A 144,179-nucleotide genomic window follows, 5' to 3' on the forward strand; every position below is an offset into this window, starting at 1 on the left:
GTTGGCGTCTCCACCGGTGGGTCGCGGTTTCTGGAGTGGCTGCAGCTTCTCAGAAGATTAGAGAACATCGGAGGCGCAAATATTGGTTTCTACCTGCGGCTGTCTACGCACGAGCCCGCTGCTGCTATACTGCCTGTTCCCCTTCTCTCCTCTGCATGGGCTGCCGGACGGGCTCCTCTACGATTGTGTGCCTTTCGATGCGCAGTATCTCCTCCGCCTTCCACCTTTCTTTACTTGCAGTATGCACCTTTTCTCTATTCTATGGGGACCTGCAGTCTATTTCTTCTTTCTTTCTTCTTTTCGCTCCTTTTTTCTCTCTTTTTGCTTCCGAGGAAGTACCTGTGGAACGGCGGCGGTGACATCAGGCCTATTCGCTGTGCCGAAATGACCACACGTGCAGATTGAGTTGAGACGAGTGCATTGGCGGCTCCAAGCAACGAAAATAGTGTGCCTGTTGTTTGCGTAGTCTTTCGTACTTTGTCAACGAGCTCTTGGTATTCTGATCCTTAAATCAACTACATGAGTGTATGGTATATCGTTGCGTGGAAGCATATGGGCTCTGCTTTGCACGGTAAACGCTTCATTGAGCTTACGGTGCATCTTTCTCTTTCTCCAGTGAATGGATGGGTCCGATAAATGCGCATCGTTCGTGTGACTGCATGCGCACGCATGCGCATCGTTCGTGTGATATCTAGCACTTGACGAAGGTCTGAGTGGGCTGTCACTGAACATAACACTGAACGTATTTATTACCTTTATTTAGCCAAGAGAAATCGAGACTAGTGAGCCAGTTGCTGTTATTGTATGTACTTGAGCCTTTTAAGCGATATCCATTCACAAAAGACATCGATCACGAAAGGCGCGTGAAACAAAAGGCAGCTACATAGCATAGCACAAGTAGTCGATGGAAGGGAATGAACGATTTAAAAATTTTTATATATGATGTGAACACAAACAGTTTAGTGCAAAAAAAAAACACCCGTCAAGGAAGATTTTTCTTAGGACCACCTGTTTGCTTCGAGTGCATCTTCTGCAACTCGGGCAGTTCATGCAAACATTTACGATTTGATTTCTGCAATTGTTGACTAATGTTAGTTGTAATTAGCATGTAAAGAATTTCCACTGTTAAAATAGAAGCTTTTGCATCTGTTTGTATCTCATTTTCATAAGGTGTGTTTCTGCTTTGTTTATTTTAATTTCGGTCCTTCACTAGGCATAATGACTTCGGGTCCAAACAGCTGCTTGTGGATGTTTTTAGAAAGAAACATGCGGAAAAAAGTGATAACGCATGATAGCTGGAAATGTGATTTTGCTGCGAAGTGCCTTCTTGGTTTTCAGAAACCTTAAGTTTGGCAGGATCAGCCGTATATTTAGATTGGTGTCGCCTGCAGAATAAATGATTATTCCAAATTTGCCTCATTTTTGCGTGATTTAAATTCTCCATAACACAGCTAGAAATATAAAGCTAATCACTCCATATTGTGATTCATATAGCTCCTGTAGTTATTCTCTTATGTGGTTGCCGTGAGTGCTTCAGCAGCTGACTGAGAAATTCAGTACAAGTCTACTTGTTCCCAACATAAAGCTAAAGTAATACAGCATGCAAATGCGAGCAAATAAATGGTCATGTAAACACTACATCTTCGTGTCATAAAACATCATCAGCTTTGACCATGGAGATCGCTCATAATATCTGTGGCCAAGCAATGTCATGCACGAAAATGTGCTCTACGTGCAAAGGGTTCTTTTCATGCAGTTCAATATGTGTGAACATGCCCTCGGAGTCCAAAACACTCAATGAGAGGACGCTAAACAAAAAGCCGGGTAAGACGCTCTTCTCGTGCAGCGACGCTGAGTAGTGAAGCCATCGATTAGGCCGAGATTCGCGAGCTGACGGTATGTTGAACATGTGTTACATATACAAGTATGTGGAGCTTTGTGTTCGACTAAAATCTTCTGAGTTTAACTGGAACTTCCCACATGTTTCCTTAGCCTATCTTGAACGTCGGTTTAACTTCTGTAAATGGAACTAAGCAATGTTCTTGAGCAAAGTGAGGTGACAAAGATTTCGGCTTCAGGAAGATATTGAAGCTATGAGGACTGCGCGTTAGCAAAATATGATTGCAAGCGCGGCATTGTTCGGGCTAACAAGAAAAGTGCTTATGTTTTTAAGTGGTCGGCGATCAGCAAAAACTGAGTGGTATGATTTGTGCCAATCATCCTGAATGTTCTCTTCCTTTCTTGGTGGCGCTTTGTGTGCGTGAATGTGTCTGATATTATCAAGAAATAAAAAGTTGGAAATGAGTGCTCGTGTTGTTGTACGCACTTCCTTGTCCTGTCTTGATTTCCCACTGTTCAGCAGCCTTCAACCTAGACAGAAATAGAGGCGCCCCCATCTATATGCGTCTTAACTCTTTACTGAACACCTGAAGGCCGGAAAGCGTGACCTTCGAATCTGGCTTGGCAAGCAACATTGATTCAGCTACTAGAAGAAGGCTACGCGGCAGTGATTTTAATTTTGCCTGGTTAAATCAGTTTACAATACGTTTTTTACTACTTTCTGAAATTTTGTAGCAAGTAATTCACTGGCAGCTAGCGCTTGAAAACCGTCAAACCTTTTCTAGGGGTTTGCATTAAAAACTTGTGTTATGAAACGGAACGCATGTAAACAAGGAGTTCCCGCTCCTTGATATACTTGTGGTGCATGAAAGGATGTTGTCTCTCTGCGTAACGTTTAGCAAATCTAATGCGAAAGTGCTTTCAAAGCAACGAAACAGCATGTGCTCTTTTTTTTCTACTCCCCTTTCTTCGGCGCCTACTTGCCACAGCCGTCACTTACGTTAAAGGCTCCAGTATTTTGTGATTGCGCATTAAGGTTCCCTGAAAGGGTCCTGGAATCCACTATTCTTGATATACTAGAAAAATCAACTTGCCCAGGTGCCAGTACGAGGGACAGTGCACGAGAAGTTTGCGGAGCTTGTCCGACGCCCCTGCCATATATATTATGCTGCGATGGCGATGCTATTTAATGCAGTTGTAAAACTAATCACACATAAACTGAGCTGCTCACCTTAAGTGCCTACATGCACTGAAAATTACATAAAAAGAGCAAAAAAGAGACTCACCCCCTGATGTTTGAATAGGTGGCACCCCGGGGCCCGGGGGCGGCACCACGCAGAGCACCATCCATTCCTAAAACGGCATTAAATTCCTGCTGAAGCATCGATGTTCACGACTTATAAGCGAGCATGCAAAACTACATACCGTATTTACCCAAGTATAGGTTGAACTGTGGACAAAATTAAGCAGGAAGTCCACCCTCGGACCCTAATGACCCGCTACTTATCACTCAAGCTTCTACAAGCCTCGGTGACAGTTCGGACTAAAACAAAGGGTGATATAAAACGTCCTGCTGAGCATTGCAGATCGTGGCCAAAGTTATCAGGCGTTCAGTTATTGAGCTGGCTGATGTAATGTGCAATGATGGCGAGCGAATTTTTTGCTGCGGATGAAGTAAAAACGAATACGCGAGACTGCCGCGTATCACTACGGGTCATTACACTATCATTCCTTGAGGTCTTTTAGAGAGGTTGGAGGGAAATGTGCTAAAGAGAAAAAGGAAGCCCAGGAAGTTGCAGTCATACAGTACATAATATTTATCACGATAAAAAGTGCTTTTGTCTACTTTGGATATAATGAACACTACATTTCAGGTATGGGCGTTGCCAGCCCGTATAGACACGCGATAGCTTTGGCAGCGCTGTGCGGAATGTATGAAGCGGTTTAATTGAGCTCAGAAAACGGAGGAATAAAGATTCCAGCAATGCTGCTGCGGAAAGCATTGAGTTTTGACGTGGTTCGAGCTTTTATAATCTGTGCGACTTGCTGCCCTTTTTATTACGCGAAGGTTTCACGAACGGCTTCTTTTTTTTTCAAGAGAGCACCGCAAAACGTTCTCAGGTAACTTCTAATTCGAAAATGAGCGATTTGTACAATGTTTTCTAGCATCGTGGTACAGAATATTTTGTTTCAGTGGGTGATTTGGATTCAGGTCCTGACTTTTGACTAGTTCGTGACGGATATCTTGCTCCGGATTGCTGTGTGGAATAGGTCATAAGCAAGATACCGACATAAGGTCGGAGTTAGCTTCTGTGACCGCCCGGCAGATGTGGCCTGGGTACCCCTCCTGGGAGGGTTAACATCCAACATTACAGGGTAAAAAGACAAATACATGGCCTCAACTGTCAGCCTTTTCAGGCTGCTGTTCGAAATAGAATTGGTGCTCCGAAGAGCGCAGCGGGATATACGCTCATCTCCACATAGAACACGCGCTTTTGATGCAGAGTCCTAAAAAAAAAAATTCTCGCATTACTCAGCAGCGAATCAGCCATTACCGGCAGTATTTTACCGTTCTCAGCAGCATTTCAACGAGCCATCATATTAAGCGCGGAGGCGCCAAAAAATGAATACGTGATCTAGATTTCGCCTAAAAGTGTTCTATATACTGCGAAGAGCAGCCGTAGCTCCACTTCGGTGATGAATTCCTCAAAGCGCCCCGTAGCTCTGGCTGCTTTGATAGTACGTTAGCATCTAGTGGCTTCAACTGTTTATGAATGCAACCTTCAAATTTGTTTTCGGTGTGGAAGTATAAAGAAAGACTCACACAATGTGTCGACCCATGCAAGAGTAGATGCGGTAGTTTCAGGTATCAGATAGAAGTCTAATTTGGAGTGGTCAACCACAGAAATAGTTAACTTCTAAATTACAACATTCTAAATTCGTACCAGATGCGAGGAGAGTGGTCCGCAGAAGTGCAAAAGACCGCAGATAGGAAAGAATCATATTTGGATGTTATCAAACAGGCTATCATAGAATAAGGTTAGTGGTTATAAATAACTGCTCACGTTATTTTGTACTGTTGGACGGCCGTCATGCGCACGAGTGGTCCATATCTTTAAACGGCAGTACTTTTGCAGTATAGGGGAGGGTTTAATTAAAGCAACCATGATGTGTGGCTTTTTTCTTGCACAGATTACAGTAATAAACCTGAGAGAAAGAAGATGATGTATTTTTAAGAGCGTTCGCTCTTACTCATCACGTTTCAAGATTTCGTGCGGTCTGTTACAACCCTTGATCACAGCGCCATCTGTGGCAGCAAGTACTCATCACGATTTGAGATTTCGTGAGGTATCTACCAGATGTATGTATGTATGTATGTATGTATGCATGCATGTATGTATGTATGTATGTATGTATGTATGTATGTATGTATGTATGTATGTATGTATGTATGTATGTATGTATGTATGTATGTATGTATGTATGTATGTATGTATGTATGTATGTATGTATGTATGTATGTATGTATGTATGTATGTATGTATGTATGTATGTATGTATGTATGTATGTATGTATGTATGTATGTATGTATGTATGTATGTATGTATGTATGTATGTATGTATGTATGTATGTATGTATGTATGTATGTATGGTTTGGTTTGAGGGGGTTTAACGTCCCAAAGCGACTCAGGCTATGAGAGACGCCGTAGTGAAGGGCTCCGGGAATTTCGACCACCTGGGGTTCTTTAACGTGCACTGACTTCGCACAGCACACGGGCCTCTAGAATTTCGCCTCCATCGAAATTCGACCACCGCGGCCGGGATCGAACCCGCGTCTTTCGGTGTGTATGTATGTATGTATGTATGTATGTATGTATGTATGTATGTATGTATGTATGTATGTATGTATGTATGGATGGATGGATGGATGGATGGATGGATGGATGGATGGATGGATGGATGGATGGATGGATGGATGGATGGATGGATGGATGGATGGATGGGTGGTTGGATGGATGGATGGATGGATGGATGGATGGATGGACGGACGGACGGACGGACGGACGGACGGACGGACGGATGGATGGATGGATGGATGGATGGATGGATGGATGGATGGATGGATGGATGGATGGATGGATACGGCTGAATCCTTTAAATCGGGCGATGGCTCAAGCAACCTAGCCATGACATGAAATTTTACTCTTGTCTTGATTTTAGCCACCAATCAGATAACCTTCGCTTGGTTACTTCTACCCGCTTAAAATCTACTTTCCCTTCACTGTCCTTAAACCCCAATGCCTTGGATAAATCAGCCCCGCTGCTTTCCAGTTTAGGGTGAAGCTCTTTACAGAAAAGTATCAAGTGTTCAGCCGTTCCCTCCTCCTCTCCACACGTAACGCACAACGTGTCTAACTCGTGGTACCTGTCTCTATGTCTTAGTCCGCAACACTCCCGTCCTTGCTTCAAACAATACAGAGCTTCCCCTACAATTACTATAGATATTTTCTATGGCAATTTCCTGCTTTAAAATCCTGTATGTTCCCAGTGCTGATTTCGTCAGCATCCCTGTTTTCCACAGAACTCTCTCTGTGTCTTTAACCTTTTTCTTAACCGATAATTGCTGATTTGCTCCTTTACTGCTGTCCATATATTTTCTTGCCAATTTTCTAGTTCGCTTTCTCCATTTCACCGTGATATCAAAGCGCCATCTGTGGCTGCAACTAGAAAACAGCGCCTCTCGCATTGAGTCTTGTAGCGCCATCTACAATAGCATTGTAGAAACAACCACCTGCCTCGTGTCAATGATGACGTCACGGTCCAATATGGTGGATAGAGGTAGAACTATGTGATTATAACGTCAGGAGGCGAAATGGCGGCACAGTTTCGGTTTCTCGAATCCAAGATGGACCCGCCGCGGTGGCTCAGTGGTTAGGGCGCTCGACTACTGATCCGGAGTTCCCGGGTTCGAACCCGACCGCGGCGGCTGCGTTTTTATGGAGGAAAAACGCTAAGGCGCCCGTGTGCTGTGCGATGTCAGTGCACGTTAAAGATCCCCAGGTGGTCGAAATTATTCCGGAGCCCTCCACTACGGCACCTCTCTCATCATTTCTTCTTTCACTCCCTCCTTTATCCCTTCCCTTACGGCGCAGTTCAGGTGTCCAACGATATATGAGACAGATACTGCGCCATTTCCTTTCCCCAAAAACCAATTATAATCCAAGATGGCGGTCAATAAAATCGGTTGTACCCCTTCCCCCCTCCCCCTTATCAAAAATATCCTAAAACGGGTTGGAGAACTGTCCGATACGGGACCGCTATGCATGTATGCATTTGTTCAGCTATATATACTCCGACATCGACGGCAAACATTGTATACATGGAATTGCTAGAGAGTTATAGCATATAGTTACCGTGTATAAGTTACCGTTTACCGTGCTACCGAACGCCGGACTTTCCGGTTAGCGTGGCGCACGCTAGAGGGCGTTTTAGCGTACCAACTCTCCCGTAACAATTAAGTTACCGTAAGGCTAAAACGAGTGATGATGATGGCAGATGCCCAGCTTTTAAGGAAAAAGATATGGATGCATTACAAACATTTCTATAACGTGAGATGCTACACTTTTTCTCTGCATATAAAGACGTACCGACTACACTTCAGCCAACAGCCGACTCAGCGCATTTTAAAATGGGCCCGTGAAGTTATGCACCTTTGCCTCCCATGGCCAGTAGACAATTTCACTACGTAAACCGCAGTAAGCTTGCATACACAGCGCACGTTGCGTTGCGAACACTGTAAAAAAGCACAACTACGACACCTGTTTGCCGTGCCGCATCGTTGCTTTGTGGGTTTGGATGTAAACATGGTGGCGCCATCTAGTGGCAGTAAGTTAAATTGCGTCAACTCCGGGCCGGAGAAACTTTTTATTTTCTGCATTTACTGATGAATATAGTAAGAGAATTACCAGTCTTTTTTTTTCGGCGAAAAAATCATGAAAATATAAAGAAATGTTAAATCGAGCACAAAACTGAAGAGCTGCAGTGTAGTTGCGATTTGGCTATGTACACGACATATAGTTACCCTTAACTGCTCAAAAATCAGCAAATAATCTCAAAAACATGGCCTAGTTTTTACCCAAACCTCAATGTATGAGTGAGAGTCTGCAAGTTAAATGCGAATGCCTTCATTTATATCGACAAATGGCGCCGAAAAACGCGGCGGCAGTGCTGTTTTTGGTCCGAAGCGGCCGCGCAGGGCGCCGCCACAATTGTTTACCAGCGAACGCTAACTCTCCGCAACTCTAAAAGAGAATCCGTAAAGTTCCAGCGGACCGGTAAGTGGCGGCGCATGCGCAGATGTCGCTATCCGTGCCCGGTAAACATTAATGTAAACACGGTAACGATATGCTATAACTCTCTACTAATTGAAGCGTTACCATAGCGCACTGCAAGCTGATTTCAAGCCCCACCTTGATCCCCCAAACGAATCAAATTCCGTTTGGGACGTATCTTGAGGGGTTGCAACTCGACAATAAGTAGACGTGCATCATAATTTCTCTGATACATGGCGCTAGGCGGCGATCGTTCCTAGAGTCACTGGAAAAAATTTCAGTCGTTCCACTAGGCGGCGTGCGTGCACCCGCAGCCGAGCATGGCGGCAATCCACCCAGTTTCAAAGGGTATTACATTCGGTTTGCAGGTATGCAGGTATGCAGCGATGGCGTAGAGGTAGAACATCCGCCTCGCGTGCAAGAGGACCGGGGCTCAAATCCTGGTGCCGCGCAATTCTCCACCGGGTTTAAAAAAAAAATCCGCGTGTCGATGGAATTGCATAACCAGGCCCGGAGTGCGGCCTTATCTCGGTGACCAGAACCGACAACGCACTCTCTCACCAGAGCAGGATTTGGCCACCCTAGTGTAGTACTTGGCCACAACCTTCTATGATCAAACCAATTAACCCTCGGCCCCCAGTCCCCAGCGGCTGCAGAGCAACTGACCACGGCGGCGGTCAGACCTGTGACGCAGCGGAGGGTGCTAAGAATCTCTGGCTCCGGACAGGCCGCCATTGGAATCTGAACCTGGCAACGTTTAACGCTAGAACTTTAGCTAGTGAGGCTAGCCTAGCAGTGCTGTTCGAGGAACTAGCGGGAATTAAATGGGATGTGATAGGGCTTAACGAAGTTAGGAGGACAGGAGAGGCGTATACAGTACTAAAGGGCGGACACATACTGTGCTATCGCGGGCTAGAGGATAGACGAGAACTAGGTGTGGGTTTCCTCATTAATAAGGATATAGCCGGCAACGTAGAGGAGTTCTACAGTATTAACGAGAGGGTAGCAGCTATAGTAATTAGGCTGAATAGGAGGTAGAAGCTGAAAGTGGTGCAGGCCTACGCACCCACATCCAGCCATGATGACCAGACCGTTGAAAGCTTCTATGAGGACGTAGAATCAGCAAGGAATAGAGCAAAATCGCAGTACACTGTACTGATGGGCGACCTCAATGCGAAGGTGGGAAAGAAGCAGGCTGACGACCACGCGGTAGGTGACTATGAGATAGGCTCTAGAAATAGCAGGGGAAAGTTATTAGTCGAATTCGCGGATAGAAATAATTTACGGATCATGAATACCTTCTTCCGCAAACGAGAAAACAGGAAGTCGACCTGGAAGAGCCCAATGGTGAGATTAAAAATGAAATCGACTTCATACTATGCGCTAAACCTGGCATCATTCAGGATGTGGCCGTCCTCGGAAGGGTGCGTTGCAGCGACCATAGAATGGTAAGGTCTAGAATTAGCTTAGACTTGAAGAGGGAACGGAAGAAGCTAGCGAAGAAGACCATTAACGAGTTAGCCGTAAGAGGGAAAGCACAGGAGTTTGGGATAGCGCTGCAAAACAGATACTCGGCTTTAACTGAGGAAGATGATCTTGATGTTCATTCAATGCACGATAACCTGACATCAATAATTACGGAGTGCGCAGTAGAAGTAGGCGGTAGGACAGTTCGAAAAGATACCGGGAAGCTATCTCAGGTGACGAAAGATCTGATTAAGAAGCGCCAAAACATGAAGGCATCAAACACTACGGATAGAATAGAACGAACGGAGCTATCAAAGTTAGTAAATAAGCGCAAGGTAGCCGACATAAGGAAGTTTAATATGAAGAGAATCGAGCATGCTATAAAGAACGGAGGTAGCCTAAAAACAGTGAAGAGGAAACTAAGCATAGGTAAAAACCAGATGTATGCATTAAAAGACAAGCAGGGCAATGTCATTAACAATATGGATAAGATAGTTAACGTAGCCGAAGAGTTCTACACAGACCTGTACAGTAGCCAATGTAATCAGAGCGCTAATGAGAAAGACAGCACTGCACAGCAATGCGTCATCCCGCCAGTAACGAAAGATGAAGTAAAGAAAGCCTTAGAAGCAATGAAAAGGGGAAAAGCAGCTGGGGAGGATCAGGTAACAGCAGATCTGTTGAAGGATAGAGGGGACATCGTGCTAGAAAAACTAGCCACCCTGTATACGCAATGCCTTATGACCTCGACTGTACCAGAAGCTTGGAAGAATGCAAACATTATCTTAATTCATAAGAAGGGAGACGCCAAGGACTTGAAAAATTACAGGTCGATCAGCTTACTATCCGTTGCCTACAAACTTTTACTAAGGTAATCGCTAATAGAGTCAGGGCAACGTTAGACTTTAATCAACCAAATGATCAGGCAGGCTTTCGTAAAGGATATTCCACAATAGATCATATTCACACTATCAATCAGGTGATAGAGAAATGCGCAGAATATAACCAACCTCTATATATAGCTTTCATTGATTACGAGAAAGCATTCGACTCAGTGGAAACCTCAGCAGTCATACAGGCATTGCGTAATCAGGGGGTAGAAGAGCCTTATGTCAAAATACTGGAAGATATATATAGCAACTGCACAGCTACTATAGTCCTCCATAAAGTCAGCAATAAAATTCCAATAAGGAAGGGCGTCAGGCAAGGAGACACGATCTCGCCAATGCTGTTCACCTCATGTTTGCAGGAGGTATTTCGAGGCCTGAATTGGGAACAGTTGGGAATAAGAATAAATAAAGAATACCTAAATAATCTGAGATTTGCTGATGACATTGCCTTGCTGAGTCACTCAGGAGGCGAACTGCAAATCATGATCAACGAGTTAGACAGGCAGAGCAGATCGATGGGTCTAAAAATTAACATGCAGAAAACCAAGGTAATGTTCAACAGCCTAGCAAGGGAACAACAGTTCACAATTGGCAGCGAGAGCCTAGAAATTGTGCCGGAATACGTCTACTTAGGGCAGGTAGTGACAGCTGATCCGGATCATGAGAGGGAGATATCTAGAAGGATAAGAATGGGGTGGAGCGCATATGGCAAATTCTCGCAGATCATGAGTGGCAGTTTACCAATTTCCCTCAAGAGGAAAGTGTACAATAGCATAATCTTACCGGTACTCACCTACGGGGCAGAAACGTGGAGGCTAACGAAAAGAGTTCAGCTTAAGTTAAGGACAACGCAGCGAGCCATGGAAAGAAAAATGATAGGTGTAATGTTAAGAGATCGGAAGCGGGCAGAGTGGGTCAGGGAACAAACACGGGTTAATGACATCCTAGTCGAAATCAAGAGAAAGAAATGGGCTTGGGCAGGGCATGTAATGCTAAGGCAAGATAACCGCTGGTCTTTAAGGGTAACGGAGTGGGTTCCAAGAGAAAGTAACCGTAGCAGGGGGCGGCAGAAGGTTAGATGGGCGGAGGAGATTAAGAAGTTTGCAGGCAAAGGGTGGATGAAGCTGGCAAAGGATAGGGTTAATTGGAGAGACATGGGAGAGGCCTTTGCCCTGCAGTGGGTGTAGTAAGGCTGATGATGATGATGATGATGATGATGATGATGATGATGATGATGATGATGATGATGATAACATTCGGTTTCTCGACACGAGCGGCGCGTTCTTCTTCGCTTTCTTCATCTAGTAAAGCAAACAGCTAACGCTCGTTACTTCAACGTCTTCTAGACGGTGGCGGCCTTCATTGAAAGCAGGGCGTGCAGGATCCTTGACAAATATTTGTGAATAAAGGCGATGCTAAACTATGTAACAAGCAGCAAAGTAAATAAGATTTAAAACGAACAAGAGGCATGAAGAGACGATGCAATAATTGGTGAGCTAGTTGAAGCAACTTCGCAACACCAAATTGAAAAAATTGGCGGTGGTTTAGCTCCTGTTAAACCTGGAGTGACGCGATAGCTACAGCTGGCTGAGTGGAACTTGGTCACGTGAACAACCACGTGACGAACCACGTGATCAGCCACGGAGCCGCGCCGCCGGCAGCTGCTCCGCACCACGTGACCAACCACGTGACAATGTGGCGGCGCAGCCACAGGGTGGTGCTAGCAACACACTTGAAACCATGGCACAAAAAAAATGTAGGGGCACTTAAGCTCTGCTTTATAGGGTAATGGGTTTATTGCCATATACGTAGAATGTCATTATCTACCTTACATTCATAGATCTCTGGCAGTCTTCACACCCTTCCTGGCGCAATGGTGCACTGGTTAAGCAATGCGCCACTGCCCTGCGATGGCAGCTGCTGCCATAGGTGGGCCTTGTGCGACCCAGGTTGCTCTTCCTGGGCGAGCAATGACTAATTTGACTGCCACCTGCCACGGTGGTCAGTTTGCTAACAATACAGTGGGTAGGCTGTGATGACGCCTCAACGTCACGTGACCTAGGTGGCCGACCTGCCTCCTAGGTCGCTCTCTGGGTCTACCTGCCAGAGCCATGCTCGTGATTGTTCGTTCGATCATAACGCGAACGCCGACATTGGATTTCCTGGGTACTGGCGCCTTTAACGCTATCGCATTAAGATATTTTATAATTTGATTTAACGAAAATAGGTCTCGTTCATGTGAACGAAATGCGTTGAAATGAATTAGATGTGTTTAACTTGCCTTTCCTGTTCTTTAATCATGAAAACAGTAAGGTCAAGAAGAATTTAGCATGCCAAAGCGGCAGGAATATTTAAGCAAATTTTCTTGGGAAATTGGCGTAAACACTGGAATATTGATATCGCTTCTACCAAATATTCTTGAGTTGTTTGTTCGAAGTAATTAGGCTCGGAAAATAAATACAGTTAACATTTGTTTCCTGCAGAAAACTCAGTTTCAAATTTCCAGCGCCATACTTCTGAAACCGAAATATAGCACACGGGTTTTCAAATGTCAGGTAACTATAATATGCAAAATATGCAATGAATTAGTTTTCCAAGCTCAACTGGTGCTGTTACAATCAAGCCCCATTCTAACGAAACAGTGTACAGCGAAGCAATGAATATTTTGACGGAAAGTGTATTCCTTTTCAAAGCATGTTTCATAACTCGTTTCCATTAAGTAAAATGTGCACACGGATGGGTGTAAAAAACCCCAGCGAAACTCAGTGGCCACTTCACCCTCAGCATTGTAATTCAGCAGCAACGCTCAAAACTTGCGCGCCCATACGACAAGGCAAACTGATATTACTCCACTTAGCGCACACTGTCGTGCGCTTAGAAGGGCCCGCATTTCAGCCGATTGGTTGGGCAGCGGCTCCGAGGCGATAGTTCTTACGCCTACAGTGTCGATTTCTGGAACTCTTTAGTGAAGTACCGGAGCTACAGCGGAGATTTCAGCGGTGATTTGTTGCTGTTGGTGACTATTTATTAAACAAATGAAAATGGAAGGAAAAGATGTTGCTAGCCGCGGTATCTGCCATCTGAACGTGAAGCACCTGCTGATGTTATGTCTCGCCTAAAAGGTTTCTCGGTTCTTTGGTGTTGGCGCGTTGACATAGCACGAATGAGAAACTAAGAGTAAAACGGCATGACACTATACTCGCTGCAGCCCGGAAAGGAGTTTGCATTCTGAGCGCTGTATTCGCATAGTGGTAATACAGATGTGAATCTAGGGGACAAAACGGGAAGATCCCGAAAAGAAAAAAACGTTTCTTTTTCTGTTTATTTTAGCGCAGCTCGAAAAAATCGCGGAAATTTCCCAGTAGAAAAATGGGCAGCAATAAAGCTTCGGCAGCACACAGTGCACCACTGAAACCGAACCGTCGAATGACGACTGACTAATCGCCATCGATGTGGCGTAATGTCAGCTCCACCCCCAGCAGAGCTTCATAGTTTGGGTGCCGTTTCTCGCGGTTTGGTGCTTCTTACAGCCGTATTTTGGCTTTCCTTCCAACACTTGTGCATGACTGCCGTTAAAGCAGTGTAAAAGCGGACTCTGTATTGGTGCAGCCACTTTCCGAAGTCTGGATGCACTTCAAAGAAAAACGTTGGCGGGAAACAGAGACCCGCAGACTCTGAGTAGTGCAACAACAGCTGCGCTTTTCCCAATGCCGCTCGCCTTTCCAAACATTTTTCTCTGCGCCTGAAATACTCTTGACAGGAAGTGACACCACGAAGCCATTCTAACAGCCTTTTAGGAAGAGTTGATGTTCAGAAGAAGTGGGCAGGGCAGTATGCGGCAAAGCGTCAGCGAGTGGGATGGCTACTTAGTTCATCGATACAATGACACTTGAAAAAGAGCGAACACCGAAAAAATTAATGAACACCGAAAATGAATGAACGCAATAAACCTTGAATAAGCGCTTGCAAATGCTACATCAGGTTCTCACTCTCCGTTGACCTTAGGGACAAATGAATGCTGGCAGGTTACAGTTAAAGCACTAAGTCCTTCCTACAAGCCAACAAGGCGGCACAGCTTGGCTGACCCACTGCTTGATGCAGTATACGAAGCGGCTAAAATATCTGTGAGAGGAAGTATGTAAAAAAGCTTCGTGCATCACTCTTGTCACTGATGCTGAAGAACGTCGAAGGAGAGTCTGTCGTTAACTTACATATTTTTTTCAAGTCAATCCACACCGGCGATTACGGGCATAGCGTTATCTACATGTATATGAAAGAAGAAATCGGTTGTAATGGAAGACGTCGGCAGAGACAAGCTAGAGGCGCTAGTAACAAACAATGCCAGCAACACGAAAGCGGCATGTGCTCTCGTTATTGAGAGACTTCCTCATGTCAGAGCGATTACTTGTGCCGCACGCTCGTCCATAGCGCCACCCTCGTCCAAAGCGGCGGACGCAGTACGTCCTGTATAAGCGCGAGTGAATCGTAGGAACTTGATCGAACGGTGAGGGCGGAAGCTGTGTGACAACCCTCTGAATCTACCTATGGCATCAAGAATGCCAAATTCGAGGCTCTATTTGAACTATTAAGCATACAAGTGAAAGAAAATGAGGTGGTATTGGTGGTACTTGCGGTATTGACCACATTCTAGGAAAGGCAGGAAACCAACTAAGGCAAAAATGTGAGCCCGAGCCACAAGTTTCCGAGTGAGACAAGATGGAGTGTGGTGCTTGCCTTTCTGTTGAAAGCTTCTTGAAAAACAAGGAGGTCTTGCAGATAATGCTAAATTAAAAAATTAATATAAGGCACGGCTCTAACGCTTCACGTTATGGACGATGCAGACATAACTGCAGCACGAAAAAAGACAAACACAACGAAAAGAAAACACTCACGACACGGACAATCGCTGCACACACAACGTATTTTATTTCGCCAATGCATTGGAAATATAAAGGTTCCGCCGCGCATGCGCTCACAGAATACAGAATTGTATTCGTCTTTTTTCGCGCTGAAGTTAAGACGAAGCTAAGCGACCACCGTGCCCAAAAGGTCGACTTACTAAAGAGTTCTGGGACGCATTGAAATCCCGTCATATGTTGCTAAAGCCCGTCGCAAAGCTATCAATGCAGCAGAAAGTGACCAAGCCCAGTTGTCCGATGAGATGAGGAAATTCGATCGAATGGGCACTGCTGTGTCCTTTTGCAAAGTGAACGGTGTCTTTCCTAAAAAGCCTTGAAAACACGCCAACAGTTTTCAGTTCATCCCGGGCAGTGCGCAGCAGAACTGCTTAAGCTAACGCATAACGGAAAAAGTTTGGCTGACGACGAAGTCTTGTCTGCGTTTCACTGGATCTCGGAGCACAGTATGCGTTTGAAACACTAAGTATCAAAAGTGTACTCCGATGATGCAAAATATGCGACCAAGTCAGGCATATGGTGAATGTCGGGAATATGGGCCTGTACGAGCCACATGCTTCCTTCAACATGGTGCGACGGAATCGACGCCAGTAAAACGGTGGTGGCAATGGATAGATGTGTTCTACAGTTCTCATCATTATCAGCTGCTTTTGAGAGGAACTGGTGCCGCTTTTGCGCCAACATTAATACTTTGCGTACGTACAGTATGTGCATTGAAGTGTTGAAAAATATTGTTTTTGTGCAGGCATACTTCAATATGGCGATGAAGGCTTCAGACGATGCCAGTAACAATGACTCTGAACAAGAGGTAGTACTTAGCCGGCTGTTTCACTGCCTGATAGTCGGAGCAGCGACGGAACTACTAATATTGTATAAACTTGTAGAGAGGGCTTAGAAAGAAGTATGGGTGTCAGTTTGTAGGATTTTAATTTTTATACAAAAAAATCTTGTGCTCCCGAAAAATAGCAGCAGCACAAGAGACGTGACATTTTAGTATTCGGTGTTATCATAGCCGTAACATTTGAACAGTTTAAAAAAGCCGCAATTATTTAAGAATCGGTTGCTTCTGCGGTGATGCTTCTGAATACCTTCGATGTGTTAAACATTGCATTTTTTTCGTGAAAGGGCATAAAATATTTCATGCCTGTGATTTACATTAGTAGAGTTACGGCTTTAACGTTCTACAACAAACTGTTGTAATATGCAACAGTAAATTTTTTTTCTATTTTTTCAAAATTTCGGAAAAAAACCGGAAGAAAAACGTTTTTCGAAAATGTTGCATCTCTAAGTGGGAAGCACTAGATTGCAGTGCGAAAGGCGCAATCCAAATCGCAAATAGCTGTCGCCGAATTTGGCGTTACAAAGGCATAGCAAACGGTGGTAAGTTTTTATTGCTATTTTTACACCGAAAAAAAAACGAACTAACAAGTCACAGTTTTGCGGGCTCTGCAAGAGGTTAATCGCAAAAAAAATATGTAAAATCTTGGTGGCTCCAAAGAAGTAGTCACGTTACATTAGTTTCGTTGACCGTAATACTAACATCGCCATAATTCCCATTACTTCTATTCGGCTTTCATCATAAATTACATCAGTAACATTGCTTTAGGGTTTTAGATATTCTTGGTAATGCAAAAATATCCTCAACAAGAAAACATCCTCTGAATCTCAGCAGTAAGGTGGGAATGTAACCCATCATAACGCCCTTTCTTTCCTCACTTCTTTCCTCACTTCTTTTCCAATGCAGAGTAGGAGGCCAGAGTTTTAGCCCTCTCTCACCTCTCAGCTTTACAGTCTGCCTTAGAAGACCAATGTGTCGATTTCTTCTCTTTGGAGAATAAGAAACATTAATGCAGCTAAGTCAACCTAGATATAAAAAAATGCAAGAGGTTGCGAGTTTGTTTAAGCCATTGAATCGATGCCGCCGTCGATTCTGGCATTCTTGATGCCGTAGGAAGCATAAGAGGCTTCTCGCACAGCTTCCGCCCTCACCGTTTGATCACGTTCCTACGTGGCACTCGCGGTAATACAGGATGTACTACGTCCGCCGCTATGGACGAGGGTGGCGCTGGTGAACACTCTCAAGGTTCGGTTACACACAAAACATAAATACCTCCGAAGGTAGAACATTGGACAGCCGTCGCCGAAGCTCATCACAGGACGCAAAATAAAGAGGTCGTTGGTTTTAATGCCTCCGGCAGCATCTTATTGTTTCCTTCTGCTTTCTGATCCGTCTTAAAAATACTTACCCTCTTAATATCCCATTGATGCACAACACAAATTATTGAAAAAAAACCCCTGTGCTCCTTCGTTTCTGTGACTCTTGTCTTCTTTCTGGTATGTCTTAACAAGCTTCTCTTTTTTCTTCCCTTGATTGCTAGGTGTATCGACTGTGTTCATGGAGCACTATTTAATTATGTACTTTATCTTTCATTTTGCGTTATTTCTAAAGCGCGACAATGCAATTATGACCATGACGACAACCAACTAACCCAATTTGAAGCAGTGTTATGTACGTATTCTAGTTACTGCAAACCAAAAGCATTTTGTACTTCAAGCCACCGTCACTGCCGTCACGCCTTTTATCTAACAGAGCATTTACCCCTCTGGCATGCTTGCCTCAACTATGTTAGCAGAGTATAACAATGAAGTTCTTTGCTTAAGATATATTTGAGATAGTACTCACGTAAGGAGACACAAAACAAGAAAAAAACCCAGCTTTGCCGCATTCATGAGCAATGCTACGGAACTGCTTGCTTTCTGCGGAACCTCTAAATCCTATAAAGATACCGCGGGGTATATATACTGTGTCTTGACGTCGCTATTTAAGCGAATGATTTCGTCCAGGTTTTATATATAACATTCATCTGCCTTGTTGCCGGTGAATTGATGTCTGCTTCTGTCGTGATTAAGTTGACGCCAGGGTCGTTGCAACGAAGTTCTAAACTTCACAGAGCAAAATGTTTTTTTTTCACTTCAACATTTTGATGGAAAACAAATTCCAGTACGCCTGAGTGCTATAGGCGATGTCGGCGCACGTAAGAAAGCACTAGATGGTTTAAATTAATGCACGGCGCTCCAGCATAGTTCCTGCAATAGCCGCTGTGTGCTTTGAGGTTCTAAACTCTGTATACTGCTACTGCTATACTCGTGGTATATTAAAAAGAAAAAAGATTGCGTTGTGCGAACTAAAGAAAAACAAAACTAAAACTGAAGAAAAAGTGAAATTCGACGGCAAACAAAGAATGCATTTCTTCTGGATAGGCAATATGTCTTGTTTATCTGGTAGAGCTCGCTGAGTGCAGGCACGGTAGCTGTAATTTTTATGATCGCCGAGGCAACAGTAGGCGCTGATATCCTTCAGAGCAGTGAGGGAAATTGAAAGTGTTTAAATGCCTTGAAATTTATGGCGTTTAGCATTTTTTCATTACTCATATGTGTCAGTGAACTTCGTAAAATTTTTTTTGATTGTCAAGAAAAATTAAAAGCAATACATTAGGTAGGAATTCTCAGTATCCGTTCGAAAGAGCTTAAATGAAACAGAACGTTGAGACCATCCTCTTGAAGAGCCTTTTAAGAAGGCCAACTGTTTGAACTGGTCATCTTGAAAGGAATAGAAGTCACCGTCGAGATGCGAAGATAGGACACTGCACCAGTGGAATCTGCTACCCAAATGTGAAATTTGCGGTTTTTCAGGTTGATGCGGAACTTTCAATGCATGACAGAAAAATGTTACACCTTCATTTTCTTCTTCCATCCCTGTCTGCTGGAGAACACATTTCGTTCGCAGAATATTTTTGAGAAACTCATAGATAATGAGTGTAACGCTAGGTGCTTCCGAGCAGCGCATCTTTATCTGTGAAAGCTATTCCTTTCAAGATAGCCAGTTCAAACTGTTCGCATTGGTAAAGTGTCCTTCAAAAGAAATATCTCACTATTCCACTTTACTTTCTAGCTCTTCCGAGTTGATACTCTAAATTCTGACCGAATTTAATATCGCATAAGCACTAATTCGAAGGCTACCAACCCTGAGGAAAATCGTCTGCCTGTTCGCGTTGTCTCTTCGCATTGTCTGTACCCTAGCGCGAGTGCTCCGTCCCGCAGCACTTCCCGCTCTTCGTCGTCTTCTACGTGGCACCCATCCGGTGGTTCTGATCCGAGCAAAGTTGTCTCTTGCGTGTCCGCAGCTGGCCTTGCGCGATCGCTCCGTCCCGCTGCACTGCCCGCTCATCGTTATCTTCTACGTAGCCAAAATCTGTGCTTTCATACTGATTAGAATGTTGTAAACATTCTTTGTAGTTTTTTTTGCATTCTTTTTCTCAGGCGATCAGTCCATGAACAACCTAACGAGGAGAGGCGGAGAGAACGGGAGAAGAGGAGAATCACGCGAATGAGACTTATCATTGCGCTATTCGTAACATCACGTAAGGAGCCCATAAACAAATAGAAATGTTATCAGCGACATACAAATTATATCATTACATATGGGCAATCTTTTATTTTGCGGAGCTGTTAGTTACATTTTCCCAGATGCATCCTTGGTATGCCATAAGAATGGCCAGAAGGCCAACGCTTTTGGAGTTCGGTGTTCTAAAATTGTGGCAGGAAACTTGGATTGTAGTGCTTGACCATGCACTTGTACCATGCCTTTTACACACTTCTGTACACTACAAAGTTGATATTTGTGATTGTGCGACCCATAAAGTTGAGTTTATCTTGATTACGAGTACAGTAACATTCACATTGCAGCTGCGGTGTAATTTTTGTTGGGTAGCCAGCTCCTTAAATATTATCTCACGAAAACATCAACTTAATTGCACTTGTTCGAAAATTTTGATAAAGTCCAATTTTGCTATTCTAACTGGGTAATGGGGTTAAGCGCAGCTCAAGCATATTTTTTTGCTGCATTAATCCTCAATTTGCCCATTCAACGAAGGCAAGTGAATTATAGCGAGTGAGTGAACCCTCGGAGAGAGCGGACGTAACCAGAGCGGATGATTCTCGATGGCTGGAGGGTAGCAATGTCACTTCCAATCTGGTGATGTCTGTTCTTTCCAGCCAGTGAGAATTATCCGCTCTGCTAGCGTCCCTTCTCTCCAGCCAATGGACGAATTGTATGACTGACAATGCATTTTTTACTCCTGATGAGGATTTCAATTCTGCGGCATTAAAATAGATTCTGGGCCTGACTGCCGTACCCGCCGCGGTGGCTCAGTGGTTAGAGCGTTCGGCTACTGATCCGGTGTACCGGGGCTCGAACTCGACCGCGGCGGCTGCGTTTCGATGGAGGCGAAACGCAAAGGCGCCCGTGTGCTGCGCGATGTCAGTGCACGTTAAAGATCACCAGTTGGTCGAAATCATTCCGGTGCCCTCCACTACGGCATCTTTTTCTTCCTTTCTTCTCTCACTCCCTCCTTTATCCCTTCCCTTACGGCGCGGTTCAGGTGTACGCCGATATGTGAGACAGATACTGCGCCATTTCCTTTCCCCAAAGGCCAAGAATCATTATCTCTTCATTTTTCGGTTCGACTCGGCGAACTCGCCGCAATGACTCGCCGCGGTGGCTCAGTGGTTAGGGCGCTCGGTTACTAATCCGAAGCTCCCGGTTTCGAACCCGACCGCGGCGACTGCGTTTCGATGGAGGCGAAACGCAAAGGCGCCCGTGTTCTGTGCGATGTTAGTGTACGTTAAGAATCACCAGGTGGTCGAAATTATTTCGGAGCCCTACACTACGGCACGTCTTTCTTTCTTTGTTCTTTCACTACCTCTATCCTTTCCCTTACGGCGCGGTTCAGGTGTCCGCCGATATGTGAGACAGATACTGCGCCATTTCTTTTCGCCAAAAACTAATTCTCATTCAAAATGAAGTGATAGGCAGACCACCAACGAGGATCTCATACTGGCGTTCAGTCATCACACTGGCTAACAGAAAAAGAAATGAATAGAAACCAGTGAAAACCGGTTTTGAGAAACGGAAGTGGCGCAGTAACGGTCCCACATATCTCTGGGGACACCCGAACCGCGCCGTAATGGAAGGGATAAAGGATGGAGTGAAAGAAGAAGGGAAGAAAGAGGTGCCGTAGTAGTGGTGGTGATGGTAACTTTTATTGCGAACGACGTAAATGGTGGGGGCGAGGCCCCTTACATGGCTCTTGGATGCTCCCTCACTGTGAGGAGGCACCCCTACAAAGCAAAGGATTGCCCTTGGAGAGTGATCCTTCGCAGAGCGCTGGATATGAGCTGGCGTTAGTCTTGAGGTGAAGTTTCAGTAAGAAGAGTCTCCCAGGAAGACTCCGCCATGGTCCGTGATGGGGTATGAGGGAAGGTGGGGCACGTGAGCAGGGCGTGTAGAAAGTCTCCTGGTGTGCCGAAAAGTTTGCATGGGGGGGGGGGGGGATTGGTCTGGGTATCGAGCGTGTAGCAGTATGGGGTATGGAGATGTACGAGTTGGTAGTCGTCGCCAGTGTGCGGCCTGCGCTATGGTGAGGATTAGGGCTGGATGTGCGTATTCCCTTCGTTGTTCTCGGTAGCACGAGAGAATATCCCGGAAGGATAGCAGGCGCTCCTCGGCCAGTAGAAGGGATGTGAGCCTCCTCGTTGCCAGGGAGGCCGGCATGTACTGGCGTCCAAATGAAGGTTATAGGGCGCTGGGCCTGCCAGGAGCGTAGTAAACTGGTAGCAGTGACGGACATGTAGCCATTGCCACAGCTGAGAATGGCAGATTTGAAGTAAGAGGTAATTTCTGTGGCAGATGCAGGTATGACAACAAGCTCGATGGCCGCCTCTTCTGCCTCTGTACTATAGGATTGGTGATGACTGAGCTGGAGGTCAGAAGCTTCGCTTGATTGTCGGCTACCGCCAAGGCCATACGGGAGCCTGACGTGTATTCGGCTGCGTCCTCGTAGACCCCCTGATGTTCATCGTCATACTGTTTGTGGAGGACCCGAGTACTCTGCGGTCCCTCTCTCACACAGGGCGCATGTTCTTGGGGATAGGGGAGCTCCTCCAAGAACTTTGAAATCAATACTTCCCCGCATACCCTCTCGTAACAGACCCCGACTATGCAGGCCTCCATAACGAGAGAGGTTGAGACTGAGCTCCACAGGTGCCGTTGTGGTCGTCTCTTGAATAATTTTGACCACATGGGGATCTTTAACGTGCACTGACATCGCACAGCATACGGCGCCTTTTGAGTTTCGCCTCCATCGAAACGCTGCTTCCGCGGTTGGGTTCGAACCCCGGTACTCCGGCTCCGCAGACGAGTGCCTTAACCACTGAGCGGCGGTTGCGTATTTCAGTGTAGCGCCCATTTTATTTATTTCTCTCATTGTGCAGCCCGTCGAACTGAGAAATTACGTCAGCGCCAATCAGGTAAGCATCACTCAGGTCAGCGCGCACGTTTCGCTCGTTCAAAACACAGTTACAAGCGCTGAATGCAGTTTGTGTCCTTTTAATGCGAAAGCATCACTAGTCCCATTAGGAGAGAAGCCGGCGGCGTGTGCGTGTGCGTGTGCGTGTGTGTGCGTGCGGGCGTGCGTGAATGCGTGTGTGTGTGTGTGTGTGTGGGTGCAAGCGCGTGCAAGCGCGCGCACGCGCGCGTGTTTGTGTGTGTGTGTGTGTGTGTGTGTGTGTGTGTGTGTGTGTGTGTGTGTGTGTGTGTGTGTGTGTGTGTGTGTGTGTGTGTGTGTGTGTGTGTGTGTGTGTGTGTGTGTGTGTGTGTGTGTGTGTGTGTGTGTGTGTGTGTGTGTGTGTGTGTGTGTGTGTGTGTGCGTGCGCGCGCGTGCGTGCGTGCGTGCGTGCAGATGGTGCATAAAATCTTAGCGTTGGCAAAAAAAGAAGATAGGGTAACGTCATAAAACAGCCGTATGAGGCATATATCAAGCTCAGCACATTCACTTCACTTCAGACAATCCTATAAATGTGGTTCGTCTATATACAGGGTGCCCCAGCTAATTTTAGCCGGTATAAAAATATGCCTCGACACTCTGAGACGACGCGACCAAATGCTTGTTGCTGGCTATTGTATGAAGCAAGTCGCACTATTTTGTATAGTGTGATTAAACTGCATAATTAGTAGATATTAATTAGCCAAATTCATATTATGCGCTCAACCTGGCATCGTTCAGGATGTGCACGTCCTCTGAAAGGTGCGTTGTAGCGATCACAGAATGGTAAGGTCCCGATCAAATTAGCTTAGACTTGAAGAGGGAACGGAAGAAGCTAGTGAAGAGGGAGTCCATTAACTAGCTAGCGGTAAGAGGGAAAATAGAGGAATTCAGGATGTCACTGCAGAACAGATAATTAGCTTTAACCGAGGAAGACGATCTTAATATTCCCACAATGAACGATAATCTGACAGATATCATTACGGAGTGCGCAGAAGAAGTGGGCTAGGACGGTTCGACAGGATACCGGCAAGATATCCCAGGAGACGAAAGGTCCGATTAAGAAACGTCAAAGCATGAGGTCGTCTAACCCTACAGACAGAATAGAACTTGCAGAGATATCGAAGTTAATAAGCGCAAGGTAGCCTACATAAGGAAGTTTAATATGGAGAGAATTGAGCATGCTCTAAAGAGCGGAGGTAGCCTAAAAGCGGTGAAGAGGAAACTAGGCATAGGTAAAAACCAGATGTATGCGTTAAGAGGCAAGGAGGGCAATGTCATTAGCAACATGAACTAGATAGTTCATTAGCCGAAGAGTTCTACATAAATATATACAGTTGCCAATGTTCTCAAACAGTCAACAATAGAGACAGTAGCGCACAGTAATGCGTCATCCCACCAGAAACAAAAAAGGAAGTAAAGAAAACGTTAGCAGCAATGCAAAGTGGAAAAGCAGCTGGTGAGAATCAGATAGCAGCAGACCTGTTGAACGACGGAGGGGAGATTGTGGTGGAAGAACCAGCCATCCTGTATACGCAATGCTTATGACCTCGACCGTACCAGAATCATGGAAGAACGCGAACATTATCTTAATTCATAAGAAAGGAGACGCCAAGTACTTGAAAAATTACAGACCGATCAGCTTACTGTCCATTGCCTCCAAGGTATTTACTAAGGTAATCGCTAATAGAGTCAGGGCAACCATAGACTTTAATCAACCAAATGACCAGACAGGCTTTCATAAAGGATACTCCACGATAGCTCATATTAACACCATCAATCAGGTGATGGAGAAATGCGCAGAAAGCAGAATAGCCACTCATTAAATGGTAAACGCGCCCTAGAAAGAAGCAAAACACTGAGAGGTGCAAGCATGCACTACTGACATTTTATGTCTTATACTAAGCTTGCGTGCTATGGATCTTTCTCAAGTTAGCCGCTTCACCTCAGGCTGAATTATATTTCCCGTAGCAATAAGCGCTATTCCCTTAAGCAAAATTGACACCGTGAATAATCATGAAAAATAAATGCTCGTGACGCTACATGCCAGTGCCTCGTTTTTTGGTCTTTGCTTTGACTAAACAGAGTTAAATGCTCACGTCTTCTCAACAACGTGATGCAGTTTAGTTGAAAGTTATAGTGTCTTCATGTGCTAATTTGTAGCCGTGGTTCAAATATGTATTTTAACAGTTTTATGCTTGCGGTCGCTAAGCTTAGAGCTTTAGCATAGGGGCAATGTACGCCGCTACCGTATAATATTGCCTTTCCTTGCTGCCGCCTACAGCCAACGCAGCACATGGGTATGACTCACAAGGTTTAGGGGCACCAAAAACTGACCGGTGGTTGGCCCAAAAGAGCTCTATGCAATGCGATGTTGGGGACTGGTGTTAGCGGTGTACAATGGCAGTATATAGTAGGGATATGCTAAAATGCTCATTATATGCACCCAGAGTGGATCACTGCTAGAAGTACATTTCTCGAAGTAAATTTCTGTAGAAAAATCATTTAGAATATCTATTAAGAATTTGAATACACTGCAGCCTAACAAGTTCTTTGCCTTAAAACTGCAGCCTTTCTTAAGAGGGAACTTCCATTGTCAAATTTATTGCAACATATGATATGTTGTACACAAATGCACAATACAGGGCTCTCGTCGCGATAACTATTAAAGAAAGATGCACATTTGACTACCTTGGGTACTCATTCATAGCATGTTCTGTCTTGAGACATATGTAACCTTATTATTTAAAATTCCATGACAGGAATTTAGTGTTCTCAAAATACGCATGACGCCTCTTTCATGAGGGCATGCATCACAGATCAGAATATGTTACAGGAGTGGAAATGGCTGAAAGAACCCAATTAAAATGCCTTTCTATCACGATAGAAAATATAATTAGATCTGAAATTTTACACAGGGCTATGTACAGCCACCGTCTAGGCAGGCACAGAACACGACCGAACGTTTTTGAGTATTTATTTATATATACAACAAAATCTACAAATGCGCTACTTTGAGTTTATGTTCTGCTCGGTACTTCCTTCCCTCTCTGCCATTTTAGCCTTCCGTACTGTGCTTTGTCTCAATTGTTTATTTGCCATTCACACCACATAACTGCAGGATGTAAAAGCAGCTCTTCTTCTAAAAGTCGGGTTTAGCGCAGCACGTCTCGAGTCCTTTCACTCTCTTACAGTATTATTGTTCCATTTGAATTAGAGAGACCGGTGACAACGTGGGAATTCAATAGAACACAAATAAAATTGAGCAATTGGCTTTGCTGTCAACTTCAACGACATAAAATGCTGCGGCGACATAAGAACGCTGAACTGGCACCTTAGCCTCTTGAGATCAACGTCATCGACATACCAAGCTGAAGCTACATAAGTATACTGAATTGCCCATTTATTAAACTTGAAACATCTATGACGTCGAAGACTGAGAGAAAATCGATGCGCAGCTTCCCTTTTAAAGCAGAATTAAAGGGGCAAAGGCACCAAATTTTCCAACAATCTGGTCGTTGCACTTTAATCGGCGAGTGAAATTACCATGCCTTCAAATTCAAGGTTTAAAGAATTTTTTTCTTTTGTTAGCCGACAATTCGCTGGAACATGGCAGTCTTTGTGCTTTTTTATGCCACAAAAGTACGTGCTCCCATTCTCATTTTCTTACCTGTGTCACGGTGTTCACTATGTTGAGGTACTGATATGCTGTGGACGCCCTGTCGCTATAAAAGTGCAGTTTAGAAGACATGAATAATTTTCCTGCTTTATATTTTGCACATCTTCCGCGTAGCATGATAGCTGAGTGATGCTTGGTAAAGGAGCGTGTTCGCTCCGCCCATTGTGAGCTTGTCGAAAAAGCACAAATTTCTGGTTGCATGGTGCGGCCCTAGATCGTGTATTTATAAGTAGATCTTTCTTCCGTTCTGATACAGGGTGATTTTTGAAAAGCCATCTGGTGCAGAATCTGGGAAGCTGCATATCGTTTGCTTGCCTCAACCGGCTGGTGTGCGTCCCAGAGTGCGTGGCGGGAGCGTTGCGCTGTCGACTATAATAGACATGTCCGCAGTTGTGCTGTCCTGGTTGTGAAAACACTAAATTACCATCAAACGCTTAATTAGTCACTCTTGCTCAATTTGGGTAAAATCTTCGAATATACTGCTTTCGTTTTAAAACATATTTTGACGAAAACTCGTAATATTTACGAAACATCGTAGGTTCGTCCCTATTATAGTGAAAGCGGTCGAAGTTTTCACCTATACAAATGGAGCTTAGTCTATATCCAGACAATATTTTTTCTTCTGTCGCATAATTTTGTTCGGCTTTATAGGGCTTAGCGTCACCCAGGCTATGCGGCGCCGTAGTGGAGGGCTTCGGATAATTTCGACCACCTGGGATTCTTTAACTTGCACTGACATGGCAGAGTACGCGGATCTCAAGCATTCCGCCTCATTAGAATTGCGATCGGCTGCGTTGTGATTTTTTATCAATAACATTCGAATCAAAAAGCCGCTCCCATTTGCGTTTCAAAAAAAGAGCTTTAATCGGATTCCTGTTGCTCTACGCACTGCAGCACACAGCCAGATGAAATCTTAGGATAACTTTGGAGGACAAGTGTTCCTAGAGAAGTTGCCCGTTCTTTCTCTCGACGCGCAATTTTTAGCGTAGCTAGATATTTCGCCTAAGTTGCACTCAAACTCCTTGTAGTCCCCGTGTGGTGCCTGTGATATTCAAAACCTTGATGCGCCTGATAATTCACGTTTCCAGAAATCCGATTACATCGAAGTGCCGGCTTTTAGTCCTGCTTTCTTAGCCGACGCATCTCTTCACACTGGGCTTAATTTTACCAGATGCGAGAACCACTCTTAGGGTCCATGCTTCAAAAAAACCGCCGTCCTAGTTGGCCAAAATTACGGTGTTCTTGGATTGCGGCGACACCCGCGGTCTTCATAGTAAACTGCGCTCAACTTGAGAACTTCAAGTTTGTTGATAAACGCACAACAGCCTGGCAAAAAATCATTGAAAATAAAATGCTTTAATAAAAATCCATAGACGTACGTAGCAGCCCGGGAAATAAACTAAGATGTAAAAGAAGCAAAAAGAAGCGCTTTTCAGAAGCTAATGATGACATACTGCCACAGCTTTTATCGGCTACTTCCAGACGGCGCCGCCGACTGTAAGCACACGAATCATGGCTACTGGAACTTGTCACTTTTGAAGTGGAGTTTTCTCAAGTCTGAAATTTGAAGGTTTTTGGATTCAGTGACACCTGTACAAGTCACCCGGCCCTATCTGCCTACAAATTCGCAAACGTCTCACCCAGAAGGGCCCGCTTGGGCGAGTCCTTGGCCTCTGAATCCAGCACGACGGCAAAGCTACCCATACCATCACTGCGCTTCGAGCATCCATCCTTAACACTGAGTGCATGATTCGCCACATAGCAGGACACGTCAAGGGCATGCATCAGAAATACACCACTCGTTTAGCCACGGTCCTCGCCATCAGGCGCATGCAATATGACCTCCCATATCACAAACTTACACGAACTACCGTGAATCGGGACGGCCCCCTAATCCGCACCCCCTACAAGACTGCTCAAAGCGTTGTACTGTGCACGTACACGGCCCGCCTTCTCCCTCTGTGCGTTTAAAACTCTTTTGATTAACCCCGTGACGCGGTCCTCACATCGCAACACACTCGTCTGCTACGATCTCAGCAGTTACCTCCGCCACATTCGCAACCCCATGCCTCCTAGACCTTTGCTTTCACAGACGTACTCCCCGCCTCTCTCCACAATGACTCCACCCAACGCCGCTTGCACCACGAACTTCAAACGACCAGAAGACAGGCCCCCATTAGACATTTTTCCAAACAATATGGACAGAACATCACAGTCATAGCCATCTACGCGGGTATTGTCTCTTAAACTCACTCACAGACGGCACCAACATTTCATACCTGGCCGCTTTCCTCAAGGCACCACACGCCACCGCCGCTGGGGCGATTGTTATTTATTGCCCTCGCTATTAAACTGAGTGGCGGCCCTTCGCGGAGCTCGCATACTGTCAGCGACTCAGAGGCCGGCTACCGATCTTACACAAGCGGTCGCGTCTCAAGGCAAGCTCTCCACATCCTGAGGTATATTCTCCAGCAAGACCATGTCAATGTTTGATTACCTTGGCCCCCGGCTGCGAGGCCCTGGCTAAAAACATCAGGACTTAAACCATAGCTCGCGATTATGCTTACCGAGCGGGGCCTTCTCTCCCTCAGTTCTATCTCCCCATCTACCCTTACGGCACACGATCAGAAATCTTGCCTCTATACAGGGGCCTCAGTTAAAATATGATAATTTAAAAGAGCCCTAAGATGGAGTTGCATCTAGAAAGAAAAAAACTACAATGTACATAACCTGCACAATGCGTTTATAACCTTTAGTAATGACCTTCTAAAATACTTAATGTGACAAGGTTCTGAAGGTTTTAAAGCGAATTGATGAATGGCCTAATGCGCTGAAAGGTAATGTATTCAATTTCTGAAATGTGTTCTTGTCCCTACAATTTTTCGAGCATAGCAGAGAATATGTTTTCTCGCTTACTTTGGTGATATATATCTTCGAAAAATACGAGCAAAAGAGGCAGAGCAGCTCAAAGAACACAGGCGACTGAAGAAGCATAAACGCACACACTGACGTGTGCAGTAAATACATTCGAGAAGCAAAGCAATACAAGTTTGAAAGCAGAGACGGATATTAAAAATAATTTGTGTTAAAAAAGCCTTGTAGAGATGTGTTACGAGAGGAATAACATGACTGTTCGTCAGCAGCACTAGTCATGGCCATTAGTAGGGCTGGACCAACCACACTTGTCACCAAAAAGGAAGTAGGGCTGGACCAACCACACTTGTCACCATAAAGGAACATTGCAGTTGATTGCGAAGATGGAGAAGTCCGGGCTCAGGTCATAGCTGAAATGGAGAGCCCGCGAGTTTTGAAAGATCAGCGGATTAACCTCAAGGGTTGCATTCCGCACCATCACCAGTTAGCCGCATTTCAGACGAGTTTGCACTGGCATCAGCTGCATGTTGTGAATGAGCGTTATGATCACCGAATGTAGGCGCTATAAAGCCCAGGATATTTGGACAAACGCTCATTGTTTGCTCTGGTAGCACCACGTGCCACGAGGCGCTGCACACTCAGAATCACAGCTGGATTTTGAAATGTTCGGTACATCCTTTTGATTTTGCAAGATCATCCGAAACAGCTGGCGTGAGCGCAGGAAGCATTTCAATGTGAGATTTTGCAGTGATGTGGATGATTCGGGCAGGATAACAACCATCCCCCGATGCCACCTTATGAACGTTTTAGGTAAATATAAATTAGATATATAAAAAATAAATAAATTTTTGAGAGGGTTTTTTTGGGAATCTATAGTTTTCTCAGTTACCAGTTATAAATATCCTTATTCAGTCACGCAGTGTTCATTATTCGCGGCCAACAGAAGACGCTAATTGCGGATGTGTATGAAATGTAGGCATGGTGGTTGCGGCTGACAAGGACTGTCTTCAGGACGCTGCTAGTCGCCACGATGGCTCAGTGGTTATGGCGCTCGGCTGCTGAGCTGAAAGATGCGGGCTGCCTCCCAGTAACGGCGGCCGATTTCTGACGGCGGCGAAATTCCAGAGGCCCGTGTGCTGCTCCATGTCAGTGCATGTTAAAGAACCCCAGGAAGTGTGGTTGCAAGTGTCTGTTCCCCCTTTACTCGATTAAATTGGGGCTATAGAAATCGAGAGAGGCAGCGGTAAATCTAACGGTGAAGCTTCCTCTGTAGATGGAAGACAACTCTATCTGTCTAAGCGGAAAGGAAAGCAGCGCTCAGGAACTTCTCACGTGGACTGAGCGGAGAGCAAAACTAAAAGAATCTCAGCTGTCTAATCTCGGCGAACTGATAGCAGAGTTTGAAGACTGCTTCTTATACAGGCCGGGCAGAATTGATATGATTGAGCATGATATTGCCACACTGCTGACATTCTGCCGGCGCCACCAGGTGGCCGAACCTGTCTCCCAGCGCGTGGCCGAACGTCTTCTTCTGTCTTGAATGAGCACGGCGGTTCGGCAAGTCTCGCCCTAGTAAACGGCCGTGTTTCCCGCTTCTTGCTACGTTTGTCGGTGACATTTGGTGGAGCCGTGCTGGGTACCATCCCATGTACGCTGACCCTGTCGAAATCCTTGACGCTTCTCCCCGAAATGCGGACGCCACACCTGTCGACAAAGCCAGCCATCGCCTACGAGGCCTGCAACCCGAGTTCGAGCCATTGACAAGGCCTGTGCGAGCTATGACTTCCACCACTGGTAGCCAGACAGGTCAGTACTCTGGCAGTGCCCCGTCGTTCGTCCTTCTCGCACCTAGGTCGCCACCATCCTTCCACGGCGACCGGTTCGAGGATGTTGAAGATTGGTTGGCCAGTTTTGACCGGGTTGCTGCATTCAACCAATGGGACGACGAGCGGAAGCTGATGAATGTTTATTTCGCACTGCAAGACTCGGCGAAAACGTGGTTGGAGAACGACGAGGCATCCCTTTTCTAACTGGGCAGCTTTTCGCCGTGAGCTGCTCGCTACATTCAGCTCGAACGAGCGAAAGGAAAATGCTGAAATTGCCCTTCGCTCCAGGTCACAGCAGTCCAACGAGAGCATGGCCATGTTTATTGAGGACATGACCCGCCTCTTCAATCGGGCCGACCCGGCCATGCCCGAAGCTACAAAGGTGCGGCACCTAACGCGTGGGGTAAAGGAGCAGCTGTTTGCTGGCCTCATGCGCGACCCTCCGAGAAACGTTTCTGGCTCTGCTAAGGAAGCTACGAGCATGGAACGTTCATTGCAGGAACGGAGTGCCCAATACGGCCGTCAGGAAAATGTAGCGACCGCTCACTACTGCACGTCCTTACCAGGTCCCGGGGATGAGGCGCTGCGAAAGTTTGTGCGGAGCATTGTTCGCGAAGAACTGCGACAGCTCCACTTGGATGCTCCGTCAGCAAGTACACATTCTACAGGCGATGTCCTCCGTGATGAAATTCGACGGGCGGTGCAGCCACCCCCAGCACCACTATCGGAGCCGCACGTGATGTCCTACAGCGATGCCCTGCGCTGACCTGCCCCCGCGCCGAAAGCGTTTCGCCCCGTTGCCGAACCACGACCACCCCATCGTTACCTGCGTCCCGTCGAGCAGCAGCAGAACCTGTGCCCTCCTTTCAGCAAAGCGCACGTATGGCGAACATCCAACAATCGCCCGCTCTGCTACCACTGCGGGGAGCCCGGCCATATTCTGCGGAATTGTCCGTATCGGCGGCTGGGTTTGAGAGGATTCCCACCAGACGCACCTCTACCGCGCTATGGTGAAAGGCCGCAGGACATAGAGGAGTACCTGGCCACTCAGGTGCTTCCCCCAACCTCGCAGCGGCGCCAATCGCGAGCGCCGTCTCCAAGGCACTTTGCTTCACTCAGTCGGCCCTCATCCTCTGGTAAGTTCAGAGGCACGTCCCCTCGCCGGGAAAACTGAAGACGGCGTCCTCCGGGGGTAGGGCCACCGCCACTGCACAGAGTCAACAGCCTCCACCCGACGATTTGACGCGACGGCCCGAGCGGCAACGTCTCGATCCGACGTGCTGCGAACGATTAGTTGCTGCTGAAATTTATGTAACCGCCGACAGTCATGGAGTGACCGCACTTGTTGATACCGGCGCTGATTTTTCTGTGATGAGCAGGCAGCTCGCCACAACCCTCCGTAAGGTTCTGACGCCTTGGTGTGGACCCGTGATCCGCACCGCTGGTGTCCATATAGTGACGCCGATCGGCGTCTGCACCTGTCGCATCCATATCCGCGGTCTTACTTTCACTGGTTCATTTGCCGTATTAAGTGACTGTTCGAAAGACCTCATTCTGGGCATAGATTTCCTTCAAGAGTATGGCGCGGTCATCGACCTTCGGGAGCACCTACGAGGTGCTCCCTCAAGGAACTGTCCGGTCGTCTCGACAACCGACGTCCTAAGTAGTGCACGTGGCGCGAATGAATCCATATTACTCCCGTCAGCTCCTTTTTGCGAAGACACTTGCGCTGCTACATTCCGTCTTACGTTTTTTCCCCTCGCTTGCGGCATCGAGTCGATGCCTCTTGAAAGGGAGGGGGGCAATGCCACACTGCCGACATTCTGCCGGCGCCACCTGGTGGCCGAACCTGTCTCCCAGCGCGTGGCCGAATGTCTTCTTCTGTCTCGAATGAGTGCGGCGGTTCGGCAAGCCTCGCCCCAGTAAACGGCTGTGTTTCCCGCTTCTTGCTACGTTTGTCGGTGACAATATTGAGCTAACTTTCGAGGAGCCAATGCGGTCAAGGTGCTATCGACTCTCTCTAATGCAGAGAGATATCCTTGATAGGGAGGTAAAGCGCATGCTGGAATTAGGAGTAATCAAGCACTCTGAAAGCGAAGACGCTTCACCTATGATCTTGGCGGAAGCTCCGGGTAAAGACCCAAGGCCTGTAGTAGATTACCAGAAGTTAATCTCTCACCAAGGATCAATTGTACCCTATCCCCAATATTGAGGAGAGATTGAAGCAGGTTAGTCGAGCAGCCTATGTAGCTACGCTAGACCTTACTCGAGGGTACTGGCAAGTGCCGCTCATTGAGCTCGCCAGCAGATGCCCACCTTGCATCACTCCAACGGGAAGCTATCAACAACTAAAGATGGGCTTCGGGCTCAAAAATGCTCCGTTTTGTTTTTCCCGTCCAATGGACAGGGTTCTAAAGTGCTGTGAAGCATTTGCGGTGCCCTACTTGGACGACATTGCTGTCTTCTCAGATTCATGGGCGGACCATTTATCGCATCTGAGAGCAATGTTAAGCCGTTTGCGTCGAGCTGGGCTCAATGTAAAGGCCGAGAAGTGTTGCCTTGCAAGGGCAACCGTTGACTATTTGCGTTACAACGTAGGCCAGTGTTTCAGGTAGCCCAGTGAGGTTAAGAGATTGGCGGTAGCAGACTACCCGCGGCCTAGAACAAAGACGGACATTCGGGCATTCTTAGGGCTCAAGGAATATTATAACCACCACATCCGTGATTATTCAGCTTTGGCAAGCCCCCTGACCGATGCTCTCCGCCGGGCAGAGCCGACAAATGTAATCTGGGACGAAAAGAAGGACGCGTTCTTCTCACACCTGAAGGCGGTACTGGTTAGCCGCCCGGTTTTGCGAGCTCTGGATTACGGCCGGCAATTTACGGTCCAATGTAAAGCGAGTGATGGAGGGATAGGTACGGTTCTCTGCCAGAGGGATGACGACGGCAACGAACATCCCGTGCTCTACCTAATCCGAAAACTGAGCTCTTGAGAGATGAGGTACTGTGCGCCAGAAAAAGAGTGTGCTTGCATTGTTCTGGCTATCCAGAAACTACAACGCTATTTCGGAAGCGCCAAATGCATCCTAGAGACAGACCATTGCCCCCTTTCCTGTCTGCAAACCACGACATCAAAGAACAATCGCCTCCTGAGGTGCAGCTTGATTCGTCAGCAGTATCATTTCGACATTGAGCACAAGAATGGCAAAATGAATGGAAACCCGGGCGCACTTAGCCGTTCTTTCTAAGCAGTCTGGGGTTCTCTTCAGTTATCCAAAAGTGATACTTAAGCTTTTTTTTTCATGTGTCTATGAGTGTGAATGTGTGCAGTAGCATAAAATCCTTTATTCCGTGAATAGGTGACTGCTTACCGCAAGCATTCGGATTAATGTCCTACGAAGCAAGTTAGAGGAGATAAAGTGCGGATTTCTGCACGAATAAAACCATAAGGCGTCGGCCATTACGGTATCCCGGTAAAATGTGCGTCCCGTACTGCGCTCGCCTCCGATAAAAGTCGCGCATGCGCATTGGTCGCCCCGTTACTCCGGTAAAAGTAACTGTAGTGCTTTACATGGTGTGCTAAATGTCTCTAGTGACTTCTTTATTTGCCGGCAGCTTCAGTCCAGACTTGTATACGTGAAAGTAAAACTAACCTGCTGGCACAAGGTGACAACAGAGAACCTGACGGGTATGGGCAGAAAAGGCTTCTCACGCGTCCTAGAATCTTTTTCTTCGATAGTGCGTGCACACTAAACGTCAACTGCCCTTTTCGGAGTGAAAGGACCTCTAGCGCACTTCCCAAATCAGACATGACGTGCTCTTCAAACCGCGAGGTAAATTTCCACCCCTGAATATAGAAAATAGCTTGCGATGGCAACAGCAGCAGAGCCCCGCCTGAGAGCATGCAAAGTTCTTGCGGTTAGCAGCTAGAGAAGATTTTCACTGACGCTTAACCTCCTTCCACCGCTATCGGGAAGACCTCCCCTATTGTGGCTAAAATCTCCTTGGATGCGGGATTCTGCTTCCATCGTCAACGGCACATAGTGCGTCCTTTCAGAAGTGCAAACCTGACGCGGGCTAACGGAGGAAAAACTAACACTTCTAGAAAGTGGACAATAATTTGCGGTAAGATGTTTTGGCGGGCTATTTCGTTATAAAACATCATGAAGTGAAGAGTGCAACTTTAAACACACACAGCAGGGCGAAGAATGAAGAATGAGACGAACAGCGTACTCAATCATTTTTTTGCCACAAGCGGTGTTCATGTTTAGTGTGCGCAGCCGACATCCATGGGAAACTACGCAGGCGCGAAAATTTAGTAATGCTTATCTGCAATGCTGGCGCTGAAACTCGTGTCGCAGCGGCTAGCCGTCCTGTGTGTTTTTGTTCACAGCTTAAACAATTCCACTGGGGGCTCTGAGGAAGAACTTCACTAGCACAGATATATTGAAAACCTTTTTCAACCTCACAAGAAGATGTTTGTTCTCTAGTTTATTAAACTTTCTTAGTCTTTACACTGTATGCTCTCATCCTCAAATGTCACCAATGCTTTCGCCATCTCCTATGCCAATGTCGAAAATTGTAGACCGAAGCACTGTGGCTCGTGGCCCCCGCAATTTCTCCGAGGACGTATGATAAAATACCCGGCAATCCTTACGCCCTTGCGCTACAATTTCCTGAAATTTAAGAGGTTGCTCACTCTATAATAGCTTGCGGCTATAAAACTGCCTGACTTTCTAAGAGAAAGAGCTTGACGCGGGGCGTGATATACGACGTTGCAATGGTGCACGCAAGGACCTTCAAATCCCTGATGCGAGGTTTTTAGCTTGTCTTGCTTTTTACGCGATCTTTTGCAGATTTTTTTTCTTGCGTCGTGCTTCGCCTTGCCTGCTTAATTTCTGCACGACCGCTGAATTGATGAGCTCGCACTCCTTTTGCGTCAGCAAGTTCGCATAAGCAGGAGGTTATGTCTTCGGTACATGTTGTTTCGCTCATAACAATTTGTCTCTTGTGGCTGGCGCTGCCGGCTTATGATTATGATGTATTCCATACATGAGCCTAGATGTCAGTGCGTGCCATTAAACGCTGCAATATGATTTATCGCTGCTGGCGCAGAAACATGTTTTCGCACAGCAGCGGAATTTCGCTCCCATCATGGCATTCACATGAAAGGTTATTGTTATCAGCTGTGCATCAGCTGTAGCAGCCGCAGCTATAGAGACATGAGTATTCAATGGTGCACCCACTCTCGCTGACGATAACGTATTTTTTTCATACGCCGCCTTTTAGAAAATTTTGACTTGCTCCTTAGCTCCAACACGTTATTTAGACCCATCGCCGCAAGGTTCTGAGCTCTTCACTGTTTTGGAGCACCCGCATCAGCGCTCTTATCTGCTATCGCAGTGCCTCTTTAGCATTCGTAGTTCTAAATTACTGAATATCGCTCATGGACGCAAAAGTGTTCACAAATCAAGCACCACGCTTAGTTTTGAAAAAAAAAGGGCTTTTTTCCAAAGTGTCTCAGATATTGCAAAGTATCTTTAAATGCCAACTTCCATGTAAATACAGTATATGGATAGATCCAAGGGAAGGCAGTTCAGTTTGGTAGCCCGCACTTTAAATATAAACGAAAAAGAAGGTACGAGGTTGAGGTCATAATATCAGGGAGCTGACCCAGAGAAAGTGTCCTAATCGGATGTGGTACAAAATGGGTAGGGTGGGATGTAGGGAATTGAGTTTGAGGGTGAGCAGGAGCTCATGAAATTTAGATAGGGAGCGACGACAGCATGAGATGTTTAAACAATTGAAAAAAAGCCCACTGCTCCTCTGTCCTCCGTAAAGGTCGAGCACTTGTTGTTTGCCTAATTGAATGTCCTCGGCTATCAAGCTCACACTCCCCACCACAGTTAAACGCTGGCCGTGGTTTCTGACGGCCTTAGAAACGGAACGCTGACAAGGGCTCCAATTTGGGATCTCGTCTCCAATGCCAGATACACCACCGTGACCTTCCAAAGCTATTTGACGGCCCTGCTTCTGCGCGGCACAGGAGAGAGAAATTCGGCGCTTACTATAAGTGTCAGGGCTGTTAGCCTTCGTGGGGTCTGCATTCGGCGTGAAACATTCATCAGCTTTCCTCCATATGCTTGGGCGAGGTAAAAATTTACGGAATAACAGTAGACCATGCGCATGTAGCTATTTTAATCGCGAGAGAGTACGAATGTTCTTAAGGCATTGCATTCGGAAGTTTGAAGTGCGGTTGGTAGTTGTGACAGTACGGTCGAAAATTGTAGAAGAGCGTACTGTCGGCAAGAAATCAAATGCGAAAAGACAACTGAGCCACGAATAACAAAGTACGAAGCTCTCAACCAGGGGAAGCTCAATGCTTGGGGAGATATGGGCCCTGGCGACAAGGCACGTCCAGCCGCTCGACGCATGACCTCTTGAATATTGACTGTTTGCTTTCTTTCTTAAATGTGTAAAAAAGTTCACCAAAGTGCCAATAAATCCGCTTGTTTTTGTTTGCCAAACTTTAAGTTAAATGTTTCCTCAGCCCGAAGGCTTGGACACGCTACCTACCCAACGGAGCCCGGGTTCGAGTGATCCCCTGCCCCACAACATCGTACACAACGTTCTAAAACTGAACGGCAAAAGCCCTTCGACACAGCGCCTGACGCTACGAAATAACCATGCATGCGATGTTCAACCTACCAAAATATTTGGTTTACGCTAGATTATTTGCACACTTTACGCCTGTAGCCTCAGTAGGTACATCCGTGTGATGTTTACACTGAAAGCATTGAAAGCGAGAAGGAAGTTAAAGTGATGCCATTTGTTCCTTCTTGTGGTATCTTTGGTAACAGCATATACAGTTTCCTCGTGATTTCGCCCTGTAATTTCAATCGTGCCTGGTATATGAGTTTGTTGCACGAAGCTTGTGACAACGCGGCAATGGTCAGAGGCAAAGCAAGTGCAGCTGTCGACACGACTGCTTTGATGACTGTGATTACCGGTTGGAAGTAGCGTGCTGCGTTAATAAGTGCGAATACTTCGTTATTATGCCACAGCGGGTGCCCCGAACCAGCCTGGTGCAAGCATGGGGGAAGCCGGTGGGTAAGCAAGCTCTAAGCGATAGAGCGTTTATCAGAGATTTCTTTGAAGATATTGATGCACATGCTTCAACGATCCAATGCGCAACCAACCGCCGCGGCGCACTGTAATACAACCTTGCGCCGCTTCTGCCTGCTCCATTTTCTTTTATAATCACGTCGCGTGTTTATGTTGTACTTACGATTAGGTTGTAAATACATGTAAGCACCCACTGACCACTCGTCTCGCACACTTTGCCTCAGAACCCACTATATAAACGTGATAGAAGATGTTGAGCTGCCTACACCATAACAAAGCAACCTATGTATTATTTTTCTGCTACAAAAATGCGAATGTAAAGCGCTTTTGCTTAAAGGCTTCATTGGTCTTGTATTCAGTCGAATGTCTCTTCCTTAGACACCTCTCTAGCCTTTTCAGAAGGAACGCAAAGCAGTGCGAAACTAATTTGTGATTTCTAGCGCTGCTTTAAAATATCAAAGGTTGTTGAAATGGAATGCCGCTTTAAAAGTCAGAATTAAAAAGTATTCTATTCTTCTGTGCGCACATGCCAAAAAATGTGACAATACCGGTCCAAACACGCTTACAAATCTTGCATTCCGGCAGCAGGGCACAACAAAATGAACACTACGAGGCCGCTTGAGCTCTAGGCTCGAGATTTAGCAATTTCTCGAGGCGCGATTCATGGTGTAGATGTATACTACGTACACGTCTAAAGAGCGACTCCTCAGGACTGGCCGTTATGAATCGGTGTGCGACGTATTTCTCAAGGAAAATACTTTGCTTAGAACTACATAAACTTATAATAATTCCAAAGTGAATAATTTTTACGTTGTCAAAAGTACCACCAATCATGACGATCGTAGCAACATTTTCGGAGAAAAATTTTGAATATTGAAAAGTTGTAAGATGCTGTTATGAAAATATTGTAACGTGCTTTGAGTCGACGATGAAGCGGAGGAAATCGGAAGCGTACAGGAAAAAGAAGCTGGTCGGCCTGACCGGGTTGAGTTCGCCAGCCTGGTCAATAAACCTCTCAAATAGACGCCCCGGTCCTGTTTTTCCATCTTCGGACAGCTTCTTTTTAACGCGGCAGAGTTAACGAGCTCGAGTCGCAGAAACCCCGGCGTCAGCGTCGGCGTCGTCGACCGTGAGCTAAATATGCACGAAAAATGCCCAGAGAAGCGAGGCAGGTGGGTCCCCTAAGCAATGTAACCTTGCGGCGCCATCACAGCCTGCTCACAGGATTATGAGCAAACTGCGCACCGTGGCAGGTGAAAGTTAAATTAATGACTGATCGCTAGAGATTGCTCGGAGATAGGGCAGTGGAGCATCGCTTACGCGCTCAATGCATGATACACAGCCTTCGGGAATCGGGTAGTGTCAGTTGGCGGTGGCAGTCTCTAAACTAAAGAAGCAATATTTTGCGCGGATCTCTTTCCTAGGAAAAAATGTTGACGCTAAACAACTGTGCGCTTGGCGTCAACAGTCGTCCGGGGAGAAAGCAGGCATGACGAAGCGGGATGCGTGTACAGAAGATTATTAGAACACATGTAACATCCGTGAGAAATTTAATTAAATATTTGTGGATATTATGATCCTTCTTTACGCCATTTTCAATGACTTTATTTTGCACTTCATCCCTAGCAGTGTCGTGTACATTCATCCGGTTGTTTCAATTGCAAAATGTGTTCTGATGTCGGTAGCCTTCCATTAAGTACAAATGATGGATTTAGAGAATTGCCGCTAATGCCAAGACCCGCAGCTTATCTGCTCGCCGGTATTTTCAGCCTCGCGTGGTAACACGCTTCGCTTTTTTATTTGCGATACTGGCAACGTAGCTGGCAAAGCAGGGGTGTTACTGAGGATCATCGCAGGAAATATAAAAGGCTAATATGGCCATAATATAACGAGAGAAGAAAAAAATTGTTGTGCGAAGAAAAGCCGGATTCACGAAAAACTACATAATTCGCTTTCCCTATAGACTTGCCTTGTCCAAGTGTTCAAGGTTCCTCATGTTATAAAACTCGCAGCCCGGTTACCACCTACAACAGAAATTGCAGGGACAGCTTCTGCGAAACGCGCTCGTGCGACTGACATACCGAAATTTCTCCCTCCCAATCATTGAGCCTTCCCAACGGCAAGCATACATACGTTCAGTGCTTGTTACAACATGTATTTTGTGTCACTACGCGAATTTGTGTGTGTATTCGTTCAGCGGGTGCAGCTTTTGCGCATAGTAAGGCGCCATGCCGCATTAAGGTTTGTAGCGATACCTACATTACGGTAGCATTTCGAGCCTTCAGCGTGGCGGGTCCGCCACGCACGCTGTCACGTGATTGGTCACGTGGTTGGTCACGTGGTTGGTCACGTGGTGCGGAGCATCTGCCGAAGGCGCGGCGCTGTGGCTGAACACGTGGTTTGTCACGTGGTTGGTAACGTGACCAAGTTCCATTCGGCCAGCTGTAGCTATTGCGTCACTCCAGGGTTAACCAGAGCTAAACCACCGCCAGTTTTTTTTTTTTACGTGATCAGGTATGCCTCAGCGAACGCCAAAATCCTCCCGTAGCCTTCGCTCAGCCTTGAATCCCCACAACCCCCTTGCACGGCTGAATATTCCGCGCAAGTCTTTTGTCCTAAATATTGGCATTTCGAACATTTCGACCATGGTATCTACGGCATCTTGTCGTGCAGGGCTTTGGCGACCAACGTTTCAAAATCGCTCGTCCTCTCTCGAATCCATGTTTGCGGGGTGTGACTATCCGATTATGCCCAGCGTCCCGAGGTTATGGGCTGTCGAGGGTTCGCATTAGGGGTATACGGCAGCTTCATATTTCAACGTTACGGTATCGTATCAAATAAATACTATTGAGACATTTTGGGCCGATTTCTGGCGCAAATTCTGGCTCACAGAACACTGGCTTGCTTCAAGTCAAGGATTATTGTAAGTCTTGCCAGTCAGCTTGACTCTCCATACTCACGCCGGTCTGCACACAGCACGGAAGGTTAGTAAAACATGCTTGAATGCCCTCAGGGGGGCAGTATGTTTTGCATGTAACTAATTTGTTATTTTTCTCCCTTTTCAAGGCACGCGTTACACATACCACGGTCCGGTGATGTTTTCTATTTCACTGCATTGCAGTTATGGTGAATTAAATATATATGTTATCGAGAGAAACCAGTGGGAACATATTCGAAAATTTTTAAGCAGAGTAATTAAGCCGACTAGCCACAAGTGCATTTGAACCTAAATAATGTTGCGCGCATAACACACCATCGCAAAGTCGTTCAAGGCTAAGTATAGAGCAGCGTTAGAGGGAGCTACTGCAGAGTGGCTTTGAATAAAGGTTCGGAAATAGCATCTTTTAGCTACTTACCGATATCTCGCTGCTCGCTCCCTTCAGCTCGAATGACTATGCCATATACCTTTAATGATCCATTGTGACCTCACATGGGAGCTGTTTGGTTTCATCCTCCAATAGCAGGAGTGTCATGCAATCATGCTTTAACATAATAGCTCAACTCTGCAGTTTCCTAGAAACAACTTGTTATCGCTTACTTGGACAGAAGAGACAAAAGAAAACAATCACAGATCAGACGTTCTTTTGTCCCTTGTGTCCAAATAAGCGCTAGAAAATACGATTTCGAATGCATACCTACTAACTGGAGTATCCGCCTTAATAAGCAGTTTCCTAGATAAACCTAGTTATCTGAAGGGCGTAAATTTATTTCTGTGATGGCTCAATACTCTTGCTGTTTGGCATCCTTGCATGGCGATGAAGCTGATGGAAAATTTTTCTCAGCATGATCGTTCTCCTACAGAAATGCGATCATAAAGTCCTTTTGCTAGAAGGCTTCATTCGTCTTGTATTCAGTTGAATGCCGCTTCCTTCAAAAGGAACACTCAACAGCCCGAAACTGATTGATGGGATTTTTGGCTCTGCTTTGAAATACAAAAAGTTGTTGAAATGGATTGCCGCTTTAAAAGTCAGAATTAAATGTATTGCATTCTTCTGTGCGCACATGCCAAGGAATGTGACAATGCCGGTACAAACACGCTTACAATTAAAACATTCCGACAGGAGTCCAGAAAAAATGAACTCTACGAGGCCGCTGAACCTAGCCTCGAGATTTAGTGATTTTTAGAGCCGGGAATCATGGAGAAGATATATAGTATGTACACGTCTAAATAGCGACTCCTCGGGACTGGCAGTTATGAATCGGTGTGCGACGTTTATCTCACAGAAAATAACTTGCCTAGAACTACATCAACTTATAATAAATCCGCAGTGAATAATTTTGAACGTGGTCAAATGTACCGCCAATCAGGAATGACGTTCTTGTGTACAGCAGTAGTATACGGAACTACATAAACTTATAATGAATACGCAGTGAATAATTTTTAACGTTGTCAAAAGTACCGCCAATCATGCATGGTGATCTTGTGTACAGCAGTGCTATACGGTACTACATAAACTTTTAATAAATCCGCAGTGAATATTTTTTAACGTGGTCAGAAGTACCGCCAATCATGCATGATGATCCTGTGTACAGCAGCGCTATACGGCAGCGGTAAACAATACCACTATGCTAAAATTCTGCAAACTACCGCTAACAAGATATTTATGTACCATTCGCTTGAACAATGTACTACAGAGTGTCAGGCCGTTAAATGGAACCACATCAATTTAAAAAGCCGAAATGAGCGTTTGCATTCCTATTTATTCAAGTGGAAGAAAAAATTGGGCATTGGGATGTAGTTTCGCAAAGAAAGACTTTAATTTCGAGATTTTCCTCTAATTGGTCCCGTGAATTCTGCGTGACGCAAAACTATACAAAAATTATTCCAGCTAGCTTAATAATTCTCATTATTCGTAAGAACGAGTAAATACCATGCAAGGCTAGTAGTGCATGCGTTTATGCCCCCAAGCAATGAGAGTGTTTTGATCGAGCTGTCCGTTTTCTTCTGCTCAAGGCATGTGTTACGCTTCTCAATTGCCTGTCTTGTGTCTTTAATAATGGTTAATAACAACAGCTGTTTAGAAATTCAAACTAATGAGTAGAACTTGAGCGAAGATGAGTGAAAATGCATGTGCAGTGAATCGCAACGAAAGGCACTGAAAACATGGCGTATTTCATGCCGTCAGAAGCTGTTGAAAGCTCAGTGGACAAGAGCGCTCATGAAGCTACTGAAAAATGACTTTCAGTAAGGAATTCCAAAATTGTGTTTCATTGATAGTCATCGAAATTTCAGTGTTAGTTTCTTTGTACTTGAAAGACGATTATATATGATTTTTGTAAGGCATTGTGGTCGCTTTTAAGATGTTTTTTCAGTCATTAGCCAATAGCATCAGTACTACCAAATGTTGCTTTAAAATAAGAGCTTCAATTCGCAGGTTCCTGTGGAGCCTTCGTTATTACGTACGGAATATATTTATTTCTCGGATGGCTCACTATCCTAAAGGTGGGTTACCCTTCTGTGGAAATGAATGTTAGAAATTTCCGGCTCATCATGATCACCAGGCTGCAAAAACTCCAGTGCAAAGCCTCTGTGCTCTATCACTCCATTCGTCTTGCATGCAGTTCAATGATGTTTTTTTTTATTTTTTTGCCTTCTGTGCAGCAAATTATGGTAAGATATTGTTACAATTTGGGCGCGCATTGAATTATTGGCCGAAGATAAACACAAGCGAAACAATGGCTCTATGCGTAAGCAGGATTTCATAATGGCGACCAAATAATCATGTTTAACTGCGCAAAGAAACGAAGACAGAGAACAAGAAGGTGCGACACGGGCGCAGACTATCAGCTGATTTTTTATTCAAGGAAAAGAGGGCTATATATGTATCTTCATCCTGCGTAAAGACATGCTAAAAAACCGAAAACGCGAACACTATCACACACTATCTTGGAACATGTAACGTGATGCCACTGTGATCACAACCTAAAAGCAAACTCCGCATCGTCAGTGAGAAGATACAAAACAAACAAACAGCAAACTCACGGGCACACTCGTGTCGAACAAACACTCCATACCGCCTGCTTGCTCCAAAAAAACTGCGCAAAAAGGGTATCTCCTTATCAATCAGGCCTACAAATGGTGATGCTACACATTCATCTGATTCTTTTTTGATCAGGTACGCTTCCACCAACTCCGTGCAAACCTGACCTCTGTGTTTAAACAAGACGCTGGTCTTGTTCAATCGTGGATAGCAAATAATGTAGATTATTACCGATAACAGTGAGTTTTGGCAAAAAGAACGCTGCTTTTTGTAGGCTGCGATTGTGTGAAACATGGCATCGTAGGGTGCTCAGTAAAGAGAAACCTGCACTAAACTATTTTTCGCCATCCAGCGACGATATATATATATATATATATATATATATATATATATATATATATATATATATATATATATATATATATATCAAAATAATTTGCTGTTAAAGAAAAAAAATTTTTCTGAAAATGCTGTTAACGGAGCTCTATGGAAGCGTAGCCGTGAAAAAAAATTCCTGACTTTTCCAATCCGCCTTGGAGAGAAAATGATGGTTTTTTTTTTCGCTTAGCGATATCAATCATTCTGTCGTTTTTCTATTCGCTGATGCATGGAGTTTCTATTATCACTGCTTCTTAGTAGTGATCCTGCTTCACCCCAGGCCATTGATTGCGAAGTAGGGGCAGAGATTTTTATTAAATATGTATTTGTCGGCATCCAACATCATTGTACTGAGACGAGAAATGCTATGAACATCATTTTGCCTCGAATACAGTCGTGGCGTTGAAGGCGACATAGTTCTCGAATTCCAACGATGATATCAGTCATAAGCCGTGACAGGGAAATTCACTTTTTTTCTTTGTTATTAAAGTAACAATTCTCTAAAGTCTAGCGGTAAACGTTTCCAAGGTAGTGTTTGATGTTATGCATGGTGGAAGATCGTCTGTATAAATCGGCATTCAAGTCCACTTTGAGACATTAAACTGTCGTATGTTTTCACGCACAAACACGAGAAAAAAAAACCGGACCACGCCGATATAACAGAAGAAAGGAAGATGGCCGAGCGGTCTAACGTACAGCACGTCAATTTTTATTGATTTTCATTATGAAGATTTAAGGGTGCACAAACACAAAATTTCGAACGTAAACAAATAATGTGATTTAATTCATGGGCATAAGGAGATGCCTTCCAGCAAGCTTCTGTTCCAGGCGTTGATTAGAACACAATTTAATATGTTTTTAATGTTTTCTAGGAGCCGCTCGGCATTTACACCCTCTTGGAAGGACGTCAAGGTACATACGGCCGAATTATTGTGACGTGGCCGGACTGACTGGTTAATCACAAGAACAAATAAAAGTGATAGTCCTGATTTTCCGCTCGACTAATAACAAATTAGCGACAAGTCTGTATGCTACCTTTATTTAGGTACATAGTTGAAAAGCGAGTCGAAAAATGGGTAACAAGTTACCTTTCAGAATTTAACATATTACCACCACTGCAGTTTGCTTTCCGTACAGATAACGCGACTGAACTTGTTCTCTTTGCTCGCGATAAGTTCTTCAAGATCGATCATTGTAAAATGTTTACCCATGGTCCCGCTATAAAACTCCGAAAAATTACCAAAAGGACAGGATACAAATAGTAAGAGTTCAAAGTTTTCATTCTGGAACAACGTAGTACCAGCTCTGCCTGGATGCCTGGATAAGGCAGCTTTGAAGAATGAACAAACACTGCAAATATTCGCGGAAGTCCTCCCCTCTCAAAGAAGCACCGACCCGGTCCATTAAAACAAATAAGGCGATTAGCAACAAATAAAACAGATCATACGAAAACAAACATAGAGTGTGCAAACACGTCTTTTAGCGCGCATAATAGGGCTTTAGACGGACGACATGGACAACTTCTGGTCGCACGCGGCGATGCTGGGATGCAGTCATTGCGTCAGGGACGACTTCATAATTCCAGTTGACCTAGCTGACGAACAACCTTGTATGGCCCGAAATAGCGGCGCAAAAGCTTTTCACCGAATCCACGGTGACGAATGGTCGTCCAAACCCAGACTTGGTCTCCTGGCTTGTATTCCGCTTTGCGTCTTCGTAGGTTGTAGAGCCTTGCGTCGATCCGCTGCTGGTCTTTGATCCTTAAACGCGCAAGTCTTCGGGCTACTTCTGCGTGTTGAAGGTAGGCGGCGACGTCGACGTTCTGTTCTTCTGTAACGCTGGGCAGCATGGCGTCTAGTGTGCTCGTGGCCTCTCTGCCATGGACGAGCCTAAAAGGCGTCATCTGGGTGGTCTCCTGCACTGCGGTGCTGTAGGCGAACACGACGTAAGGCATGATGACGCCCCAGGTCTTGTGTTCGGCATCGACATAAATGGCGAGCATATCGGCGACGGTTTTTTTCAGGCGCTCGGTCAATCCGTTGGTCTATGGATGGTATGCAGTTGTCCTCCGTTGGCTGGTTTGGCTGTAACGCAAGATGGCTTGCATTAGTTTCACCTTGAATGCTGTTCCTCTGTCCTGTTATGAGCACACCAGGGGCTCCGTGTCGCAGACGAATGCACTGCATGAAAAATTTGGCGACATCTGCTGCTGTTACGTTAAGTAGGGCTTTCGCCTCGGCGCAACGGGTCAGGTAGTCGGTCGCTATGATGATCCACTTATTTCCAGACGTTGACTTCGGGAAAGGGCCAACAAGTCCATGCCGATCTGCTGAAAGGGCCTTGAGGGGGGTTCAATGGGGTTCAGAAATCCTGGTGGTCGGGTGGGAGGGGTCTTTCGTCGCTGACAACATCGGCAGGTTTTCACATAATGTGCGACATCGGCAGACAGTCGGGGCCAGTATTACTTGTCTTGAATGCGGCGGAGGGTGCGAGAAAACCCGAGATGTCCAGCTGTCGGCTCGTCGTGGGAAGCCTGTAGAACTTCTTCGCGGAGACAAGCAGGTAGAATAAAGAGGTAAGCTGTTTTGTTCTGGCTGTGAAGTTATTCACAGGGACATCATTCTGTACACACAAAGAAGACAGTCCTCGATTGAATGAGCCGGGGGGATGGAGAAACCTTGCCTTGCAAGTACTCGATGAGGCGTTTTAGGTCGGGGTCCGAGCGCTGTTGCTTTGCAAAGCAGCTGAGGCTGATGGGTCCCAGGAAGGCATCCTCATCGTCTTCCGGCAGCGGTGCATCTACAGGGGCTCGTGAGATGCAATCGGCGTCAGAGTGCTTGCGTTCGGACTTGTTAACAACGGTGACGTCAAACTTCTACAGGCGCAGACTCCATCGAGCGAGGTAGCCAGAGGGGCCCTTCAAATTGGGAAATCAGCACAGCGCGTGGTGAGCTGACCACCTTGGACGGTCATCCGTACGGGTAGGGGCGGAATTTCGACGTAGCCGAGATGATTGCAAGGTACTCCTTCTCAGTTGTCGAATAGTTAGCCTCGGCGTTGGAAAGGGCACGGCTAGCGTATGCGATGGCTTTCTCCAGCCTGTCGTTTTTTTTGAACGAGGACGGCGCCTAGGCCCACGCCGCTTGCGTCAGTATGAACTTCTGTATCGGCGTTTTCATCAAATGCGCGAGGATCGGTGGGGATTGTAAACAACGCTGAAGTTCTTTGAAGGCGTCTGCTTGCTGCGCTTCCCATTTAAATAGCACGTCTGCCTTCGTCAGTTGCCTCAGCGAAAAGTTTTTCACAAATAGTCGGTAATTGCGCACAGTCGGAGGAATCTGCGTACTGCTTTCTCATCGGCCGGAGGAGGAAACTGTTCAATAAAAGCTGTTTTCTGCGGGGCTGGGCGTACTCCCTCCTTGCGAACGATGTGGCCTAGAAACAGCAGGTCTTCATAGGAAAAACGGCACTTCTCTGTTCTCAAGGTTTGGCCAGACGATTTGATGGCGTCTAATAGTGTTCGAAGTTTCTTGAAGGGCTCTTCAATGTTCGAGGCGAAGACAACGACGTCATCTAAATGTACCAGACAAATTTTCCACTTCAGGCCTGCCAGCACTGTATCCATTACTCGCTGAAACGTCGCCGGTGCGGAACAGAAACCAAATGGCATCACCTTGAACTCGAAGAGGACATCCGGAGTGATGAATGCGGTGTTCTCCCGATCTCTTTCATCGACCTCAATTTGCCAGTAACCGCTCTTTAGGTCCATCGATGAGAAATACTTGGCGTTGCAGAGTCGGTCCAGAGTGTCGTCGATGAGGGGGAGGGGCAGACGTCCTTCTTTGTTATGTTCTTCAAGCGACGGTAATCAACGCAGAATCAAAACGCGCCGTCTTTCTCACTAGAACAACCGATGCCGCCCATGGGCTGTTTGAAGGCTGGATGAGGTCGTCGCGAAGCATTTCTTCGACTTGGTCCCGGATGGCTTGTCGTTCTCGCGGTGACACACGGTAGGGACTTTGACGGAGTGGTAGGGCGTGCTGGTCGGTAATAATCCGATGCTTGGCAACTGGTGTTTGTCGGACTTTCCGCGATCACGAAAAACACTCGCTGTAGCTTCGAAGCAGATTGCGGATCTGGGCTTGTTTGTTTCGGGGCAGGGCTGGGTTGATGTCGAAAGTGGGCGAGTTTTCTTGGTCAGGCGAATCTTCTGCGGAGGGGTCGGAGAGGGCGAAAGAGTCTCGTACATCGGATATTTCGTCGAAGAATGCAATCTTCGTTCCTCTGTTAATGTGCCGGTATTCTTCGCTGAAGTTAGTCAGCAGTACTTCGGCCTGGCCATTGCGGAAATGTGCGATGCCTCTTGCGATGCAGATTCCTCGGTCTAGAAGCAACTGCATGGTTCCCTCGATGATGGCTTCAGCCTTAATGGCTTTCGTGTAGCCTACGGTCACGATAACGCTTAAACGGGGTGGGACGCTCAGTTCTTTCTCCAGGACACTCAGGGCAACGTGATTTTCCCGAGTTTTCATCGAAGCGATGGTTTCGTCCGTCGAAAGCGTGGTCAGCTTGGATCGCAGGTCGATGATCGCTGATGCTCATCAAGGAAGTCCATACCTAAGAACACTTCGTGGAAGCATTGCGGTAGCACAACAAAGGTCGCAAGATAGGTATGTCCTTTGACAGTCACTCGCACTGTGCATCGTCCTGATGGCGTAAGGAGGTGGCCCCCTGCGGTGCGAATTTGTTGGCCTTCCCAAGCGGTTGTGACTTTCCTCATCTGCGCAGCGAATGTTCCATTCATCCCCGAGTAATCGGCTCCTGTGTCGACTAGAGCGGTAACTTTCCAGCCGTCGACGACTACTTCTAAGTCGGATGTCCTGGCTCTTGCGCGGCACGTCATCCTGGGCGCCGGGTCACGGCTTCGTCGGTTATGGGAATTGATGCGGTGACTGTAGTCCGGGGAGGAGAAAAGCTGCGAAAATGATGTCTAAACAAAACCATTTATTTGGGCTGCTTGGCGCCCAGAATGGACTGAATCACTCGGCGGCGGCGTTGCAGCAAGCGTGCTCGGGGGTCGCGGAACAGAATGCCCGCCGCCGCTGGCCATGCTCAATTTAAAGCTGATAGCGAACTTTCGAGATAAGGCGTGCAAAGTTACTAGAACATCCTGGAACAACGTAGAATCAGCTCTGCCTGTATGCTGAAAATCGAAATCAATATTGGTCGAGTCTTGCATCGCGAACAACGCGATAAAGCAGCTTGAAGGCTGCTTTGATGAATGAACAAACAAACACTGTAAAGATTCGCTTCAATATGCATTAGCACAACGGCAATTTGTCGTAGATACAACGAGCAGCTGTAGCCGCACAAGTGGGTTATAGTAAACGAGAAGGCGTAGTAAACTCGATTCTGAAGTTGAAAAACTTACCTCTTCCAGCAAGGGAGACTAACTAGCGTCTTCCAGGTTCCGCGACACCGCCTGGTATGAAAATAAAAAGGCGGCATTGAAACTGAGGTAACGGACGGCAAAGCACGCGCCGATAACCTGCAAACTGAAACATTGCCTGCATGTGCAAAGCTAATCAAGCATCGGAAGTCGAAGCAGAAGCCGGTGAATCTGTGCAAGTTGCACCTTTGGATCCTGAGTACTTCCCGCTGGATGCTGAAAGCACGTCGATTCCAAGTATCTACGTAAGCCGCGCCGTTGGATGGACATGCACCTTTGGATGCTGAAAGTGGGTCGTCGGTTACTACTGCGCTCGCTGCTCCGATGTCTCGCCGTTCTGCTTACGTTGTGTAATTTTAGAACGTTTGCTCGATCACGGCGTTTCCATGGAGGCTTCACCATCGACCGCGATGCACTTTCGATAACGGCGAGAGTGTTTCGCTCTCAAGAGTATTGTATAGTTCAGAGAAAAAATGAAAAAGAAAGAAATTAGCTTGCCTTCGCCGCTCGCTGTTCGAGCTCAAAATTCGCGCAATGGTTGCATATGGCTGTCAGCTTTGTATTGTGCTATATTGAGTGGAGTACGTTCCTGATTAGATTGGAATTAACTGTGAAATCTTTCTTTTCTGCGGCGACGACGAACGGAAATAAACTTTTGGAGCAACGCTACTGGCAGCGCCGTCTCGCAGCCGTGGAGGCTACGACGCTAGACAGCTCGTTCCTCCAATAGGCACTAGACTGCGCTACCTGCACCATTGCTGCGAAAGTTTTTCTTTCGTTATCGCTGCTGACGATGAGGATTTAACTACTGACTGGCCCGAAAAGGATATCACACCTGATAGATTCGCAACACGAATCCCCCACAAAAGTGCGAAAACTATGTGGAAACTCTGGATATAAAGGCTTCTGCACTTAATAATTTGGAGTGCAATAAATTCTAGTGGCGAGAAACAGATTACATGCGGTCGCGCTGCCAAAATTTGAGAGACCATGTTGGACTCCAGTAAAACTTGTTTCTGCGCGAGTTAGTGCACATTTTTCGGTAAACTTAAGCGCAACATAAAACAATCACGTGAAAATGGGGCACCTGTCTTCGTTTCGCGTGATCGTTTTATGTTGCGCTAACGGGGAACCATGTTGGAGAAAAGTGTGAGCATTGCACTGAATAGTTGGCCCGCGGTCTTTGCAGTAAAGGCCGTTTCACACGACAGACCGTTCGCCCGCAGCCCGCGCATCACGTGTTCGTGCATCACCAAATTGAGAGGCGTACTGCCGGCCCGCAGACTGGACAACCAAGGAAGTTCAAGTGCCTCTCCCGTCGCGGGAGTTAGCGGCGGCCTGCGAAGGCGCGCGCGCCAAGTCTGGCAACCACCGCTTTTGCCAATATTTCGGCTGCCGCATTTCGCCGAGTGGCGTTGAGCTGGCGCGCTGTTTTGACCAGCTGCATGCACTGCATTCGCTACCATGACAAAGCGATCGACTGGGCTAACAAGATGGCCCAGGCCATTCAGGAATTGGACAAAGGGCCGCACCTGCACCATTCAGTCGCAGTCATGGGTCGGGAGGAAACACCAGTTTGACCAGCGTTGCCAAACAGTTTAAAATAATCTGACAACAGTGGTACACCCAGCGCGTCGTCTGCTCTTTTGGTCCGTCGCATCCGCTTGACGTCATCGGATCGCAGGGCAGTTTTTAGTGGCGCATGAACACGTGATGCGCTGGCCGCGGGCAAACGGACCGTCGTGTGAAACAGCCGTAATTTGCACTATGCTTATAGGCACTCACAGGGACACTAAATTACTTGAGGGGGGGCTACATGTTTGTAGCATACCGGCATATTTAGTAGCTGTCGATCCCGACATTTCAAACCACACTCTGCAACTCTAAGAACGATGAATCCGAGCTCCTGACACTGAACAAAAGCCCTCCGTTAAACGAACAACCTCATCGACGCTTGGTTTTGCGCAGAAAAACGCGAGGCCATCTAGACACGCAGATGCCCTCAATTCGTGACATATAATACGTAAACCACAGACGGCTGCACTGTCTAAAACACTTATTCAAAGTTGCTCCAAGTATAGTGCGAACAGAAACGGGGACAGTGGGCAATCTTGTTTTACCGAGGACTGAATACAGGCTGGATTAAACCAAGGTTGACGTGATTTAAAAGAGAGAGAGAAAAAAAAGGAATGAATGGCACACTCGATCGATAGCTTTCTCCAGGCGACATTGCAGCAGTGCTATTTGTCCATGAGTGTCACTACAAAGTTGCAACAGCGTACGCCCTACATGCAGACTGGACTGTATTGACCGTCGCCTCAAACCACATACTGACTGATATCAAATCAATGTAGACGTGGACGATTTGACGACATGCAGGCGATTTGAGAGTACTTTAAAGAAAATCTTCTAATCAAGATTAGAAAGCGTGTGGGTCTATAGTCATCTATAAAACATAGTTTATTGTTATCATCCTTGTCATCTTCCTTATAGGACTTTTGTTAAATGACGGTGGAAAAATCCAACATCAATACCTAACTAAAAAATATGGAGTAGGACTAGGGAAAAAACAAATTTAAATGTCTTGTAAAATTTCTTTGATAGGGCGTCTGGTCCCGGGGTTTTCGAGAATGGCAATCTATGAATTGCATCTTCCAATTAAGCCAAGGTAAAAGGCGCACTTACTGCCACTCACTCCTTCTCAAAAATCGGCGTAGTCATAGGCACCCAGTACACTACATGAACGTCATCAGCAGCGCTTTAAGTGGTAGCAAAAAGAGAGGTGCAGGGATTTGAAAACTCGCTACCTATTGCGTCAGTACTTTTAACCAAAGCACCACTTGAGTAGAGCTCAGAAACTCGCTTGACAGCCACGTGCCGACGCTAATCAAGCAATGACTATCTAGTTAGCTCCTCAGAGTGCAAAACATGATTGCTGCGGGATCGTACACGGGCCACTCGAAAGCGTTCTGCATTGAATTTCTGAAGGTGTCGCTTTACAGTTGCAATTTCCTCTGTGCACATTCCTGGAGCCTGGAATCCAAGTGCACACAAATTGTAAACATTGCTCGAAGCAACCGTTTCTCCTTACCATGTTTAAGGTCAGACCTCATGGAGCCGACCTCAATAAAGAAGCCACGACTGTCCAGCTTAAACATATCCCGAGCTGAAAATAATGAGATTCTGATGGTCAAGCAAGATTCCAAAGCTTTCCTGACTAGTTGCATAAAGTCTAGCTCGTTTAGCAACGAAGAATTCAGCTTCCATAGCGCCCGCTGCGGCAGAAACTTTGGAGGGGCACATTATCCGATCCGCGCAATGACCATGGTATGGTCAGAGTAAGAAACAAGCATGCCATCACATGAAATGGGCCTCTTAGGGAGATTTGGGGATGCGCAAATCCGATCCAGAAGTGAATGTGAGCCTCTTCTCATATATGCGAAGGTGGAGGAAAATCCGGATAAAAATCCGGCATCAATTAAACCTGCGCTTTCAGGGATAGCCGAAGAAATGCCAGGGCTCTGATAGGAGTTTTTGCTAGGTCATGTATAGTCGCGTGGGCCGCAGTTGCAGTTCAGGCAGCCTATTAATACCACATACCGTTCACAGTCTAAAAGAGGCCTTTTTCATCGCAACAATCGCATGTCTCCAATAGAGGCTCACTCACCAAGCTCACCAAGACCACTATGATCAATAAAGTCATTCATTCATTCATTCAGTCGTTAATTAATTAATTCATTCATTTATTAATTCGTTCATTCGTTCATTCGTTCTTCAATTTGTTGCTTTGAGCTAAGAGCTCTAGTGATGCAGTCCGGATTGAAGTTCTTAACAATCACTACGTGCGGCGCCTTTACATTTTGGTAGGAAACAACGCCACTCGTTTTATAGCAGCAAGCTTAGCTCACTCACCACCATCATGACCGTATTTCCGCATGATATTCAAATGGGAGCTTGGCCATCCGTCGAAACTAATCGAGGCGCGGCCAAATTCTTTTGAATTACCGAGAGTTTCATCGCATCTTATAGAAAATGAGGTTGGCGAGGCCAAACTGGGTGTCTGAGTTATCTAGTTTGCTGAGCTTCAAATTACTCGGATTTACTGCACATGAAATGTCCCAGTGCTACAACCTGCGGGAAAACAGATGAAATATGCGCAAAAGGCCTGAATATTATATGCTTAAATCTGCGCTCGTTCCGCATGCACCAGTACCATGGAAAGTTGGGCGAGTTGAATCGATAGCGTGTCTGGTTTATTCCTTTCGTCCCTGTGTTTCGCGCAATTTTATTGCGAAAGCACTTATACGTTCACCAACACCGACCAAGAATCCTGTCTCCGTACGTGCGTTCAGCGTACGATCTTGTGTCACTGCCTAGCAACCCGAGTTACTCGAGTAAGCTCACGCGTAGTAACTCGGGTAAGCTCGGGTAAGGTCGGAGGATCGTCGCGACAGCTGCGCGATCTGCGCACCAGCTGCAACCCGCGTTGCTCGGGATGAGCAATGTAGGTCGCACAATCCCTACCGGCGGCTGTAACAGGAACAGCCACCTGACAGTGCATTGGCGCATCGCTTAACAGCTGCGCCTTGCTCTGGCAGAGGTATGAGGGCTCGCCGTAATCTATGAATGTTAAGTAGAGAATGACCAATTCTGCACATATGGGCACAAACCCACAAAATATATCGCGCCCTCCCTCTAAGGCGGAGCTTAAGTGCCCCCTCCAGTTGAAGAATGAACACCTGCTTTCTCACTTCTACTCGGTTCAACTGCGTTGCAACACTGACATGCAGCACTGACATTGGCATGATTGAAACAGGAGTTTCCATCCATATCGCCAGAGTTTGTTCAAAGCACAAGAACAAGCTAATTCCCGACGAATGTATATACACTTAAGCAGGAAGGAAACGCGAACAGCGCCTGTGAACACAATATATATTGCCTGCGTGCTTTCATCTGCAGTACACAACAAGCCTGATTCGTGTTTCTGGGCAAAGGGTCCACATTACTACAATTCATAATCCGGTTCTAAAAGAATATCTCTGTGCAAACTATAAACGAGTTGTGTATGTGTTTTCGCGTTTCATTCTGGCTTGAGTACATGTTCGAGTACATAATTCGCGTTTACTTCGGTGCTTAATAGGGTATAAAGCTCGTGTAAGTTTTTGACTGAACGAGCGCCCTGTCTTCGACGCAACGGGCGCGTGCTGTTGCCGGCGATTTCCGTTTTTCGACGAGTAACAAAAACACCAACCACAACACTAGTGGTGGCCAAGTTTACGCTTGTTGCCCCTGAACTGCGCCCCGCAGGTTTTAACGCAATAGCTTTAAAGAGCCCGTGTCGCGGAAAAGCCAGCGCTGTCGTCGGTGTCGTTGATAGGGACCGAAACAATTCACAAAAAGTCCCCGGAGATGCAACCTGAGTGGCACGTCGGCCATATAGGCCACCTGACCCAGTGGCATCTTCGCAACCTGCCCACCGGATTTTGAGCACCCTGCTTGCCGTGACAGGTGACAGCTAAATAAAGGATTGGTCACTATAGTTTGGTCAGGAAGAGCACCTGCATGGGTCTCGCAAGCCCCACCAGTGGCAGCATGCACCTGCTATTGAAGGGCATGCAGTGGCGCATCGTTTAACCACTGCAGCACAGCGCCAGCTGTATGTGAGGACTCCCAGTTTTTTATGAATATTATGTAAAGAATTACCAATTCAGAATACATGGGCATTAACTCGTAACGAAATCGCATCGCGTCATAGTGTTAAGGCGGAGCGTAAGTCCCCCCCCCCCCCCAACCCTATTTTTTTTTCCTTTTTACTGCCGCGCTTCAGGCTTGAAGCGCTTTCTGTTACAGTCAGGCGAGCGGCCACATAGGTGAGCTGTGGTTTGACGTCGCGGGCAGCTCTTTCATTTCGCGTTGGCCGTCCAGTACTAATGCAGTTGCTGCTTTCCAGTTCAGGCCTGATGCAGCGAACGAAGCAGGGAGTTTCTACAGGCTGCCCTGCTGGCATACGAAGACGGCTTTGTTAGCAGCACGAGGTTGAAATTCGTTATGATCACAGCTATTGTAGCAGCTGCGTGTTGACGCCGACGTTGCGATTTCTAAGGCGAAGATAAATTTAAGAAATGCATTGTTCAAACCTTAAGAAAAGATATAGTTACTGACAAGAATAGAAAAAAGTGTCGGCGAAAAACGGCGACCTGAGGCAGACATTGCCTGTGTTCGCTTCATTCCTTATCGAGAGCTTCGCATTGTATCGAATACTGGGAATCCAGCACGAAGGAAATTTTCGAAACAGACTACTAATGCTCTTGCACATTGCTCACATGCACTGGGGAACGCTGCGGAATTCTTTTGCCGTTCTTTTCTTTCCATTATTTGTGAGCGCTGTCCTAACGGATTGTGGTTAGAGTGGCGAGGAGAGTCTGCGACACGGACTTCCTCAGCTGTTTTCACTTCGCCACAGGTAGGAAATGTGTTGCCGTGCCCGCGAATAGCGCCGGACCCTCACTTACGTAATGCAGATGCCCATATACAAGCATGCCACAACGCGCATGACAGGAGAATGAGTCGTCCGCAGCGCTCCCGTTAGATAGCGGACGATCAGAAAGGCATGGATAACACATTAAGCGTTGGTTTTAATGCGAAAGCGTTACTAGTCCCATTAGGAGAAAACCCGGCGGCGTGTTAAGTGTGTGTACTCGAAGATGGTACAGAAAATCCCAACGATGGCAAGAAAAATAGGGGACGTCATCAAGCGGCCGCTGGACGCATACAGGAAGCAAAAATTGAGAATTATTTTTTTTCTTAGGATAGGAAATGACCTAGTGACTGTCTCACATCTCGGTGGACACCCAAACCACGCCGACAGAGAATGGATAAAGTAAGGAGTGAAAGAAGAGCTTTAGGAGCAATGAAAAGGGAGAATTAAGCAGGTGAGGATCAGGTAACAGCACATCTGTTGAAGGACGGAGGTGAGATTATGCTGGAAAACTAGCCACCCTGTATATGCAATCCCTTGAGGTCAACCTCGAGCTTGGAAGAACGCTAACATCGTCTTAATCGATAAGAAAGGAGACATGAAGGCCTTGAAAAATTACAGACCAGTTAGCTTACTGTCCTTTGCCTATAACGTATTTACTAAGGTAATCGCCAAAAGAGTCAGAACAGCCTTTGGTTTCAACGAACCATATGATCAGGCAGGATTTCGTAAAGGGTACTCGACAAGAGACCATGTACACACTATCAATTAGGTGATAGAGAAATGCGCTGAATATAACTAACCCTTACACGCATATTGCCTTTATGTGTAACGAGAAAACATTTGACTCAGTCGAAACTTCAGCAGTCATGAGGCATTGCTGAATCAAGGTGTAGAAGAGCCTTTGCAAAAACGCTGGAAGATATCTATAGCGGGTGCACAGCTGCCACAGTCTTCCATAAAGCCAGCAATATAATTACAATAAAAAAATGTGTCAGGAAAGGAGACACGATCTCGCCAATGCTTTTCACCGCCTGTTTAGAAGAGGTATCCAGAGGCCTGGATTGGGAACAGTTCGGGATAAGAGTTAATGGAGCATACCTTAGTAATCTGTGATTCGCTGGCAACATTACCTTGCTAAATCACTAGGGAGATGAACTTCAAAGCATGATCCATGAGTTAGACAGGCAGAGCTGTACTTTGGGTCTAAAGATGAATATGCCGAAAACCAAAGCAATGTTGACCAGACTTTGAAGTGAAAAACTGTTCCCAATTGGAAGCCAGATGCTCGAACTGGTAAGGCAGTACGTTTACATAGGGCAGGTATAGTGACCGCTGATCCGGATCTTGAGAGAGAAATAACTAGAATAATAAGAATGGAGTGGAGCGCATTTAGCAGGTTTTCTCAAATCATGAATGGCAGTTTACCAATATTCCTCAAGAGGAAAGTGTACAACAGCTGTATCTTACCGGAACTAACGCATGGGGCAGAAGGATAGCGCAGCCAGCAATGGACAGGAAAATGATATGTGTAACGTTGAGAGACAGGAAGAGGGCAGAGTGCGTCAGGCATCAAACACGGGTTAATGACATCTTAGTCGAAATCGAGAGAAAGAAGTGGGCTTGGGCAGAGCACGTACTGCGAAGTCAAGATAACCGCTGGGCCTTAAGGGTAACACAACAGATTCCAAGGGAAGGGAAGCGTAGCAGGGGGCATCAGAAAGTTATGGTTTGGTTTATGAGGGTTTAACGTCCCAAAGCGACTCAGGCTATGAGAGACGCCGTAGTGAAGGGCTCCGGAAATTTCGACCACCTGGGGTTCTTTAACGTGCACTGACATCGCACAGCACACGGGCCTCTAGAATTTCGCCTCCATCGAAATTCGACCGCTGCGGCCGGGATCGAACCCGCGTCTTTCGGGCCAGCAGCCGAGCGCCGTAACCACTCAGCCACCGCGGCGGCTCATCAGAAAGTTAGGTGGGCGGATGAGATTAAGACGTTTGGTGGGACAGCGTGGAACGCAGCTTGCACACGACAGCGTTAGTGTAAGAGATATGAGAAAGGGCTTTCTCCTGCAAGTGGGCCTTGTCAGGCTGGTAATGAGGACGAAAGAAGAAAAAGTTGCCGTATAGTGGAGGGCTCCGGAATAATTTCGACCCCTGCTGACCTTTACCATGCACTGTCATCGCAAAGCACTCACGCTGCTTTGTGTGTTTCGCCTCCATCTAAGTGCGGGCTCCATCGCCTAAAGGTTAATTTAACCTTTTATTTATTTATTTTTAATTTTTAATTTCTGGTTTTCTATTTCTTTACGTATATGTTGCTTAATAACTGTTGCCTAATCAACTTTTACATTTTTATTTTATTTACCGCAAAACTTATAATTGAGAATTGGTGTTGACAACTTCCGTCTACAACTTCCGTCCACGCCATTCATGAGCCAAGAAAGGCTTTTGCCTTAAAATCACTTTTTACATCAAAATTGTAACGCAACCGTTAGTCGCACAGCGTTGCCAGTGGTGCTTTGCGATTTCATTTTGCATATAGCATACGTTTGTTGTATTCTTCCAGTAGTTTCATGGCATAAACCTTCTGTAGTAAGTTAGCGCTCGCCCTGTAGGCTCCTTATCTCTGTCCCGTTGTGCTGCGCTATGTCTTCTAATATGCTATAAAAACAGGCCAACCCCCACTTTGTCAAGATACGTCGCTTTGTCAGGTTGGAGAATGGCTTGCGACAGGTTTTGTTTGGTTTAGTTTATGGGGGTTTAATGTCCCAAAGCGACTCAGGCTATGAGACACGCCATAGTGAAGGGGCTCCGGAAATTTCGACACCTGGGGTTCTTTAACGTGCCTTAACGTGCTTTAAAATGCTTTAACGCGCTTTAACATGCGGCACGTATTCGAACCGGATGTCCGAGTCTTTCACTCGGACCTCTGTGGATTCAGCGTTCGGAGTGCACAACCTCCGTCGAGGTTGAAAGCTGATGGTGACACGAATGATTTCGCCTTCACTGCACGTAAGGAGTCTTATGTGCCCTCTGAATTTTTTCGAGCATGGGCATGACTGAATTTCGTCGAGTTTTTTGTTTGTATCGTTCTGTGGCATTGAAACTAATGGAGTGATAGGTTTGCGACAATTTTTATGCTCTTCCTTCATGTTTAACGGATTATTTGCGAGGTGTAGCCTTTGCGATATGAATGAGACGCGCTTAAGCAATCCGGTCCTGTGAGTCATCGAGCCCTACCAAACACCAAAGAGCGAGCCGGGCTTGTTCGTTTCCCTAATGTTCTTCAAGAGTGCATGCGGGCAGCTCTTACTTGTTTAGTTTTTTTATGTGTCCCATATGGCAGGACAGCTAGACATTCTTTTTATGATGCATTTTTGTCGATATTTGAGTGTATTCGTCGCGACAGCGAGAAGGATTAGAGAACACGTGCACGGCTTTTCTTTCTTAAGTCTCACTGGACGCGAATCGAAGCGTGGCATGCCCCTCAGCAGTTCCTCGGGTAAACGATAATTAAAACCTTCATCGCATATTTTTTGTCGAAGAGATTTGTTCGCCCTTGAAAATACCACATGCGGCAGCGGCATTTATTGCTTTTCATTTGAGGAGCCAGAGGTAGAGCATACACATCGGACGAGTGGGAAGAACATGAATAGACATGAAAGAAGCGGATGCTCTGGCATGCCGTTGTTAACAGATATTCGGCCGCTCTGTAAACGGAAGTTCAATGTTTGGCTGTCACTTCCGGTGGAGTCTGTATACTGTGTCACAAAAAAGCATATTCTTTCAGTAACTTAATCATAACGATATCTTTAAAATATAGCAAAAAAATTTCAGGTTAAGTTTTGTCTCAAAACCTGCATCCTGCCTCTTGGCGAACTTATGTGTTTCGAGAACCCTCAGGAAGCAAGGAATTCACATAGCAGCGACTGTCCCTGCAGCTTCGTGCACATGAAACGGCGCTCACTGTAAGCATACAAGCGATAATAAAAAGCGGCGTTGTAATTACACCGATAAAACCTGCCGACCTTCACTCAAGCTGCCTGTTAATCTAGGTGCACACCACAGCGGCAGCGTGCAAAGCGGGAGCTAACAGTGCGCAGCAGGGCCACAAAACACCAATATTTTAATGTGCACAGCTGCAGAAGAACAATGATTTTATGAGTCATACAGCCACAGAGGCTCGAGCGCGTTTGAATACGGCACATGCTGTTAGATCTTATAGCGCACCGCATGGTTAACTGCGTGCTGGATCTTAGTGTGGACTGCTGTGTGCACGCATAACAATGGAAATGTATGGCTCTCCACACAAAAAAAAGAAGCATGCGGCGCACCGTCTCCTGACTCAGGCGCACATTCCCTTGATGAAGCAACTCTGATTTCTCAAGGATAGTTCTGGCGTCAAACCTAGCCCTAGGACTTCTATATGGTTGCTACTCGTAGACCTCGAAGTGGTTAGCTAAACGCATTTTTGTCCCAGTCATATTTCAAGAGCCCAGCTTGGCTGTATACAAGAAAAAACAAGGCCGGCCAGGACATATACCGTTGCTGTTTACGGGACCAAGACGAATGCGATGTAAACGGCTGGTGAAAATTACTAAGAGAAGGCACTTAGATGGGCTTCTTGGCAACACAAAGTGAAAAAAAGGGAGGGGGAAGCGTCAAGGTTCTTTCCAACGTTTCGAGGCTTTCCTGAAGGTTCCCCTAATGTTTCCACCTCCCTTGTTCACTTTTTGTGGTCACCAGTATAGCAGGTGCCAGCTTCGTGAAGCGACCTTAGGAGTGACCGAAACGTTGCATCAGTACTCTGTTCCAAGTCAAATCACTGGAGGAATGTGCGCTTTGAACTGAGGGTTTATCAAGGAAAATACAAAGTACGAGGAGTCGCTTGAAAAAAAGACGAGGGAAACTTTTTAAGAAAGAATTCGATCTGTGTCCCATTGCGACTGGTGGTTACGCAGACACAAGCGCCATTGAATCCTGCACAAGGTGCCTACTTGCCGCGAAGGCTCAGGGTCTATGCGTTCGGCAGCTGACCACGAGAGCGTCGCATCAACTCTCTGCCGCGTTTTGATGCAAGCGTAAGGCAAGAAATGTCAGCGTGCTCGTCGATGTTAGTACACGCGACAGAATCGCATAGGGGTCGAAATTACTTCCGAGCCGTGCACTACGTCGCCTGCTTCTCTCTACCGTCTATCAGCCTTCTTCTTCTCTTCACCCGCTCCGCGGTTGAGTTGCCGACAGATAGAGACATTTTCTGCGTAACCCCTTTCTTCACACCCAATATTCGCTTTCGTTCTCATGCTGTCACATATCCTTTGCGGTGTGCCGCTTAGCCTGTAATTATCCGGTGCATCGCGTGCGAAAGTGTGAAAAATGGTAATACATTTCATTTCTGCTCGCTAAACTACATGAATTGCTAAAGTAATGGCAGGAATGATCTTTTGCAGCACACTTATTCAAGGAATATACTAAAGCAAAAGAGGCTGTCGGGCGAGGTGGTTTCTATTTTCTAATGCCGCGAGAATTGCGCGACGGGATGACGAAGAGCGAGAAGACATACGTTAGTGTGGACAATGTAAAGACAGAAAGAACGAAACTAAGAATAAAATTATTCGGCGGTGGTCGCCAGCAAGTAAAATGTGCAGCGATGTTTAGCGCAATTCATCATGCCTATACATTATTGAAGGAATGTCAGGGCTGCAGCGGTCATAAAAGAGGAGCCTGCTGAAAGTTCAAATTATGCGAGCGATAATCCTAATACTAAAGAAGCCTAAAATTTCTTTGACTTGAAAGGGGTTTAATAGCTCAGGCACCACCAGAACCAGGAAGGAAGAACCAGGCGCAGAACGAGGCCTTCTAGGCGTCCGCGGTTATTCTAGAGCCCGGCAGCAGCACGCGCTCAGCGATAGCACTGCCGCTAACCTCGTTGTCACATTTCGTCTTTACAATGGCCCCCGGGGATGAAAGGAGCCATCCTGGCGACTCAAGGTGTAGTGCAGATCAAGGGGTCATGGTAAGGCTTGAGGCGACTGACATGCACCGTTTCACGGCCACGACGGCGAAGGTCAGAGGAGGGTGTTAGTGGTTAGACGACATAGTTCACAGGGGAAGGTTGAGAAAGAACACGGTAAGGCCTTGATATTTGGCTTGGAATTTGGACGACAGGCCAGGAGAGCAGCAGGGATCCAGAGCCAGACAAGTGAGCCGGGGAAAGGGGTACGTGAGTTTGACTACCGAATCCCGACGCTCTTTTTGTCGATTCTGGTCAGCGGACGTGAGGGAACGGGCGAGCTGGCGGCATTCCTCGGCATACTTGGCAATTTCAGAAGCAGTTGCGCAGTCAGATGCATCAAGATGGTAGGGAAGAATGGTGTCAATCATGCTGGTAGGTTCGCGGCCGTAAAGAAGAAAGAACGGAGAATAGCCTGTGGTGGACTGGACGGCGGTAATATATGCGTAGGTGACGAACGGAAGAACGAGGTCCCAGTTGGAATGGTCGGGACTTATATGCATGGTGAGCATGTCACCGAGTGTCCGGTTAAACCGTTCGGTGAGGCCGTTGGTCTGAGGATGGTACGCTGTGCAGGTTCTGTGAACGATGCGGCACTCTTGCAGAAGCGCCTGGACAACCTCGGATAAAAACACACGGCCGCGGTCGCTCAGAAGCTCACGAGGGGCGCCGTGGCGGAGAATGAGCTGGCGGAGAATGAAGGCCACGTCTCGCGCTGTAGCCGCCGGAAGAGCCGCCGTTTCAGCATAGCGCGTGAGATGGTCTATGGCGACTATAACCCAACGGTGACCTGAAGGGGTAGAGGGCAGGGGCCCGTAAAGGTCGATGCCGACGCGTTCAAAGGGACGGGCAGGGCAAGGTAATGGCTGCGATGGGCCAGAAAGGCGCTGTGACGGAGACTTGCGGCGTTGGCACGCAATGCATGAGTGAATGTACTTGCGTAAAAAGCTGTACATTGCACGCCAGTAGTACCGGTGCCGAAGTCGAGTGTAGGTTTTCAAAACACCAACATGAGCAGTCTGGGGGTCGGCATGGACAGAGGCGCAGACTTCAGCTCGCAGTTGGCGAGGGATGACGAGGAGCCATTTTCGACCGTCGGGCATGTAATTGCGACGATAGAGGAGACCGTCATGCAGAGTGAAGTGGCGGGCTTGTCGCCGAAGTGAGCGAGAGGCAGCTGCCGTAGGGGGCCCAGACAGATGGTGCACGAGAGATGTAATCCAGGGGTCCTTGCGCGGTTCCACAAGCATGTTTACCGGGCGCAACGATGACAGCTCGGAGTCAATGATCGAGATGGTCGCAGTGTCGGAAGGCAGCGGAGACAGGGAGAGGGCGTCAGCGTCAGAGTGCTTACGGCCAAAGCGATAGACGACTCGAATGTCGTACTCCTGGAGGCGCAGAGCCCAGTGGCCAAGGCGACCCGATGGATCCTTCAACGATGACAGCCAGCACAAAGCGTGATGATCGGTGACTACGTCGAAGGGGTGGCCGTAGAGGTATGGTCGGAATTTAGTTATCGCCCACAAAATGGCCAAGCATTCTTTTTCTGTGACGGAGTAATTGATCTCGGCCTTGGACCGCGTGCGGCTCGTATAGGCGACAACGTATTCTGGAAATCCAGGTATTCGCTGGGCGAGCACAGCACCAATGCCCACGCCGCTAGCATCCGTGTGTACTTCTGTCGGGACGTTAGGGTCGTAATGGCGAAGGATGGGAGGTGAAGTAAGGAGTCGACGTAGGGTAACAAAAGCTTCATCGCACTCAGAGGACCATGACGACAAGGAGTACTGGGCTTGAAACCGCGTCAAAGGCGAAATGATTGTATCGAAATTTCGGATGAAGCGCCGAAAGTAGGAACAGAGGCAAATGAAACTCCGCAGTTCTTTGAGAGTAGAGGGCTTGGGAAACTAGGCAACAGCGCGAAGCTTTGCCGGATCCGGAAGGATGCCCGCTTTGGATACGACATGGCCGAGTACGGTCAGTTGGCGCGCGCCGAAGTGGCATTTCTTCAAATTTATTTGCAGGCCGGCGGCGGTGAGGCAGGTCAACACTTGGCGCAGACGAGTCAGATGTGTGGAGAAGTCGGCCGAGAAAACAACGATGTCATCGAGGTAGCAAAGACACGTCTTCCAGCGCAAGCCGCGCAAGACGTTATCCATCATGCGTTCGAATGTTGCGGGGGCATTGCAACCAAACGGCATGACGTTAAATTCGTATAGTCCGTCGGGCGTGACGAAAGCAGTTTTTTCACGATCGCATTTGGACATGGGGATTTACCAGTATCCATAACGCAGATCCAGGGACGAAAAGAATTCCGCACCTTGCAGACAATCGAGGGCGTCATCGATGTGTGGTAGAGGATAAACGTCTTTCCTAGTGATTGTGTTTAGGCGGCGATAATCCACACAGAATCTTATGGAGCCATCTTTATTTCGAACCAGCACGACCGGGGATGACCAAGGGCTGTGCGACGGCTGTATAATCTCAAGCTCGAGCATGTCGTCCACTTGCTCGCTGAGGACTCGACGCTCTGCCGCTGACACGCGATATGGGCGCTGTCGCAGAGGTGGATGGGAGCCGGTATCGATGGTATGGTGGACATGTGAAGAACGCCCGAGGGGAGACTGGCACGCGTCAAACGATGAACGAAATTGGTGTAACAGGTGGAACAGCTGGTCACGGTAGGGAGAAGGGAGATCTTGATCGATGGCGCTATACAGAATGTCAGAGGGCGGTGGGGGTGACAGGGGAACAGGAGTAAGAGAGTCCAGCGATGGCGGGAGAGCAGTTTCTCGGTCGTCGTCAAGTTGCAGAAGTTCAGCCGGTTCGACGCACCCAAGGCATCCACCATGAATCAGGGTCACTGGAGATGAGAGAGGGTTGCTGACGAGCATGGCTGTCGTTCCGGAGGTTACCGTGAGGACTGCGAAGGGTAGCGGCATGTTCTTGCGGCGAAGAAATAACTCCGAGGGGGTAAAGAGTACAGTTACAGCAGGTTGGTTGCGCGGTGAGGCGCACGAGAGGGATACAAGGACAAAGGAATTTGCCGGGAGCTCGACATCGTGAGACAGGTGTACTTTGCCCGGATATTCAGGAGACGGTGCGGCCGGCTAGGCGTTGGGCAGGGCAGAGAAAGTAACTTCGGCGCGGGCACAATCGACGACGGCGGAGTGCTCAGAAAGAAAGTCCCATCCTAGAATTACGTCATGGGAGCAAGAGGAGAGGATCAGGAATTGAATGATGTACAAGACGTCTTGAATAACGACTCGCGCGTTGCAGGTTGCGAGCGGCTCGACCTGTTCGGCGGTAGCAGTGCGAAGAGAAACTCCCGAAAATGGCGTCATGACTTTCTTCAGTTTTCAACAAAATTTCGCGTCCATAATTGAGACAGCAGCTCCGGTGTCCACGAGAGCACAGGTTGCAACACCTTCGACAAAAACATCAATAACGTTTGTTGGTGAGAGCAGAGGCCTTGTAGAGTTCCCAGGGGACGCAGCTCTTGCCTCGGGAACTGCGCTCATTAGTTTTCCGCAGCGGAAGGGCTGGCCCGACGGCGCATAGGAGATAGGGAACGGCGCCGCGGAGAAGAGGAACGATGAGAGGTGGCAGCCTGGCGGTTGGTGGAGAAGGCAGGAGGCAATGGGTCCGCTTGCACGCGGGGCGGCTGTATGTAAGACCCATACGCAGATGGTGGCAGGACGTCAGCAGGCGAAGAAGGACGTCTGCGGCAGTAGCGGGCTACATGGCCAGCGAAGCCGCAGGCAAAGCAAATAGGCCTATTGTCGCGAGTACGCCACAGACGACCGTAGTGCGAGACTGCCGGCGTGAAGCGAGGCGACGGTTGTGCCACCTGAGCCCGATACGAGAAATCAGGTGGGGGCGTCGAAGGTGGCGGCGCTTGAGTGGCGTCTTGAAAAGGGCTCAAGGGATGGGATGGTGGACTGGCAAGAACGGCGGAGTACGTAAGAGGGGCAGCCACAGGTTGCTGGGGCAGGGGTGGCAGGGCCTCCGCGACTTGGGCTCGGATCGTCTGCTGAAGGGTGGGAGACAGCGCTGGCGGGGGGTTCCGAACTCCAGAGATGAGCGCTAGTTGGCGTGCGATCTCCTCTCGAATGAACTTTTGAATGTCATGCCTGAGCTGCTGCCCTCCTGCGGTCTCGACATCAGCGGACAGGACGTCGGCAGGCTGTACGGTGCGACGAGTGAGGACGCGTTGCTTGCGGAGCTCCTCGTAGCTCTGGCACAAGCTGATGACGGAGGCCACGGTGGCCGGCTGCTTGGCTAGAAGCATTTGGAACGCATCTTCATCGATACCCTTCATGATATTTTGGATCTTATAAGCCTCGGTCATATCGCTGTTCACGCGCTTGCAAAGATCCACCACGTCCTCAATATAACTAGTAAATGTCTCGCCAGGCTCCTGAGCCCGTTCGCGTAAGAGCTGTTCGGCGCGAAGTTTGCGCACGCCAGGACGGCCAAATACCTCAGTGAAGCTCGTCTTGAACGTGGACCATGTGGCGATATCGGCTACGTGGTTACGGAACCAGAGGTTGGCGACATCAGCCAGGTAAAAGAAGACGTTGTTTAGTTCCATGGCGTCGTCCCAGCGGTTGTGCGTGCTGACGCGCTCGTAGGAAGCCAGCCAGTCCTCGACGTCAGAGTCGCCGAGCCCACTGAAGGCAGCCGGGATAAATCAATCTTTACAGATTGATTTATTCTCTAAATAATGAAAAAGCTGTTATGAAAGAAGCCGTTCAAAGCATATTTGAGGCGTCTTTGCTCCCCTTATTATGCATCAACAGCAGAGAAAAGCCGCAAAACACAACAAATTACTCAGCAATGAAGCTTCATGCCTCTTTTGTGGATGCACATGGTATCTAAAGAGCGCCTTCACGTAGTGTCGTACACATATCTCACGTGTATCACCGGGTCATTAAGTAATCATCATCCCCGTGCGCATTCTTGAGAAACATGAAAGGTGTTCTTATCCTACCATTTTCCGAGCTCCCCGCGCCACCTCCGCACTGGGCAACAAACAAGACGAAGCGGCGGAGGGCTCGTGAGGTACGCTGGGCCTAGTCATGCGACCTTGCTGCACCCCCCCCCCTTCCACCTCTGCGCCAGTGCCCAGGCGATGAAGGGACCATCTTAGCCGCAGATAAGACAAAGTGGCCACGGACGCGTGAGCAGTGCTTGGGCTGACTTACTGCTCTGCTTACGGACTGCTTATTGATGGCCATTGTGGGTGAGCTCACTATAACATCTTTCCGGTGTAAATATAATGACAATGCCAGCAATAAAATGCTACGTGCGAACAAACAAAGCTCCCAATTCGTCAACGGAATGGGGGAAAGTACCAGATACCGACACCAACATAATGGGGGGCCGGTGTAGATGGGATCATTAGCATCATCAGCCTGACTACGCCCACTGCAGGGCAAAGGCCTGTCCCATGTCTCTCCAATTAACCCTCTTCTTTGCCAGTTGTGGCCACCCTCTACCTGCAAGCTTCTTAATCTCATCCGCCCACCTAAATTTCCGCCGCCCCCTTCTACGCTTGCCTTCTCTTGGTATCCACTCCGTTACCCTCGAGGACCAGCGGCTATCTTGCCTACTCATTGCATGCCCTGCCCAAGCCCATTTCTTCCTCTTGATTTCGACTAGGATTTCTTTAACCCGCACTTGTTCTCTCAACCACCCTGCGCGCTTCCGCAGCGACAAGCTAGATCGGCGTGTTGAGATAGATTTGAAATCGGAAGCCGTCCTAGCATCTCCTGCTTTCATCAGTTGGAATTGCGAGTCGGGGTCTAGATGGCAAGGTTATCCCCAGTTTTTAAGCGCTGTTGACTGGAACTTATTAAATGTTTTAGGATAATATTTGTTTGCTTGAAGTGCAAGACTGCTGCAGTCAATCGGGCTCTTGATGTTGCTGAATACATTCATGATGATCCCCAAGACGCACCCGGAAGGACTTCTATTATGGAATTTAAAGCAGGTCACGCATATTGTCTTCCATTGGAAACCGTTTATTGGTCCACAGAGCGCCGCGTTATTGCACAGCTTAAATGCCCCAAAAGCATGTGCCTGGTTCAGCCCAAACGCCATGGTAGGCTCCGTCTGGAACGCATACGGCTCCAGCCGGGCAGCCGTAGCTTAGGACTCCGTATCTGACGCACTGATCGCAAAACGAGAAAGGAAAAAATGCAAGGTTAAACATTTTTTACACAGAAAAAAATATTTCGCGCAGTCCTTCGCTGCAGTGTGACACGGGCAGAGAACTGGTGACCTCTGCAGCAGTGGGCACATTTCATCGTTAATATCTGCTTAGTGGTCAACCATAGCCTCCAGCACGAGACATGATGCATTGTGAGCATAACGTTTACAGGAGGCCAAACCAAACATGCGCTGAGAAGTATGATCTCTCGTTGCCCAGAAGAGACGCGCAGTTATAAATGCAGGAAAAGTCCATATAACCGATGATATAAAAAAGAAAACTGGCTAACGATAGGTCTTCATGCTCAGAATATTCATTATCCTTACCTGTGTAACAAGTAAGCCCTGCAAAGCGTAAACAAAGTAAATGGTAACCTCTTAGTATGTCACGAAAGTACCACTGAAACTAGTCGTTTCTGAAGTTCAGAATTCTGGCGGATCAGAACCAGAGATAGCTTTGCAGCTGCTGCATGAATTTAAATAATTCGATAAGGTTAAAAAAGTGGGCTCATCGCAAACCTTTTCAGGGCAACAAACAGCCTAATCTAAAAAGGCGCAATTACTATGTGGTCTACAGTGATTTGCATAGCAAGAGGAAGAAGTCATGAGGGAGGATATTTCGCCATCAGCAGATTACCCACGATACAATCACAGCCTGCAGATAATCCGATATCAACTGCAGACAATTTCTAGCTGCGATATTCAGCGTACGCGCTCACACGTTCACTAAACGCAATTTTAGCAATCACTCCAAGCACTATCAGTCTGCTACTGCCGGGATTCTTGCTGCTAAGCATTTTGTATGGCAATGAATATTCAACAGGATTTCTTACATGCGGAAAGAAAGTCCGTTTAGCTTCTCGCCTTGGGATATTTGACAAGTTTAATATGAAATTTTTTCGGGATTGAAATTGTCCCATTTTTTGTATATAAGTTTTTAGCCAAAATCTTTTCTGCCGCCGACGCTGTCGCTAGACCTGCATATATACGACACCTGTACGCTCTATCCCGCAGGTTTGCCAGCGGAGTCATCTTGAAGGGACAGTGGAGACGAGAGGAGGATTTCACTGTTAGTCCTCGCGGTGCGCAACACAGTTCATCACAAGAGATGATGCTCATGTAATGCTCCACTATATCTGTGCAACACAACAAATATAGAAGGAAGTGAAAGGAAGCTCATAAATTTATTGATGTTGTTTCTATAACAGTGTCTGTTTTCGGCCAGTAACAGTGTTACTTATGTCATGATTCCTTAAAATTACATGCCTGAAAAAGAGGTGCCGTAGTCTATGCGAGTTTCCTGAAGAACTTTTCATAGAGCACAGCAACACAAAGAAGTGCGAATTACGTGCCTGCTTGGTTTACCAGGGAAGCAAAACCAGGCAAGCAAAACCAGGCAAGCAAATTTACCAGGCAAAAAAAACACAAAGCTTGCGCTGTCCGCCACCTTCGTAGTGCATGGATGGCCGCAGGCCCTTTTTTCTCTCCAGCTAATTTTAAAAATCATCCTGACTAAACTAGAACGTAATGACTACTCAGCATTCACTGTTGGGATAACAGCCCTCGTGCATTTTGTGGCCTGTTTGTCTACAGAGGCAGCGTGCGCTTAAAGCCCTCCTGGAGCTTGAGCTCAAGATCAACAACAAAGCTTACTCAGTAAGCCTTAACTACGATATACTACAGCAGGGGATGAGAAGGGCGAGAGATTTGGTCGGATACAGTTCACGACTACAAAGCTGGCTGGCAGTGACACAAATAGCTATATCGCTAAAACATGCATTCAGCCCTCGAACGTACCGACATTGCATCTAAGCTGCAGCCTCTGGCTGAAATGCTGCGTGTTCAGTTAATCAGCGAAAAAACTATTTTACTTAAAAAAGAAAAGAGGTTTCAAGGGCAACTCACAGTGCCACAAGGATAAGGTCCGTTCAATGCGACGGCTCCAAATTCGGCCTCATGGGAAAAATACTCTGCGGATGATCTTCCAATGCTGCAACAATGACAGAGCTTATAAAAACTGCCATGCTTATAATTTCACTCAGTAATGCCAAGAAGAGGTTTTCACGACAGCACATTGAATTCTCATTTCTCTTTTCAAACTATAGATTAGGTTAATTTTTAAATATATGCTAACGTTATACTCACATCGCAACGACAGCGGCGAGAAGAAGAGTGAAGGACAGCAGCTTTCCCTGAGTCATGGTTGGATGATATCAAGAAGGCCCTCTGAAACGATCTCTTGTGGGCATAATCTGCGCACCTGAATTTATACTGCTCCACTGACCTCGTTCGTACTGGGGAGCTTTACGGTTTGACTCAACAAAATGCCAAAATTTTCACCATTTTCAGCGCCTCTTCTTGGACCTCTTACAACAGTAAGGCCTTGACAAGTAGAACATTATTGTTTGAATAGGAGCACTGCCCCCCTGTTTCAAAGCATGGGTTGCGAGGAACAAAGCATTGACCTGCGGGGCTTGCAGCAATAAAATCTTGAATGAACAAGAACAAAGCAGAAATGATTTAAGAATGGCTCGACCAACGAAGAACCATTTGTCACGTCCACGAGATAAGCAGAGAGCCAATGACCTTTTAAACAATTACATCACGCGTGTTACCGATTTCAAATATTCGCACAGCTATACTTCGCTCTTGCAGCCACTAACTGTCGTTAATGCAAAAGAGGACGCGTTGAAATGCACTGAGATGGATACGGTTACCTTTTATTGCTTCCTTTCACTGAGACTTGGGAACAGCTTCGCTGTGGTGACTTAGCGGAAAAAATCTGAGGGTATAACTTTTTTAAAACAGTGCCATGGTGCTAAGATCAAATACCGGCCTAAGCCTTTTCTGAGTAGTATGGCATTCATACTTTTCTGGCGAAACCAGATTTAGAAAATAAACAAAGTTTATATAAGCACCCGAGAAAAGACCTATTCTAAAATAAAATTTCGTTTGCTGCTTTTCCTCAGAAGCAGAGGAATATGACGCTGGTCACCATGGATAGAGTAACTTTAGTATAGATAACATGCTTAGAGTTACTTTTTTGCGCACACAAAGAGGACACAGCAAGGATGAGGAAGACAGGACGGGACTCAACTTGCGGCTATTTTGCAACTTGCAATTATTTTGCAAATTGCAACTATTTTGCAAGATAGTTGACAACTTACCAGATAGTTTCAAATTGATCCCCGTCCTTACTGTGTTGTCTCTGTGTGCGCAAAAAAGAATTCTAAGATTGGACCAATTATCCCCGCAACGCATATTACTGGCTTATATGCTGCATTCTACTTCCTGCTGAAGTAGGTTTGCTGCTGAACTGATTAAAAGCCGTCTTGGTGGCGCAGTGGTTATGGTGCTCGGCTGCTGACCTGAAAGACGTGGATTCGATCCTGGCCACGGCTGTCGCATTTCGATGGAGGCGAAATTCTAAACGCCAGTGTACTGGGCAATATCAGTGCACATCAAAGAACTCCAGGTGGTCGAAATTTCCGAAGTCCTTCACTACGGCCTCCCTTACAGTCTGAGTCGCTTTGGGACTTTAAAACCCCCATAAACCATAAAGTGATTAGGACTTCTGCTGTAAGCGTATAGCAATAAATAAGGATTTTGCTGCTAAGAAACCGATAAATAGATTATGAGGAATGAACAATAACTTGTGTGCAGAATGTCATTTGAGTAGATCATGATTGCAAGATGAAGCGAACTCAGTTTTTATTTTATATCCGGCCCTGCTTACACAACACAGTTTGTCAGTTTCCACGTTGCTCAGGCATAAAAATTTTTATTTATTAGAGAATATAGTGAAGGCATCAATTAAGCTCTTATTAATCTCTATGTTAGAAAGCTGCCGGACAGTGCGATGTCAGTGCACGTTAAAGAGCCCCAGGTGGCCGAAATTTTCGGAGCCCTTCACTACGGCGTCCCTCATAGCCAGAGTCGCTTTGGGACGTTTAACTCCCATAAACCAAACCAAACCAGAAAGCCGCCAGCCTCTAGCGTTGCCTAGTTGGTGTGCCAGCTATTCAAACAAGAGATTAACACATTTTGTCGCAGGATCCTTCAGCCTTACCGAAAGCAAGAAACCACTAAAGACTCCCCCCCTCCAAAAAAAAAAACACGTTAGGAACCAATTTGAGGCTTTTTTAGAGACCAATGAATAAACGATTACATTAACCTCCCCCCTTTTGCAGTCGCGCCAGAGGCGCAAGTACTAGCTGTTGTCTCACGCACTGACTCCTCATCCACGCCTACGTGCCATATTTTCGTCGCCTCCGCTGCAAATAGAACAGGAGATTGCCTGATTGTAGTCCTATTTGGTACCACCAACAACTCAAAGCACCCTCGCGTAACACCCTTCAAACACGTGTTCGAAACCATCCTTTTTGTTAATAGCATGGCACTCAAAATTTCAATACATCTATCTTACCGCGACAGTGGTTAGACGCTGAAAGCGCAACATCTCTGTCATGGCGAAGTTCGCATCATACTCAGCCGGTAGAGAAGGCCTGCACAAAATATGGCAGCTTGCACTCGCCCGCTTTTCACAGCATGGTGCCGGCAGGCTCGCATCAGCCCATGTGGGCGAGCTCAATCGACTCTTCTCAGAGTAGTGGCGTAGCGTTTGAGAGAGCAGGGAGTGCTGGGGCCTTGTGTGTGGGATAAAGTAAAAGCTCGCTTGTGAGCAAAGCTATGAGGATTTACATGATGGATGGGCCTCAAAACCAGTTTTCAGTTTTCAAGGGATGATAAAAAGAGCGCAAGAAGCAAGAGAGGAACTGTTAACATAGGGGTGGGCTCTGGACCGATTTGGACCAACTATTTCTCTTTACTATGCGCTCAGATCGCGGAGCACGCGAGCAGCTTTGGTGTTTCGATACCACCACAGTATGGCTGCCGCAGCCGAAAAACAGGGCAACGAGCTGCAGGCCTAACCGCGGGGGGCAGATGAGCCATGGTACAGCTAATATGTCACGCCACTTCCATTGCTTCAGTGTCCTGGAAGGCGCCCTTCGGCGTTGCTTTCCCGGTCATGGGAGGTGCACTTCCGTAATCTTTTGGTTAGGTTCATTCTTTTTCTCCCCAAAACCGAAAATGAAATCCGGAAGTCTTTACCGGTACATTCTTCTTAACTCACATGGCTGATGCAGTATATCTCATATGCGGAAGGTATTCTAACCTGACTAATGTTCAGTACCGCCTGTTCCTATTTTCCCTGAATCGGATATCAATGCATCTCTACGTAGGCTCGCAGGTTGTCTTATACGTAGAACATAACGTGCTGAGCGCAGTCAGGATTTTATTCGCTAGATTTCGAATAGCGCCCATGTACTACCGCTGACGTTTGCCTGATTCCTGGCCGCGCTCCTGCCATTTTGTGCCCAGAAGGCGTCCGGCAATACGTACAGTCTTTGTCAAAAATATACAGCCCAAGGGGTTTGCTTCCAAGCCGTGTATCGGTTCTCTTAATCACAGTTTACAATCCTAAGCTTGGGTTGGTTGAGAACTTCCGTTCCCACCGCCTTAGTAAGTTTAGGGTCCTTGAGTATGCAAGAGTAGCCGCACTGCAGGGCTTGGAAGCAAACCCCTTGGGCTATGTACTTTTGACAAAGACTGCACATCTATCTCCGTATTATAGCGCACCACAGGACAAGGAGAGAGAACAAGAAATGATACGCACAGTGCTTGTTCTTGTTCTCCGTCCTTGCCCTGTGATGCACTATAACTCGGAAAAACGAACGAACATGCCCAAGTTCTTACCTTACTGACGTAACGTACATTTAGTATAGTACGTCTGCGCAGTACTAAATCTCTCTATTGATGATGCTTTTTCTCGTTCCATGTTTAAATGCCAAACGCATCAGTTTAGGTCTACACTTAAAAATATTGCTGAAACGTAGGGCTGCAGAGCTCCAATTGCGACGTGACTGCTTATACTGCAGTGTAATGGGGACATGCTGCTCGCAGCCGGTTGGAATAGCGAGATTCTGTGCCAGCTGCACGCAGGTGTAAGCTGGTTCAGCGGGTACACCAAACAGCTATAGGGCCAAACTGCTGCAAAACGCTTTGGTTTTCCCCATCAGCAGTTATCATCAGGAGGCCATATTCTCTAAAAAAAATTGCATAAACAGCTTTTTCTGCTTTAGAACTGTAATTCTCGTTCGGCGAAAATGTCGTGTGATTGTGTGTGTGTGTCAAGACTACGAGTCTGTCAAGCACCCTCCGCTGGACGCCTGGAGGTGCCCCCTCCGTTAAAAATGCATATCCCGCTTACGATCCTCGCACTCCACCAACCCCCCCACCCCCCTCCCCATAAAAAGACTCCAGCCACCCATTCAGCACAACCTTCCGCCCTTCAAAAATGTCCACCTAGCACAAGTGCGAGCTGCACCGTAATGAATAAGGGACGGCGAAATCAAGTTCAGAGGCGCAAAGGGAGGATGATTAGTGTAAAAGCGAAATGTATTAGCGGTGATAGAAGTCTCCAGGACACAAGGAAACCCATCTTGGAGCATAAATTCAAAATTTGCCATTTCCTTTTAGTACCACACGCAAGACCACATGATTCCAACCTTCATCTGGTTTAGTATGGCTGTGACCAGCGGCTAAAGAAATATTTTATCATATGTTGTTACTGAGGCTTTTGTCCTCAACAGTCATACCTATACTGCAAACTCCGGTTTGTCGGTAACGGCATTTAATCGTCCGTTATTTTTTTGTTACGAAGCAATCATTGTCTCATGCTGTGTGACACGACATGCTATTCTAACTCTGAGAATGGAGTTTGCCCAAAAGACAGCCTTTTATCCACGTGTTGCTGTGAACTATACAGAGAAAGCTTTTGCTGGTGGCTTCCACATCGCACAGGATTGAAAGTGCATTGAAAAGTTAAAAGTTTCATTTTTCATGTCCGTCCCATGATAGAGACACTTACCGAGCTTTTTCTCTGTTTATGACATCCGCCCAAATGCTAACGTTTAAAAATTCTCGTGGCAAATCATCGGCTGACTAGTACTTATCAGCAATCAAAAGAAGGTGAGTAAAAATAAAGATGTTATGGAACTACGAGGATGTATATAGCGGCTATTTCGCCATGATTCTGAAATAGAAAATGAAGGAAGCGTGGCAAAAATGTTGCTGTTGTGGTTAATTAGGTTTCATTCTGCTATATTAAAAAAGATGTGCAGAAATATAAGTGAAAACAGAATCATTCAGAACCTCATGAATTCGTTGTTCTTATGCCAACCACTCACCAATAACCACGCCACAATTAGGTTGTTAGGCAAGTGCGAGAAAAAAAAAAGTTTCTACTAATTAGACTCCTTCCGATCCTATGGACTCTAAAGCATTTTCTGAAGCCTTGTACGTGGAAATAACAAGAAATGAGCTAACAGAGTTTCACGCACGGATTTCTGCTGGCGATCTTCCGACAAGTCATTGTAAGGATTTCTGACGTGATAGTAAAGCATTTTTATCAGCTTTGGACTGATATCAGTACTACGTATGAACTTTCAATTATTATAATATGTTCAAGCTCTCATGGTCCAACGACAGCCGCGGTGGCTCAGTAGTTATGGAGCTAGGCTACTGACCCGAAAGACGAGGGTTCGATCCCGGCTGCGGTGGTCGAATTTCGAAATTCTAGAGGCCCGTGTTCTGTGCGCTGTCACTGCACGTTAAAAAACCCCAGGTGGTCGAAATTTCCGGAGCCCTTCACTACGGCGTCCCTCATAGCCTGAGTCGCTTCGGGACGTTAAACCCCAATAAACCAAACCAATCACATGGTTCAACATTACACAATTGCAGGTTTCACCTTTGTAAAACTTATTAGAGGAGAGTGGGAAAAAGTGCGGCATTTTGTTACTTTGGAACCCCGAACAAGTCTGGCTGTAGATGTGCGCAGTGTGTAGTGGGTGACAGGAGAAAAGAGTTTTGGGTTCCGTCTGCAATAGTGCTTGGCATCCGGATAGACGTACAAACTCTGTCAACGACTCGGAGAAAGGTCTATAGACTCAAAGGTGGAGCAAAATGCGGCACTGAAGGAGTCAAAATGAGACACCCTTGCAAAGTGAACGCTTTACGCAGTTTCCCGATCACTGCGCGCGAAGTTAGCTTCGTCTGACAAATAGGACATTCTAATGTTTTAATTTCATTCAATTTAACTGTGTTCTTTTTTCGCTGGCCTCTTAACATTTAATGAGCCTGATATCTCGGCGGCAACAAATAATTTAACAGTATTTGGTTCATGACACCAGAAAATATCATAAATAGGGCGACGCGATATTTTGCAAATTTCAGCAGCGTTTTGTCCCACTCTTCCCTAATGATACTTAATATACTCAACAAAAATTTGCTCTTGTATAGAATTTTTCTTGAAAACAATCTGCTATGCTTTTTATCCAGCTCTGACCGGTCTTTGACATACTGCCTAGGCAGGATAGTTATATTCACTGCTCGTTTTTTATTATGAACGAAGACGAAATGACAAAAATTTCACGACACCTAACAGAGGGCTGCTAATCGTTAACTGGCTCCATTAATTAAGTCTCCCTTTCTGGTCGTTTCGCTCACTGGTGCTGAGATAAGAATATTTTGCTCTCCTTTGATAATATAGTGGGTCATTACAGAAACAGCAGCCAAAGCCTGGAGAGAACGCATAGAAGGTCTTGGCCGGAAACTAACATTTAGGCTTAAATTTTTTAAAGAATAAAACAAGGTACACGTGCGTTGGCATTTCGCCTCTTATTCAGCGCGCTTTAGGCCTGTGGAGCTGAACAAAGGTATTTTATTCCCTTCTGAGTCAGGTTTGCAGATGCGGTTTCTATTGTTACAACGGCTAGCAACGCCACATGATAAATCGAGCGAAGGTGGTTACTGGGTTTCAAGTTAGGCTAGTGCATATGTGGCGTCAGAATAATAAATGACCTCTCTGAACAAGCTATTCTAGAGTTGCCACGTTTTTAGCAAACAGTGCTTCATGAGCGGGATGACATTGCTTCTTGGGTCTTCAAGACAGTACAGAAAATTGAGCTTGAGAAAAAGTACTCCACCAGCCGCGGTGGCTCAGTGGTTAGGGGGCTCGGCTACTGATCCGGAGTTCCCGGTTTCGAACCCGACCGCGGCGGCTGCGTTTTTATGAAAGCAAAACGCTAAGGTGCTCGTGTGCTGTGCGATGTCAGTGCACGTTAAATATCCCCAGGTGGTCGAAATAATTGCGGAGACCTCCATTACGGCACCTCTCTCTTCCTTTCCTCTTTCACTCCCTCCTTTAACCCTTCCCTTACGGCGCGGTTCAGGTGTCCAAAGATATATGAGACAGATACTGCGCCATTGCCTTTCCACAAAAACCAATTATTATTATTATTATTATTATTATTATTATTATTATTATTATTATTATTATTATTATTATTATTATTATTATTATTATAAGAGCAAGGCGTTCCTCCATGACAAGTAAATACATGCTTAACAGAAGTTCTTATTATTGCCTTCTGATAATCACTCATCAAGCAGTCACGTTTAAGGTGGTGTATTCAACATGTGGTCGAGTAGGCAGCGTTACAATTTCTCGCGTAAGTGTTCACCATACATTACCGAATTTTCTCAGTGCTTTTCAGCCCTTACTCCCACGGCGTATTTACTACAGATGATAAAACTAAATGCCTTGTGAATCACAGTTGTACCTTGTATTCTGGAATGATGCTGTCCATTTAAAAAATGCAGGCTAAACACGGTGCCGCTGTTTGCGTTTAAAGTTGTCACTATATTTGCATCTATTGTTATTGTTGAGTGCATTGATGAAACATAGAGGACGACGCAATCCATTTATTTTTCTCAGTAAAGGTTGATTCTATGGCTATTTCTGGCTACTTCTGGCGGTTTCTCGGGGTGCTCATTTCTGTCTAGTTTTCTTGAGTTTCGGCTTCGAAGAAAGCTTTGTTGTTTGCGAAGAAGTGATCGAATCTTAGCGTGCAAGCGGTGGAAAAATTCGTCTTGAAGTTAATTCTTTGCAGACAGATCATATTATACCTTGTGTATGGCGATTTCAACTTTGAAGATGTTTTGAGATAAAGTAAGTAGTCTATATTTGTAAGGCGTAAATGGAGTGGAAGTGTTTCTTTCTCTTTTGTGCCGCCTTAAGAATTAGCTGACAGCGTTCATGCACAAGGCTCAAGCGGCCTACAGTAGCTATCAATAACCGATAACTTGGGAAAAATTGGCATAAACGAATAAAAACATTGTTTTGGTCCGATTAACGGCAAGAAAATCTGGTTGTAGCAAACATATCCGAGAGCCGATAATGTTAATTCATGTTACGGAGCAAATAGAACGCAAAAGTTTAAGTATTTGTGAATCACGAAAAAAATACAGGAAAGTTAGAAGTTTGTAACGGGAATAATGCCGCTTTAACTCGCTTGTGATCACTATCATGACCCACTATAATCATTCGTACAGCCACTAGTCTTAGGTCCAATACACCCGGTGTTGATTTTAACATATATTAGTCTGATCCGACCAAAAAACTCGTGTTTGGCGCTCTTTGGCCTTAAATGCCTTTGCGTCAAAAGAACCTAGCATCATCAACTAGCTTGTGATCGCGAAAAGACGGGGATATCTTGGAGCGGGTGTGTTGTAGTGGAAGCTCTTGTCAAAAGGTCAAAACAGCGGTGGCCTAGTGGTTATTTCGCGCGCGTTGTATTTGGCGAGACAGGTACGTGCGGGACGTGCTGGCTGAGGAGGTGCTGGGATGTCATTTCGGAGGCGTAGGCTTAGCCGTAGGTTCCAGACGGTGCGCTTAAGGACTCCGACTCCAGCAGCGGCAATCTGAGGAAAGAACTAAGCGAGCTAAAGCTGTAACCGTGAAGCAACCGCAGCGGGGGCCTAGTGGTTAGATCATTCGTCTCTTATGCGAGAGGTACAAGCTGATTCAGGGATGGAGATGATGGGCTCGTAGGTGTGTGCTCGGAGGGTTACCTACCGAAGTGTGCTTCTCCCGGTCCCGGAGGGTGCCTGGAGAGCTATGCGGATGGCTATGCTGACGTCACATTTTTATCATCGAGCAGGAGCACCTGACGAAGTAAAAGAAATTGACTCTGTGTTTTCAGTGCCATTGGTCCTACCTGCGGCAACATTGTGACTATATGTTTTTACCGGCTGGGGCTTTTTGCCGGAGCACAGCGTCCTGTTTTCCATGCCTGGGCATCGGCTCAGAAGCGACCAAGCAAAATCAAGGCAACCAGCGCTCCTTGTGGGTGAAGTGTGAGGAGGTTCAGGAGCGTAAATTGCTGGGCTAGTTGGTTCATAATGTTGTCAGGGTGGAACCAGCGGAACACAGACGCAGCTTTTCGGCGCTCTGCCACCGTCTTCAGGCCACTGGAAGCGTGTCTGTAGAATACTCAAGTCGGAGCTATATCGGCAGGTTAGACACCTGCGGGATTGGCTGCGGCATGCCTGCCTTCAGATCGGGAATCCCTGGGCGGCTTCTAGCAGGCTTCGTGAACAATTTCGCCTAGCATCCATACTTACGGAAACCTACTGGAACGACCTTCGACGACATTTGCCCAAGAAAAAGAGAGAGCCTGAAACAAGGACAGCTGTGACGTACCTAGAAGGAGCCTCCCTTCCATCGGAGTTCGACAACCTACTAAAGCTTGGCCCTAAGTACGCCCTGGAGCCGCAGGTTCGAAAGCATGAACTTCTGGCAGCTGTGCACAGTATTGCTGGTAAGGCACCACCTGAGGAGAAGAGTTACTGCGTCTCGGAGGGAGTCGGCTGTCTTGCACGGACTTGGCCCAGCCGACATAAAAGAAGCAAGGATCTTCGCCCCTTGGTCAACCATTTCCAGCAGGGGGGCCTCAGCCTTCTGCAAGCAGATAAGGAAGGTGGGTTTGTGGTGTTGCCTTCTTCACTTTTTAAGACAAAAGCCACCGAGGCTATCGAGAAGAACTTCAGGAATTCAGACTTAAAACCACGAAAGGCTAAGGCTCTGGCATTGGGGCTATTAAATCGGCTGAATTTGCGTCGCCTTGAAGAAGAAGTTCGGAAGAGTGATCAAGACGTCCTGCGGGCGTTCTTCAGCGCTAAAACTCATAAGCCTGGTTATCCGTTCAGGGCCATCGTTACAGAAGAAGGCTCCTGGCAAAAAGTGGTCTCCAACTACCTCAAGGTTTCCTTCGATGGTCTGGTGCCGACGGATCCCTTAAGGTGAAGAGCACACTGAACCTGGTGGAGTGCCTCTGTTCCGGTTTTCCCGGTGCCAATGCAGCCTTCTCTTTGGACATTGAGGACTTGTTTTACTCTGTTCCGCATGATTAACTCTTTTGTGCTGTACGCGAATTAATTGAAAAAACGGGGACAATTTCCTTCCAGAACAAGTGTGGCATATCTCTGGAATCTTTCCTTGAGCTGTTGAAGGTGTATTTAAATTCGACAATTGTTCAATATGACAGCAAGTACGTGGTGCAAAACCGAGGTATCTGCATTGGCTCGTGTGTAGCGCCATTTCTGTGCGAAATTTTTTTAGCAAAAATTGACTCGATTCTACAGGATTCCATTCAAGACACACGTGTTATTAGGGTTTTCAGATATGTGGACGATTTTCTAGTCATTTTAAAATTAAACGAAACTGACAAGCTCACTCTTGTGGCAGACCAGCTTTTAAATGTTTTTAGCGCATGCTCTAACAACTTGGCTTTTACCAAAGAGATTCCATCTGACAAGACCATTAGGTTCCTTGATTTAGAATTGACTTTTTTACCCGATGGGCACGTGTGTTGGAAATATTCGCCCAGGACTAAAAAGTCGCTTTTGCCATATGAATCGGCGCATTCGAAGCTGGTGAAGCGCAGCATCGCAAATTTGTGTTTTTCGAACGCTCTCAAGAAAAGTTGCCCACATGTCATGCAGCAAAGTCTGGCCGAGCAGGTCGCGCGGTTGTCAGATTCTGGGTTTCCCTCGTCGGTTTTGCTTGCAGTGGCTGAATCACTGGGGAATAAGATGAAGAAACTGTCGGCTAAGTCTGCTAGTCCATCGCAAGAGAACAGGAAGAAGATTGAAGTGCTTCCTTACTGCCACAAGACATCGCATGGTCTAAAAAAAGTGGCACAAAAATTCGATGTCACTGCGGTTTTTTCTGCCCCCCGGAAACTATCTGGTTTGTGCGCCCGTATGTCTGGTGGTCCGCAGAAAAAGGGGACCTGTAAAACCAAGCACCAGACGAGGTTCACTTCGTGTGAAGTAGGAGTGGTATATTGCATCCCATTGTCCTGTGGGAAAACCTACATCGGGCAAACCGGAGGGTGCATCAATGAACGTCTGAGGCAGCACCGATCAACGTTCAATTCAGGCACTGGCAGCAATTTAGCCTTGTATGTTAAGGTATGCGAGGGATGTTCTCCTTTGCTTCACCGCACGAGCATTATCGGTCGGGGGAGAACAAGACGAGAGCGTGAAATTCTTGAAGCGTTTCTAATCAGGAAAAACAAGGAAAAGTGTGTCAGCGATCCCTCGGTTTTTATCACGGATAAAGAATATAACTTTCTTTTATCTTAATACAGTTGTTCCCTTCATCCAGAGTGTGCGCTTGCGCAGGGAATCCTTTAAATGTGGTGGTTTTCTTCGAAATAAATCAGTTGCAAGTCCAGCGGTGTGGTGTGTGTACCTCCTTTTCTTGTCCTGCGTCTGTGTTCCGCTGGTTCCACCCTGACAACATTGTGAGGAGGTTAGGAGATAGTTTCACTACCCGCCAAAGGCGCGTGCTGCTGGTTTGCGCGCTTCAATATCTCTGCCTCGAGCGTGTTGTAAGTGTTGTCTGCATGCGAGAGCCCCATCAGGGCCAGAGGCAAAACTAGGCGCGCCGCGATGAACAGGCCATAAACGGCGTTTAAAGTATTCTCCAATGCGAGCGGCCCCGCCGCGGTGGCTCAGTGGTTAGGGCGCTCGATTACTGATCCGGAGTTCCCGGGTTCGAACCCGACCGCGGCGGCTGCGTTTTTATGGAGGAAAAACGCTAAGGCGCCCGTGTGCTGTGCGATGTCAGTGCACGTTAAAGATCCCCAGGTGGTCCAAATTATTCCGGAGCCCTCCACTACGGCACCTCTCTCTTCCTTTCTTCTTTCACTCCCTCATTTACCCTTCCCTTACGGCGCGGTTCAGGTGTCCAACGATATATGAGACAGATACTGCGCCATTTCCTCCCCCCCCCCCTGAAAACCAATTATTATTATTATTATTAATGCGAGCGCCTCATCGTGGCGACCGCCTCATTCATGGCCACACTCCTACTTTTGCCTATCGCCGAGAAGCGGCGCTCACAGCCTTGACGAAATAAAGCTCCTTGATACTGAAAGTAGCGAGACTCTCCTCCACTCCCGTGCTTTGCTCCTCGATTATCCTGTTGTGACAGCTGTGCGCGCTGCGCACGGCACACTTCGAAGGACATCGCGCTCTCTCCGGCCCTATGTGTTGCTGGCACACGAGCGCGCCTAAGCTAGCGCTTCTTGTTTCATCCTCCAATAACAAACACAACCACTAGAAAGTAATGCGACATGCTTGACTCTACGACGAGCCACCTTTATCAGTGTCTCGTTTGAGCAATAAAGTGCTAAACGTGAGCGCTTGCGGCATGAACAATTAAAGTGCACTCCGTACTCATCAATAGGGCAGAGTTTTTCTTAACATAAGATTTACGTTCTTGTTGTATATTCTTCCATATTTTTCGGCACAGTGACGATCCGCTATCTGCTGATTTGACCCAGCGGTTCATTTTCACGGAATTTTTTTTTATGACGCTGTTATTTTGCAATAGAGTGAGTTAAAGATTACAGTAATTCAGTTAAAGATGTCTTTTCACGCGTCAAGTTTCAGAATCACGATAGTGGCTGCTGGGACATTTGCTTTAAATCGCGTTACGCATTTTTTTTAGCCAATTTCAGGCCGAAAAAATTTAATCCGGGCCTTGGGAGTGATGCGCATGCCGGGGGCTTATTGCATGGTCAATACAAATTTCACGGCTGCTTGAAAGCGATCAATTTTGTTTCCTAGTAATTTTCGTAAATGTTATTCTCTACGGCAGAAGTGAGTCCGGTTAGGGGTTTGGCGTAAAATGTTTGGGTGCCTGCTGGAGCCAAGGAAGACCTAAGTGGTGGAAAGCTTATAACCTCTCGGTGAGTCGTCTGCGCTAATCCCTCGAATGCATTTAAGGGGTGCTTCAGATGCCCGTGATGAATTAATTTTCAGCACTGCAAAGCGCGATCTGAAATGATGTCTTTCCGTGACGGAGCGAGCTTACGGAAGAAATTCGTGCCATTTATAAACTACAGAGATTAGGGATCTAATGTTAGTTTGAAAACAGCATTCAATGCAGTATGTTATAACAATATCGCCTGCGACAAGTCAGAGCTCGCCCTTAAAGGCATCTTTTCTGTGAATAGCTCCTCAGGTGGCGTTAGACCTCGTTATCGCGGTAAAGCGGCGCGCAGTAGCGACCGTAGAACAAACGCCTTATACCCTATCATCCTTAGACAGACGGTGGTATAACGCCGTTAAAGCCTCCAGATAAGAGCCTGGGGAAGGGGAGGGGGGAAGAGACTGCCCTATACGCTACGAAAATCAACATGTTTTCTACTCTGCGCCATGCCAATAAAATTTCTGTTGTGATGTAAATGTTTTTCGTGAAAGCCTTCACTGAGACTCAGATATTAAATTTGCTATAATAGGCGTATTCCGCACGCCAACAGTCACGAAAAGAAAACACAGAGCAATACCATCAAATAGAAAGGATAGCGTGCGAAACGACGCACAATGATCAGCGACTTAAACAAGATTATCAGCTTCCTGATGATCTCGCACAAAGTTTCAGGAATGCACATAGTTGAGGTACCACCAAATGTACAGCACCTCGCCGAGGACGGTGTACTTTGTTGAAACAAAGTCCTTAGGGGCGATGTTTTGGAGGCATTTTTTTTTACGGCTGATGTCGTTTTTTCCTCGAGCAATCGCGAACAGCACGAAGCCATTTTCACTCTGTCTTGTGCACTGAAATGCACCGCAATCGGGTATAACGCGGCATTAAATGTAGAGTTCGAATTGTCAGCGTGTAAGTCAACAGGACCTGGACCCGCAGCAGAGGCAGACGGCCTGCATATGGCGCCAACGAAAGAAGAAAACGCAAGCAAAACGTTCGTTTCTCACGCGTTTCTCGGGCAACGGCCGGAGGGGCCTATCATCGTTCAGAAAAACGCCGAGCAGAGAGACGGGAGAGGAGGATGTGCGAAAACATGTGGTGCGACGGCAAATATCACAGAAAGGCACTACTTGCAGAAGGTTGTGTTGGTTATGTGAGGGTTATGTAAAGGTTATGTGCGAAGCGAGTGCCTCATCACGGCCAGTGGGAGGAGGAGGAGGAAAAACTTTATTGAGGTGAAGGGGAGTTGGGCGAGCTTAGGGGTGGGGCTTTCATTCCATGGCTCCACTGGCTTGGGCTGCCCCGCGTATTTGTTGTATGAAGGTCCGTTGGTCCTCCAGGTTACCGCTGGTCAGCAGCGCCTCCCACCGCTCAAGAGACGGGTTTTCCGTCTGTAAAGTGTTTGGTTTGGTCCACATCCCCACGAAATGAGGAAGAGTGTAGAGCGGGCCTGAGACCAGGGACAGGTGTCGGAGTGTAATGTTGGGTGTATGAGATGTAATCTATGGAGGTTTGGAAATGTTTGGTGGGAATAACGCGCTACACACTAACAAAACAACTGGAACGGGGGACACAGGACAAGCGCGCATTAAGAACTGAGATTTATTCTGGTACGAGGGTACATAAATACATTTAATGAACATGCTGACACAATCAATTCATTGCCAACGGCTGTGTCGCACGCTTCTTCGTTTCTTGATTAGATGCCCTTCCTCACTTGATAACAACACCGAGGGTGTGCTTACGCACTCGTCTTCACCGGCCTCCCATATCTCAAAGGCCTCTTTTATTTCTTTCTTTCTTTTCCTTTGCTCGAGCTAATATTGTAGTCTGATCAAAGTAAGGCGAACATTTGTGATTTGCGCAGTGGGGGCGAGATTTCCAGGATTCGTCTGTATGTGTTCGTCTGTATCTGCCGCCAAGAGACGGCATGTGAGATGTCTAATTTCCTATCAAGTGGAGGGAAGTGTCTCCTTTGAAGACGCTGAAACTCGAGGCGTTCGTTATACCTAGAAGGTTTAGGGGTAAAAGCGGGCACGGTTTGTGGCCCCGCTCGGTTGATGATGCCTCGAACTAGAGCATGTGCCCTCTCATTTCCCTCCAGTCCCTCGTGGCCTGGGGTCCAGGTGATTTGGTGGTGCTTGCTGAGGGGTGTAGTCCCCATGAGCCGACTGACGTGCTTAGGAATTTGGCCTCTCAGGAAGTTTCGGCACGCGTGTTGCGAGTCTGTGATCACATGAGCGCCTTCGCCTTGGGACTTGTAATGCCTCATAGCAATGGCCATGGCGGTGGTCTCCGTGGCCGCTGGTGTTTCGGCTCTTACAGAAGCAGTGAATAGAGTAGAGAAGCGGTGGTTCACTGCCGCCACTGCGTACTTGTCATGGTCCGGGTATGCTGCTGCGTCAACATAAACCACGTTCGGGGAATTTGCAACTGGCCGTCGGAGTATGCTACCTACGCTGACGGCCAGTGGCAGAGAGAGAAAGAGAGAGAGAGAATAAACATTTAATTGTAAAAAAGGAGACCGTAGCGGATTGTGGGTGGGGTCCTCAGTCCAAGACTCCAGTGTCTTCCGCAGACGCTTTGGCGATGGCGACTAGCGTCTCCTAATCTTGCAGGATGCCGCTGGCCAGCGTCACCTCCCACTGCTTCAGCGCCGCGCTGTGCGGCTTTAAGTGGTTCGGTTTATCTGAACACGTCCATGTAAGTGTGCGTGAACGTGGGAATTTCGGCACACCAAGGACTTGTATCTGCGTATAATGTTGGGTGAATGCGGTGTAGATGATGAAGATATAGACCTGATAACGAAGCCAACTAGGGTCACAGCAGATACTGCCACGTGTCTTGTATACATCACGAGCTTGTATGACACAGATGTTAAGGACGTTGTTCTCTCATATGACATCAGTGATCATTTACCGGTCTTTTGCTTAGGTTTTCCTTTCGGCAAAAAAAGCGCTTCTCCACCGGAGAAAATTTTGTATCGAGCAATAACTGACGAAGCTTTGATGCGGTTTCACAACCTTATAGAACAGGAGAACTGGGATGACGTGTTCAAGCAACGTAATGTTACACTGGCGTACCAGGTGTTTTGGAATATATTTAAGCACTGCTATGATGTGGCCTTTCTGCTCAGAGAAAGTAGTAAGAAACCCAAACGGATTCGGAAGCCATGGGTTACGTGTGAGCTCTATACCAGAATAAAAGAAAAAAACAGGAAATTTCAAGAGTTCATTAAGAAACGAGACCCATGTTTATTCAGGGAATTTAAACAAATAAGAAACAAAGTAAATTCTGATCTCAAGATATCCAAGGACAATTATTTCCAAAATAAATTCCAGGATATTCAAAATGACAGCAGAAAGACATGGGATATGTTCAATAACATATTAGCAAGAAACAAACCTGGTTGCAGTGTCAAAGAAATCTGCGTTGACGATGTGGTGCTAAGTGGGAATGATCTAGCAGACACAATGAACCGGCACTTTATCAAAAGAGGTATTTATTCAGGAAAGTATGACAGTGCAGACGACCACATACGTGTAAACAGATTGCTAGACTCCATTATGCTCACCCCTGCAACACCTCATGGAATTGAAGAAATAATAGGAAATTTAAAAAATCATGTTGCCTGCGGTGATGACGGGTTAAAAGCCTTGCCTATTAAGCATGTCTCGCACTTGATAAGCCCTATATTATCGCATATAATAAACCAGATGGTTCTTAGCAGAGAATTCCCAGATGAATTAAAGATTGCAAAAGTTACACCTATCTATAAAGGAGGTAGTGAGACCAATTTAGGTAATTATAGACCAATTTCAGTTCTAACAGTTTTCTCGAAGGTATTTTAAAACGTCATCAACTACAGGTTAAGCGATGTTTTCAAGAAACATCGCGTGATAACAAAATCCCAATACGGATTTCAAGCAAACAAATCAGCAGAGCAAGCGCTAATTGACATCAAGGATAAGATAATTGAAAAAATAGAAACAAAATTGCTTACTCTTGGCCTATTTCTTGATCTAAGCAAAGCCTTTGATACTGTTCACCATAATATTCCGCTAAGAAAACTAGAAATATATGGCATTAGAGGAGTGGCGCTAGAACTGATTCGCAGCTATCTGAAGAAACGTTATCAATATGTGTGCATCCACAACTGGTCCTCAAACAAACTTGAAGTGCAACATGACGTTCCGTAGGGCTCCATTATTGGACCCCTCCTTTTCTTCATTTATATAAATGATATTACAGTAATACCTGGATCCCCACAAATAATAATGTATGCAGACGATACTAATGTTTTTTTCACCGGATAGAATGCTCAGGATCTGCAGAACTCTGCTATTGATTATTTAAAACAGTTATCAAAATGGCTTCAAAGTAACCGCTTGAGTCTAAATATAAATAAAACTAAGTTCTTAATATTTAAACCAATAAATAAACCAGACTGCAACTCAGTCAGCATTAGATTTGAAGGACACTCGCTGGAGCAAGTTACTGAACAAAAATTTCTTGGTGTCTGGTTCAGCCACGACCTCTCATGGAATACCCTTGTTAATCATCTTAAATTAACCCTGTTTCGCACGATTGGATGTATATATAGAGAACAACATCTGATACCCAGACGCTTAAAACAAACCTTATACTATTCCCTGTTATACTACAAAATTAGCTATGGCGTCTTAATTTGGGGTACGACAGCAAGTACTAACTACTACAAACTTAACCTATTACAAAAACTAATGTTACGCATACTAGAGAATTACAAAGGTCATAAGAAGTCTTTCAGAACACAACCACTATTTATCAAATATAATATGTTAAAGGCTTACCAAGTGTACCTCTTCAAACTATTTCAGTGGATTCATAGACACAAGCTACATAGTTACCCAATATATAGTTCCAGTTCTTACAACATTCGTAACCCAAAACGAAAAATGCCACAAGTTAGAACTAACTACGAAAGGTAAACTTTGGGTTTTCAAATAACTAATGCGTTGAACAGCAAAGATCGACAGTTGAACTTCGATACAGGTCTCCCGGCTTTTAAAAAATACTGCAGGAAGCTTCTTGTGAACAGTGATATTAAATTTTCATTAACGTAAATTATTGCAAAAGTTTGTACATGCGTTCTCGTCTTCTCTCTTGCCATGTCCCTGTCATTACCCGCAATTTTCTGTACTGTCTAAAAGACTGCCATAGTGTCTCGGCTGCCCAATCAATATCATGGTTGCGCGTGATTGTGCGGTGACTGTTGGTTTGAAACCAATTTGTTGTGCTTTATGTTCCTGTTGCAGACATGTTGCTATTTACCATTGAATTATTGCTTCGTTTTATACTTATTATTGTATTGCTAACAAAAGTGTTTGTGAGGACATGCTATTCTCGCAAAGACTAGTCCCTTAAAATTGCAACATCGACTGCCTGTCCGAACACTTTTTTGTTCACATTGTGTAAGGGGGCCGAGGCCTTTGTCAGGTGCGTGGACGCCTTTAGCCTCGACCCCTTCTTAGACTGTGTCTAAGGAAACAATAAAGAATGAAAGAAAGATTGGGGAAGGTAAGTGTTTGGGAGTGTCTAAGGTGGTAGGAGTCCTCCGGGGAAAGTTTCTTATGTGGCGGGGGGTATGGACACCTATTTAGGCGGAGGGTCTCTAGGCGGGTTGAAAAATGGGTTGAGAGGATGTAGAGAGTAAAGTCAGTGTGCCCCGCTCGGTTGGTGTAATCTCGACCTAGGGCATCAGCCCTAATATTGCCATCGAGACGCGTGCCCTGGGACACAGGTGTTGACGTGATCATACTGAAGATGGCCGCCCAGTACGCGGAGAGCCGCGCGCGGGACACGTTCACTCGTATAGGCTCTGCAGGCGGCTTGGGAGTCTGTAAAAAGTGAGTGCCGTGGTGTTGCGTGTGGCTTATTTTGATGGTGATAGCTATTGAAATGGCTTCTGCAGTCGCCAGATCTTGTGCCGTGAAGGACGCTCCAAGAAAAGGGGTGTTGGCGTGATTGACAGCAGCGCAAGCACATCTGTGGGGCTGTGCACAGGAATCCACATCCACATACATAGCCGAGGTGTGTTGGCCGTACGGCCTACGGAGGCTGCGAAGACGGGCCTGACGGCGCGGGGCCTATGACTCATGGTTCATATGGCGTGGGATGGGGTCCATGTAAAGGCGTGAGCGGACAGCATTCGGAAATACTCCGGTCAGGGCCATGGTCCTGGTGGCATGCAGGTCACCTATCCTAGAAAGGATGGCCCTACCTGCCGAGGTGGTGAGGAGACGAGTCTATTGGGAGGTCGGAACAGCCTCCTGGATTTCCTCAAACGTGTTGTGAATCCCAAGTGCAAGCAATCTAGTGGTGGATGTCTAGAGGGTACGGATAAGGATATCGATCCTACTCTTAGCGGTGCGATCAACATTGTGGTTTGGGAGACCATTCTGGATTCGACTCATGGCCAGGGCCGTGACGAGGCGGATGGTGCCATCCTCGCGCATACCCTTGCGATGTCCAGCGATGCGTCGTAGCACACGTGCGATATTGAGCACAGACGTGCGTAGAGTACCAATGGTTTGGGTAGGCTCGCCGTCATGCCAGACCCAGAGGCCAAGCACTGGGATGAGTTATTTTTCTTTTATAGGGCGGTTGTGAATTTTGAGCATGATTGGGCCGGGTGAACGATAGCGGGGCCATGAATAGGGATGATTTCTGATTTGTCTGGTGCACACTTCATACCACTGGTCTGAACAAAATGCTCGACCACATCGATGGCTGTTTGTAAGGCTAGCTCTTTGGCGGCAAGGGATTCTCGGGTTGACCAGATGGTGATGTCATCCGCATAGATGGTATATCTGATGTCGGAGAGTGTAGAGAGCTTGTGGGCGAGAGAGGCCTGGTTATATTGAATAGTAGTGGCGAGAGGACAGCACCTTGTGGAGTGCCCTTGTCCGGTGTTTGGAAGGAAGATGGTCCAGTAGATCCGATTCCTATGGTGGCTTTGCGGGCAGTGAGGAAGGTTGGGATATATTGGAAGATGCGAGATCCACAGTGTATCTGATTTAGACCTTCTAGGATTGAAGAATAGAAAATGTTGTCGAAGGCGCCCATAATGTCAAATGTTAGAATAAGGTGCTTTCCGCCAGGAGGTATCCCCGTGAGGACTTCGTGTTTGATAAGAAGAAAGGAGTCTTGCGTTGAAAGACCTGGTCGAAAACCGAGCATAAAAGAGGGAAAGAGATTATGATCTTCAGTATAGTTTTGCAGGCGTGTCTGGATGACTTGCTCGTACAGCTTGCCCAAGCAGGAGGTGAGCGATATGGGCCTGAGAGCAGAGAGGGAGGGTGGCTTGTCGGGCTTAGGGATGAGTGTCACTTCTGCGTGTTTCCATTGTGGGGGTATTTTATTGCCTTGAATCCACAGTTCATCATTTATTTATTGTGTAAGTGCTTGAAGGGAATAATTGGAGATGTTGCGTAGCATTGCGTTAGTGAATTTTTGGGTACATGGGGTAGAGCGGCTACAAGCGCGTGCAGCTGCGAAGACATCTTCATAAGTTATTGGTGCGTGTAGTTCCGGGTTTCTGTGGCCGGTGTAAGTAGTAGATGAGGTAAGTGGCTGTCGAGCGCCGAAATATTTGAAGCGAAGGGCATCCAGAAGCTCTTGGTCAAAGCCGGTGAATTGATTGGCTGCTGCTTGCAAGGTTCTGTTTGTAGACGCCTTTTTTGTTTCAGGATATAGAAGGCTACGCAGTATGGCCCATGTTTTGGAAGTATTCAGGGTGCCACGAAGAGAGTCGCAAAATTTACGCCAGTTTTCGGTGGAGAGTTCCGTTGCGTAGTCCTGAGCTTGCAAGTTAAGCTGCGCTATGCGCTTTTTGAGGGTGCTGTTATGTCGCTGTCGGCGCCATCTTTTCAGCAGGCCATTACGGCCCTCCCAGAGGTCGAGGAAATGGGGGTCGACTGCGGGGTTGTCAAAGGTCTGTTGGAGGGCCTGCGTGCGCGATTGATGGATGCCACAGAAGGCCAGGGTCCATGCCGCAGAGAGAGTAGTAGTAATAACTTTATTCATAGAAATATATGGATGGGTATCGGTGTAGAGGCACCCTTCACATTTTTTGGTGTGGTGTGTGCCTCTTGTGGCAGGGTTGGAGCCTCTAGTCGAGGGCCCCACTGATTCTTGCCGCCAGCTAGGCTTTCCGGACCAGTCCTGCCTGGACCGCCGGATCCTCGCTGGAAAGCATCCTCTCCCACTGCTCCGCACTTGGGATTCTGTTTATTGCAGCCGCATTTGTTGTTTTCACGCCACGTGATATGAATTAACGTGGCTTTGTCCTTGCACCACGGGCATTTATTTGCTGCTCTATAGCCCTGGGTGGATCTTGCTTAGCATGTTTAGATTCGGGAAAGCTACCGTTGGTAGCTGTCTGCAATAGACCGCTTTCTGCTGGTGGAAACTTTTGTGAGGTGGGGGATATCTAATCTGGACCCCTTATAGTAATTCAGAATTTCTGAGTATCCTAAGAGCACTGATTCCGCGTCAGGCTGCTCGAGGCTGGCTTGGTTTGTGACTCAGTTTGCAAGCTCTCGAGCTCTCCTATCCGCCTCGGCATTCCCGCGATGCCTTTGTGTACCGGTACCCACATTATTATGTGTTGCAATTGTTTTTCCTTCGACGGTAATTTGGCTGTCTTTAGGATGTAGAGCGCTGCCCCCCCCCCCCCCTATTTTATCATTCATGTAGTTTCTGCACACTGTTTGCGAGTCGGTTAGAAATATTAGGGACCTTTGAGTACGACAGCCATCTGCCGCCGCTAAGGCAATGGCAGTCTCTTCGCCCTCCTCAGTCGTGCCATCCCTGATAGTTGCGCTGGCTATTTCTTTGAGCTCATGATTAATTGCCGTCGCAACCGCTCTATTTCTGTTATGTTGTCTAGTTCTTCCGTATGCAGCCGCATCCGTGTACGTAATGTTTTCTTTGTTGGCTAGGTTCTGTTGCACATACTGTCCCCTAGCCTCCCGTCGCTCTTTGTGCAGGTTCGGATCCATATTTTTGGGAATTGGTGCTACGTTAATTGTTTGCCGCAGTTCATCGGTTATTCGTTTTGAACTTTTTATCTCTGACGGTGCGCCCTCGTAGCCGCATCTTTAGAGCAGCTCTGTCCCTGTTTTGGTCTTTTTTAGCCTCTGGAGCTGAGCTACGAGTTGGGATGCCCTTAGCTCCTCAAAGGTGATATGCAGACCTGGAGCCATTAGCTTCTCCGTCGAGGTTGATTGCGGTAGGTGTAGCGCTGTTTTTTATGTTCTTCTAAGTATCGTGTCCGCTAGCTTTATTTCTGCTTTGTTGCAGTTGTAGTACGGTATGGTGTATGTAATTCGGCTAACCACTAGGCTCTTTACAAGCTTAAGCGTGTCGGCCTCCCGCATGCCGTGTGTTTTCCTAGAAACCCTGGTTATCACGCGGGCAACCTGTGTCGCCGAGTTCTGTTTTAGTCTGAGCGCCTGCGTGCACCTTTGGTTGGATTGAATCCACATCCCTAATATTCTGATGGTTGTTATTTCCGGTATGAGTTGCCCTTCTTGATAAACATTAAGTTTTCGTTCTTTAGTTTTCGGTGCGGATCGGTTGAGTTTACCTCGCCAGACCCTTAGTAGTTCTAATTTTTCCGTCGAGCAAGCCAAGCCCATGTTTCTAAATAATTTTCTACGCGCGTTGCGGCAGCCTGCAGTTTCGCTTCCTTTACGCTGAGTGAGCTAGCCCTCCGTCACCCACACAGTGATATCGTCCGCATACATTGCATGCCTTATGCCTTGTATGGTTTCTACCTGTCTAGCCAGCTTAACCATTGCTATGTTAAAGAGTATGGGTGAAATCACTGACCCTTGCGGCGTTTCCTTATTGGGTGTTTGAAAGCTCTTGAACCTGATTTCCCCGATCCCTATTGTAGCCGTTCTATTTGTGAGGAAATCTCTTACGTATCCGTAGATTCTTTTCCCGCAGTTCAAATCGTCTAGGCCTGTTAATATGGCTTCGTGGCCAACGTTATCAAAAGCTCCCTTGATGTCTAGGGCCATCATTATGCGTTCGCCGCATCTGGGTATGTTGGTTAATATTTGCTGCAGCCAACACGATATTAATGAACGTCCGTCACGTCTGCAGCTTGGCAGCGTTCATAATAAGGCACAAAACAAAGAAAAAAATTCAATATACACGCAAAAAATTTTGAAAAGAGTATGATACAAGCAAGAACGCGAATTCAGCTTCTCATAACGAGATGAAGGGTAAATGCTTACCCATGTATTCTCTCTAGTGAGGTTATCTGTTTAGTTATTTTTTTGTTAAAAGATTTCAAGAGAGAGTTAAGAACGAATTCTTCTCACAAGCGAGACACTATCCTAAAATCGGATCGCAAACACTCACTGATAGCAGTGCATTGACAAGGAATCACCGTTTGAAGTCTTTATTGTTATGGTGTCGCCGCCGGCAACTAATACAGCAAACGGTTTCATCACTTTTGCAGGAGCATAATAGTATGAATGCTAGGGTGCAAATACTCAGAGATTAGTTCTACTATCCTTCCGTTCGGCAACCAAGCGTGCTAACGACTACGCTACTTCCTGCCAACGCATAGGTAGTTCTGCTTGTCTAGGACGCTGGAGAGTGTTTGCAGAAGGGCGTCGAATCAGATGGATGCCTCCCAGATGCCCTGCAGTGTCTACAGCCTTTAAGATTCACAAGCAATTGTGTACTTAATTAACATTTTTACCCCACATCAGTGACACAAGTAGCAACACCGCGCTAAAGGCTTCCGCCTCACCGCACTTTAGTTCAACAAAGTGCCCCCTGAACTTTTTTTTTCCGGTTCTGACGTAATAATTGTTTGCAGCCTGAGACTGCGATGCAAATGTTACATTTGCGCAGGTAAAAAGCGTATTACACTCCGCGTATTCTGTATAGCAACGTTGTGTCCATTTTCGGGAGGTTACGTTGCTGCATGTCGCAATTTTATCCACAGATTCTCTTCTGAAACTGTGCTGCAAATGTACAAACTGCATGCAGTGGGAGACCGAGACAGGTAACCATTGAGGGATATAAAGCCGGAACCCGACGCATGGCGTTACAGCGCTTCTAATATTGCCGCAACACTGAAGTCAGTGTTCTGAATAACTGTCCGGCCCGATTACGATGTACAAGAGCTGTAGTACACAAAACATGGTGAGGACGGTTAGTTTTTCTTTGGCTTCGGGCTAGTCTGGTTTGGTTTATTGGGTTTTAACGTCCCAAAGCGATTCAGGCTATGAGGGACGCCGTAGTGAAGGACTCCGAAAATTTTGACCACCTGGGGTTCTTGAACGTGCACTGACATCGCACAGTACATGGGCCTCTAGAATTTCGCCTCCATCGAAATTCGACCGCCGCGGCCGGGATCGAACCCGCGTCTTTCGGGCCAGCAGCCAAGCGCCATAACCACTTAGCCACCGCGGCGACTCTTCGGGCTAGGATAATTTAACAAACAAGCGCAAACAATTGCACATGTATTTGTTTGATAACGACGAAACAGAACCAAGAAACAATCCTACTCATGCTCTGTGCAGCTTGTTGGGAGAGCAGTGGTGGTGGTTTCAATGTACATGCGGGATTACCCTTACTGTGGTCTGTCGGCAATTGCTCCATCTGAGCCCCTTAATTTAAACAATGTGTTTCTACCACTGTCCCGCAAAGCAATTGTTGGCCGCTCAGTTCATGAACGCTGAGGGTACACGATGAGAGAGACAGTGTCCAAGAGAACGTTCAGTCTCCTCAGATTGCACAGGAGTGCCTCACTACGGTAACAAAAAAAAAAAACCTGGAGTGCGCCGCTATTCGTGGTTTCACCAGTTGTTGTTAGATAGGCTAAGGTCTGGACACGAAGTCCTGTATTTATTTATTTATTTACTTATTTACCCAATAATGCGGACCTCTTGCTTGGGTGCAAGCAGGAAGGGCACAAAGATATAACATACAAGGGCAATAAGTCAGTAATAAAAGCATGCACGACAAATAAAACTGAAGAATATCTCTATACAGTAACTAAAATACATCATCAAAGGCATTCAAAAAGTCAACAGCGGATATCACTCTCTCAGGGAGAGCATTGCAGTCAGTAACCGTCCTCGGAAAAAAAAAGAAAGAAAATTTATAACCGTTACATTTCGCGAAATATAGCGCTGAACTAAAGTCGTGCTGATGAGGAGTTCGACGTGTTTCTGAAAATTGTACATGGCATTACGCCGATAAAAGAGCTGGCTCACTGATCCGCCACAAAGATAGGCGACAGCAATTACACAACCAAGACGGCATCTTGCAACTAACTCCCCAAATGACTGTTGGGATTGGCCTTTTGGGCGCTTCCATTGCGTCCGCCCAAAAAATTCTTCTACAAGCATCTGACATCCCTGCATTCGGCGTCCTTGATTGTTTTATTTTTGTACATATTAATTTGGCTTCTAATCACGAGCCTAAATCCAGGAGTTCACTAAGGTGGCACTTTGGGCTAGTTGTAATGCAGCGAATAGATACGGCGCCGGTGAGACACTGTATCACTGCGTCCTGCTTCTGCTGGGATGTACCTCTTCTCTACCTTACAACTCATCAAAAAGAACCACGCGTTTTCATTCCACACAGCGTCCCTATCGAACTGCCTCAACAAGCCCTTCAGCCATCTTGCCTTTTCGGTCCCCTCTTTCTCTTCTAACTGGGCGCCTTTCTCAATATCCTGGTACTGAACATGCGTTCCTCAGGCGCAGCGACGGCTTCACGCCGCATTGATAGTTTTTTTTTTTTTCGCCCACAAAGCCCTACTTGCTCCTTCCTCCTCCTACAGTGTGGAATCCGAACAATGGTTAACCGCCCAACCCGACCCCGCAGCTGTGCGCCCTCCCGTCTGCCTGCGTGCGGCTATGCGAGGCAGGAAAGGGGAAAAGAAAAGAGAAAGAAGGAGTTCAGGGTGAAGCGGCCCGTGGTGGAGTTTGCTGAACTAAACGGCCATGTCCCTAAAAGCTGGGCTTGCATTTAGCTGGGACACCTGGTATATAGGACAATGTCATATAGCACATACCAAGAAAGAGAGAGAGAGGGAAACAGAAGGACGGAAAGGCAGGGAGGTTAAGCAGGCGATGCCCAGCAAAAATATATTTAACATATGGTCAAATATTCACTTCTTTCCTTTCTTCCAAGCTGGCTGTGAATTGTTGCTAACTGCAGCTGACACCTGTAGCGTGCGACTAAAACAGAACAGCAGAAAAAAAACGCATTTGCCTGTTTTGCTAAAAATACAGTAGAGCACATATGCGCTGTCGTTTTTGTTGTAATAAATGTACTTGACGCATGTGGAGCTGAACACAGCTGAGACCAATGCAGGTGTGTTTTGTTGCCACCAACGAGAGCGTGAGATTTATCTGGCCCTTTTGTTCAAGCTTTTCAGAAAGCGTTTTTGTTATTGGAATGGTTAGAGAGGTTTCAAAACAACCTTTTTTTGCCGGAGATGTTGGCATCAGAACTGAATCATGTTCAAATTTATCATCGCTGTTAAGAATAGCATTACAACCCAGAGCTTCTTTAAGCTATCTTTTTAATGCAGACGACAGTCGACAAGGCCCCTGAAACTAACACCGTTATCATCAAATTGGGGATATATATATATATATATATATATATATATATATATATATATATATATATATATATATATATATATATATATATATATATATATATATATATATATATATATATATATATATATATATATATGACGGAGGCCACGGTGGCCGGCTGCAATATAACTAGTAAATGTCTCGCCAGGCTGCTGAGCCCGTTCGCGTAAGCGCTGTTCGGCGCGAAGTTTGCGCACGCCAGGACGGCCAAATACCTCTGTGAAGCTCATCTTGAACGTGGACCATGTGGCGATATCGGCTTCGTGGTTCGGAACCAGAGGTTGGCGACATCAGCCAGGTAAAAGATGACGTTGTTTAGTTTCATGGCGTCGTCCCAGCGCTTGTGCGTGCTGACCCGCTCGTAGGAAGCCAGCCAGTCCTCGACGTCAGAGTCGCCGAGCCCACTGAAGACAGCCGGGATAAATCATCTTTACAGATTGATTTATTCTCTAAATAATGAAAAAGCAGTTAAGAAAGAAGCCGTTCAAACCATATTTGAGGCGTCCTTGCTCCCCTTATTATGCATCAACAGCAGAGAAAAGCCGCAAAACACAACAAATTACTAAGACGCAATTAACTCCGTCACATATGAAACAAAATGCACCACAAAAATGAAAACGCATTCAGTTTAGTCACAGGCTCTGTATGATGATCTCCCATAAATGATGACGATGAAAAAATTTTTGGTCCCAAGGATTTGTGATGCCTGGTGAGGTCGCTGCCCTCAGTACAGGGCACCGTTGGCTTCCCTGATTGCTCTGTCCCCTTTAATCAGCCAGAGCGGTTCCTTCGAGTCCGAGCTTGACAGGGCGGCATATGAGTTGGGGTGGTTCGGCTGGGGATTGGTGGATATGGGCAGGGAGGCTATGGGCGTTCCTAATAGGAGTGACATTCAGTGGGTTGGTATTTTTATAGCCACGTCCGCTGGAATAGGTCGTTGTATTAAAGGTATTTGCGCCTTAAAACTGAAAATGTGTGGGCTTGGAACTGTCCCGTAAAATTTTGGTGCCCTCTTGGGCGAGGGATTTGTTTAGGGGTCGGTGTTTGTCAGCTTCCTTTGTAATACTGCGGGATCTTTGCGTAGGTGTGGTTATCGCTGGGTGACTTGTGCTTATTTGTTGGTAGTTGGTGCGCTCCCTTTTTTGCATTCGTAGTCTGTGGTACTATAATGCCACAGTACCAAGCAATCCAGTGGCGCCATACCGCGGCCGAACTGTTTTAGATGGGACTTGCCATGCCTTGCGCACTCGAGGGGCTAGGGGATTCGTCTTCTTCCTCACTCGAACTCCCTGCTGTCTTGCACTCCCAGCACGTCGAATTAAACCTGGTTTGAGTGCTTCACCAGTTTGTCGGTGACAATATCATGTCCTTCCATGCCCCAGAGGGTAAATGCTCGGGCGGGGGCGTGAACACGCTCGTTGCCCGTAACTCAGGTGCGTCCTGGAGAACAGACAATGCGTATGAGCGGCGTGATGTCGGCCGATGAGAAGCGTAACACGTTCTCCGCAAGGGGAGATATGCTGCCGAACGGGAATGCTCGACAAGACTCCTGGGAGTCCGTTGCCATGGTTCTCGGGTTTGGGTCTTTGGCCGATATTCCCAGTCGGTTGGCGATGATGTGTTGTATGACTATGGATATTACCTATTACCGTTTCTTTGGTAGCTGCGCTCACGACCTTACCTACAATGGATCCCGTATCTATTGGGTCACCATTGCTGTCAACGACGCTCAGTGCCATAGCTTGTCTGGAGGGCTCGTACTGAGCTTTGTCCCCATGAAGTTGTGCATGTATTAGATGCGGTAATATCAGCTGAGGTAAAGACGGCATTAGGGCTTATTGGGGCTTCCACCGCATACGACGACCGAAAAGCTGCTGCAGCTAGGAGGAATCTACAACTCCCTGGTGGATCTGACTCAAGCAGTCACTGTCGGTCAGAACGCTCGCCTTCAGGAAAAGAGGCTATAAAGAGCGCTTCTGCGCAGAAGTGTGTACGATGCCCCATCCGAGCTCTCCGACACGAGCTTACTGGAGAACATAATAGCCCTTACGCTTCGGGCGAATATCAGGGAGGTTCCCATATTGAAAAATATCCTGCACGAAGGCTGATCTATTTTTAATAGGACAGCGGGAACTCGTGTCGCAGAAAATGCAGCGTCGTCGAGTCCAGCTTTCTCGGGCAAAAATTTTGGAGTTTGGGAAGCTTTAAGACATCGCTATGAAAATATTGGAGGTAATGGTGCATTGTTCTGATATGTAGCAAAATATTGTTTTCAAAGTGTTTCCATCGATCGCATCAGTTAGGACTGCCATAGAAAACTAATAGGGAACGATTTGGGCGATAGCAAAAAAAGTGAATAGAAAAGATATGCAAGACTGCTGTCGTGTGATCTGTGGATATAGTGATTGTTATGGTGAAATATTACATTATATGAAAAAATTGCGCTCAAAAATTCTTTTGTGCAGAATTGTTGGGTATGTGACTGTGAGTGAAAAAGATGCGAAAGATCAGGAGAGAAGCAACCTAGGAGGCAGGTGAACCACCTAGGTCACGTGACCCTGCGGCGTCGTCATCACCTGCCCGCCGGATTGTGAGAGAACTGCGCACCGTGGCAGGTGGCAGTTAAATTAATGGTTGGTCGAGTCAGGTTGCTCGGTAAAAGCAACCTCAGTCGCACGAGAGCCACCGGTGGCAGCACCTGCCACCACAAGGGACTGTCGAATCGCTTAGTCGCTGCACCACTGCCCCAGTAGTGTTGATATGTTGCACACGTTCAGAAGCTGACGCCTCTTTCTATTGTCTGGGCACGTGCCAGCTTACCGGGATGCTTCTGTCTTACGCTTGCGATAGTCCCGGACATGAGCTGTGTTCACCTGGTGCCGATGTTTAGCGTAATCAAGAGGCCTAGAAGATTTGTGCTCTGGCTCATGTACGTGGCTATATTTTCCCATTCCCGGTGCTGACTACGGTTGATCATCGTTCCCGCGTCTACCTCAGAAATGGAGCTGCATGCCTCTATTGTGGATGCACACGGTATTTAGAGAGCGCCTTCACGTAGTGTCGTACACATATCTCACGTGTATCACCGGGTCATTAAGTAATCATCAGCCCTGTGCGCATTCTTGAGAAACATGAAATGTGTTCTTATCCTACCATTTTACGCATTTTACGAGCTCCCAGCGCGACCTCCGCTCTGGGCAGCAAACAAGACGAAGCGGCGGAGGGCTCGTGAGGTGCGCTGGGCCTAGTCACGCGACCTTGCTGCCCCCCCCCCCCCCTTCCACCTCTGCGCCGGTGCCCAGGCTGTGAAGGAACCATCTTAGCAGCAGATAAGACAGAGTGGCCACGGACACGTGAGCAGTGCTTGGGCTGACTTGCTGCTCTGCTTACGGACTGCTTATTGATGGCCATTGTGGGTGGGCTCAGTATAACATCTTTCCGGTGTAAGTGTAATGACAATGCCAACAATAAAATACGACGTGCGAACAAACAAAGCTCCCAATTCTTCGATGGAGTGGGGGAAATACCAGATACCGACACCAACAGAATGGGGGCGCCGGTGTAGATGGGATCATAAGCATCATCAGCCTGACTACGCCCAATGCAGGGCAAGGGCCTGTCCCATGTCTCTCCAATTATCCCTCGCCTTTGCCAGCTGTGCCCACCCACTGCCTGGAAACTTTTTAATCTCATCCGCCCACCTAAATTTCCGCCGCCCCCTGCTACGCTTTCCTTCTCTTGGGATACAGTCCGTTACCCTTGAGGGCCAGCGCCCATCTTGCCTTCTCATCGCATGCCCTGCCCAAGCCCATTTCTTCCTCTTAATTTAGACAAGGATTTCATTAACCCGCGCTTGTTCTCTCAACCACCCTGCGCGCTTCCGCAGCGAAACGCTAGATCGGCATGTTGAGATAGATTTGAAATCGGAGGCCGTCCTAGCATCTCCTGCTTTCATCAGCTGGCATTTCGAGTCAGGGTCAAGATGGCAAGGTTATCCCGAGTTTTTAAGCGCAGTTCACTCCAAATTATGAAATTTTTCAGGTTAATATTTGTTTGCTTGAAGTGCAAGGCTGCTGCAGTCAATCTGGCACTTTAAGTCGCTGAATACATTCATGATGATCCCCAAGACGCACCCAGAAGGTCTATATTGGAAGTTAAAGCAGGTCAAGCATATTGTATTCCATTAGAAACCGTTTATTGGTCCACAGAGCGCTGCGTTTTTGCACAGCTTAAATGCCCCAAAAGCATGTGCCCGGTCCAGCCCAAACGCCATGGTAGGCTCCGTCTGGAACGCATACGGCTCCAGCCGGGCAGCCGTAGCTTAGGAATCCGTATCTGACGCACTGTTCGAAAAAGGAGAAAGGAATGAAATGGAAGGTTAGTGTTTTTATGCTGAAAAAAAAATATTTCGCACAGTCCTTGGCTGCAATGTGGCACAGGCAGAGAGCTGGTGACCTATGCAGCAGTGGGCACATTTCATCGCTCATATCTCCTAAGTGGTCAACACTAGCCTCCAGCACTAGGCATGATGCATCGTGAACATAGCGTTTAGTGGCGGACAAAACCAAACGAGCGCTGAGAAGTAAGGTCTCCCGTTGCCCAGAAGGGACGTGCAGTCATAAATGAAGGAAAGTCCATATAACCGACCATGTAAAAAAAAGAAAATCTGCTAACGATAGGTCCTCGTGCTCAGAATATTCGTTGTATTTACCTGTGTAAAAATAAGCTCAGCAAAGAGTAAGCAAAATAAAGGGTAAACTCTTAATGTGTGACGAAAGTACCAATGAAACTGTAGTAATTTCTGAAGTTGAGAATTCTGGTGGATCAGAACCAGATGTAGCTTTGCAGCTGCTACATGCGTTTAAATCATTCCATAAGGTTGAGAAAGTGGGCTGATCAAAAACCTTTTCATGGCAACAAAGAGCCTAACCTAAAAAGGTGCAATTACGATGTGGTCTACAGTGATTTGCATAGCAAAAGGAAGAAGTCATGACGGAGGATATTTCGCCATCTGCAGGTTAATCCACGATACAGTCAACGCCTGAAAATAATCCAGTATCTACTGAAGGCAATTTCTAGCTGCGATATTCAGCGTTTGTGCTCACACGTTTGCTAAATACAATTTTAGCGATCACTCCACGCACTAACAGTCTGCTTCTGCCAGGATTTTTGCATCCCAGCATTTTCTATTGCAATGAGTATTCAACAGGATTTCTTACATGCGGAAAGCAAGTCTGTTAAGCTTCTCGCCTTGGGATATTTAATAAGTTTACCATAAAATTTCCTCGCTATAGAAATTGTTCCTTTTTTTTTGTACAGAAGTTCTTAGCAAAAATGTTTTGAGGCGCTGTCGCTGTCACTAGACCTGCATATGTAGGACAGCAATGCGCTCTATCATGCAGGTTTGTCAGCGAAGTCATCATGAAGTGACGGTGGATACGATAGGGGGATGTCACCGCTAGCCTCGCGGTGCGCAACAGTTCATGAGAGAGGATGCTCATGTGATGCTCCACAATATCTGTGCAACACGAGAAATATAAAAGTAAGTGAAAGGAAGCGCATAAGCTTATAAATGTTATTTCTATAACAGTGCCTATTTTCAGACAGCTCGGGCCGCATTTGTGTTACTTATGTCATAATTGCTTAAAAGTACATGCCTGAAAAAGAAGTGCCGTAGTTGTTGCGAGTTTCCTGAAGAACTTTTCGTACAGCACAGCAACATGAAGAAGTGCGAATTACGGGCCTGCTTGGCTTACCAGGCAAGCAAAACCAGACAAGCAAATTTACCAGTCAAGAAAAATACAAAGCTTGCGCTTTCCACCACCTTCGTAGTACATGGGCGGCCGCAGCCCCTTTTTTCTCTCCAGCTAATTTTGAGAATCATTATGACGAAACTAGAACGCAATGACTACTCAGCATTTCGTATTTGGATAAGAGCCCTCGTGCATTTTGTTGCCTGTTTTTCGACAGTGGCAGCGTGCGCTTAAAGGCCACCTAGAGCTTGAGCTCAAGATCAACAACAAAGCTTACACGGTAAGCCTTAACTACGATATACTACAGCAGAAATCTACAATCGCCGATAAGAGCACAAGGGCAGGGATGAGAAGGCCGAGAGATTTGGTCGGGTACAGTTCACGACTACAGAGCTGCCCGGCAGTGACACAAATAGATGTATCGGTAAAACATGCATTTAACACTCGAACGTACCGTACCGACATTGCATCTAAGCTGCAGCCACTGCCTGCACTGATCCGTGTTCAGTTAATTCGAAAAAAAGACTATTTTATTTTAAAAAAAAAACAGATTACAAGGGCGACTCACAGTGCCACAAGGATATGGTCCGTTGAATGCGACGGCTCCAATTTCGGCCGCATGGAAAAAATATTCTGCGGATGATTTCCCAATACTGCAACAATATTACACAGCTGGTAAAAAATGTAATGCTTATAATTTTGCTCAGTAATGCCAAGAAGAGGTTTTCACGACAACACATTCAATTCTCATTTCTCTTTTCCAACTACAGATTAGGTTCATTTTTAAATATATTCTAACGTTATACTCACATCGCTACGACAGCGGCGAGAAGAAGAGTGAAGGACAGCAGCTTCCCCTGAGTCATGGTTGGATGATATCAAGAAGGCCCTCTGAAACGAAGATCTCTTGTGGGCATAATCTGCGCACTTGAATTTATACTACTCTACTGACCTCCTTCGTAGTAGGGAGCTTTACTGTCTGACTCAACAAAATGCCAAAATTTTCGCCATTTTCAGTGCCTCTTCTTGGACCTCTTACAACAGTAAGGCCTTGAAAAGAAGAACATTATTGTTTGAAAAGGAGCACTACCCCCCTGTTTCAAAGCATGGGTTGCGGGGAACAAAGCATTGAACTGCGGGGCTTACAGAAATAAAATCTTAAATGAACAAGAACAAAGCAGAAATGATTTAAGAATGGCTCGACCAACGAAGAGCCATTTGTTATGTCCACGTGATAAGCAGGGAGTCAGTGACCTTTTAAACAATTACATCACGCGTGTTACCGATTTCAAATATTCGCACAGCTATACTTCGCTCTTGTAGCCACTAACTGTCGTTAATGCAAAAGAGAACGCGTTGAAATGCACTGAGATGGATACGGTTACCTTTTATTGCTTCCTTTCTATGAGACTTGGGAACAGCTTGGCTTTGGTGACTTAACGGAAAAAATCTGAGGGTATAATTTTTTGAAAACAGTGCCGTGGTGCTAAGATAAAAAACCGGCAAAATCTTCTTTAAGTAGTATCGCATTGATACCTTTCTAGCGAAACCCGATTAAGAAAATAAACACAGTTTATATATGCTTACGAGTAAATACCTGTTCTGAAACTAAATTTCGTTAGCTGCTTTTCTTCAGAAGCAGGGGAATATGACGCTGGTCAGCATAGATAGAGTAACTTTAGTATAGGTAACATGCTTAGAGTTCTTTTCTTGCGCACACAAAGAGGACACAGTAAGGATGAGGAAGACCGTACGTGGCTTAACTTGCGACTATTTTGCAACTTGCAATTATTTTGCAAATTGCAACTATTGCAAGATAGTTGAAAACTTGCCAGATAGTTGCAAATTGATCGCCGTCCTTACTGTGTCGTCTTTGTGTGCGCAAAAAAGAATTCTAAGATTGGACCAATTAGCCCCGCAACGCATATTACTGGCTTATATGCTGCATTCTACTTCGTGCTGAAGTAGGCTTGCTGCTAAAGTGATTAAAAGCCGTCTTGGTGGCGCAGTGGTTATGGTGCTCGGCTACTGACCTGAAACACACGGGTTCGATCCTGGCCACTGCGGTCGCATTTCGATGGAGGCGAAATTCTATAGAGGCCCGTGTACTGTGCAATATCAGTGCACGTTAAAGAGCTGCAGGTGGTCGAAGTTTCCGCAGTCTTTCACTAGTGCCTCCGTTACAGTCTGTGTCGCTTTGGGACTTTAAAACCCCCATAAACCATAAAGTGATTAGGACTTCGGCTGTAAGTGTATAGCAATGAACAGGAATTTTGTTGCTAACAAACAGATAAATAAAAGATGAGGAATGAACCATAACTTGTGTTCAGAAGGTGATTTGAGTAGATCACGACTGCAAGATGAAGCCAACTCGTTTTTTAATTTTATATCCGGCACGGCTTACTCAACACAGTTTGTCAGTTTCTACGTTGCTCAGGCATACAAATTTTATTTATTACAGAATATAGTGAAGGCATCAATTAAGCTCTGATTAATCTCTATGTTAGAAAGCTGCTGGACAGTGCGATGTCAGTGTACGTTAAAGAGCCCCATTTGGTCGAAATTTCCGGAGCCCTTCACTACGGCATCCCTCATAGCCAGAGTCGCTTTCGGACGTTTAACTCCCATAAACCAAACCAAACAAGAACGCCGGCATCTAGCGTTGCCTAGTTGGTGTGCCAGCTATTCTAACACGAGATCAACACATTTTGTCGCAGGATCCTTCAGCCTTACCGAAAGCAAGAAACCCCTAAAGACTCCCCCCCCCCCCCCCCCCCTCTAAAAAAACACGTTAGGAAGCAATTTCAGGCTTCTTTAGGGATCGATGAATAAACGATAACGTTAACCTCCCCCCTTTTGCAGTCGCGCCCGAGCCGCAAGTACTAGCTATTGTCTCACGCACTGACTCCTCATCCGCGCCTACATGCCATATTGTTGTCGCCTCCGCTGCAAATAGAACAGGAGATGGCCTGATGGTAGTCCTATTTGGTACCACCAACAACTCAGAGCATCCTCTCGCAGCACCCTTCAGAAACACGTGTTCAAAACCATCCTTTTTGTTAATAGCATGGCACTCAAAGTTTCAATACATCTATTTTACCGCGACAGTGGTTAGACGCGGAAAGCGCAACATCTCTGTCGTGGCAAAGTTCGCATCATGCTCAGCTGGTAGAGAAGGCCTGCACAAAATATGGCGGCCTGCACTGGCCCGTTTTTCACAGGATGGTGCCGGTAGGCTCGCATCAGCGTATGCTGGCGAGCTCACTCGATTCTTCTCATTCCACGCTTCTAAAGCTACCATCTCAGAGTAGTTGCGTAGCGTTTGATAGAGCAGGGCGTGGTGGGGCCTTGCGTGTGGAATAAACTAAAAGCTTGCTTGTGAGGAAAGCCATGAGGCTTTTCATGAGAGACGGGCCTCAAAACCAGTTTTCAATTTTCAATGGATAATAAAAAAGCACAAAAAGCAAGAGAGGAACTGTTAACATAGGGGTGGGCTCAGTACCGATTTCGACCAACTATTTCTCTTTACTATGCGCTCAGATCGCGGAGCACGTGAGCAGCTTTGGTGTTTCGATACCACCACAGTATGGCTGCCGCAGCCGAAAAACAGGGCAACGAGCTGCAGCCTTCACCGCGGGGAGCAGATGAGCCATGGTACAGCTAATATGTCACGTCACTTCATTTGCTTCCCTGACCTGGAGGGCGGCCTTTGACATCGCTTTATCGGACATGGGAATTGCACCCTCGTAAACTTTTGGTTAATAAAGTTTATTATTTTTCTCCCAAAACCGAAAATGAAGTGCGGAAGTCTTTCCTGGTACATTCTTCTTAGCTCACATGGCTTATGCAGAATATCTCGTATGTGGAAGGCATTGTAGCCTGACTAATGTTCAGTACCGCCTTTTCCTGTTTTCCCTGAATCGAATAATAATGCATCTCTACGTCGGCTCGCAGGGTGTATTATACGTTGAAAATAACGTGCAATCGGCGTATTATAGCGCACCACAGGGCAAGGAGAGAGAACAAGAAATGCTTCACACAGTGCTTGTTCTTGTTCTCCGTCCTTGCCCTGTAATGCGCTATAACTCGGAAATACGAACGAACAAGCCAAAGTTCTTACCTTACTGAAGAAATGTACATCTACTCTAGTAAGTGTGCGCTGTACAAAATCTCTCTATTGATGATGCCGTTTCTCGTTCCATGTTCAAATGCCAAACGCATCAGTTTAGGACTAAGCTTAATAATATTGCTGAAACGTAGGATTGCAGAGCTCCAATTGTGACGTGACTGCTTATACTGCAGTGTAATGGGGACATGCTGCTCGAAGCTGGTTGGAATAGTGAGATTCTGCGCCAGCTACAAGCAGGTGTTAGTCGTAAGATGGTTCAGCGGGCGCACCAAACAGCTATAGGGCCAAACTGCTGCAAAACGCTTTCGTTTTCCCCATTGGCAGTTATCATCAGGAGGTCATATTCTCTAAATAAATTGCATAAAAAGTTTTTGCTGCTTTAGAACTGTAATTCTCGTTCGGCGAAAATGTCGTGTGATTGCGTCTGTGTCAAGCCTTCAACTCTTGCAAGCACCCTCCGTTGGACGCCTGGAGGTGCACCCTCCGTTAAAAATGCATATCCCGCTTACGATCCTCACACTCCATCGACCCCCCCCCCCTCTCTCTCAAAAGGCTCCATTGAACCATTCAGCACAACCTTCCGCCCTTCAAAAATGTCCACCTAGCACAAGTGCGAGCTGCACCGGAATGAAAAAAGGACAGCGGAATCAAGTTCAGAGGCGCAATGGGGAGGGCGATGAGTGTAAAAGCGAAATGTATTAGCGGTGATAAAATTTGCCAGGACGCGTGGAAAGCAATCTTGGAGCATAATTTCAAAATTTGCCATTTCATTTTAGTACCACACACAAGAGCACATGAGTCCAACCTTCATCTGGTTTAGTATGACTGTGACCAGCAGCTAAAGAAATATTTTACCATCTTTTTTTGCTGAGGCTTTTGTCCCCAACAGTTAGATCAATACTGTTTACTCAGGTTTGTCGCTAACGGTGTTTAATCGCCTCTGCTTTTTTTTTTTTCTTAAGAAACAATCCTTACGTCTTACGCTATCTGGCTCGACATGCTACCCTCACTCCGAGAATGGCGTTAAAATATACATGAGGAGCTTTTGCTGGTGGCCTTCACATCGCACAAGATAGAAAGCGCATTTAGAGGTAAGAATTTCATTCTCCATGTCCGCGCTGTGAGGGAGCCACTTGGCGTGCTATTTCTCAGTTTATGACATCCGCCCAAATATTAACGTTTAAAAATTCTGGTGGAAAATCATCGTCTGACTAGTACTTATCAGCCTTCAAAAGAAGATGAGTAAAAAATACAGATGTTATGGAACTACGATGATGTATATAGCGGCTATTTCGCCTTGATTCCGAAATAGAAAAGGAAGGAAGCGCGACAAAATTCTTGCTGTTATGATTAATTAGGTTTCAATCTACTATACTAAAAAGATGTGCAGAAGTATAAGTGAAAACAGAATCATTCAGAACCTCATGAATCAGTTATTCCTATGCCAACCGCTCATCAATAACCACGCCACAAATAGATTGTTAGGCAAACGCGAAAATAAAGCCTACTACAAATTAGACTCCTTAATTCCGATCATTTGACACTATAAAGCATTTTCTGAAGGCTTGTATATGGAATTGACAAAAACTGAGCTAACCGAGTTTTACGCAAGGATTGCTGCTGGCGATCTTCAGACAGGTCATTGAATGATTTTCTGACGTGATGTCTGGTTAAATAATAAAGCATTTTTATCAGCTTTGGTCTGATATCACTACCACGTATGAACTTTCAATTTATATAATATGTTAAAGCTCTCACAGTACACATTTGCAGGTTCCACCTTTCTAAAATTTATTAGAAGAGAGTGGGAAAAAGTGCGGCATGTTGTTACTTTAGAACCCTGAACAAGCCTGGCTGTAGATGTGCCTAGTGTGTAGTGGGTGACAGGAGAAACGAGTTTTCGGTTTCGTCTGGAGTTGTGCTTGGAATCCGGATAGACGCACAAACTTTGTCAAAGGCTCGCAGAAATGCGGATAGGCTCATAGGTGGAGCAAAATGATGCACTGAATGAATCAAAATGAAACACCCTCGCAAAATCAACGCATTACGCAGTTTTCTGATCACTGCGTGCGAAGTTAGCTTCATCTGACAAATGGGACGTTCTAATGTTTTAATTTCATTAAATTTAACTGCCTCTTCTTTCCGTTGGCCTCTTCACATTTAATGAGCCTGACATCTGGGCGGCAACAAATAATTTGACAGTATTTGGTTCATGACACCAAAGAATATTGCTACGCTGGGCTAGTGACGGCTGACGGCTGCTGCCTCTGAGCTCCGGCGCACGTACTCAATCATCTCGAGGTCCTCGTTCGACCCAGTGGCGTTCGTCCTGTTCATCGCTGCCCCGACGGCTCTGCTCTGCTGGGAACGATCGGCTAAGTTTCGGGTGGCTGATTGTGGCATTTTCTCTCTGCGTCTTTGCGCGGTAAGGCAGTAAGCCCGGGCTATGTCCACCCAGTCTCCCGGCCAGGGGAGTTCCTTCTGGTCAGCATCTCTGTCCACTGATCTCCTACCGTTGGAAGCGTTTTTGCGCAGTGGTGTCGGCAGTATCCCTGTCGCGCTGGTGCCTAAGGATGGTGGTGCTATCAAGATGAACAACCCTGGTGCTGTTCGGGCTGCTCTCCAGTCGGCGACTTCTCATTGTGAGTCAATCTCAGAAGTTCGCCAGTTTGGACGCGGTGGGATTCTGTGCATATCGCCAGACCTCGCCTGTGTAAGAGATTTACTAAACTCCTCATCCTTTGCCTCCCTTCGGGTAAGTTCCTTCATCCCTTCACATCTGGCGTGCACGAAAGGTATTGTACGAGGCGTAGACTCTTCCCTGTCTCCGGCAGAGATTCTTGAGCTTCTGTCGGCTGCAGGTGTTGTTGCTGTGCACCGCTGTAGCCGGGATGTAAACAGCTTGCGGATGCCCACTGAATCAGTGATTGCTACCTTTGCCGGCACTTCCTGCCCCTCTGAAATCAAGGCATGGCCTCTAATTTTTCGGGTAGACCCATTATCATCTCGGCCTCTGCAGTATAACAACTGCTGGCGCTATGGACATAGCGCTGGCGGTTGCAAATCGAACTTGAGGTGTTGCAATTGTGGGGATGGTCATTCATCGAGCACCTGCACTGGAAAGAATGAGAAGTGTTGCCTTTGCGGTGGTGCTCACTCTGCAAACTACTCAAATTGTCCCTCTCGAGCTCAGGAAATTCAAATTCTGGAAATAATTGACAGGAAACGCTGTTCGCGCCGTGACGCTATTTCAGAAGTCAAAGAACGTGCCCACGGTTATGCCGGTGTGATCGCTCGGCAAGGTGTCATGTTAGACTCAACGCTGTCCCAGGCAATTGCGGCTGCTGTGGAGGCTTCGATGTCTAAAATGGTAGAAAAGATTGTCGCAAGTGTGTCGAAGTGCCTTACAAATGTTCTAGCGACTCAGATTACACATGCCGTGCAGGATAGTTTGGCACCTCTTTCGACAGCAATTCCCTCTCCTCTTATCCGGTCTCCAATTACCGTAGCATCACAACCCCAGGAACAAACTTCTGTCCCTTCCGCTCTACCTACCTCGGGTACTTCGAGGGATGTTGATATAATGTATGATTCCGAGATGGTGGAGCCTGATGCGCGGCTTCTTAAGCGCAGTGGTCCCCCATGTCTCATTCGTTGTCTTCTCTGGGCACCCAGCCCAAATCAAAGAAGAAACAGCTTGGCACTAAACCCAAAGATACCATTTTGGAGCAGGCAGTTGCTGCTGCTAGACTTTCGCAACCATAGCGTCGTTGCGAGTTCTGCAGTGCAACTGTCGCTCTATTCTTTCCGCTTCCACAGATTTACACTGCCTTTCTACTCAGCTTAATCCGGATGTCATAATTCTGCAAGAAACGTGGCTTTCAACCGACAAACATTTTCATATAAAAAATTACCGTTCATTTCGCCTAGACCGCCAGTCAAGAAGCGGGGGTTTACTAACTTTCGTCTCTTCAAAATTTTGCCACAGGGCTGTGGTATCTTTTCAACAAATGTCTATTGACTGTGAGATTTTGGCAATAGACTTTGTACTTCCTGGGTGCTCTCCATTTTCAATAGCAAATTGTTATTTCCCCAATGAAGTCCAGGATGTTAGACCTCTGGACTTTTTACTCGTAAACTGTAAAAACCCAGTTCTCGTGGCTGGGGACTTCAATTCTCACCATGTGTCTTGGGGTTTTAGGACTAATACATGCGGCAAGCGCCTTTGGGACTGGGTTTCTGATCACAACCTGATGTGCTTAAATTCAGGCTCGGCCACTTATCTTCGCTCACACACTCAATCTGTTTTAGATCTCACGTTCATTAGTCCTGGAATTGGCGTAACGAATTGGTCGACAGTTGATAGCGGCACCTCAAGTGATCATATACCTATTCATTTTGATATCATATGTCGTGTTACTGCAGCGTCTTCTCAGTTGCGGTCACATGTAAATTATGACAGATTTCAGACGGCGTTGCGCTCTGCCCTTGCTCCAATGTCTAACTTCGCCGAGGTCCACCAGTCAGCAAGCATATGTCTGGCTATTGAGGAAAGCCGTAAAAATTCGGAGTTCCTGGTGAGGTCAACAAAAGGGAATTCTTCTAACTGGTGGAATGCGGACTGTACAAGAGATTACAGGCGGAGGAAGGCAGCATGGAAAAAGCTTCTTCATAACCAATGTCCGAATAACTGGAGTGATTATAAATTTATTGCAGCGACCTTTAAACGCACAGTTTCTCGCGCAAAGAAAAAATATGACTCCGAACACTTCGATTATCTTTCAAAGGCGGGCAACCGACGTGCACTATTCAGTTTTCTACGGTCTAGGAAACAGCTCATGTCCTCTCATAATTTTCAGTCATTAGTTATGTCACCTGTAGAAGCTATCCAGGCGGTTGAATTAATAGCCACAGGCCTGCAAAAGCGGTTCTCGTCTTTACTACCTTTGCGACCATTGTTGTTTGCACCAGTCGTGCCAAATGATAATGCCTCACAAGTAAATCTATCAGAGCTTTCACAAGTTGTCCAGAGATTGCCAGCTGCTGCTCCTGGTCCTGATGCTGTTACCACAAAGATGCTCAAGATTCTATTTGAACAGTCTCCCAACTCCTTATTGCACCTAATAAACTACTCTCTCAAACACGCTTGGATACCTTCTGAGTGGAAGCTGTCCAAGGTGATCCCTTTACTTAAAAATCAGGTTGGAGGCTATGAATTGGATAATATTAGGCCAATTTCTTTAACATTAAACATGGTAAAGTTGATAGAAAGGGTGTTACTAATTCGGGTGTCAGCCATTCTGGACCGCAAAAGTATACTCAGCCCGTGCCAACTCGGTTTCCGGCCACGGTGTTCGATATGGAATGTACATGTTGATCTTGAGAGCAGAATTTTCCTTCCTCGTCGTCAACGCCTGGTCGCGGCTTTGGTTACGTTAGATGTCGCCAAAGCTTACGACAGTGTACAACACTCCATCCTGCTACATAGGCTACAGTCTCTTCAATTTCCAGATTATATAGTTGCATGGATATCTGCATTTCTTCATAACAGAGAATTCTTTTGCGTTCATAATGGTGTTCATTCAGAGAGGTATAGACAAACGCGAGGTGTACCGCAAGGAGCTGTTCTTTCTCCTGTGCTCTTTAATATTCTGTTAAGCTCAATTCCTCTCCACCGCCATGTACGCACTGATGTCTATACGGACGACATTGCGTTTTTTGCTGCTGCGCCGGATATACATTCTCTGTATGGTCTGTTGCAGTCATATTCGAATACACTTGAGCACTGGTTGAGCGCATTACACCTGAAGTTAAATGTTGGCAAGTGCGCCACTCTTGTTTTCCCTCTATTCACTTCTGTAGTGGTCTCTCTCACTTGCCAGTTAAAAATAATATCGCAGGTTCAATCCCTAAAATACCTAGGGGTCATTTATGACAACAAACTCACCTGGCGACCTCACATTGACCATGTCGCGGCGAAAGGGGCTCGTGCCGTGGGTATGTTACGGAGATTATGTCGTCACCGGTACGGCATGCGCAGAGATGCGCTATTAATGATCTACATAATGTATGTCAGGCCAATTTTAGAATTTGGATCAGTGTTGTTTTCAGGCTCGGCTACATATAAACTTCGCCCTCTCGTCCTTTTAGAGAGGGAAGCACTTCGGATGTGCCTCGGCCTTCCAAAATTTGTGGCTATCAATGTGCTGTACCTTGAAGCCCGCATTCCGTCTCTCTTATCACGACTTCAATTTTTAACTGTGCAAACTTACCTCAGGATCTATGAATCCCATTTCCACCGTTCCCAAAGCATTTTCTGTTCTCAGCCGACCTCCTTTTTTGGTGTCCCTTGGTCTCGTTTCAATTCCCCTCAGGTAGTGTTTGTGCAAAGATTACTTACGCCTTTAGATGTAAACATTTATGATATCCTTCCTGCGCTTCGCAATGGGCCCGCTATCCACATTGTTTTCGACGACATATTCCCAAAAAATGCAAAACTTTTGCCACCGAGTATTCTAAATGGTCCTTTAGAAGATCATCTGAGGACCCTACCTACAGATATAGCAATAGCCACTGATGCATCGCAATGGAATGAAAAAGCAGGTGTGGGAATACTTTGCTCGCATTTAGACTGGTCCTTTTCTCTGCGCCTTCCAGATTTCACCCCTATTTTTCAAGCAGAGTTTCTAGCAGTTGTACTTGCTCTACGCAAGCTAGACCCCTCTAATACAGCAGTTGCAGTAATTACTGATTCTTTATCTTTGTGTTCGTCCCTCGCTGCACAGGTTGACGGTCCCATTTTATCAACTTTCTTATCTCTACTTCCTCCGCATTTGAGCCTTGTTCATTTAGTATGGGTTCCCGGCCACAGCAGTGTGACAGTAAATGAGATTGCTGATAATCTCGCAAAGGCTTCCCTCAGCGGCCCCGTGTTTCCAATCATCCCGACTACAGGCTATATTACAGCATCTAGATTTCGGCGACGTGCGTTTTTAAGCACGCAAGACACATCACTTTTAACATCGGCGGATTATGAGCACCTTAGATATTATTGGAACAGGAAAATTTGTTGCCATCGGCAGCTTGAGGTATCACTGACGAGGCTGCGCTGCCGCATCCCCCTCTACATTTCTATTTACACAAGTCGGTTTTGGCGCTCTCTCCCCTTTGTGCATTTTGCCGTGAGCCTGAATCTATAGAACATTTTGGCTGTATTGTCGCCGATTCAACTCTGTGAGAAAACGGTTGCTGGAGGAGCCCTTGCAGCATCTTGGCATTAGTTTGAGCAGCCCGCTCTTGCTATCATTTGGCGCCACCACATTTGGGTTCAGCCACAGATCTGTTTGTACCGCTGTTCTAAATTTCCTGATAGAATCTCACCGACTGCCTTGCTAAGTGTTCCAACCTTTTCTTTTCTATCAATTATTACATTTTGACTAAATCATTAATATTTAATCCCTCTTTTTATTATTATTCTTAAAATTTTAAAAATCAAAGCACTCATCCCTTTTCTGTTCATGACGAAAAATTCACCGGTGTTGCGCTCCCACGTGATTTTCCTTTTTGTTAACTGCGTTCAGGTGAATAGCCACCAGATTCTTGGCCGATCCCCCAGTGTGGGTATGTGCCATCTTTTGATAGGCTAACAACAACAACAACAAGACGACGCTGAGGCGCGCGCTTGTGCGCTGAGAGTCTATTCCAAGCCATCGGTTCCTTGCGTAGCAGGTTACCTGTGCTCTTTCTACTGCTGCTTCTAGCCGCCACGTATCATTTGGTGGAGGTTGCTCAATTCGATCCCCTACCTCAAGCTGGCTCTCCGTCGTGGCCGCCGTCTCGCCAACATGTCTACCGAGTCCGAGCCATCTCCCTCTCCGTCAACACCGCCAGCGGTCGTCGTCGCCCACCACCGCGAACCGGGCACTTTCTGCGGCACAGACGACGTTGATGTGGACGACTGGCTTGCCCTTTACGAACGCGTCAGCACGCACAACAGGTGGGATCCAACGCTGATGCTCGCTAATGTGATATTTTACCTGACCGGCACCGCGAGAGTGTGGTTCGAAACCCACGAAGATGACTTGACCTCATGGGACATATGTAAGCAGAAGCTCCGTGACCTCTTCGGAAAACCCATCGGCCGCCAACTCGCCGCCAAGAAGGCACTCGCGTCCCGCGCCCAAACTTCCTCCGAGCCATACATAGCCTACATACAAGACGTCCTCGCCTTGTGCCGTAAAGTTGATAAAGACATGTCTGAAGCAGATCGAGTTGGCCACATACTGAAAGGCATTGCCGACGATGCCTTTAATCTGCTTCTATGCAAATACTGTTCCACGGTCGCTTCTGTTCTTGAGGTGTGCCGCCGTTTCGAGCAAGCCAAACACCGGCGCATTTCTCACCGTTTTGACCGGCTGCCGAACACTGCTGCTAGCTCCTCCTGTGAAGATCTGCCAACATTGCGGCAGCCTTCCGACCCGGCTAACTTAACCCGTATCGTGCACCGTGAACTGGAGGCGATGACGCCCGCTGTTTCTTCCTTGCCACTACCGGACAACACCTTGGCCCTCATCCAAGCCGTCGTTCGCCAGGAGGTTGCGAACTTGGCCGTCCCTTCTCCTCGCGTCGTGGACAACGCTCATGCCAGCCCGGACCCTCCGGTGATCGCAGCTGCCACTTTCAGTCGCAGCTTCTCGCCTCGCTACCGATATCGCAATCCTGCCGAATGGCGTACCTCTGATGACAGGCCGATCTGTTTTACCTGCTCTCGCGTCGGACACATCTCCCGTCACTGCCGCAGCCTTTGGTCCCCGCCACCTCACCCCTACTCCTTCGTCGACCGCCGCAACGACTACGGCCCGCACCGCTTCACACCACGACCCGATCCGCTCCCTGACGAGCCGGCTCCGCACGCTCGTGGGTCCAGCCGCTCACCTTCCCCATTAGGCCGCCACTCCCGTTCTCCTCCCACACGCCGCAGCCCTTTTCCTTCGACCTCCCGCCATTTCTCGGAAAACTAGCCGACGCAGCCCCCGGAGGTGACGCTGCATCATTGACCCGGCCTGAAAATCCTCTCTTGACCCCCGCTGCCCAACGTAATCTCTTGAATGTTCTCGTGGATGGTGTCCCGGTCCTTGCCCTCATTGATACTGGCGCCCAAGTGTCTGTCCTGGGCTCTTCTTTCTGCGCCGTCTGAAGAAAGTTTTAACGCCTGCCGCCATGTCCACGGTTCGCGTCGCCGATGGCAGCCCCGCTGCCGTGATTGGAATGTGCACTGCGAGAGTCAGCATTGCCGGGCGTCATATACCCGTTCTGTTCACCGTCCTGACCCTTGCCCTGAGGACATAATCCTTGGCCTTGACTTTTTAACCGCGCATTCAGCTCTTATTGACTGTTCCTCAGGCCTTCTTCGATTGGATCTGCCCCTGTGCAATGACGACTCCACTAGCTCACCTCGCCTTCAATCCACCGAGTTTGCTCGTCTTCCGCCACAAGCTGCTGTCTACATCCCTCTGTCGCCTTCTCCTCCCGTCCCTGATGGAGACTACGTCGCCTGCCTTATCACCGCTATGATTCTGAATCGTAATGTCCTTTTTCCTCGCACCATTGTCCACATCACCAACAACTGCACCTGCCTCCCTGTCCTCAACTTCAGCCTGTCCCCTCAGGTACTTCCGGCCGGCATTTCCCTTGCTGATCTGTCCCCATTGACCGATTGCACAGTTTCTGTCCTGGCTCCTGACCCAACGACTGCCGTCTCCAAAGTCTCTACATCGCAACCCTCCCGTGAGGACTCTATTTCCCGGATGATCGCGGCCGATCTGCCTCTGCTGATTCTACAGCTCTTCACAGCCTTTTGTCCTCCTACAGTGATATTTTTGACCTTGGGGACCGTCCCTTGGGTCAAACCTCTGTTGTCGCCCACCACATTGACACCGGCGAAGCCCGCCCTATTCAAGGACGGCCCTATAGGGTCTCCCTCGCAGAGCGCCGTGTTATTCAGGCAGAGGTGGACAAGATGCTGGCCCGCAACATCATCGAGCCTTCGAGTAGTCCTTGGGCGTCCCCTGTCGTGCTTGTTAAAAAGAAAGATCAAACTTGGCGATTCTGTGTCGATTACCGCCATCTGAATGCCGTCACAAAGAAAGACGTCTACCCTTTGCCCCGAATTGACGACGCTCTCGACTGCTTGCACGGCGCCAGTTACTTTTCCTCCATCGATCTTCGCTCAGGGTACTGGCAGATCGCTGTCGATGAACGGGATCGGGAGAAAACCGCCTGTCACCCCGGACGGCCTGTACCAATTTAAAGTTATGCCTTTCGGCCTGTGCAATGCCCCTGCGACCTTCGAGCGCATGATGGACTCCCTCCTGCGCGGTTTTAAGTGGACGACATGCCTCTGCTACTTAGATGACGTGATTGTTTTTTCGTCCACATTCCAAAGCCACCTGCATCGCCTTTCAGCCATCTTTGCCGTCTTCCGCCGCGCTGGCCTTCAGCTGAACTCTAAGAAATGTACCTTCGGCCGCCGTCAGCTCAAGGTCCTTGGCCACTTGGTCGGTTCTGCTGGGATCCAACCCGACCCCGACAAAGTCCGCGCCGTGCGTTCATATCCTACTCCGCGCTCCTCCGGTGATGTGCGCAGCTTTCTCGGCCTACGTTCCTATTTCCGCCGGTTCATCCAGAACTTTGCGGAAATAGCCCGACCTCTTACCACGCTCCTCAAGAAGGACATCCCGTTCTCTTGGGGACCCCCCCCCCCCCAAGCTGACGCCTTCAGAGCCCTTATCAGTGCCCTCACTGCTCCACCTGTGTTGGCGCACTTTGATCCTTCAGCCCCTACGGAACTTCGGACCGATGCGCTGCGATGCGATGGGACCGATGCGATGGTGCCCTACTTGCTCAGCGGCAACGCAACGCAACAAGCTTCGCGTTATTGCATACACCAGCCGTCTCCTTTCTGTGTCAGAGCGAAACTATTCTATCACCGAGCGGGAATGCCTCGCTCTGGTTTGGGCTATTGCAAAATTCCGGCCTTACTTGTTTGGGCACCCTTTCTCTGTTATCACGGATCACCACGCCTTATGCTGGCTTTCTTCGCTCAAAGACCCTACTGGCCGGCTGGGGCGCTGGGCTCTTCGCCTTCAAGAGTACACATTTTGTGTCGTCCGCAAGTCCGGCCACTTGCACCAGGACGCTGATTGCTTGTCCCGCTACCCTGTCGATCCGCCTTCCTCCAACGAATGCGAGGCTGACGCCTGCGTCTTATCCATCTCGGCCTTCCGCAACATTGCGCAAGAACAGCGCTTGGATTCGTCGCTACGTTCCCTCATCGACCGCCTCACTGCCAACCGCTGTGATGCGTCCCTCGCCCCGTTTGTGCTCGATGAGAACGTCCTCTACCGGCGCAATATGTGGCCTGACGGCGCTGACCTCTTGCTCGTGGTCCCTCAACACCTGCGCAGCAGCGTCCTTGAACAGCTTCATGACGTTCCCCCTGCCGGTCATCTTGGAGTCTCCCGCACCTACGACAGCGTGCGCCGCTGCTTCTTTTGGCCCGGTCTATACCGTTCTGTCCGCCGTTATGTGGCCGCTTGCGAACTGTGCCAACGGCGGAAGACGCCCTCGGTTCTCCCTCCCGGGCACCTTCAGCCGATTCCCATCCCCGTAGACCCGTTTTCCCGTGTCGGCCTCGACCTGCTCGGCCCTTTTCCGGTGTCTGCTATGGGAAACAAATGGATCGCCGCCGCGACGGACTACTCCACGCGCTACGCTATTACTCGAGCGATCCCAACCAGCTGCGCAACTGATGTCGCTGACTTTCTCCTGCACGACGTCATACTCCACGACGGTGCTCCCCGTCACCTGCTCACCGATCGCGGTCGCTGCTTTCTTTCCAAAGTGGCCGCCGAACTCCTCCGCTCCTGCTCCGTCCGTCATCAATTCGCCACGGCCTACCATCCGCAGAAGAACGGCCTCACTGAACGTCTGAACCGTACCCTCACCTACATGATTTCCATGTACGTCTCCGACCATCACCGCGACTGGGATATTAGCCTCCCATTTGTTACATTCGCCTACAATTCTACGCGTCACGATACAGCCGGTTTCTCCCCTTTTTACCTTCTCTTTGGCCGCGATCTTTTGCTGCCCTTCGACAGTGTACTGCCCGCCACAGCCCACACGAGTCCTTACGCTCCGGATGCCATCGCTCGCGCCGACGCTGCCCGTCTTGTCGCCCGCCAGCGGCTGTCGGCCTCCCAAGTCAATCAGAAACGACATCATGACTGTCGCCGTCGTGAAGTCACCTACTCTCCTGGCTCCCTTTTGTTACTCTGGATCCTTTCCCACCGTGTGGGCCTTTGTAAAAAACTGCTCCCCCGATATACAGGCCCTTATCGGGTCATACGTCCGGTGACCGCGGTGACGTACGAGATCACCCCGCTACATCCGCTATCTCCGGCCACTGCACCCCGCACCGACATCGTCAATGTGTCCCGTCTCAAACCTTACAACTCGCCGTCTAGCTGGCCTGTGTAGTGCGCACCGGTACGGTGCTTTTGCCGCGAGGGGGGTCATGCTACGGACGCTGGGAGGACGACGAAGTGGTTGGTAACGAAGACGACGCTGAGGCGCGCGCTTGTGTGCTGAGAGTCTACTCCAAGCCATCGGTTCCTTGCGTAGCAGGTTACCTATGCTCTTTCTACTGCTGCTTCTAGCCGCCACGTATCAATATCATAAATATGGTGATGCGATATTTTGAAAATTTGAGCAGCGTTTTGTCCCACTCTTCCCTAAGTATACTAAATATACTCAACAAAAATTTGCTCTTGTATTGAATATTTCTTGAAAACAATCTACTATGCTTTTTATCGAGCTCTGACCGGTCTTTGACATATAGCCTAGGCAGGATAGCTATATTGATTGTTCGTTTTTATTATGAACGAAGACGAAAGGAGAAAAATGATCACGACACCTAACAGAAGGCTGGTAATCGTTAACTGGCTCCATTAATTAAGTCTCCCTCTCTGGTTGTTTCGCTCACTGGTGCCGAGATAAGACTATTTTGCTCTCCTTTAGAAATATGGTAGGTCAGTACAGAAACAGCGGCCAAAGCCTGGAGAGAACGCCTAGGAGGTCTTCGCCTGAAACTAACATTTAGGCTTAAGTTTTTTAAGAATAAAAGAAGGTACACGTGCGTTAGCACTCCGACTCTTATACAGCGCGCTTTAGGCCTGTGAAACTGAACAAAGGTGTTCGATTCCCTTCTGAGTCAGCTTTGCAGATGCGGTTTCTATTGTTACAATGGCTAGCAACGCCGCATGATGTAATGAGCGAAGGAGGTTACTGGGATTCAAGTTAGGGTAGTGCATACGTGGCGTAAGAATAATAAATGACCTCTCTGAACAAGCTATTCTAGAGTTGCCACGTTTTTAGCAAACAGTGCTGCATGAGCGGGATGACATTGCTTCTTGAGTATTCAAGACAGTGCTGAAAATTGAGCTTGAGGAAAAGTACTCCACCAGCCGCGGTGGCTCAGTGGTTAGGGCGCTCGGCTACTGATCCGGAGTTCCCGGTTTCGAACCCGACCGCGGCGGCTGCGTTTTCATGGAAGCAAAACGCTAAGGTGCTCGTGTGCTGTGCGATGTCAGTGCACGTTAAATATCCCCAGGTGGTCGAAATAATTGCGGAGCCCTCCATTACGGCACCTCTCTCTTCCTTTCCTCTTTCACTCCCTCCTTGATCCCTTCCCTTATGGCGCGGTTCAGGTGTCCAACGATATATGAGACAGATACTGCGCCATTTCGTTTCCACAAAAACCAATTATTATTATTATTAGAAGAGCAAGGCGTTCTTCCATGACAAGTAAATAGATGCTTAACAGAAGATCGTATTATTGCCTTCTTATAATCACTCATCCAGCAGTCGCGTTTAAGGTGGTGTATTCAACACGTGGTCGAGTAGGCAGCGTTACACTTTCTCGCGTAAGTGTTCACCATACATTAGCGAATTTTCTCAGGGCTTTTCAGGCCTTACTACCACGGCATATTGACTACAGATGATAAAACTTAATGCCTTGTGAATCCCAGTTGTGCCTTGTATTCTGGTCTGATGCTGTTCATTTAAAAAATGCAGGCTAAAGACGGTGCCGCTGTTTGCGTTTAAGGTTGCCACTTTATTTGCATGCTATTGTTAATGTTGAGGGCATTGAAGAAACATAGAGGACAACGTCATCCAATCATTTTTCTCAGTAAAGGTTGATTCTATGGCTATTTCTGGCTACTTCTGGCTATTTCTCGGGGTGACCATTTGTCTTGTTTTCTTGAGTTACGGCTTCGAAGAAAGCTTTGTTTTTTGCGAAGAAGTGATCGAATCTTAGTGTGCAAGCGGTGGAAAGATTCGTATTGAAGTTAATTCTTTGCAGTCAGATCATATTATACCTTGTGTATGCCGATTTCAACTTTGAAGATGTTTTGAGATTAAGTAAGTAGTCTATATTTGTATGGCGTAAATGGAGTGGAAGTGTTTATTTCTCTCTTGTGCCACCTTGAGAATTAGCTGACAGCGTTCATGCACAAGGATCAAGCTGCCTACAGTAGCTATCAATAACCAATAACTTGGGTAAAAATTGGCAGAAAAGAATAAAAACATTGTTTTGGCCCGATTAACGGTCAGAAAATCTTGTTATGGCAAGGATATTCGAGAGCCGATAATGTTAATGCTATCATTCATGTTATGGAGCAAATAGAACGAAAACGTTTAAGTATTTGTGAACCACAAAAAAAAATGCAGGAAAGTTAGAAGTTTGTAACGCGAATAATGCCGCTTTAACTCGCTTGTGATCACAATCATGACCCACTATAATCATTCGTACACCCACTAGTCTTAGGTCCAATACACCTGGTGTTGATTTTAACATATATTAGTCTCAGCCGACCAAAAACCTCGTGTTTGGCGCTATTTGGCCTTAGATGCCTTTGCGACAAAAGAACCAAGCATCATCCACTAGCTTGTGATCGCGAAGAAACGGGGATATCATGGAGCGGGTGTGTTGTAGTGGAAGCTCTTGTCAAAAGGTCAAAACAGCGGTGGCCTAGTGGTTATTTCGCGCGCGTCGTATTTTGAGAGACTGTTAGGTGCGGGGCGTGCTGGCTGAGGAGGGGCTGGTATGTTATGTCGGAGGCGTAGGCTTAGCTGTAGGTGCCAGACGGTGCGCTTAAGGACTCCGACTCCAGCAGCGGCAATCTGAGGAAAGAACTAAGGGAGCTAAAGCTGTAAACGCGAAGCAACCGCAGCGGGGGCCTAGTGGTTAGACCATTCGTCTCTTATGTGGGAGGTACAGGCTGATTCAGGGATGGAGAGGCTGGGCTCGTAGGTGGGTGCCCGGAGGTGTATCCACCGGAGTGTGCTTCTCCCGTTCCCGGACGGTGCCTGGAGAGCTATGTGGATGGCTATGCGTGTGCCTATTTTTTTATCATCGAGCAGGAGCACCTGACGCAGTAACAGAAATTGACTCTGATTTGAGTGCCACTGGTCCCATCTGCGGCAACATTGTGACTATATATTGTTACGAGCTGGGGGTTTTTGGCGGAGTACAGCGTCCTGGTTTCCATGCCTGGGCATCGGCTCAGAAGCGACAAAGCAAAATCAAGGCTACAAGCGCTCCTTGTGGGTGAAGTGTGAAGAGGTTAGGAGGTAGTTTCACCACCTGCCAATGAGCGCGTGCTGCTGGTTTGCGCGCTTCAATATCTCGGCCTCGAGCGTGTTGTCAGCGTTGTATGCGTGCGAGAGCCCGATCAGGGCCAGGGGAGGAGGAGGAGAAACATTTATTCAGAGCACGAAAACTGGGTGGGTTCAGTACGAGAACCCATTGGTCGTCATCATAATCCGGCCCCTCTCAACCAGCGATTTCTGGTCGAGGGGGCTGTGGCTATGAAGGGTTGCCTTACAGCGCTCATGAGTCGGATCGGGATTGCTGTCCAAGTCTGGGTTTTCTTGACATTCCCAAACCGCGTGAAAGAATGTGCCAACTGCTCCACAGAAGGGGCAGGACGAATGGTAGGTTTCTGGGTACCATTTACTCATTAGGTAAGGATTGGGCAGAGTATTAGTTTGTAGTCGCATGATTATGTGCTCTTCATATTTTCTTAGGGTTTTGTGAGGAAGAGGATATTTCCTTCTTGTGATCTTATAGTACTCCGTAATTTATGCGTAGCTTAGTAAGGGTGAGGGGTTGTCAACTATGTCAGAGAGAGGCTGCGTGCCAGATGCTCGGAGGAGGAGAGCTCGAGCAGCTGTGTTGGCCGCCTCATTGCCCGTCGTTGAGAGGTGCCCTGGCGTCCAGAAGATCTGGATGTTGGAAGGATTAGACCTTTCCAAAATTTCCCAACACGGAGCGCCAACGCGGCCTCTGAGGTAATTGCGTACCGCCGCTAGTGAGTCAGACATAACCGTTGCCTCGCTGTTGTTTGATATCGCTAGTGCGATAGCTGCTTCTTCAGCCGATGTGGTGTCCACCGCTTGGATAAGGCTGCTTGCAATGATATCCCCCCGGGGTGAAACTGCTGCAATTGCCGCGACTCCGTTAACGGGTCCAGCCGCATCGACTTAGATCGTGTCCTTGTTTCCATCCCAGCGCTTAGAGAGGTGTCTAGCTCTGGCTAGTCTCCGTCCTCTGTTATATTCCTCATCCATGCGTTTTGGTATGGGGTGAGTCGTAATGTGTGATCTCATCTGCATGGGCATGTCGATCTAGTCAGCGACTTCCCGGGGTGGACTGATTCTCAGCTTCTGTAATATTTTCCTGCCAGGCTTAGATAATGAGAGCCTGACAATTTGATTTACACGGTGGGCCAATATTAGTTCGTCGATGGTGTCATGGATCCCTAGCTGTAGTAAGCGCTTAGCTTTGTGCATAAAGGGAGTCCCAGCGCCGTCTTAACTGCCTTTCGAATAATAACATCTAGTTGGTCTTTCCCCTTTTTGCTAAGCCGTAAGTACGGCGTGGCGTATGTTAGTTTAGAGAGAATGAAAGCCTGAACTAATCTTAGGGCCTCCTTCTCTCTTAGCCCATTTCTTTTCTTGATTACCCGGCGTAGCATTCTAGAGACTTGTTCGGAATAGGCTTGGAGCTGTCTGATTGTAGTTGCGTTAGTGTTGCCGGTAGGTATGATGGCTCCCAGGATCTTGATCTCTTTCTCTATCGGAATGCTCATACCCTGGACCGTAATGGCGACAGAGGGAGTGGACGGCAAAAGCCCCGTATTCTGCCTCTTGCCATGGTCGATCAGGAGTAACTCTGATTTCTCGGGAGAGCACGTTAACCCATGCCTCGCCGCATGCTGGCACACGACATTCGCTGCTTCCTGAAGCCGGCCTTGAATTTCTCCTTCATTACCGCTGCAACACCAGATCGTTATGTCGTCGGCGTATATAGCGTGCTCAATGCCTTGGTCGGTCTAGCTTCTCTGGTAGCCCACGCATGGCCAGGTTGAAGAGAAGCAGAGACAAGACCGCTCCCTGCGGGGTGCCCTTGGAACCTAGATTGAATGGAGAGGAGGTCCGATCACCAATACTTATTGACGCTTTTCTATTGGAGAGAAAGTCCCTCACGTAATTATATGTGCGGTCACCACAGTTGATGCTGATAAGCTCATCCAGTATTCCCTGGTGGTTGACATTGTCAAATGCCCCTTTTAAATCGAGCGCAAGGATGGCCTTGACCTGACATCTGCTGGGGTTGTCCAGAATATCCTCTCTGATACGGAGGAGAATATCCTGTGTAGACAGCTTTTCTCTAAACCCGCACAGCGTGTCAGGGAGGATATCAGTCTTCCTCAGGAGTCGTTTCAGTCGGGCGTTCACGACCCTCTCGAACAGTTTACCCAGACACGACGTCAGGGAGATTGGTCGTAAATGATCAATATCGCATGGATAATTGGGCATGGGAATAAATCGCACTAAAGCCAATTTCCAGGAGTCGGGGATCTGGCTCTTGTGCCAGCACTGCGTGTTGAAGTATTTCACTAATTTTCTTAAAGAGATGCCATCCATATTAAAGAGCATCTTGGTGTTTATCTGGTCCTGTCCAGGAGCGGTGTTCTTACGCATGACGTCAAGCTCCGCCCTCAGTTCCTCAACCGTTACGTCTTGGTCTATCTCTTCATTGGGTGCACCGGTGTACGCAGGGAGCGGGTACGAGGATCCCAGATCAAGGAATTTCCGTGCAAGTTCTGCAATGAGGGCTTCGTTGTCCCCTTTATAGCTGTGCAAGGCGTTACAGAGCGTGTCTGTTTGCTCTTTCCGGTTTGAGTTCGGCTCGATAAGGGATCTGAGGAGTCCCCATGTTTTAGCCGTGCCCATTCTACCGTTGAGCTCATCACACAGCTTGAGCCAGTTTCGGTTAGCGAGGTTATGTGCGTAGTCATCCGCTTCTTTGGTGAGTTCTGCAATCTTGGTCTTCAGCTTGCGATTTAACTTTTGCCTTTTCCACCTCCTTGTCAGAGATCTCCTGGCTTCCCACAGATGTAACAGGTGCGGGTCAACTGCCGGAGTTTCCTCCGTGGTGTTCGTTGTCGTAGAGTGCCTGGTGACGGTTTTCATCCGCAGCGCTGTCCATGCCTCAATATCTGTGATATCTTCGTCCGGGAGACGTGCAAGTTCCTCTCTCCACTTGTCCCAGTTCACAATCTTAGCCTTGTCAAATGGTTTCCGACATTTAACTCCCTGAACAGTGCAGGACGGGTAATAGCGTCAGCAGAGACACCTGTCCAGATCTCACGCTTGTGAAAAACTGCCTGCAGGCCACCCGGTCTAACAGTGGCGAGTCCCTGGGCAGTGATCACTTCATCGTCAGGGCCAGGGGCAAAACTAGGCGCGCCGCGATGAACAGGCGATGAGCAAAGTTTAAAGTACTCTCCAATGCGAGCGCCTCATCGTGGCGAGCGCCTCATTCATAGCCACACTCTTACTTTTGCCGATCGCCGAGAAGCGGCGCTCGCAGCCTTGACGAATTAAAGCCCCTTGATATTGAAGGTAGCGACCCTCTCCTCCAGTCCCGTGCTTTCAGCCCAGCCGATGGTCCTGCAATCGGCAAAGGTTCTCGCAAGCGCTGGCTAAGCTCGGAGGAAGATTCCGGACGCACCAACAGAAGCCGGTCCCGATCCAGAGCCCGCTCATTAATTCGGAGCAGCAACAACCTACCTTCGGACCCTCAGAACAAGAACGCTACTTCCCAAGGAAAGGAGAACTCCAAAAATATCCAGGTGGCGCAGCACGAGCCTCAGAACAAGAACGCTACTTTCCAAGGAAAGGAAAAGAACTCCTAGCATATCAAGGGGGCACAGCACGACAGCAGCAACAATATCAAGGTAGGCTGGAATCAGGTTGCTGCCTCCTCAGCTCAAACACATAGTAATACACAGTGCACTACCTGTACCCATTTAGAACGCGTTAACCGAGAGCTCAGCTCCCAAATATCCACGCTTCATGAAAGACTCAAACGCTTAGAAAATGCCCATTCCGCATCTCCTATGAACCCGGACACGGTTCAGCCCGCAGCATGTGTCCAGCCGCCACTGCCGTCAACGTCCGATGCAAAAGGCGTCGCCACTCCCACTTTCCCTGAAAAATGCGGCGCCTCAGCTTCCACTACTCCGACGTGGAGCGTGGCCGCTGCCGCCCAACCTCCATCAGACACCCCTCAATATGTGCCCATGGCTAATTTTGGTACAATGCAAGAAATCCTTCAGAATATAGTTACACAGCAAAAGCAAATGTTTACGCAGTTACAGCGATTCGGCTCTCAACTGCAACAACTCGGCACCGCTCACGATGATCTCCGCAGGACTGTATATGAACTTGAACACGGATCGCGAAAGCGTTCAGCCACGCTTGAAAATACAAGTATGAAAGCCTACCGTCGCTCGACCATCTCAGGTGACGTAAGCGATTCCGAATCAGTCCTTAGTCAGGATGGCGCAGCATAGAAATACCTACCATCAAGAAAGTTTAGAGATATGGCAGTGGAACTGTCGTAACATCACCCGCAAAAAAAGCTTTTTTAAATTCTTTATTCAAAACGCTATAATAACACCGGACGTGATCTGTCTACAAGAAACAGGCACACAGCCTACCCTTAGGGGATATTACACGGATATAAATGACACATATCCTAGGGTCGCCATCTTGGCCTCAAAGACAATCACTGCGGTGCAGCACATTATGCACTATCCCAATCTACATCACGTCCTGGTTGAGATCATCCCTCAAAAACGTTGCAGGCCAAGCACTTTTATACTAAATCTGTACAGCCTACCTCGCAACACAAGAGAAGACTTCAGACCAATTATACATGAAACTATTCATATAGCAGGCTCAAACCAACTGGTCATACTCGGAAGTCTGAACGCTCCCCACAGTACTTGGGGATTTGCGGTAGACTCCCAAAAGGGCAAACTTCTCCTGGAAGCGGTGGATCAAGAGGGATTAGACCTCCTTACCGACGTTACAATCCCAACCAGAATTGGAAACAGCGTCAGTAGGAACACCTGCCCAGATCTAACGTTCTCGAAAAACATTGCAGCAGCTACTTGGACAAACCTGGGGGAACAAATAGGCAGTGACCACTACATCCTTAGTACGTCAGTGCCAACGTCTAAACTCGCCGAACGCTCAGTGAAGTAAATATTACGGATTGGGAAGCTTATCGCAGGCGTTCCGCACCCGAGGAAGGCATCTAAGACATAGCAACATGGAGTGAACACATCAGGGAAGCTCAAAAAGCTAGCACACAGAGTATACCGCGCACAACGAAAAACCCGGAAGTAGATCGTCACCTCCTACACTGGTGGGAGGCTCGTCGTAGTCTCGTCTGCAGATGAAAGAAGCAAAAGTTAAACCGCAGACTCCGACTTAGGATATCAGCACTTTCCGAACAAGTCCAGGAGTACGCAACGCAATTCGCTCAGCATAACTGGATAGATTTTTGTACCTCCCTCAAAGGCACACTCAGCACCTCTCAAACTTGGACCATACTAAGAAGCTTAATTGATCCGAGCAATACCAAAACCACAGTCAATCGCACGTTGCAAGAAATTGCTAACAAATTTCAATGAACAGATCAGGAATTGAAACAAGCCCTACAGAACCAGTACATTGGCACTCAAAGAATCCCGCCGTGCAATCTTCAATACTCAGGAGCTCTGAGCACTGATCTAGACGAGCCCATCACGGTGGCTGAAGTATAAGCGGCAGCAAGAGCCGCCCAACGCAATACAGCCGCAGGAGCAGACAAAGTTACCAACGCAATGATAAGAAACCTTAATTAGCTCAAAACATATTGAGCAAATAACCAACTGCTTTAATGGCCTGTGGGAGGAAGCACGAGTCCCAAACGAGTGGCGACATGCAGAGATTATCACAATTCCTAAGGCCGGAAAGCAGCCCATCCTTGAAACATTAAGACCGATCTCCCTTACATCCTGTCTCGGGAAGCTCTATGAGCGAGTTGTCCAAAACCGGTTCGTGAATTTCATTGAGGACAGGGATCTCTTTCCACAGTCCATGATTGGCTTCAGGCGCGTTCTCTCAACCCAGGACGCCTTTCTCTTGCTTAAGGAAGAAGTTCTTACAGACATCCCAAGAGGAAGCGAGCATCTGATCCTGGCGCTTGACTTTAAGGGAGCTTTTGACAATGTCTCACACGAAGCTATCCTCCGCGAACTGAACTCCCTGGGATGTGGACAGATATTTAACTACATTAGAGCTTTCCTCACGGACCGCACTGCAACAATTGGAATTGGAAATACCAGATCAGATACCATACCAATGCCAAACAAGGGCACTCCGCAGGGATCAATTATCTCTCCCCTCTTATTCAATATTGCCATGACAGGATTGGCTCGTCGGCTGCAGGAATTACCCGATATAGGATTTACACTGTATGCAGACGATAGAACTATCTGGACGACTAAGGGATCCCTTGCACAGAAGGAACAAGCCCTACAGGAAGCGGCATCGATTGTCGAAACATTTGCCGCTAGTAGTGGCCTTCGCTGTGCACCGGAGAAGTCAGAAGTAATCAGGTTGCACGGTCAAAATTACAAAAACTCTGGACCAATAGATCCCTATGTAGAAGGCCAACCGATTCGAGAGGTCTCAGCCATTAGAATTCTCGGGCTTTGGATTCAAAGCAACCTACGCGCTGGACATACCATAAAAACTCTTAAAACAACCACCCACCAAATTACACGTATGATTCGTCGTATAACACGCCACAAGAAAGTCATGCGCGAGGAAGACACTCTTCGTCTTGTACAGTCCTTGGTTATCTGCAGAATAGCATACGGCCTTCCGTATCATCATCTCACAAAGGGAGAACTTAAGCAGGCCGACACTGTCATTCGCAGCGTGTACAAAACAGCTCTCGGCCTTCCTACAAGCACCTCGACCGAACGTCTAAACAAGCTTGGAGTCCACAACACCTTTGAGGAGATCAGAGATGCTGTCTTAGCATTGCAGAGAGCCCGACTCCAACATACCATCACCGGAAGAGCCATTCTTCAGCGCATTGGTAGACCACGAGATCTACAAGAGCTCTGGCGACACACTTCCCTACCTGCAAACATAAGAAGACAGATCTCGGTGGCTCCGCTCCCAAAACATATCCATCCAGAAATCCACAAAGGCAGACGGGAGGCTAGGGTCACTCATCTACGCCGAAGTCTAGAGTCAGATCACAAAGCAGTCTATGTAGATGTGGCGGCGTACACTGAACCGAGCATCTTTGTTGCAGTCGCCCTTGACCACAATTTTCAACTACTGACGAGTGTTTCACTCCGGGCTGAGGATCCTGCCGCAGCGGAAGCCTCCGCCATCGCCCTTGCCATAAGGCATTGTGATCTGGCTGACAAATCAGCTCACATAACTGACTCGAAGCGGGCCTGTCAATATTACATTACAGGGAGAGTCCCAAAAATGACAGCGGCTCTACTCATACCGTCGGGCCTCTCACCTACACTTCAACGTCCCCATAACATTACTTGGACCCCGGGCCATTCAGGTCTTGAAGGCAAGGAGGCGGAAAACTATCTAGCTCGTGAGCTAACAAACCGAGCGGATCCTTGCCCGTACGTCACCCCTCTACCATCAAACTATGGGGAACGGCTGGAGATGCTTAGATTAGATCGTAGAATATATCCCCCTCCCCACAATAAACTCACCACAGAAGAAGCCACATTTTGGAGGCAAATACAAACGAATACCTTCCCTAACCTGTACTTGTACATCTTCATTCACCCTTTTCATATACCGCCCCTTTTGTCCATGGTGCGGCGGTAAGCCTACGCTGTTTCACATTTCCTGGAATTGTCCCCAAAAACCACCTCATCTAAAAACATTACAGACATCATACAAGCAGTGGGAGGCAGCCCTGACCAGCAATGGTCTGGAGGACCAGTGTCGCATCATCAGACTGGTCCAGGCATCCGCCCAAGCCACCGGAGTCCTGAACTGAGGAGTCCGCCTACCTGACTCGTAGAACACTTCAATGAAATAATAAATGTTTTATCTCTCTCTCTCTCTCTCCCGTGCTTTGCTTCTCGATTATCCTCTTCTGAAAGCAGTGCGCGCTGCGCACGCCACACTTCGAAGGCCATCGCGCTCTCTCCGGCCCTATGTGTTTCTGGCACACGAGCGCGCCTAAGTTAGCTCTTCTTGTTTCACCCTCAAATAACCAACACAACCACTAGAGAGTAATGCGACTTGCTTGAATCTACGACGAACCACATTTTTCAGCATATCGTTTGAGCAATAAAGCCCTAAACGTCAGCGCTTGCGGCATGAACAATGAAAGCGCACTCCGTACTCGTCAATACGACAGAATTTTTATTAACGTTTTTTACGTTCTTGTTGTATATTCTTCCATATTTTTTCGTACACTGACGCCCCGCTAACTGTAGATTTGACGTAGCGCTGCATTTTCACTGATTTTTTTAATGACGCTGTTATTTTGCAATCGAGTGAGATAAAGATTACGGTAATTCAGTTAAAGATGTCTTTACGCGTGAATTTTCAGAAGCACGATAGTGGCTGCTGGTACATAATATTTAATCCGCATTGTGCATTTTTTAGCCAATTTCAGGCCGAAAATATTTAATCTGCGCCTTGGGAGTGATGCGCACGCCGAGGGCTTGTTGCATGGTCAATACAAATTTCACGGCTGCTTGAAAGAGGACAATTTTGTTTCCTAGTAATTTTCGTTAAATTGATTCTCTACTGCAGAAGTGAGTCTGGTTAAGAGTTTCGCTTAAAATTTTTGGGTGCCTGCTGGTGCCAAGGAAGACCTAAGTGGTGGAAAGCTTATGTTCTCTCGATGACTCGTCTGCGCTGATCCCTCGAATGCATTTAAGGGATGCTTGAGAGGCGTGCTGAATCAATATTCAGCACTGCAAAAAGCGATCAGAAATGATGTCTTTCCCTGATGGAGTGAGCTTACGGAAGCAATTCATGCCATTTATAAACTACAGAGATGAGGGAACTGATGTTATTTTGAAAACAGCATACAATGCATTATATTATAACAATATCGCCTGCGACAAGTCAAAGCTTGCCCTAAAAGGCATCTTTTCTGTGAATACCTCATCAGGTGGCGTTAGACCTCGTAATCGCGGTAAAGCTGCACGCAGCAGCGACGGTCGAACAAACGCCTTATCTCCTATCATCCCTAGACATACGGTGGTATAACGCCGTTAAAGCTACCAGATTAGAGCTCTGGGAGGGGGGAGGGGGGAGAGACTGCCCTATATGCTACGAAAATCAACATGTTTTCTACTCTGCGCCACGTCAGAAGCACGCGTATCTGCTACAAAAAAAATTCCGTCTGCGATGTAAACGTTTTTCGTGGCAACCTACACTGAGACTAAGAAATTAAATTTGCTATAATAGGCGTATTCCGCACGCCAACAGTCCCGAACAGAACACACACAGCAATACCATCAAATGGAAAGGAGAGGGTGCGAAACGACGCACAATGATCAGCGAATTAAGCAAGATTATCAGCTTCCGGATGATCTCGCACAAAGTTTCAAGAATGCACATTAGTTAGGTACTACGAAATGCACAGCACCTCGCCGAGTACGGTGTGCTTTGACGAAACAAAGTCCGTGAGGGTGATGTTTTGGATGCATTTTTTTACTGCTGATGTCGTTTTTTCCTCGAGCAATCGCGAACAATCGCCTGGACATGGCGCCGACAAAAAACGAAAAGGCAAGCAAAACGATCCTTTCGTACGCTTTTCTCGGGCGAAGACCGGAAGGGCCAACCATCGTTCAGAAAAGCGCCGAGCAGAGACACGGGAGAGGAGGATGTGCTAAAGCCTGCGGTGCGGTGGCAAAGGTCACAGAAAGGCGCTACTTTCAGAACGTTGTTTTTTGATGTTAAGGTTATGTGCGAAGCAAGTGCCTCATCACGGCCAGTGGGAGGAGGAGGTGGAGGAGGAGGAGGAAAACTTTATTAAAGTGAAGTGGAGTTGGGCGAGCTTATGAGTGGGGCCCTCAAACCAGGGTTCCACTGGCTTGAGCTGCCCTGCGGACCTGCTGTATGAGGGCCCGTTGGTCCTCCAGGTTATCGCTGGTCAGCAGCGCCTCCCACCGCTCGAAAGACGTGTTTTCCGTCTGTAGAGTGTTTGGTTTGGTCCCACATCCCCACGAAATGTGGAAGAGTGTAGGGCGGGTCTGAGACCAGGGACAGATGTCAGAGTATAATGTTGGGTGTATGACATGCAATCTATGGAGGTTTGGAAATGTGTTCGTCTGTATCCGCCGCCAAGAGACGGCATCTGGGGTGTCTAATTTTTCATGAGGTGGAGGGAAGTGTTACTTTTGAAGACGCTGGAACTCGAGGCGTTCCTTATACCTAGAAGGTAGAGGAGTAAAAGCGGGCACGGTTTGTGATGCCTCCAGCTAGAGCATGTGCCCTCTCATTTCCCTCCAGTCCCTCGAAGCCTGAGGTTTAGGTGATTTGGTTGTGCTTGATGAGGGGTGTAGTGCCCATGAGCCGACTGACGTGCTTGGGAAGTCGGCCTCTCAGGAAGTTTCGACACGCGTGTTGCGAGCCTGTGATCACATGAGCGCTTTGGCCTTGGGACTTGTAATGCCTAATGACAATGACCATGGCGGTGGTCTCCGCGGCCGCTGGTGTTTCGGCTCTTACAGAAGCAGTGAAGAGAGTAGAGAAGCGGTGGTCCACTGCCGCCACTGCGTACTTGTCATGGTCCGCGTATGCTGTGGCGTCAACATAAGCCACGTTCGGGGAGTTTGCCACTGGCCGTCGGAGTATACTACCTACGCTGACGGCCAGTGGCAGAGAGAGAGAGAATAAACATTCAATTGTAAAAGAGAAGACCGGAGCGGATTGCGGGCGGGATCCTCAGTCCATGACTCCGGTGGCTTCCGTCGACGCTTTGGCGACGGCGAGGATGCCGCTGGCCAGCGTCACCTTCCACTAGGGCATCTGTCCTAATATTGCCATCGAGACCTGCGTGTTCTGGGACCCAGGTGATGACGTGATCATATTGGAGATGACCGCCCAGTACGCGGAGAGCCGTGCGCGGGACACGTCCACTCGGATAGGCTCTGCAAGCGGCTTGGGAGTCTGTAAAAATGTGAGTGCCGTGGTGTTGCGTGCTGCTAATTTTTATGGTGATGGCTATTGTATTGGCTTTTGCAGGCGCCGGATCCTGTGCCGTGAAGGACGCTTTGAGAAAAGGGGTGTTGGCGTGATTGACAGCAGCGCAAGCATATCTGTGGGGCTATGTATAGGAAGCCACATCCACATCCCCATACAAAGCCGAGGTGTCTTGGCCGTATTGCCTGCGGAGGCTGCGAAGACGGGCTTGACGGCGCAAGGTCTGTGACTCATGGTTCATATGGCGTGGGATGGGGTCCATGTAAAGGCGTGAGCGGACAGCATTTGGAAGAACACTGGTCAGGGCCATGGTCCTCTTGGCTTGCAGGTCACCTATCCTTGAAAGGATGGCCCTACCTGCCGACGTGGTGAGGAGACGAGTCAATTGGGAGTTCAGAACAGCTACCTGGATTTCCGCAAACCTGTTGTGAATTCCAAGTGCAAGCAGTCTAGTGGTCGATGTACACATGGGAAGGCCCAGAGCTGTTTTAAAGAGGGTACGGATAAGGATATCGATCCTATTCTCGGCGGTGCGATCAACATTGTGGTATGGGAGACCATACTGGATTTGACTCTTGGCCAGGGCCGTGACGGGGCAGATGGTGTCATCCTCGCGCATGCCCTTGCGATGTCTAGCGATGCGTCGTACCATACGTGCGATATTGAGAACAGACGTGCGTAGAGTGGCAATGGTGTGGGTGGACTTGCCGTCATGCCGGACGCAGAAGCAAAATACTCGCATGAGTTATTTTTGCTCTATAGGATGATTGTGAAATTTGAGCATGATTGGGCCGGGTGAAGAATAGCGGGGGCCATAAAAAGGGATGATTTTCGACTTCTCCGGTGCACACTGCATACCACTGGTCTGAACAAATTGCTCGACCACACCGATGGCTGTTTGTAAGGCTAGCTCTTTGGCGGCGAGGGATCTTTGGGTTGACCAGATGGTGGTGTCTTCCGCATAGATGGTATATCCGATGTCGGAGAGTGTATAGAGCTTGTGGGTGAGGGGGGCCATGGCTATATTGAATAGTAGTGGTGATAGGAGAGCATCTTGTGGAGTGCCCTTGTCAGGTGTGTGGAAGGGAGACGATCTAGTAGATCCGATTCCTATGGTGGCTGTGCGGGCAGTGAGGAAGGTGGGGATATATTGGGAGATGCGAGAACCATACTGTATCTGATTTAGATCTTCTGGGATCGCAGAATGGGAAATGGTGTCGAAGGTGCCCATAATTTCAAGTGATAGAAGGTGTTCTCCGCCAGGAGGTATCCTTGTGAGGACTTCGTGTTTGATAAGAAGAAATGCGTCTTGCGCTGAAAGACCTGGTCGAAAACCGAGCATAAAAGGGGAAAGAGATTATGATCTTCAATATAGTTTTGCAGGCGTGTCTGGATGACTTGCTCGTATAGCTTGCCCAAGCAGGAGGTGAGCGATATGGGCCTGAGAGCAGAAGGGAGGGTGGCTTGTTGGGCTTAGGGATCAGTGTCACTTCTGCGTGTTTCCATTGAGGGGGTATTTTGCGTTGGGTCCACATTTCATCATTTATGTATTGGTTAAGTGCTTGAAGGGAATCACTGCGTTAGTGATTTTGTCGGCACCTGGGGCAGAGCGGTTACAAGCGCGTGCAGCTGCGAAGACCTCTTCATAAGTGATTGGCGCGTCGAGTTCTGGGTTGGCGTGGCCGGTGTAAGTGTTAGATAAGGTAAGTGGCTGTCGAGCGCCGAAATATTTCTAGCGGAGGGTGTCCAGAAGCTCTTGGTCAAAGCTGGTGAATTGATGGGCTACTGCTTGCAAGGTTCTGTTTGTAGACGCCTTTTTTGTTTCAGGATGTAGATGGCTGCGCAGTATGGCCCATGTTTTGGAAGTACTCAGGGTGGCACAAAGAGAGTCGCAAAATTGATGCCAGTTTTGGGTGGAGAGTTTCGTTGCGTAGTCCTGGGCTTGTAAGTTAAGCTACGCTATGCGCTTTTTGAGGGTGCTGTTATGTCGCTGTCGGCGCCATCTTTTCAGCAGGCCATGACGGGCCTCCCAAGAGGTGGAGGAAATGGGAGTCGACTGCTGGGTTGTCAACGGTCTGTTGGAGGAACTGCGTGTGCGATTGATGGGTATCACAGACGGCCTGGGTTCATGCCGCAGAGTGAGAGAGAGAGAGAGAAATAACATTTATTAGCACCCGTCAAAAGGATGATGGGTATCTGAGGCGCCGCTCGGTCCCAGCCATGTCCTCCCCTTCAGCCGTCGACCGGGATCTCTTGGATCTCAGCAGCGGCAATGGCGAGACGGATGACTTCTCGTTGTTGATTGTCATCCTCGTTGTGAAGCAGTGCCTCCCAGGACTCATCTGTTCTGGTCAAGTTCTGTCATCTGTTCTGTCGGAAACGATTCAGAGACTAGAGGCTAGCACCTGTCAAACTTGCCGACTCCTAAAACGAATCGCTAACAAACATGCGGGTATGAAAGACGCTAACCTCCTTAGGCTAGTCCAATCTTTTATAATCAGCAGGATAGTCTACGTGGCACCTTACTTGCGGCTTTACCAAGCGGAAAAGGACAAACTGGATGTTCTAATCCGTAAAGGGATAAAAACAGTACTAGGTTTACCACCCTGTGCGCCAACAAACAAGATTTTGAGTCTAGGGGTTTCGAATACCCTCAAAGAGCTCATTGAGGCCGCAAGGACCTCGCAATATCAGAGACTTCTGTGCAGTCGTACTGGTCGCAGCATTCTGAAGAAGCTGGGTTACGAGCCTCGAGCGTGCTCGAGACGTACGGACCCGGTACCTAGACAGGTTAGGGACAAATTAAAGATACCCCCACTTCCAAAAAACATACATCCCATCTACCATGAGAGCCGGAGGAAGGAAAGAGCAGTAGCGTTGCAAGCCCGCTTTCAGTGCAGACAGGAAGTCTTGTATACGGATGCCGCACAATGCACAAACAGTACGGGCGCATTTCGGTAGCCACTAGGGAAAACGGAGGCCCAGTAGCATGCCGCAGAGAGAATACTAGGCGTGCCGCGAAGAACAAGGCGAAGAACGAGGTTTTAAATATTCTCCGATGGGAGCGCCTCATTCATCACCGCACGCCTACTTTTGCGGACCGCCGAGAAGCGGCGCTCGCAGCTTTGACGAAAACTGCGACGATCGGCTATGGCGGAGCTTCGAACAGATGGCTCAGCTCGATGTCGCTGGCCAAGCCTCAGATAAAATCTACGCGGATGGGGCAGCCATCACAGAAGTACAAACACCAAGAATATTGGGAATGCTGATGCATTCAAAGAAAAAAACGACACACTAATTAAGAGACTGAGAAACACAGTCAACCAAATCTGCCTCCTCATCAGACGCATCGCGAAAAGGCGAGGATGAGTTAAAGAGGCCGAGACGAGGAAACTAATCCAAGCTTGCGTTCTTAGCAGAGTCATCTACTCTACACCATACGTCACCCTCACAGTCAGAGAAAGAGACGACCGGAATGCTCTAAATAAATAATCCTACATAATTGCGCTCAACCTCCCCCAACATACCCCAAATGAAAAACTACTACAGTTAGGAATTCATAACACCTTAGCGGAAATGATGGAAGGACACCTCACCGCACAATACAAAAGACTATCAGGCACTGAAAGGGGACGTTTCATCCTAACGAAGGCAAAAATACAATATGAAGGAAGGTGGCATTCGAACCCACGACCTCGGAATATCGCGTCCGGTGCTCAATACCTACTGAGCTACGGCGACGGCTGTCCAATCTGCTGCTCTCATGGGTATTTATGCTTTTTTTCCTCGCCGTTAATATGACGTTCTATGTCACACTCGCGGTAATACAGCACGTGCTACGTTCGCCGCTATGGACGAGGGTGGCGCTGGTGAACAGTCAAGGTTCGCTTACACGCAATAAACGTAAATACTCACGAAAACAGCAGATTAGACAGCCGTCGCCATAGCTGAGTTTGTAGAGCACCGGTCGTGATATTCGGAGGTCTTGGTTTCGGATTCCACCGGCGGCATTGTTGTTTTTTTTGCTGATTTGCGAGTAGTATTGCTTAAAATCAAAATTAATTGAAGTATTTGCTCCCACATATCCGCACTATAAATTAAAAAAAAAGAAACATTCCCCTGTGCACCTTGGTTTCGGTGACTGTTGGCTTCCTTAATGTACTTGTCAAACAAGCCCCTCATTTCCTTAACTTGTCTGCTGATATATATATATATATATATGAGACTTGTACAGACCGGAACAAAAACTGCAGTTTAGGTGATAAAAATATTATCTAGCTTTATATGCTATGTTTCTTTTTTTCAAGTCGATCCACTCACTTGGACTCATCACTTAGTCTGAATGGCCACTCATAAGGCACTTACTCTTTTAAGATTACAGGATCTTGTATTCCTGTACGCAGTGCTGTAGGCACTCGATGGCTTGCAAATATACACTACTGTTGTTGTGCCCAGTAACCTGGTTCAGGATGTTTGTCGTGTCACATCCTTATTTAGAGATGATCTCTGTCTCCTTCAGTGTGGCAAAGATTGTAGATAGGTGGTGACCCAGAAAGGCCTTTTTCAATGAAGAAGCCTTACAAGCTTTCAGAAAGAATTTCGTTCGTAGAGTCGAGTCCTGGAACGAGGAAGCGACCCATTCTGCCTCTCGAACGAGATCAATAATCTCTTTGCGCCTCCTAAATATTCCTCCTCCTCCTCGTTTCCAATAAAAAATAGAGGTGAGAGTAAAAACGGGTCGTAAGTTCTTAAAAGACTTACAACTGCCAACGCTGGATATTCACATTGCCAAAAGTTAACAGAGCCCTAGCTCTGTTAGCGTTCGAAGCAAAAACCCACACACCTGACATTGCCTTCAGCACTGCTGTGAATGGAAATGGTTCATGGCAGCATATGTTTGCCGTTAAGTGAACATTCTTATACTGCACGACCATTTCCGGGCAAAAAAAAATCTTTAAAAATTGCCGAATACTTATAATCTAATCATGGAATAGAATCAGCATTTTCTTTTGATATGGAAAATTTGTTTTCTGTGCCGCATGCTGAGCTTTTGATGTAAGTACAAGCCTGCGCAGAAAAAACACAAGTGACCTTCTGGAATTTACTTATTTATTTTTTTTACATACCGCTGCATTGATAAGGCTGTAGAAGTGTGGGCACGGAGAGAGAAAAATCCACCCAGAAAAATACCAATGTATTAAAAACAAAGGAAATAAAAATGTCACCAAAAGTGATGGCCACCAAAAACTCTTCAATAGGTAGCGTGTAGACGATTCCAAGCAGAGAACTACAAAGTTCAATGGCCAAGGGAAAGAAGCTGTGTTTGAACGCCTGAGTGCGGCAAAAGAAAGGGGTAAGATGCAGGCTATCGGAAATTCTTGTGGTGGAAAGTTTGTTAAAATTCGAATAATTGCTTAGTGAAGGAAGGCGCTTGGAAGGAACCAGTGTGTTTGTTAAACTCCGAGCATTCTAGGCGGCAACGAGATGATAGCGCTGTGAGACCTGAGGCTGTATAAGGTGTGTTTAAAAATTAAATGTTCCAGTGTCTGACGCTTTTAATTTCAAGGTTGGACAATTCGTTTGAAGCTAATCTTACTAGGATTTCAAATCCTCTTAACCTCAAAGGTCATAGCCCTATAAGTACTGTCGAACCGCCAAGTAAGAAAGGCCTACAATTTTACGCCTAAGGCGCCCATTTGGAGACAGCCATTTCTGCTCGAGTTATTTTCCTCGTACCAGCAAGAAATTGTACCCCTTCAAGCCAGAACGCTCAAAATTAGTCAAGCCGACACTCGCTGTTAAGTACTTCTGGCTCCAGGTGCAAATCAGTTTCGGCAGTAAGGTTGGCCGACTTGCGGCCGCAGTCTCCCCTTCGCTTGAGTTAACTGTAGTCGCTGAATCTCTCCCCCAATAAAGAAAATGCGGGACTGAAGATGGCGGCACCACATGTCCGGCATGTCCGGAAGATAACGGCACCACAGTCAAACCAAAAGTTGTGCAAATGTCTTCTCAAGATGTCGCACAACCTCAAAACACAAGGTCCCCAGCCCCCAACAAGCTGTATAAACGCGTACCTGAAATAAGCGGCCCAGTAGGACCTGGCTGAAAACGAACCCTGAGGCCGCAACCTCATCACCGACTTTGTGATGAGAGTAGTGCAGCTGGTTTTCGTTTAATAAAATAATTTTGCTCTTGGGGAGTGTATTGCGTTAAGTAAAATGTGTTCCCAAGGAAACAAACACGAGAAGTAATATAGGTTACAAGCCAGTGAACTTTTGCCTGAGAGTTGGGGAAGGTTTCTGTCAGGTCGAATTTTTCTTTTTCTTGCCTTATACCTCTTAAATACTACATTGTTGCAGGTCCCTGTTCCATGGCCTTCGGGTCTCCAAATCACATGAATGTACGATGTATATTTCACGCTTCATTTCTGAAGCTATCCACTATTTCCGCTTTACCGTTTCTGAAGAAATGTAAATAAAAATAATGATTTCTTGTATGACACTGGAAGCGAAATTGAAGGCACCAGTCAGCTCCCGTTCTGCAAGCGGAATGCTGATGCTGAAAAGCCATTAAAAGCAAAAACCAGGTTCACAGAATCTTTTCATAATTAAAAACAAATGCAAATGAAATGTTCTAAAAGTCTACATCCTGCGCATTAGCGATTATTCAGCTTCATTGGTTCACATTCGGCTATGCATTGTTTCGAAACGTTAAACTTTTCCCCATTTCTAGTGCATATGAAAACAGAATGATGAGGAGCGCTATCCTGTATACTATGCGAAGGAAGGGGCTGACAGCGACAAAAAAGTAAACTCGGTTGAGCATCAAAGTGTCATTAGAACGCGGAAAGCACAAAGTGGAACTTTTCTCAGACCTAACGGCAAGAAATGTTCCAAGGCATTTTACTCTTGTCTGTGAAGCTTTTCTTGGCGGAAATGCTCATGTCATTCTCTAGGTGCAAGACACTATGGGAATATAATGGTGTACGAGCACCGCAGTACGATGTTCACTGCAAATATATCCTCTACATCTTAGATCAAGTTATAAAACAGGCCGTATCGTGTTTAGAACGCTTTGCTACTTTGTACAGCTAAATGACTAACAACGCAAGGCTTCTTCTAGAAAAGTATGTTTATTTACTTATGACAACTTTGAAGAGAACTGATGTAGTTTGTGATGAATTGGATAACTGAGATTTATGGAGAGGCTGGCAAATACGTTCACTTTGACTGTTTATTCCGCACATCAAGGTCGACGTTTCAATTTCCTCCATTCGTGAATGTTATTACACTGTTTTAAAACATTGTACTGGGACAATCTGTGGTGGCGAATACTATCGGCTTCCTACAGCAGTAAGGCGGTGCTAATTTTTTTCCACTTTTGGCGTAAAAAGTGGGCATTCCGTCCATTTGTGGCGATAAACCCGAGACCGCATTCTAAACGACTGGAGTCCATCTTTCTCTTATTATCTGAATATCCTAGGTCATGCGGCGCAACGCGAACAGCGGCTGGATGCCACGTGTAGTCTGGACAGACGCGGAACATCACACCTAATTGAACCGGAAAATGGTTCTGAAGAGCCATACGGGCCCGCCTAAGAAAGCTTGCAGCTAAGGCTGTTCAAATCACATCTGTCTCTGGAAGCGACACGGCAAACTTCAAGCCAGGTTTGCTAAAACTAAATACAAGGATTGCAGAGAGCTTCGAGATTTGTTAGGCTCTGCAGAAGTATGATAGCGTATACTGGAAGCAAAATTCTTTGCGGTGCAAATTTAGAAAGGTACCACTAGACTTCGTATCATACTATTCCGCATCCGTTAATCATAGCACTCGATTCATGGTAATATAGGGCGTTGATTCGGCAACATCGCGGGTCTTGGTGGCGCAGCTAATTGGTAGACAGAGCGATGACGCCGTAAGTTACCGTCACCATGTGAGGTCATCAAAATCTGCCTTTAGTCACAGGTGAAAATCTCTCCACCGAGTTACGAGCGAGCTGTCCACAACGGCAGGAGGCAAGTAAACTAGTTCAATTAATTTCACTTAGATCCCCCGCCTCCCATGGCCGTTCTCATAATTCGATTTCGCATCATGCTTTAGTCACTGTAGTCGTTGTTATGTCGCGAGGACTTTGACGTCACAAGGTTACGTGATCAGGGCGCTGTGTTCATGTTTTCCCGCTTAACAGGAAATGGGCGGCACAGGCCGGTTGCAACGGTTTTTGCAGGAGTTGGCGATGGCATCTGGGCCACCGACAAGCACGAAGACGCACAAGAGACGTAAAACGCCGAACTGGACCAAGATATATTCGGCGCATGATTAAATTTGTTCCGATAAAGAAACGATGACAGTGACCACATTGCTAATGTGGTCAAAGAACTGACACAGACGCATAAACATCTAGTAGAAACGCTGGTTCTGTGGATTTTGTATTATGTTCTTCAGGTGAATTTGCGCCACCGTAGTTTTTTATCCGACGTGTTTCAGGGAAGTCTTGTAAATAATTCTCAAGAATAGGTTCTGTAAGGTAAATATATGGCATTTTCAGCATAGTATTAAAAGTGTTCGCCTTCACCAGGAAACCGATGGATAGTCTTAAATAGTGAACTATTGTAAACTAATTTTCATTCATTAACTTTTTAACTCCTAGAGTTGGGCGCCTTGATGCAATTGGAGATCTTAATGTGGTGGTAGTCGTCGCGATGGCGTAGAGGTAGGACATCCGCCTCGCGTGCAAGAGGACCGGGGTTCAAATCCTGGTGCCGCGCAATTCTCCACCGGGTTAAAAAAAAAAATATCCGCGTGTCGATGGAATTGCATAACCAGGCCTGGAGTGCGGCCTTATCTCGGTGACCAGAACCGACAACGCACTCTCTCACCAGAGCAGGATTTGGCCACCCTGGTGTAGTACTTGGCCACAACCTTCTATGATCAAACCAATTAACCCTCGGCCCTCAGTCCCCAGCGGCTGCAGAGCAACTGACCACGGCGGCGGTCAGACCTGTGACGCAGCGGAGGGTGCTAAGAATCTCTGGCTCCGGACAGGCCGCCATTGGAATCTGAACCTGGCAACGTATAACGCTAGAACTTTAGCTAGTGAGGCTAGCCTAGCAGTGCTGTTCGAGGAACTAGCGGGAATTAAATGGGATGTGATAGGGCTTAGCGAAGTTAGGAGGACAGGTGAGGCGTATACAGTACTAAAGGACGGACACATACTGTGCTATCGCGGGTTAGAGGGTAGACGAGAACTAGGTGTGGGTTTCCTCATTAATAAGGATATAGCTGGCAACGTAGAGGAGTTCTACAGTATTAACGAGAGGGTAGCAGCTATAGTAATTAGGCTGAATAGGAGGTACAAGCTGAAAGTGGTGCATGCCTACGCACCCACATCCAGCCATGATGACCAGACCGTTGAAAGCTTCTATGAGGACGTAGAATCAGCAATGAATAGAGTAAAATCGCAGTACACTGTACTGATGGGCGACTTCAATGCGAAGGTGGGCAAGAAGCAGGCTGACGACCACGCGGTAGGTGACAATGGGATAGGCTCTAGAAATAGCCGGGGAGAGTTATTAGTCGAATTCGCGGATAAAAATAATTTACGGATCATGAATACCTTCTTCCGCAAACGAGAAAACAGGAAGTGGACCTGGAAGAGCCCCAATGGTGAGATTAAAAATGAAATAGACTTCATACTATGCGCTAAACCTGGCATCATTCAGGATGTGGCCGTCCTCGGAAGGGTGCGTTGCAGCGACCATAGAATGGTAAGGTCTAGAATTAGCCTAGACTTGAAGAGGGAACGGAAGAAGCTAGCGAAGAAGAAGACCATTAACGAGTTAGCCGTAAGAGGGAAAGCACAGGAGTTTAGGATAGCGCTGCAAAACA

The 144,179-nt window shown here is 47.1% G+C and overlaps 1 protein-coding gene and 1 long non-coding RNA gene across 4 annotated transcripts; both read right to left on the reverse strand.

The window, feature by feature from the left end:
- Nucleotides 1-18,973: 18,973 nt before the first annotated feature.
- On the reverse strand, nucleotides 18,974-50,723 carry LOC144118578 (uncharacterized). Its single transcript, XR_013312050.1, has 3 exons — nucleotides 50,639-50,723; nucleotides 50,123-50,173; nucleotides 18,974-19,786 (listed from the first exon to the last, which is right to left on the reverse strand). It is a non-coding gene; the product is annotated as an uncharacterized LOC144118578 (long non-coding RNA).
- Nucleotides 50,724-68,641: 17,918 nt separating this feature from the next.
- Nucleotides 68,642-104,418, reverse strand: LOC144121304 (uncharacterized). Of its 3 annotated transcripts, none has more exons than XM_077654448.1 (3): nucleotides 104,288-104,417; nucleotides 70,755-70,839; nucleotides 68,642-68,811 (listed from the first exon to the last, which is right to left on the reverse strand). In XM_077654448.1, exons 1-3 carry the CDS (start codon nucleotides 104,341-104,343, stop codon nucleotides 68,698-68,700), a joined length of 255 nt encoding a protein of 84 aa, XP_077510574.1. In that variant the 5' UTR covers nucleotides 104,344-104,417; the 3' UTR covers nucleotides 68,642-68,697. The 3 variants fall into 3 exon arrangements, with proteins under 3 accessions (XP_077510574.1, XP_077510573.1, XP_077510575.1); XM_077654447.1 differs by lacking the exon at nucleotides 104,288-104,417 and adding an exon at nucleotides 70,995-71,104; XM_077654449.1 differs by lacking the exons at nucleotides 68,642-68,811; nucleotides 70,755-70,839 and adding exons at nucleotides 101,898-102,067; nucleotides 104,046-104,130 and having other exon boundaries at nucleotides 104,288-104,418.
- Nucleotides 104,419-144,179: the final 39,761 nt, after the last annotated feature.

This window comes from Amblyomma americanum, chromosome 2 (assembly GCF_052857255.1).
Source record: "Amblyomma americanum isolate KBUSLIRL-KWMA chromosome 2, ASM5285725v1, whole genome shotgun sequence".
Classification (NCBI taxonomy): domain Eukaryota; kingdom Metazoa; phylum Arthropoda; class Arachnida; order Ixodida; family Ixodidae; genus Amblyomma; species Amblyomma americanum.

Excerpts from the sequence above, each read along its gene's own strand:
- LOC144121304 (XM_077654448.1), bottom strand. The coding sequence starts at position 104,343 with ATGACTCAGGGGAAGCTGCTGTCCTTCACTCTTCTTCTCGCCGCTGTC. Across the intron at positions 70,840-104,287 it reads CTCGCCGCTGTCGTAGCGAT|CATTGGAAGATCATCCGCAG; the intron begins GTGAGTATAACG and ends TCATTGTTGCAG. Across the intron at positions 68,812-70,754 it reads GACCTTATCCTTGTGGCACT|TGCGTCAGATACGGAGTCCT; the intron begins GTGAGTTGCCCT and ends TTTTGCGATCAG.